We start from the raw sequence: 121,562 nt of genomic DNA, 5'->3' as shown, positions 1-121,562 counted from the left end.
CTCAGGAGGGAGTTACAGGAGATTGGAAAGAGGCAGATTGAGAGGAGAGAAGACAGGCAGATGAGGAAAGCACTTAGAAAGAGTTAGAGGAAGAAGAAGCTGAAAGGGATGGGAGGGAGTGCAGGGAATGAGAAAAAGCTGAGTGAGACTGAGGGGTGACCTCACTCACGTTTATAAACACGTGAAGGGCAAGCATCAGAACAGAGCCAGACTCTTCTCAGTGATATCAAACGACAGGAAAAGGGGCAGTAGGTGCAAGCTGGAGCACAGGAGGTTTCACATGAACATAATGAAAATCTTTTTCACTGTGAGGGTGACAAAGCACTGGATCAGCCTGCCCAGAAAGTTTGAGGAGTCTCCTTCTCTGGAGACATTCGAGACCTGCGTGGAGGCATTCCTGTGTGACCTACTCTAGGTAATCCTGATCTGACTAGAGGGGACTAGATGGTCTTTCAAGGTCCCTTCCAACCCATAATATTCTGTGATAACCAAGAGCTGAAAGGAGCTGGGGAGAGTGTATCATCCTACAATCACACTTGCTGATGTGCCTGCTCTTGCCTCTTTTTAACCAGGTAGTAGACCCAACCCACTGCTTTCTACCTCCAGTCCCACACGCTTGCAGATGTGCAGCACATGGCACTCTGCACCCTTGCCAACACCACATGCACAGATCCAGGCCTGAGGCTGCCAGGAATGACTGTGTAACCACACTCCTTGTTCCCAGAGGCTCCCACACTCACCAGCTGCACCACTTACCTGGCCCACGGCACCATCTTGGTCGCCAGCTTGCGACTGATGCAGAACCCAGCCCCTCCCGTGGCAAACCAGAAGCGCACAGGTTTCTGGAGAGAACAGCACAGAAAATCAGTGGCAGAGGCTCAGACAGCAGCATACTCCCCGAGACAGGAATGCTAGAAACCCAGCTTTGATGCCAGATAAACACAGCTCTATTGCCAGCCCAGAGCCCATAGACTCTTGCCCAGGAGAAGAATCTGCCAGGAGCACAGCATGGATTTTGACCTCCTCCTATTTGGAGTAGCCAAGTTCCTGATGGCAGCAGCAGGTGGGCTGCTCAAGGCAGGTTTATCTCCTGGCAGATAGGCACCCAAAGGCATGGCAGCAGCATGGGACTCTTCTCTTTGGTAGATGGGATTGAATTAACATCAACAACCATGTTCAGACAAGATTAGCGACTTTTCAGCTGTTGCCTGTTTCTCTTGGGACCTGTCTCTTCCTGGGGTACATCTATGATCAGTGTGAGAGAGTCCAGCACAGAGCCACAAAGATGATTAAGGGAATGGAACATCTCTGTTACAAGGAGAGCCTGAGTGAGCTGGGGCTCTTCAGCCTGGAGAAGAGGAGACTGAGAGGTGACCTCATTGGTGTTTATAGAGATGTGCAGGGTGAGTGCCAGGAAGCTGGAGCCAGGCTCTGCTCAGTGATGCCTGATGGCAGGACAAGGGGCAGTGGGTGGAAGCTGAGGCACAGGAAGTTTCATGTAATCATGAGGAGGATTTTTTTCCCTGTGAAGGTGACAGAGCACTGGAACAGGCTGCCCAGGGGGGTTGTGGAGTCTCCCTCTCTGGAGATGCTCAGGACGTTCCTGGACACACTCCTGTACGGTGTGCTCTAGGTGATCCTGCTCTGGCAGGGGAGTTGAACTGGGTAAGTTTCCGAGGTTTCTTCCAGCCCCTGGCATTCTGTGAGCCGAAGCACTAAACCCAAGGCACTGCCCCCACCGCTGCTGAGGGCTGTACCGTCTGGTTGTTGGGCAGCACTTCAGAGGCCTGGATGGGTCGGTTCAGGCTGGGCTTCCCCAGGTAAACGTCCCACGTCGCAGAGTAGGAGGACAAGAGCTTCACAAGGGCCTGAGGGTTCAGGTAGTTGTCATCATCCAAATGGCAAAACCAGCTAGGGGCAGACAGGAATGAAGACACAAGAGGTTTGCAGTAAGAAGGGTGCCTCCTGCTCTCAGGGGTCCCCCCACAGCAGGCCTGGCTCACCTCTGGCTACTGGCCAGGAAGGCGTCGAACTCAGCAGCCATCTTGCAGGAGAGGGCCAGGTGGCTGTGCTCAGCAGAGCAGTTGGTGAAGATGGCATGATCACCTGCCAGGAGAGAGAAAGATGTGGTTTAGGGCTGGCCTACTTCACACAGTCATGGGGAGGACCTCGGGGTGGGAGGGACAGGGTTTGTTTGCCATGACCTCCTTGTGGCCCCCAGACAGGCATCTGAGCCCACAGTAATGTGTGCTACATCCTTCCCCTGGACTAGGAGATGAACACTGGAGAAAGTCAAGTACCTTGGCCAAGACTAGGACACCTATCAACCTCAATTCCACTTCCACTGCCAGCCAGGGTGCAGGGGCTGAAGGGCTCTCTCTCAGGAGTAGCTTCCACCCACAGATGCTTTAAGGCAGACAGCACTGTGCCTCCAGCTGGCTGCATGCCCTTGGGTAAACCAACTAAACCAAGTGATCACCACTGCAGCTTGGGGGCCTCCCACCAGATCTGGTGAGTGGTGTGCTTCAAGAGACACAGGAGAGCTGGCCCTCATGCCAGGATGCCTCCCAGTGCCATAGCAGGTCAGAGGCTGAAGGTGGGGGGAGGTGGTGTTAGAGGACAGGCCATTACCCATTCTCCTCTTCAGGGCATCATCTTCTTCATCAGTGAAGACATAGGTCTGGAGGGGGAAAAAAGGAGGTAAGTCTCAGGGCTGTTGCTTGTGCTCCTCCTGACCCCCCAGCCCTTTCTCTCTGCAGATGTGCAGGCTCACCCTGGCCAGCCCAGTCCATTCTCTGCTGCCATGCTCCCCTCCCAGGCAGCAGCTGAGCAGAAGGATGCTCTGGCTCCTGCTTGCCGCATGTCACAGTCCTCAGCGCTGCTGCGGCTTCGTTTACGTGCACAGACACACTCCAGCCCTTGGGAGCAGGGCACCGAGGTCCCCGGGAGGGCGGCTGCGGGAGCCCTGCCGCGGGTGTCAGGGGCAGCAAAACAAAAGCGCTGCGGCCGAAGGATGCTCGGGTTAAAAGGAGAACAACTGTTTGAGTGTTAAGTCTGCATAGCCCTTGCCGCTTCCCGACTCCTCCTCCTCCTCTTCCTCCACCCCCAGGCCTCTCTAATCCTCCTCGATGCCATTATGTGGCACATCTCCCCCTCTTCAGGGCCAGGCGGGGATCAGGGCTAGTGGAGAAAAGCTTTCCTCAGGCAGAAAATGAGCTTTCATGAAATCAAAAAGGAGTCGTGAGCTGTAAACAGTCTCTCCACCAGCTGCCCACAGGCTGGTTAAGTGCAGCACCTGGGCAGGGACAAAGGGAACAAGGCAGGCAGGCAGGCAGCAGCCCCGGGAGCTGACATCGCTCCCGCAGGCTCTGCCGAGCAGGCAGCAGTCTCTGCACCTGCCTGCGCCCACCCAGCATTTGGGAGATGTGCGCCCACCGGGAGGAGGAGAAAAGAAGACGACGAAGGACCTTCAGAGACCACCTGGCTCCAGCAGAGTCAGCAGGAAGGTTTCATGATCTCTCAAGCCGTAGAGGCTTGGCAAATTAACCCGCAACGGCTGAGCTGCAGCCAAGGGCCAGCACACAGTCCTGCTGCGGAGTCCTTCAATTGCAGCCGCTGTAAAGGTGATCACGGGACGAGAGGCAATTAGCTAAGACCCAGGCGAAGGAGCGGCTCTGGGTCAGGGGCCCGGATCAGCACCCTCAGGCAAGGCAGAGATTGTCGGTGGCTCGGGATTTCCAGCGCCAGCCTGCCAGAGCCAGAAGTTTCCCCTATGACAAATATTTAATCTTAAGAAGAAAAGAAACAAAAAAAAACCCTGGAAACTTTCTGACGTTTTCTGTACCGGTTTTGCTGGCAATGACTTGCTTACAGATCTAAAACCTACTGGAAACCACATGGCTAATAAAGATCAGGTCTGGTTAACTTAAAACAGGAATCTGTCTTTCCCTGGATTTTCTGCTTGTGAAAAGTATTCTGAGGTACCCACTTCACTCCTGATTCAAGGATAGAAATGGCTTTTTTGCAGCTCCCCAAGATGTTTCTGCAGGAACCTGATGATAAAGGAAGACTGTCACCACAGGGGACAGCAGGCTGTCCAAAATAACTGGAGGAAGGGGCTCTGAGTGTGAGCACCAGGCAAGTCTGATCTTTCTGTCTCTCCCAAACTCTGATTTCCATGGCACACCTGCCTACAGTACTTGATTGATACCCGCCTGAACATGAGCCAGCAGTGTGCCCAGGTGGCCAAGAGAGCCAGTGGCATCCTGGCCTGCATCAGGAATGGTGTGGTCAGCAGGAGCAGGGAGGTCATTCTGCCCCTGTACTCTGCACTGGTTAGACCACACCTTGAGTGCTGTGTTCAGTTCTGGGCCCCCCAGTTTAGAAGGGACGTTGAGATGCTTGAGCGTGTCCAGAGAAGGGCGACGAGGCTGGGGAGAGGCCTTGAGCACAGCCCTACGAGGAGAGGCTGAGGGAGCTGGGATTGGTTAGCCTGGAGAAGAGGAGGCTCAGGGGAGACCTTATTGCTGTCTACAACTACCTGAAGGGTGGTTGTGGCCAGGAAGAGGTTGCTCTCCTCTCTCAGGTGGCCAGCACCAGAACGAGAGGACACAGCCTCAGGCTGCGCCAGGGGAGATTTAGGCTGGAAGTGAGGAGAAAGTTCTTCCCTGAGAGAGTTATTGGACACTGGAATGGGCTGCCCGGGGAGGTGGTGGAGTCGCCGTCCCTGGGGCTGTTCAAGGCAGGATTGGACGTGGCACTTGGTGCCATGGTCTAGCCTTGAGCTCTGTGGTAAAGGGTTGGACTTGATGATCTGTGAGGTCTCTTCCAACCCTGATGATACTGTGATGTGCCCTGCCTCTGTCCTGAAGGAGACCACAATAGCATAGGCAGCTCAACTCTCCGTCCCTCATGCCTCAGAGAGTAGGCACCCTGGAACGGCAGCTGCTGCCAACATCCAGGCCACCACCACCTTAGCAAAGCCACATGTGGTGGCTGAAATGGGGGAGAAAGATAGGGGCCCCACTAAAAAGCTGCCTGCAGACCACTTGGCCCAGTTGCACAGGTCCCTCTCAAGGAGACACCAGCCACTGTTGTCAATGTTAATGCAGTCTGCTAGAGGTTCAGGTCTCTCTGGCCACGCAGACCTTCTCTGCCTGCAAGCAGTGACGTGTGAGCAGAGAACACTTGATGTTGCTTTTGTTCCTGCAGGCAAAAGAAGTAGATGGAAACAGCCTTCTCATCTCCATCAAGTCATTTACAGGATGGTGCAGGATCTCCCTGTCATGGTGCTTCAGTGCATTGAGACTGGGCCAGGATGGCTGTCAGTGCTGCTTTGGGGTAGCTACTCTGAGCCTGAGGAGGGATGCAGCACAGGAAGCATCTCTCCATTCTGGGAAGGAAAGGACAGCTTCTGGAGAGCAGGGCAAACAGCGATATGGAGCCCGTGGTACCAGCTTTTCCCGACAGCTCTCCATGAACATAAGAGCCCATGCAATGGATGAACATTAGACTTTGAGACCTCCTGACCCCAAACTAGCTAAATAGCCTAGCAAAGAACAGTTCATCTCCCAGGCTCCCAGAGTATTGCTTCTCTAGGAAGAAACTCCCTCCTGAATGCAAATGCCTCACCAGAGATATTGTGTCCTGTCTGGAGAACAGATCCAATATCTACAGTGTGTTCATAGCTCTGAAAACATGAAAGCCAGTTTTGGATGGGTCACTCCACATTTCATTTCAGTAGGCTGGATGTCTGGTTTTCTGAAAGGAGGGGATGTACTAGAATCAGTTTATGTTACCAAACAAAATTCCATCCCGGACCAGAAGCTTGGACTTATCACCATCAAAACTGCTGGAGCCAGGAATGTAAGCCACTCCAAGACGCTGTCCAACCTAAACAATCATCAAACCCAACACTTCTTACTAGATGAAACCCTTTCCAAGGAAAAGGCCTTTTGCTGAAATACCTTCCACATCAACCTCTAGTGGAAAGTTTGTTGTGGATCAGTTCTCAAGAAAGAGAATGTGGTCCAGTGAAGAGTGCCCACTTCATGCTTCCCCTTCCCTGTCTCCTGCCAGCTGCATATCTTCTCTTCTGTTCAAACAGTGCAGTTGCAGGGAATTTTGTTTCTATTGCCTACCTTGGCAGAGTCAAACATAGAGGACTTTTAATTTGGCTCCAGTACAGTCTGTCCTAGCCATAAAACTCACAGATGTTCCTGCCTCCTGTTACAGTCACCTAAGCCTGACCTGTGAGGTCTGGGTTGCTTCCTCCAAGAGGACACTGCGCAGGTAATCAGCTCTGAAACCAGGCTTGGCCAGCTGCTAAAAGTTCCCTGCCGGCCACCTGCAGAGAAACCCACTGAATCAGTCTCCAGCTGAGAGTAAGGGCAAGAGAGACAGCAAGAGGGTGGCTCAGCCCCAGGAGCAGGCAGTCTCTGCACATCAGAGCTTCTGGGACCTGGTTCTCTTCAAGACTAATTCTTAAAGCTTGTGTCTCTCCATAAAGACCCAGCAACAGGAGCTCTGGTGCCCTGGCCCTGGCCTCATGACAGATCAATGTCCTTTGTAAATTGCAAGCTCTCCTTTTTCCTTCTAAGTGAGGTTTCTATATTGTCAAGTTTTCAAAACTAACCCTTCCCCTACCTTCAAAAACCCCTCCATCAGCAGTACACAGATATAGAAAAGCTTTTGACTTTCATGTACTTCTCTTTACCTCCCACCCCTACTTCCCCACTCCCAAGGCCATTTAGTTAAAAAAGCAGAAGAAAAACATGGAAAATTGAGGAACAGGGAGGAAAATGCTGAACTTGCAACAAAAACTGATAACAATGGGGGGAAAAACTGTTAAAAAATGAGAGACACTCCTGCTCTACCCTTCCTTCCTATTCTCCTGTTCAATCAGGGAGGGAGAGATGAGCTGCTCCTTTAAAACCCACTCTAAAAGCCTATCCACACCTTAATGCCAGTGCAGCCATGGGGTTGGGTCTGATGTTTCTGAAGAGCTGCTGGGCTGAGGTCTGGCAGAGAGAAGTGGTGCATCTGGAGGAGGAAGCAGGGCATTTCAGATGCTGAGAGGGATGCACAGAGAGGAGAGGAGAGGAAGCACGCTCAAAATAGGACACGGCTTCCTGTGACGACCGCAGCAGACCAGACAGTTGCAGCACCATGAAGTGGAAAACCACCCTTACCCAGCAAACCCTGCACTGCTTCAAGCACTCTCCTACCCAATACCTCCACCCCCGTTCCCCTTCCTCACTGAGGCCTCATTTTGCCTTCCAGGCACCCAGCACACACAGGCAGAGGCACCCTTTGGGTGCACTTCGTTCTTGAGAAGCAGCTCTGCGAGGGAGGAAGTACCCAAGCCCTGGAGAGTACTTCTGCCCACCAGTGAGCCAATCTGCACAGCACCACCAACGTGGTGCCCCACATCAGTTCCTCTAACAGGAAGGAAACTCTCCAAACTCTGCTTTAGTAAAGGGTGGAAACATCAGACTCTCAGTTAAAAAAAAAAGGGAGGGGGGCAAACAAAAAATTGCACCAAACATCTCTTCAGGATCATGCACATGAGGGGATCTGCCCAGGAAAGCAAAGTGTGAGCTGTGCCCACGTGCTGGGGAGTAAAGCGAGTTGCAAACACCTCTCTTGCACTTTAGGAGGTCCTCCAGGTTCCCCTGCCTCGCTCTCCTGCCCACTGCTCCAGACTGTCCTAGCACGAAGGGCATCCAGGCATGATGCAGGCATACTGATGAAGGATCAGAGGGAGACACTCCCCTCAAAATCTATCAAACTCACGGCACTAGGAGGTAGAAAACCACTATTTCATACAGACCCAGGATGGTCTGTCCTCTCAGTCTGCTGTGGCCCAGGCAGCCTGCAGGCTTCAGTGATACTGGTTAGAAAAAAAGGAAATGAAGTCCCTTCCACCTCACACTGAAAGAATCAGGCTTAGATTAGGGGCAGGTGATGCTGTGAGCACTCATCCTGCCAGCCTTCACAGGAGGAACTCACAGAAGCTCTTCATTCTCTCTACCAGCCTTTCTCATGAAGCAGCTCCTGGTGAGACATTTTACTGGATACCATCCCCCTTTCAATGCAAACAGAAGGGAGAATTAGGGGAACTGAGGCAAAGCACTGGGTGAGACTTCAGTGCCCAGGCTGCCCTTCCTTCAGCCCTTATCCCTTGCCATCAGCACCTTGTCTCTAGCCTGTTACCAAACACCCTCTCTAGTCCGAATCCATATGCTCACCTGCTCTCTGGTCTGGGATATCCACGTGTCCAGGAGCAGCTCCATCCTGCTCTGGTGAAACCTCTTGGTTGTCTTCACAGCTATGAAGATGTCCCCAAGCACCAGGCTCCTCTCAGCCCTGGATCCCTCTGGAGGATGGACTTGCAGGTCCTTCTGTCCCCTGTCACTGCCTCCCTCTTCGCTCCGTTGCAGCGGGTACCAAGTTGTTTGCTGAGGCTCACGGTGCCGCACGGACAGGAGAGTCACACTGATGAGGAAGAGGATGGCTCCAGAGAGACCATGGATGAGCCGACGGCCCATGGCTGCCAGGGGGTAACCTCTGCAGCCAGTATATTTTGACCAAGAACGACCTCCACTTGCACCTCCAGCTGAAGCTGTGAATTCTTCTCAAAGCTTCCAAAAAGGCAGCAGCAGCCAAGCGTGAGGTCTTAGCAGGATGCGGCCAAGGATAGAGGGTGGGTGAAGGGCAGAAAGCCAAAGAGACAGCAGTGAAGCAGGAGGGAGCATCACTAACTAAGAGGGATCAGTGGCCCAGCGAGGCAGGGACACATGATGGAAAAACACTCCGAGGCAACTGGCAGGTGGCCGCCGCAGGAGGAAAAGGCACATCCCGCTGCTGGCAGAGGCCGAGGGTCCCAGGCTGAGGGGCGTGGGAGCAGCAAAGGAGATCAGAGCCATCGGTGGGGAGTGAGTGCGAAAGGCACCAGCGCCCCAGCAGACCCCAGCGCACACATCCCCCAAGCCCGGGCTGGAGGCGAGCAGCAGGCTGCGGGCTGCAGGGCAGGGGCCGGGTGCCACGCGTGGGGCAGCACCGCCTCGCCACCTGCTCCCTCCCTGCCGCTACATTTAGCTCCCTGCCAGCCCCGGCCCCAGCCCGGCCCTGGTCCCGCCTCCGGCTATGGGGCGGGGCGCCAGCCCCAGCGGGAGGAAGAGGATGGAGGGTGGGGGTTGGAGTCGGGAGTTATGGGTCCGACAAGGGTTTTGTCTCATCAGGGTATGACTGTGCAGGGACCCCCGCGGCGTGACAAAGAGCTGAGCCTGGAGGACAAACCTGTTGCTTGACTGTTTTCCCTGCTCCTCTGCCACAGCCCAGCCCGATCTCGACAGCCCCGCTCAGCCCTGCACTCTTCCAGGAGGAGGGGAAGGTGGCACCGACGTGGGCTCTGGGGAAGTTAAGGTTAGGGGTCGTGTGCTGTTGCTGGGAAGGAGTTGTCCCCAGGAACTCACCAGCCCAAGACTTTTCCTGTGGACACTGCTCCGGATTGCTGCCCCTGCCCTTTAATCCCCATTCTGCCTCCTCAAAGCAGAGGAGGCAGAATGTGTCCCTTGTTGCCCCTCCTGTACAACCCAGAGTCTCAGACTCTGATCCCCACTTCTGACACCCATCTCACCAAACCATGACCCAGACCCTCTCTACTCCTGAAGATCCCTCTCCCTCTGCCTCCAGCCATTGTCCCTCCTGCCCCATCTCACATCCTCACCAGAAATGCTCTGCTGCCCAGGTGGCTGCAGTCAGTGACACTCGCAGGAACAGGGACACCATCACCAGAGAGCACAAGTGAGAACCTGCTACCTCTGCCTATGGCTCAGTGCCACTGCTGAATTTGTATCCCACTCAGAGCCTTGCCCCTTGCAGCAGGGCTGAGCTCAGCAACTTGTTCCTTTTGCTGTCCAAGATGATGCTTCCTTTTCCCCTTCCCCAAGCAAAGAAGGGGAGCATCTTGTCCCTCTACAGAGAACCCCAGAGTTCCACGGGCATAGCAGCAACATAGTACCTTTAGTCCTTCCCCACCATCACCACCACCCTCACTCAGCTGGGCATGGCAGGACATCTTTTGTGCCAATTTCATCCCAAACCTCAGGCTGCCATTCAAGGCCAACAAGGCCAGGGGGGCGGTCTGGGGCCATGACAGAGAACATGCTGAGTGTAGCTGAGCAAGTCCTACACGGAGAAGGCATTCCCCAGAAGCAGGGATCCTTCAAGCTCCCTCTAAGCTACTTTACAGAGCAGCCAGGGGCTAGAGAGAGGCAACCAGATCAGGAGGGGGAATGCTATCCACACCCCGACCCCAGCTTCCCTGTGTAGCAAGCATGGGGACAGCAGGATGGTAGTGCTCTACATAAGCTGCTGAAATCAGAGCAGCTCCTCAGGGAGCAGCAAGCTTTGGGCACACAAAAAAAAATAAAAGTAATAAGATGAGGACCCAGGGGAAATGTGGGGAGGACATGGTGCCATATGGCAAAGGTTCCCCTGCTGCATGTCAGACCATAAGACCTTAGGAAAAGGGGCCAGGGTCCCTCTGTTTCACACTCCCATCCTGTGTCCAGACACAGACACTTTCCAAGCACAAAGGGAAGGTCTCCCTGCAGGGCTAAATCCAGCTGCTCAGTTTCCCCAGGCCTCATGTACATTTTCATGTCAGCCTGGGGCCCTAGCTACAAGTTTTTTCTTTAGTAAGGAAGAAACCACTGAATCCACTTCTCCTCCCTTGTATTTCTCCACATCTCCACTCTTCCCCTGAAGTGAGATCATCCCCAGAGCATCTCCCATATCCCTTTAGAGGGTCCCTGAAGGTTTTATTTTTAGATGCCTTTGAACAGTAGTGCTTTCTCACACTGATTTAGGGCTGGGGTGGGGGAAGTCATCACCTCCAGGCCGCCCATGACTGCAGGGATGTGAAGCTGATGTGACCAATCCACTGCCTCTCTACTAAATACTGGGATTGCTCCCGTAGCTGCCCACTGCTCCTGAACCAGAGATTAACCTCTCTGAGTGCTTCAGCCACACACCAGCAGACCCAGACAGCTGTAAAGGCAGCTTCCATGGCTCCCAGGCATCCTGCAGCACCTCCCAGACCTGGCCTAGGAGATTGAGTCCAACTGCTGATCATCTGGGAGGAAAAGGGAGACACAGGCAGAGAGTCCTTAGTGATGTACCTGACAAATACGATTCAAAGCTACCTTGTACAGAGCACGGTGCCAGGGAGTGGAACAGGTCAGACTCAACCCAGAACATGTTGGACTGGATGATCTTGGAGGTGTCTTCCAACCTGGTTGATTCTATGATTCTATGTCTGCTGCTAGAGGTGGGTACAACCTGCTTCTGGAGATGTGAGGTGTTTCTTTCTTCTGGGAGTGCCAAGGATGGGAGAGGGCATTTGGTGCCCAGTCCTGCCCCAGGGTGGGGCTGGCTGATACTCAAAGGGATGTGCATGGGACAGAGACCCCATACTGCTGAGCTCTGCTGGGGAAGTGGAGGCAACAGGGCAAGGGCTGATGACTTCTCAGGGTGACACGCACATGGCCTTGCCAAACTCTTGCCTGGAGGGAGAAATCTTTGCTCTTGGTGACTTGTTACAGGGGCTTGCATAAGGCTATTACAGCTGGTAATTGGTGCCCAGGGCTGCTAATTGCATTTTGTTGGTTACCTAACGCGTGACTCATTCCTCTGAGCAGGCAGCCACTCTCCCAGAGGTACAAAGAAGGTGGACTAGGCTGTGCAGAGCAGCAAGGCTGGTCCCTTCTGTTTTCCTTGGAGCCCTCTGCCCCTCTTCTCACCTGTGTCTAGAATGAGTAGAAGCTGAAATTGAAAGTCTCAGGGAAAACAAGACCACAGAGGGCTGGAAGAAGCCTGGGAGTAGATAAGGTAGTGCTGCCTGGAGACCTGGGCAGCATCAAACTGCCTCATAGCAATCTTATTTTCCCCACTTTTCCCCCAACTTACAATACTGGTGGTCCAGGTTGATGCTAGGGGACATCTCTTTGCGGGGAGCTAGCATGCACCAAGCTGGGAATGCAACCTGACTACACAGAACCAAGGGGCTTGTTTTTAACTACCCTCAGCCTAGGCTATAAGGCTGAGAAAGTAAGTACTAGAAAGAGAAGGAGAAGTTTTCAAGCCCTGAATGAGAGTGCCTTACAGAGTGTTATCCCTGGGTACTCAAACACTACTTTTTTTGCTGCGAAGATGCAAACTCTAATCTCCAAATCCATGCCAGGGTGGATGGGCGTTTGCTTTGGGACTTGTCTTCTCATCAGCTCAACAAGAGCCCCACTTTGTTTGCCTGCAGGGCAAGCACCCTCCCAGGGGGCTGGCAGCGTGGGGATGCTCAGGCTGCATCCCCTGGAGTGGGAGTCATTTGGGAGCTTTCATCTGGAGCCATGTGTTACACCAGTTCCCCCTTCCCTGGGAAAGCTGCATTGCTGCAGGGACTTTGCTCTACATTTTAGTGACTGCAGGTTAAAATCTTTTCGTTTTCTTTCCTCCCTCCTTCACTCTCGTCCTCATAAAAGACACAGGCAACTGGTTTAGAGCCTGAAATAACACCTCACAGGGGACCCAGGAAGATCAGCAAGGTAATCTTCACTCAGAGCTTCAAAAGTGCATGGCACTAGCAACAATCTAATCGCAGGGCCAGGAAGGTCACAGAGAAGACCTGGCTCTGGGGCTGGTTGTTCATCTTCTCCCATTGACACCAGGGTTGGTGGGTTCAGCCTTCTGTCTAGGTCTGTGCCCCACAGCACTGCCCAGAGCCACAGACTTCATTTTCCTTTTGCATGCCCCAGGAAACACCATTTACCACCACAACCACCATCTCTTTACGGTGTGGGTATCCTCACACCCCTCTCTCATTGCAGCACTTACAACAGTGATTGGCTAGAAGTCAGGACCATGATAGGGTGGCCAGGCACAGCTGCTGCTACAGAAATCCTCCATCTCTCCTCTGCCAGAGTCTGATTCCACTGTTGGCCACACATCAGTGTGAGAACAGCACTCCTACAGAGGGGCACTGTCCTGCTCTCCTGGCAGTGTGGCTGGGTTGTCTCACTTGTCCCTCAGGAGGACAAGCTAGCTAGCTTTACAACAACCAGGACTCAGAAGGATGTGAAGCTCTAGGGACCTCAGCCAGACTCATCAAGTGAGCTTTTCCCTGCCTTTCCTAGAGTAACATGGGGAGAGGCAAGGAGCTGAAAAATGGGGCAAGTAGAAATAGGAGAGGGCATCCTCAGCCTCTCCTGTCCCCACACTTCTTGCTGCCCAACACCAGCAAAAGCAGTGCTCTCTCCTTTCTCTGGAGGGCTGGGTAGTTGAGTCTCAGCTCAGGGGGGAGAAAAATACCCCATCATGCATCACCCAAACCTTCCCAGTAACACACAAACCCATAGCCTGCCACCCGTTGCCGTTATGAATGGTATTTAATTCTCCTTTATGTGTGGTTTGCCAATAAAAGGCTCTATTAATAATTTACAAGCAATAAAGAGCACAGCTTCTATAAAATCAGGCTTCATTGCAAGCTTAGTGTCACTCCAGTGGGGCACTGGGCTCCTGAACCATGGTCCCTGCACCGCAGGGCCTGGAGGCGAGGTAGACAGGGGAGGAGGGGACCCAGAGCACACAGTGCTGCAGGGCAGAGGAGGCAGAGGCGATGGGAGAAGGGTTTTAAATATGTGTGAGTCGTGATCCCACACGATTTGATCCCACACAGTTCCCCCACGCTCTCCATCTGGGTACGAGAGACAGCACAAGGTGATGGTGAACAGCCCACCGGGGTGGTTTCCACCATGGTGGTGGAAGATGTCTCTCCAATATCTGAACAGCTCAGGCAGGAGGGCAGCATGTATTCCTCCCTGGCTCTTGGTGGCCAAGAAAGCCTAGCCCTGGGGGCTTTTGCTGCTGGCATCCCCTCAGGGAGGAAGGACATGCTACCTAGAGGAGCCTGGGGAGCTAGGGACCTCCAAGAACATCTCTTGGGGATGGTGGCTGGCAGTGGCTACTCTGCTACCCCCAGCTCAGTCATCACTCTCCTCGATCCACAGCGGGCGGGTTTGCTCCTGGAAGATGCATCCCCGAACCACCTTGGGCAGCTCCTCGGCATGGCGCCAGGCGTGGGGCTCCACACGGGCCCAGGAGCAGGGCAGAGTGTGGAGGCTCTGCTCCGCACTGCGGCACAGCTTCAGCACTTCTGAGTCCCGCTGGCCCACCTTGCCCAGCAAGCTCCTGGGGAGAACACAGGGATAAGCATTACCCTTGCCACAGAGCTGTCAAAAATACCCAGGAACTCTCTCACAAAGCCAATTTTCCTGCCCTTTTCCCCTCACAACAGCCAACCCCAACACAGGCACAGCAAGTGCTCTTGCCCCAGTCCTTGCCTCTCCCCTCTGAACATTGACAAGGGTTTGTCTCTCCTCCTGTGATGGCCTTCATCTGTGCCCCTCCATCTTTTCATACCTGAGTCCTCTAATGTTCTTCTCAGTGACCTCGACATGGATAACTATGGGGTATATTTCACTTCTAATTAGATCCCTCACACTCTGAACTCCCAGCTCTAGCAGGCAGTGTTTATTCTGGAAGGGAAATTGAATAGATTTACTGATTTAAATGGAGAAAAAATAACCCCAGCCCCTGACAGTTGCATTAAATCAAACCCCATGCTGTGAAATATCATTGCTTTTCCAATAGTAATTCCATTAAATGTGGGATTTACGGACAGTGCCAAGAGGAAAAGGGAGGATTAAAAAGCAGGGTCAGACACTTCATCACCACCAACCCAACCCAAAAGCCAACCAGAGCCCTCGCTCAGCCACAGCCCATCTCCACGTCCCCTTTATCATCACTGTAACCCACAGACCCACATTTCTCTGTCTGTCCCAAACAGAGCTGTTGCTGCTTTGGCAGAGACAAGGAATGGGAGAGCAGGAAGGTCAGTTCTGCATATGGCATTTCCCACCTCCTCCCCCACAAATCCCCTGTTGCCATTTCTGTCACCTGAGCTCAATAGACTTGGAAATATCCTTATCTGCTGCTCCACAACCCCACAGCACCCAAACCTAAGACACCCTCCAAATTACACAATAAGCAGCTCTTTCTCTATCAACATACCACCCTCTCTTCCCCAGCTCAGCTGTCCCCTCCTCTTCTCCAGTCCAAAGGGCATGTCCCATTCTAGCCCCCTCTCCCAACACTAAACAGCTCCGCACCTTCTCCATCGCCTCCCGGATCATGCGGATTTGCTCGCTCTGCCTCCGGTCCTGCAGGGCAGCTCTAGACACAGGGTGCTCCTGAGCATGCTTTGAACTGGGCTCCCCTTCTGCCAGCTTCTCTGTAAGCCAAGAGGAGAAAAGAAAAGGGAGGTATCAGCCCCTGCTCCTTCTTGCAGGTACTTTCTGTCTCAGTTCCTGCGTGCCTGCTGCCATGCCGACACTTATCGACTTGGGTGTTTATGGATTCTGGAGAGGAGTCTAATTACACAACGTTACACACTGCCATGGATCTCCTGCAGCTTTCTGCCTACGGAACAAGCAAGATATCACAGCTGAAGACACCTTGCAGGGCAAGAGCAGGACTCACTCTGCAGTACCACAGCAGCCTAAACCAGCTCACAGCCATGACCCCCCTGCCACACTGTCCCACCCTCTCAGTCACAGAGTATGGCAGAAAAACAATTGCTTTATTTTGCCAGGTTGGTTTTCTGCAGTGTCTGTGAGCTGCATGGGTTTGTAGATGGCTCCACTGAGTGGCAGGGCTGAGGAAGAAAGAGTGTGCATCTTGCCATGGGAGAGTGGGAGGAAGATGAGGGGCAAGTTGAACCTTCTTTTGTTGGTAGCAGCCTGAGCCACCTCCCCTTGCTCACAGGTTGAAGGACACCACTCAAGAAGCCAAGCAAAACCCAGGCAAGAGAGATCAGCAGACAACTGGTGCTGAGACAGAGAACTGGAGACAGAGCTGATAGGAGAGCAAGGTCTGGCATGGCTGGAGCAATGGACTTCCAGGAGCCCCAGGTAACTTCCAACAGAAGATGACACAGTGCCCACACACTTGGGAGCATCAGGCTCTGGAGCCCAGTGGGGCTTTACTTGCTGACCATGCTGCCTTAGGCAGCTGCTCACACTGCCACTGAAACACAGGCAGGAAACCTAACAAAGCTCTTAGATGCTGCTCACCCTTTAAGATAGAAATAAATAAAGTAACCTATTTAGAAGAAGGCATGTTTGGAACCGAGTCCAGCACATTCCAACTCTCCCAAGCTCCAGGCTGGCTAAGCATCCTCTGCTACCTCTGCCTGGTGGTACAGCTACTTCTCAAGGTGGAGCTGAGTCTTGCAAAGCCATCTATTACCTTCGGGGTCAGTAAGCTCCTGTGGAAGCTGACTCATACTAACTCTGCACCGGCTAGAGAGCTCTCCGAAGTAAAACAAGGGCAGTGAAAGAAAGAGAAAGAGCTCAGGGCTCCCATATCGCGTTCTTTCCATCACAGCAAGCAAAACTGACAGCGGACAATGGAGCTTTTGCCTCCGCGTAAATTGCCCGCAGCAGTGATGGCTTCGAAGCATGTCCCCATGCAATGTGAGGGTGTCCCTGCAGAGGGCTCAGTAGCACAGGATATGTGGCCAAGTCACCCAAGTAAGAACCAGTGACCAAAATCTGCAGAGCTATTCTTATTCAGTAAGCTACGGATTTTTCACTACCTCCAGCACCATTCTCCCCTCAAATACTCATTTTCCAGTCTTGCAGCTGGCAAAGGAAGAAGACTTAAACCGGGGGAAAGGAAAGAGATGAGTAAGGGAGGAGGAAAGAAACTGTCCTCTGAGAGAACTCCCTATAGGAGAAAAAGCCTCTACAGTGTTGTCAGCTGTTGTCACACTGCTGGCAGAAGGAAAAGGATGACAGCAGTAAGACTGGATTTTCTCATTCCTGGGAAGGGAGAGCTGGTATGAAGTCAGCCTGCAGATCCCACCTCAGCCAAGGGGCTTCATGTCTGGGAAGAGCCACCCAGAGCAGCAAGGCAATGCCACTGCCACACTCTCAAAGGAAAAGAAAGTATCCTCTTGCATCAGGAGGCCAAAAAGGGGGGCTGGCTTCCCTGTGGGCCAAAGGGATAGGACACAGTCAAAAACAGGAGGGATCATCTTGCAGACACTCAGCCTAAAAAGGTGACTTGTCAGTAGGCATTGTCTGAGGAGAATGAGAGAGACTTAGTCACTGAAGAGACACTTCATGTTCTTTCCAAGCGTCTGATAGGATCACACCTCATACTTCCAAGACTAACAGCCCCTCTTCCCTGAATCTGGCTAACCAAGGCCCTCACAGGAGTGACCTCTCTGAGCAGCATCTTGGCTTCCTGCTGTATGGCTAAGCAGCAGCAGGAAGCAAAATGGGAGAGCAGCCTTCAGAAGTAGGAGACTTGCTTACCTTACCTCTCTTGGCTACAGGCTCCTAAAAATCACCCTGGACATGTCAACCACACATTGCTGCCTACCTGCAAGGCACACGTGGAAGTCCAGGCGAGAAGTGGGCAAGTCCAGCAGGTTCCTGATGAGCCGCAGTGCAATGCAGCTAGGTGACAGCACCACAGGACGGGGCGCCTGCACCACCACAGGGCGCACCAGGCTGTAAGGCTTCAGGTTTGTGTCCGAGTCTGGAAGGCAGGAGTGAAGAGGAAAAATCCAAAGGTGAGAACGTGGCAGACCAGTCCTGTCACCGGCCCACAGATCATCCCATTCTTCCTGTACCATACCCTCATTCTGACTCAGAGGCACCTACCAACCATCCTATGTTCCAGGGAAGCTCCTACCCTGGTTACAACACTCACTGGCAGATACCCTGGCTGTAGCCCCCTTCACACATTTCCTGGGACTGCCTGGACTTACACACCAGTTTATTCTCCACAAAATGTCAGATGACCACAAGAACCACAGAAGCAATGGAAACCCCAGAAGAAAAGAGTAGGGGCTTTAAATATGCACAAGCTTTCCAAAATCCCATCATCAGAGTTAAAAAAGGATTCTGGGCAGAGAGGCTGAGGCATCCCAGAGGACAAGTGAGTCTCCAAAGATGATGGGATAGATGCAGGCATAACAGCTCACCTGAGCAGGGGTCCAGCCACAGCTGTTGTTGGGGCTTTCCTGGGCTTCTCTGTGGTTTGGGTTTCCCCAGGCGCAGTTGATCCAAGGCCCGTTTTTTTAGCTGAGGAGAAAGCGAGGGCAAGAAGGCTTAAAGCATGCACTGTGCCTGCTGGCTGCAGAAGGCTCACTGCCAAAGGCAACGGAGCACACACACAAAAAGCATGGGACTGAGTCTGCCGCCCACCGTGTTCAGTCTGGGAAGCTGAGACAGGGAAGGAAGGCAGCCACAGAGCAGTAACACTGCCTGGGCTATCGGCCCCCACTCTGCTTGCTAACCCAGCTGCCAACTCTGTACCAGTTTACCAAGAGAGTGGGACAGATTGTGTGCTGAGGCAGTGGAGTGAACATAGGCACACATGCATGGCTCTCATCGTTGGCTTCTTTGGCTTACATTAATTCTGTGACCTCTTTGTTGCCCAGGCATCTGGCCCTTCTCCTGGATCTTCAAAAGCTGGTGAGCCCTGAAAAGACCAAGAGCTGACATCCAAGCAATTCTTAAGCCCCCAGTGACCCTCTTTGCCAAAGCCCACAGACTTTCTGAAGCACAGGCATATCAAAGCCTCACTCAGCCTCCCAATCCCAAGGACATCCGAACAGAGCTGCACTGGTTCCCCACGCAAGACTTGGGTAACCCACACTATCAAGAGACTGGTCAAGACCATGCAGGACTGCTAGGGACTGCTCCCCTCAGTTAAATGGCGTGAGTACCCCAGGCATCCCCTGCCCTCCTTCTCACCCTGGTTACCTGCTGTAGTTGGGTACTGTCCCCTTGTCCAGGTCCCTCATGGTCAAGGGATCAACACGGGAGCAGTACCACTCCAGCCGCCCCTTGTGCATGGTGTCTGTGACGTGGAGGATCTCGCGGCACTTGACGCACAGCGCGTAAGGGTCTGAGGGCTCCAGGAGGGACAGGTTGATGCGCACATAGAACGAGTCTCCAGACAGCTTCTTCCCTTCTTCCAAGGCTTCCCGCAGAGGCTGGTATCCTGGAGCAGGAGATACAGATCACCGCTGGTGGGGACAACGCAGACAACTGCCACTGACAAGACAACCAAGTCCTCAGCACAGCTCTGATGCTACGGATTGAGGTGAGGGGCGCAGAGGAGGCAGACAGACAGCAGGTCTGTACCTCTGTCCTGTAACTCAGAGGATGCACAAGCCACACCAGACAGGGAAAGCTACTGGAGCTACAGCCAACCCCTGTGTCAGACATGGTGGCCTAGGACCAAACAGGAGAGGAAAGAGAATAACCAGGATTTACTTCTAGGGCCAGGTGAAGGGTCTGGAAACAGAGGCAGAGAGCTCAGACTCAGAGGACACCCATCTGCCAGCATCTTACCTTCCAAGTCCAGCTGAAAGATGAGACTAGAGGGCTCATCCCAATGCAGCAGGCTCAGGTAGGCGACCTCCCGTGTGCAGTTCTCCAGGGAAAGTACCTCCTCCTTCAGCGATGGCACCCTCAGCTAGCAAGGACCTGACAGCGTTAGACCAAGAGCAGGATCCACCCCAAGCTCCCTCACCCACCAGGATTACACAACAAACATTACAGAGCCAGGGAAATAATAAATCTCAGAGGCCCAGAGAAAGCTCTACCTGAGGACAAGGCTTTCTCAGTCTGCCTTTGGCCCCCTCCCTTTCCCTCTGAAATACCTGCTTCCAGCCACCACCCAGCCCGGATGCCAGGCTGCTGGGAACACAAACGTGTGTGTGAAGGTGTGTGGGAGCGGGGGTGGGAGAGCTGCTTTATCTTCAGGCACAGGTAGGATATTTATTCAGGTAGTGTAGCTGTATTTCAAGTGGTGTCATTCTTGCCAAAACAAATGCCCTTCCCTCCTTCCAGGAGCTTTCTTCAGAGCGATTATTCTCTAGAGCTCAGGAGGGTCACAAAGGGCCGAGAAATCTTGTTCCAGAATTGATTGCTTTGCAACGGGCATGTGTGGGATGCAGGATTCAGTTTGCTCTGAAATACTACAAGGTGACAGACAACTCCAGGGATAGACAGCCACACTGCCTCATTAATTGCCTGACTCCTCTTGTTTCTGCCCTCTCACAACTGAAGGAAGTGCTTCAGAAGGTTTCAGTATTTTCACACACACTTGAGTGTCATGAGACCTGGCTGGGTGCTTGTGCACAAAGAGCTCTGGGCAGAGAGCAGTACTGTGAAATAAGGACTGCCTGCAGGTCAGCTTGCACCCAGGATCACTTCACATAACCTTACAAACCCACAAAGTGAACCTGTTCCCAGACTCACCTCAATGAGCCGACACCCTTCCCGGAGTCCTGCATCCTCAACCTGTGAGCCTGGCTTGACCCACTGGACATAAATCCCTGTCCTGTTCCCTCCGAGGATGGAGATGTCTGCTCCAAGCCTCTTCTCCTGGGATGAGGCACTGCTGGGGTGACCCATGCTAGTGAACTGTACCACCAGGGACCTGTCAAGGAGAAACACCAAGTCCAGCAACTGAAGTCTGCTGCCTTTTCTGAGAATCAATCCCCCAGCTACAGGACATTCATTGTACTGAGCACTGCAGTGCAGAGCTCCTGATTCACAGCCATCACCAGGACACACTCATACTGCTTAAGAACCCTCACAGACCCTTCTATCCTACCAGTCCCAACACCAAAGCCAAGCTGGGCTCCCACAATCCTGTCCTTATCCAGACAGATATGTGACCAGCCCATGGTAACATTTCCACCAGGGAACATTCCCACCCTTGCTATAACAAACGGGACAGCATAAGCAAAACTGAGTCCTTCTAGGAAGCAAGGACTACAGGATCTCCCTTTCCCTCCTCTCCCACTAGCAAGAAGAAGCCTGTGAGAGGGTGAGGCAGAAAGGAAGGGTTCCCCACATGTAGCCCCCCAGCATCACAACACATCCCCCCCAAGCAGCTGGCTCAGAGTGCCCAGATGGGAGAGCAGCAGTCACCTCCTGGTAACCTCCTCACGGCTGGGAAGGGTAGACAAGCAGATCTCTGACTTCACCCTGGCATAGGTGCTGCTGGAAGAAGAGGAGAAGGCCCCAAGCGAGGCACTAGCAAAACCACTGCCTAGGAAAGAGAGCAAGAGGGAGAGAGGGCACATCACCTCTCCGAGCACTGCAGGCAGCTAAGGTAGCAAGGGTCTGTGTCACTCCCTTCCAAGCATTTTCTAGCATCTGACTAGGAAATTAAGTCTGCAGAGAGACACCTGAATTGCCACCCTCCTGGAAAGGTTTCCTACATCTCCTGGAACAAGCAAATCTTTGCTTCATCATTATGGTCAGAAGGCTGCAGCAGCCAGGGTCACATGGATGTGCCTGGAGATCAGTCACCAGCACTCACCACAGGACCTGCCAGCACCAGGAGCACCACTTTACAAGCCATTACCCAGGTAGCAGCAGATAAAGGGAATATCCAATAACACCCCAGGGCAAAGGCATTTCTCCCTCCAGTTACCTACTCCCCCAACACAAGTTCTGCATGAATTAAACAGCTGGTGTGAATAGCTACCTGTCCTGCAGAGGAAATGCCAGTTTTCCCAGCTGCTGTGCCTGGCAAGGCACAGAGGGGGATGTGTGGGTGCAGAGCCCCTGCAGTGAGCTGCACAAACCAAAGGCCTGAGGGAGACTCACTTGTCCAACTCTTTTCCCCACAACCACCACTTATTTCAGTTAAATTCTACGAGGAAAACCCCAAAGCTGGTACCTGTTGCATCTTCAATGCTGCTGAAGGAGCCGCAGGACAAGCTACGAAGGAGACACAAAGACAATCTGTGGGGGAGCATCTTTTCCAAAGCCTGTTTGCATCCCATTTGCAATTCCATCACCACAGCCCTCTCCTGCCCCCCAGAAGTAATTCCCCAGCCAGCACACGGCTCCCAGCCACCCTTCTTGCTTTCAGTCCCCACTCCAGTGGGAGCAGTCCCCTGACGTGACGACCTGCTCTCCTTGGCTCACACAACCCCACAGAGGAGACAGGGACTCAAGCAGACCCTAGTAATCACCTCTTGTAGGGCATGCATTTATCTTCCCGCTGCCGACGGAGGATGGAGCCGATGCAAGGCGGGAAGGGGAAGGTGGAAAGGCGATTGATTTCCTTCTCACTTTCTGGAGTCGTCTCCTTGGGCAGAGTGAAAGAGAGATGCCTGCTAACACCAGCATCACCTCTCCCCAGGTTGCAAACAGCTCCTTGGGTAACACAGGCCTCTTCAGGAACCACCCACATTCCTCTAAACACCCATAGGCACCTTCTGGACGGAGATGCATGACACTGCACCCCCACCTTTCTGCAGTGTACAAGCCGTGAGGGTAGCAGCAGATGAAGGGAACGTCCAACCTTTTCCCTGCGTCTCACTTTAAGCCACTACAGGCTCAGAGGTGTGAGTAAATTGTGGCACTGCACACACATTTTAGGGTGCTCTAAGTTGAGAGTTCAAGGAGTCAAAGGAAAGAATCTGACTCCCTTCAAAACAATACAGTGGTGCTACAGGACTCAAAAGAGCTAGGATTTCTCCTCCAGCATGTGTAAACAGCTTCTGGGGAGGATGACACCTCGTGTGAGGCTGTTGGATTTTTAGGATGTCATAGGGGATGAAGCAAGTTCCACTTCCCTCTCTTTCCCACCCAGCTGAGTGCTGCACACGTTGGTGCAGCATTGGCCACTCTGTCAGAGGCTGAGAGAACCAAGCACTGTGCCTGGGACCTGCTCCCACCTCACACACCATCCTATGCCTAGTCCTCCGCCAAGTCATAGCCACACGATGAGCACACTCCGATGCCCCTGTGCCCTTCTCGAGTAGTGTAGGTCCCCACTGCCGTCCACTGAGGGTTAGCCTCTCATGGTCAAATGCTCACCATGCTCTGAATGGCCGAATCCCCTGAGAATGGGATAACAGAACCCCCCAGTGCATCCACAAGTCCAGTTGTAAGGCTGGTAGGGTTGTCTATGAGGCTCCAGGTGCTGCTGAGGTTGGAGCAGAGAGAGTAGGAAGAGCTGCACATCTGGGAGAGAAAGGACTTCATCATCCCATTGCACGCCCTAGAAATCAGTCCTGATCCCTTTGCCTTCTCCATTGCCCCTTCTTTCTAACCACCTTCACCTTGCTGAGGCTGCGGCTGCCTTGGCACCGCTGCAGCTGTGCCTCCAGTGTGCTGTTCTGCCCTTCAGCCTGGCTCAGCTTGCTCAGCAGCTCGTCCCGCTCCTCCTCCAGGGCCCGCACGCGTTTGCGGTACTGGTCCTTCTCGATCAGGCTCTGGGAGTACTGCAGCTGCACCCCATCACGGCTCTGGATTGCCTGCAAGGAGCCAGGCTAAGCGTGAGAAAAGGCAGAACATTGCACTGCCAATCCCCACCTCCCATCCAGAGCGGAGTCAAAAGCCATGGTGCTGCTGGGAGGCGGAGAGCCAGAGGGAAAACTGATTCACCTGGTCTCTCTCTTTTTCAATCTCCTCCAGCTGCAGCAGCACTGTGCTCATACGATGCTTGTAGAGATCACAGTCCTTCTGCAGCGTCCTGTACTTCAGCTGCAGGTCTTCCACCTCCTGGAGGTACTGACAACAGCAAGCAGAAAGCATTAGCCCTACTGGAAGTGACTGCCGTGGTTTCCCAGCCCCCCTCCCATGTCTTCCAGACCCTGCTTGGTGTGCAGGGAGAGAGACAGCAATGGATGCTCTACCTTATCCCTCAGCTCTTCAGCCCACTGCAGCTCATTCTGCAGGTTGTTGAGTTTCTGGCAGAGATCCTGCCGGTCGTCTTGGGCTTCCTTCCAGTCGTGCTCCAGGATATCCAGCAGGATCTGCTCAGAGCCTGGCACCGGGTCCTCACCAGGCTTCTAGGAGGCAAGAGGGTACCATCACTGCACCACAAGCATGAAGGAGCATTGGACCAGGGCAGTGGCAGGCATCCTGGCACAATCACCATCATCACACTTGCATTACTCTACTAAGCACTCCAAGGCACAAAGGCATGCTTGTGAGCACAGGCAAGAGTCACAGAGCTGGAAACAAGGACCCATCACTGCTGAAACCCAGAAGCAATGACAGTGACCACAGCCAAGCAATATGCTCAGCAGAAGGGACAGGCCAGCCTGGGACGGTGATTTGCCTGTGTCATCAGCACAGAGGGTGTCCCAGAAAAAGATGTGACCTGGAACCTGCCCTGTCTCACCAGGTACCTGCAACATTCCCTGCAGCTCCTGCAGCGATGCTGCAAGCCGCTGGTTCTCAGCCTGCAGCTCAGACATGGCGTCAGGGTGTCCCCGCTCCTCCGCCTCTCGCTGGGGCAGTGCGGACGCCTGTTTCCGCAGCAGGCTGCACTCCTCCTCTAGGCTGGTCACCTTGCATTTCAGCTGGTCCACCTGCAGCCCAGGGAGGAAACAAAGTCTGACACACATGGCCCTGCAGTTCTGCCTTAGTGAGAGAGTGAAGCAGAGAGGGTGCTGGGCAGAAAAAGGGTGTGAAGGTGAGGAAAGCAAAGGATGAGCAACCAGCAAAGGAGCATCCTACCACTTGGCCAGGGTTAGCACAGTTGTGCACACAAGCTTTTCCCTGCAGCACAAAGGGGGAAGATGCTTTTACATAAGTGCACTTAGTCTTGGAATCCTCTCTCAGTACAACAACTTTCTTGCTGCCTTGAGGCATCCCTAGTGCAGCTGGCCTTGACCGCAAGTGGACCAGGGGCCTCTGGTGTGCTGCCACGGTGCTGTGGGTATCTCAAAGGGTTCCAAGTTCCTAGCATAGCTGAAGAACAAATCTGCAGGAGAAAAATCCACTGGAGGCTATTTAGTGCAGGGAGACCATCCCTGGCCTGGGAAGTGTTTGAGTGGCAAGATGGCTGCAGGGTACCACAGGTGCATCATGACACCCTGGCCTGCTCTCACACTCCTCCACCAGTATATCCCTGGAAATAGAGGAGGTCAGTTACTTTTTGGAGTAAAGAGCTCTTCACAGACCTGTAATGACTGATGAGCTCGATCAGAGATCCAGAGTTTCACAGCCAGGTAAAGCTTCAAGAGCAAATGAGGTGGGGGGAACCTATCGAACCACTGAGCCCTAAGCTGCACTGCTAAAAATTGCCAAGGAGGGACCTGGGAACAGGATTATATCTGCACATCTGCCCAGAAGACCTAGAATGACTTTTCTGGGACAAGTCACTTCTGGACCCAAGAGTCAGGAAGGGAAGGCAGGGTGGGACCTGGTAACCCACTCTGCTTCCAGAGGGGTTACTTCATTCCAGTGTCACCCACGAGTGACTTGCCTCCACACTTAGATGAGGCCCAGGGCAGCTGGCATTGGCAGGAATGGATAAAATGTAGGGGAGGACCTCAACAGTGGCAGAGCAGAATGAGGGATGGACGTTAACTGCAGAGCTGAGAGGTCCAGGCCCAGACTGGTAGGGGGAATGGCAAGAGGCAGCAGAGCACTGAGAAAACTGAGTTATTAGTAAGTTCAAGGTAGGGCTGTCCTTGCCCAGGCAAGGAAACAGGCATGTGTTTGCTGGAGGTGAGAGCTTGGCAGCTGGAGTGGTGTCACAAATTCCTTCAGGTATGTGGGGCATGAGTCTCCCAAACATCACAAGAGACAAAAGGAGTGGAAGGGGGGCATGTAGGGCATGTAATCTGGGCCAAAACACTCCTATGAGCAGCAAGGTGAGCTGGGCAGCTCCAGGCAACACACAGGCACCCTGCACCCCGTGCGTGGGTGGCTGCACAGTCACCATCCTCACTAGAACAAGGGAAATGCAAGCCCTTCCCCTGGGAAGAAGCAAATACAAACATGGTTTGACAGAGTCAGCTGCCTGCTGCATGTGCCTGTGCTGCCCAGACAGAGCTCTGCTGCCCATCAGCAGAGCAGGCAGCACAGGGCAGCAAGGAAGTCCAGGAGCAGACAGAGCATCTCATGATACCAATGGCCAGGATGAGATCCAAGAGATGCTGTCATCCTGACAGCTACTCTGAGGAGCTGGTTCTGGCTCCTCTAAATGATGTATCTCCAGCTACGGTAGAAACTGGGGATCTATGTCCCATGTCATGCCCATGCACAGGCTGGATGATGTTTTGAGCAACCTAATCTAGTGGGAGGTGTCCCTGCCCATGGCAGGGGTGTTTGAACTAGATGACCTTTAAGGTCCCTTCTAACTCAAGCCATTCTATGATTTATGACCTAGATGCACTATCCTGTGCAGAGCATGCTCCCACTCAAGAGCAGAGGCACACAGCCCACCTGCCATCAGCAACTTCATGCTCATAGACAAACATCTGTGTGTATCCCTCTCACTCATCAGACTGAAGAGGACAAGGAGCGATGGATACAAGCTGCAGCACAGGAGGTTCCACCTCAACACAAGGGGGAACTTCTTTACTGTAAGGGTCACAGAGCACTGGAATGGGCTCCTCAAAGAGATTGTGGGGTTTCCTTCTCTGGAGACTTTCAAGGCCTGTCTGGATGTGTTCCTTTGTGACCTGAGATAGATTGTATGGTCCTGCTCTGGCAGGGGAGTTGGACTTGATGATCTACTTGGGTCCCTTCCAATGCCTAACATCCTGTGACCTCCACCACCCACTGCTGCCCACCACCATGCTCCTTGTGGCCATACCACCAGCTGCAGGTCCCTGCTCCGCAGAACTGCCATGTTCTTCTCCTCACAGAGCTGTGCATAGCGCATGGCCATCATGTAGTTCTCATCCTTCAGCCTCAGCAGCTCCACGCTGTTGGAGTCCCACTCTTCTCTCAGCCGCTGGCAACGCTCCTGCACCTTCAGGAGCTCCTGCAGCCGCTGCTCCAGCCGGGCCTGCTCTTGCTCCAATGCCTGGTTTTTCACTTGGAGCTGGTGTTCCTTCAGCAGGTGCTCTTTCCGCTGAGCCCTCACCTTCTTCACCTCCATCATTAGGAACTGAGTTAGGCCCTCAGGGCCTTCTTCATCTAGGGACACACAAAGAAGAATCAGTTCCTGGCTGCTAAGACAGAAGTGACCTACAGAAAAAACAACCCAACCCTCTGTTTTCTATCAGGAGGTGACAAACACTCCTGTGGGTTTGAAGCCCTTTATCCCAGGCTTACAGCACCACAGTCATCACAAACAGACACGGACCCCTCTCTGCCATATCCAGAGCACAATGGTGTCAAGGTTCTTTGCACACAGGCAACAAGGCTTTATGCATGCACAAACACAGATTTTGGGCCCTTCCCATGTAAGCAGCAGCTGGAGGACAGAGCACCTGTGCCTACCCAGGATCATAGAGCAGCGCTGGGCTGGCTCCCTTCCTGTCAGCCGTGTGTAGTGCTCTGGGTAGTAGAACTCTAAGGCCTCCAGGAAGGCTTCATAGCCTCGCTTCCCCCGGCGCCGCAGGATGTCCATCAGGTAACCTGGAAGAAGGGACAAAGAGCTAAGATTGATTACCTGCAAACCAGAGAGTAAGCAGCGTAGACCAGCTTTCTGACACAAAATGGCATCTCCACCAGTTCTGACTCCATCCACAAGAATGGGAATGGTTGGAGGAAGGAATGGAGTGGGAGCACTGCCCTTGCCTGTGTGTACCCAGTGGGAGGCTCACAGAGGATGAGAGGGAGGTGTGGCTGCAGAAAACATCAGAGAATCTCAGAGAACAGCAAAGCCAGATCAGTGGTGTGGTGGGAGAGACCAGGAGACCACCACCCCACATGCTGGATAGCATTCACTGTGTTCAGGCTGTCCTGCACAAACCAGGCCCATCTAAGTGCAAGCTTGTCCTTTCTCCCACCTGTCTGGTTGCTCTTGCAAGGGAACCGGCAGGAATTGAGCACCTCCTCCTCGTCCTGCTCATCTATGACGCGGCACTGGCGCAGGTACGGGGTGAGCTTCGCAGGGTTCAGGGAGCGGGTCAGCTGGTGCCGTGCACTCTCAATCTTCTCCCAGACGCTATCTTCCTCCTCCTCCTGCTCTGAGGCACTGCAGGATTGGAGAGAGGCATTCTCCAGGGCTAGGAGGATAAGAAAAGAGAAAGTCTGAGGAGTGATAGAAAAGCAGAGTGTAAAAGGCATGAATAGGCATGGGAGAGTGTGAGTCAAGATCTGACGCTGCAAATGATTCAGTAGTCTTACAAATGGAACTCAGACACATCAGAAGCCATTTTACATACAAATCAGTCCAGCAGGATCTTTAGTATCCACCCAAGGCCTTAGATATGCAGGAGGCAGAAGGCAGTAGTGAATACAGAAGTTAGGAGCAAATACAGTAGGAAATCCAGGGAAAATGTCATCTCCATCCCTGAAGCACTCTTTGACCACTGTGGTCACCACACATCTTGTCTTTTCCTCCTTCCCTCAGAATGGGAAACTTTCAGAACCAAGAGTTTTCACAGCCTGGGACATGGTTTCTCATAGTGGGTTTGGAGAGGTGGGTCTCCTTGGGGATCTGTTTCCCCGGTGCATGCCCCAAGTGTCAGTGACCAAAATGAAGTCCTCAAAGGCACCAACCCATGGAGCACCTTGACTACAGCTACTGGAGCCAGAAGGGAATCACAAAAGCTTACCTTCCAGGTATCTGCCCCACATACACGTGGAGTCCTGGAAACACATAGCAAGAAGGCAGTCCCTCTGTCAATCAAATAAAGCAAGGGGGACCCCTCCAACTCAGTGGACCAAAACCCCTTAGAGCAGCAGTGAACCTGCTCCATTAAATCCTACAAGCTGTGATGGACAGGTACACGCAAGGAATGCTCTTCCCAGACACGCATCAACTCAACCACTGTTATCCATTACCACTTGAGAAATAAAATCTGCTTCACAGGCCAGCATGCATCCTTTTCACTGGCAAGGCAAAGCACAGAAAAGATCCTCTGAGCCCTAAAAGCCATCCCTCCCCCCGACGGTGTGCAACATTGCCTGCTGCTCTGGTGCTGGCACCAACTCCAGCTTTCCTACAGTAGCCACACAAACATCACCTGGGGCAGGGATAGAGGTACATGTTGCATGAAGGAAAAGGGAAAGAAATTTCTTACTCTTTTTTTTTTTCCTTTCATTTCTTTAGGTTTTGGGTGAGTGTTTTATTTCTCTGTGGTGAGAACATCATGCAATTTCAGACAGCCAGCTAGCACAGCAAGGATGGCTGAGAGAGCTGTGCAGAAGCTAATCCTCCAAGTACAAATACAGGAGGCTCAGAGTCTGCTGGATGAAGGATAACAGAGAGTTGTAAATCCACAAAAGATACTCCACTGTCTGATTTCCAGCACCATGGGGCTTAGGAGCCTAAATAGTGATACAGACCTGGATTGTCCTAAACTGAATAAAGAAAGCAAACAGCGTTTCTTGTAGAAACTGCTCTCTCTCCTTTGGGACAGGCTTGCTGGCCACAGGGACACAAGTGGGCTGGACAACAAGACAGGTCACAAAAGTTGCACTGTTTGGAACTCCTCGACAAGCTATTTGTGCCTTTAAATCCAAGTGTGCCTCTCCAAGAAGGCCAAGCTGCCAGTGCGAGCTGCGACCGGCAGGCAGGCAGGTTCTGCAGAGAGAGGGCGGAAGAGTTTGGGAGCCAGGACCCCTCCTCCTGCCCACCGTGGCCTCTCCAGGTCGGGGGGACAGGGCTAGGGGAACGATTCCCCTGGCTTTCGGCCAGCCCAGCGGTGCTCTTCGACGAAGGGCGAGCCGGGATCCAGCCCCGAGAAACCGACTGGGAAAGAGGGAGAGAAGAGAAGCGAACACGATGCCACCATCCCCCCTTCCAAGCCCATGAGCATCCCGTGCCCACCGCCGCGACGCCCGGGGGCGCGGCAGCAAGAGAAGGGACATAGCAGGGCAGCGCCATCCCCGTGGGCTCCTCAAGGCCTGGAAAGAAGCACCCGTGCCCAGCTCCCCGCCGGGGGCCCGGCTCTTCCTTACCCGCCATCCCCGCTGCCAAGGCGGCTGCGCCCCGCTCCGCGCCCCAGCCGCCGCCCGTCTCGCCGCCCCGGCAGGTGTGTCTCAAGCGCTCTCCACACCCCGCTGCACCTTCCCTCCCTCTCTTCTCCCCTCCCTTCCTCCCTCCTCCAGCCGGCTGGGAGGGAACCGGCAACCCCTGGGCAATGCAGAGCCCAGCCCAGCCCTGCCCTGCCCGCCCCCGGGGGTCGCGGGGGCACTCACCCGCAGGACTGGTATGGGCTCCCCACCCCCTCACCCTTGCCTCTCTCACTGCCTGGGACCGTCCGGCTGCTTCTCACCTGGGCCGGAGGGGAAGGGTTTCTCTGTGTCCCTTCTTTCTCCCCGTCTCCCCGGCCCCGGGCTGGAGCTACCTCCGGAAGGATGTGGCTCGCCAGTGACTTCTCTTCCGAAACGCACCCGGCTTCACCTCTGCAGGGCCCGCGGGGCAAGCGGGAGCCCGGCGGGGCTCTGCCAGGGCTCGGGTTGGGGAGGGGGATCTCTCCCGACAGGGCACAGCCTCCCCAGCCCTGCCTGCGGAGAAGAGCTGCGAGAGGAGGATCATTGTTGGTTCAAGAGTTCCTGAAATGGTAGCTTGGCCACCTCAGATGTAGGGCTGGTTCTGGAGGGGGGAGGAGAGGGGCCGGTCGAGAAAGGGGGGAACATGGGGATAGTTGAAAGAAACCCAAATCAGGCCAAGAAGAGATCTCACAGACTTCATTTTGGCTGCTAGTCCTCAGTAGTGTCAGTGGGTGGAGCTGGGCATGGAGGCACCCCAGCACAGCACGACTGAACCATAGCCCAGGGCATGCAGAGGCTTGTACCAGCCATCTTGGCCAAGTATTGAGTCTCACAGCCCAGGGACAGATGCCTAATACGCTTCCTCCTCTGCTGGTCCAAGTAGCCACAGCAGTCCTAGGAGTGGATATGTCTGTCCACACAGCATCCCAAAGGAGCCCACACAGAGTAACCTCCATCCCTGCCATGTATGCCCAAATCTGTGCATACCAGTGGGACTACTCCAGTGGGTCTGGGAGAGATGAACTTGGACACCGTGGCTCAGTCCTAACATCACATGCCTCCCCCTCCAAAGCTAGTGTTTTTCATTTTCTCCAGCAACCCCATTTCTGTCTCATTTCATCACTCACAACTGTGTCAGACCTCAGGACAGCCAGCGAAGGCTCTGAGCAGGAGATTATCAAGGTGATATCAAGCTTGTAAGAAATGGGGGCTCACCTGATTCCCTTCAGCCTCAGGGTCATCCCATGGGGTAGCTGAAAGCAGTGTTGTACATCTGTCCAGGGCTCTGGACACAACATGAATGGTCTCTACGTTGTTCCTGTCCCTGCCAACACATTCCCCAAAGGCAGACGTCCTCAGCACTCCACCACCACAGCTTCTATACCCCTTTATAGAAACCTTTCTCTCCTCCTTCAGATAAGTGAAGAAACCAAAGTAGAGGGAGTATGAAACAATCTTGAGGTATGAACCTTGCCTTAAAAGACTCCTGCTGCACCCAAGATGAGCATCATTTGTTTCTCCCCCAAGGGCAATGGCAGTCACCACAGGGCTCCTGCATTGGCTTTGGCAAGGTGGTTTGAGGGAAGGGAGGCTTTAGCAGGACTCTTTCCTCACACTGCTATGTTCTTTTCAAGAGGAAGCACAACCACCATCTGGGAATAGAGACTGTACCTGTGTGATGCCCAGACCAGCACCCATCCATAGCCTTTTCATCACAAAATCCACACAAGTATTGAGCAAAGATCAGGCACACAACTTCCAGCAAGCACCTCCTCTCACATGGCACCTGTCCCAGCAGGCACTGGTTGACACCCCAAGCACAGGAATTTGCAGCTGACTCAACCTCACTGTGAAGGGTCCAAACTGCCACCCTGCCCTCCCTCACAAGCCCAGCACCGAACAGCTGCCTTGCAAAGTGTTTGTATGGGCCCACAACCACCAGCAGTAGGGGACAGCTTCAGTCTTCAGCCCTTACCTCCAGCCAGAAACATCCAGCTGAGTGATCAAAAGCAAGTACAAGCAAGGCTGCCTGCAGGGAACCTGTTCTGACTCAGGCCATGTCGGTCTCTGCCTGCTACTTATTGTCTCACAAACAACCCAGCTCTCTCTCTCTCTCTGGGTAGTGAAAAGACTTCCTGCTCGATAGAGGATAAGATTGAGGATAAGATCTTCACGAGTCACAATAAAAGCTCCAAAGCAAAGGTTGGTTTCTCTCATTCATCCACAGAGGATGAACTCAAGGCTGATATCTATGAAACCTCTTCCTCCACCCGCCCTGACCCCACAGGCAATGCCTGTGGTGCTTTGTGACTCAAAGCATGTAGACATCAGACAGAGCAGCTCCCACATCAAGCACTGTCAGCTACCCTCCGTAGAGAGTTTCTGAGCTCAGTCAGGTACCCCAGGAGAAAGCGAATCACCCTTGAAGGCTCTGAACTGGGTGGCCAACACCAACAGATCAGTCAAACAACTTCTGAGAGGAAGGATGCAGTCCATCCCCAGGTTTTTGGCTAGGATTTGGAGGTACAGAGATTAAAAGTTTGCCCTTCAAAGGGGAGCTGTGGTTGCACAAGACAGCTTCAGTTCATCTGAGATGCATGGTCTCACCACACCGCATATGCTCACAGACAGGTAGGTATTACATTTCCAAGACAGCTTTACCAGTAGCAGCTGGTTTTGTGCTGGCACACTTGAGTTCACACCAGGAATGACACTGAGTTGTTTGGGTGGAGTTTTTTGTGTTGGGTTTGTAGTGTTTGGGTTGTTGAGTTTGTTTCCATTCTTAACCAAAATAGTCACACTGGTAAAACTTTCCAAGCCACACTGGCAACTCACACAGGAAATCTATGACAAGCCAGCAATAGTGACCCATATGCTGTTTCCAACACCCAGTGAAAGGGCTCAGCACTCTTGGCCCACAGGCAGCTGAGTCTTCTGCAGGACCCTGCAGCGTGGGTCTGATCAACGGACACCAAAAGGTCAGCAGCATCTCTCAGAAGCAAACGAGCCTGTGCTGCAGGCAGCAGGGCCAGGTGTGCCACAGTACTGCACCACTTATCTCCTCCTAGAAACCGCTTTGGGAAGGTCTGAGGTGGGGATGGAATTCATTAAATTCCTCATTGTGTGGCCAAAACACTGCCAGCACAAAGCTCATGCTGTGGTTACAGATGGTGAGCTTAGATGTTTTGTCAAGTCCTTCCCTGTGTTTTGGGAAGCTTTACAAACCTGCCCTGAAACCTCCTACCTACACAGTGTACATAATATGAGCTGGTCAGAACATCTTCAACAATGTATTTCTTACTTGGTCCTTTTTTTCCCAGGCATGCCATTCTTCTGGCAGTCCAGTCATTTCCAGAGATTTACAGCTCCCAATGAACTTCTAGGAGGGAGGCTTGCTAAGGTCCAGGGTACTCTCCCTAGTCAGGCTGAAAAAGAGAGTCTGAAATTAACCCCTGCTTGTAATAACTTCCACCCCACAATAGCTGTTCCAACATGATTTGGTGTTGGAAAAAAAACCACACACACACCAAAACCAAACCAAAACAAAACAAAGCTCTGTGCAGTTTTTGTTCCTGTGTGGAATGAAAACAAATACTGAAAACACCAAAGGGGCTGCAAAACTGAATTATCAACTCCAGCCTAATCGAGTCAGCTCACACACTGGTTCACACCAGATTACTTTACACACATAGGAAAAAAACCCACAACTTTTCATTTTCCTTATGACATTCATCAAACTCAGTGTTTATATTAACAGCCTTTGCAAGCACTTGGACTACTTGCTCATCTCCCTGGTGCTATTCAAAGCACATGTAAGACTGCCCCAGCTTGCTGGCACTGGTTTGTTCCCTTCACCGTGGTGGTCATGACTGCAGAAAGGGAGGAGGAACAAGCCCTTCCCCCCTCCCTGCCCCCTGAAAAAAAACCAGGGACGAGTGGCCTTCGCAGCAGGAAGGAAATGCATGTGTGTGTGCGTGTAGAGATAGCAAAACAAGCAAATATTTCCTTCAGCATTCCTCCCTCTCACGCACACACCCACTGCCTGGAGCTACAAGAGGCAAAAGAGTGTGGGAGCCTTTTGGCAAAGTATTGGCACCGCACCTCAGTCCTTGCTAGGGTATGGAGGTGTGCAGGGCGGTAAGGAAGACCTGAATTTGAGTAGGTTGATGGGATTCAAGTCACTGTGATGAGCTTCCTTGCTCCAAAGCTGCCCAACTGCCCCTGGCAAAAGGGCTTAACCTCAACAGGGCTGAGCCTGGAAACCTCCTCATGCTTGGCTTCCACCTCAGCCTTGCTTGCAGTTGCATTACCCCTGTAGGATCTGCCCCAGAAAAGATGCCTGACAAGAGCCCATCTCACTGCCCACTGTGAATCCACCCTGGCTGCTTCAGACTTTGCAAGGGGGGGCATTAAATTCTGCTCTTCACTGCTAAGATGGATCCAAACACTGCCCACTGTAGAGAGGTTACAGCGAATTCAGGGGAGCAGTATCTGCTCTCCCCAGGTGTGAAACTGAGAATGAACCCAGATCTCCAACAAAGGATGCACCCTAGTTTGTTACTGATGTGTGAGCAAACAGAAGTTGATTCTAAGGGAGGAGAACCACATGGACTAAAGATGTACACACAAAGAAGGGGGAAAGCACACCTGCTTCAGGCAGGAGCGAAATAATTGCCCCAGAACACGGCAATGAAGGAGAGGCCCAGAAGAGGAACAGACACAGGGAAGGCCCAGAAGAGGAACAGACACAACTGCATTTTAATTGCAGCAGGCAACCGCTTACCAAAACCACCCACTCCGTAGTTCTCTCCTTGCATGCTAAAGCTGCAGCCACCAGAGGTCAATGTGACCACGTCAACTTCAAACAGCTGCTGTTGAGTGCTGCACAGAGCCCCTTTGAAACTGAGACAACAGTCAGAAACACGAAGTCGGTAGTTTTCCACCTCTCAGGACATAACTCGGGGGTGGATTTGCATGTAAAACAATACTAGAACCATTAATCAGACTACGACCTCACGGTGGCCTTTTTGCCTTCTGGAGAAAAAAGGCTTGAGGATAACAATGCTCCCCATGAGCATCCTGCAAACACTCCGTTGAGACCCTGTTACTTCCCTGCCAGCCTACAGGATGCCACAGGTGCTCCATCACATCTCATACTCCTGGTTGCACTGTCACTCGCATGTTCTCAGCAGCCCTACACCTGCTGTGTTAGCAACAAGTAGAAACGGGCTACTTATCCTTCTACAAGTTTCACTTCTGCTCCCTAAGGCATGAGGTCTGTCACAGTGAGTGAGGTCTGCCACAGATGCAAACTGGCTGAGCAAAACAAATGGCTGACCTGCAGACAGAAGAAAGCAAATGAGTTAAATGAGCAGAGTCATCGATCTGGATTAGAAGCCAGACAAAGAAGATGGGACTGTGCAGAACAGAAATCAATAAATCAATATGTCTAGATAGCTTTGTAACAGTTAGCTGTTCCTCTGCACTCCCATGTGTATCTTCTCCTCTTCACCTCACCTATGTTCTCTAGACTTCCTCAGTCACCAAGAAGCCCTTCCCATCCTAGCCTTCCAAACCTTTTAGCATCTATGTGGACACTTAGTCAAAGCAAACAAAACATTTCTATTGCCCCTCCAGCAGAACTCCATCCTCATCCCCAGCCATGTGGGATATCAGGTTTCCCTACACAAGAGATGTCTTCTTCTCCAAGAAGACTCCACTGGACTACAGGATCATCATCAGCCTCTGTCCAAAGCTAGCCAGATGCCCAGACCAAGCATATTTCCACCATCTCCTACAAGCACTAGCTTGTAGGCAGTAGATGAGCAAAGATGTAGATGAAGCAAAGAGAAACCAGAAGGCAAATCCTGCCTGATGTTTGCAGGGTATCTTCAACAGGAGGGAAAGGAGATCCATAAAAGAAGAACACCACTTCCACCTTCTGTTTCTCCTCAGGGTGGTGATCAGAATCCTCTCTGGCTCCTCTCCTGAACTGGTATGCAAGCATGCCCCAGGATCTTTGACAGCCAGCATCTCCAAAACTCTGTCTCGGTCATTGTCAGGCTGAGACTGGCCAGATGTTGATGGAGAAGAGGCAGAAGGGGATGATACTTTCCCATAACACCCATGATACTAAAGATGTGGCATATCAGGGAAAGGGACAGGGTTTGTGTGTGGAAGATGCTGCTTTTTCAGACCTACCAGCAAATTTGTTTAATAAAACAACACATAGCATCAATTGAGATTCCCTGAATCCCCTTCTGCTACAACAGAGGTTTTAGGGCATAGACTGGTGATTTACATGGACAGGTACATTGTTTTTTCCAGCCTGCAACCCATAAAAGCTCCAGCAGCAACTGTCAGAGGACATATCTTGCTTCACCTGTGCACCAAGTTTATGGTTTGGCCAACAAAACTCAGCCTGGTGGGTTTCTGGCCCCACGGGAATTCCTGACTGCCCTGGAGAAGGCAGTGCAACTGCAAGAGAGGGAGGCAAGCTAAGACTTCGCTGGGATTTCAGCAGGCCGGGACTTTTTCCCCTTGGCTAGACAGCAAATCTGTCCGAGACTTAGAAAGGGAAAGAGCTGAGCGCAGGCTAACGGGGTAAAGTCTCTGGGGAGAGCAGAGAAGAGCCAAGTGCCACTAGGACTTGTAACATTGCTCTGGAGCCATAGGGTGGCACCACACCACCGTCCAACCTGTAAGGGAAGGTAGTGGCTGAGCAAAGACCAAACGGTTTGCTGGAGCCCTTACAAAGAGAAGGATGCGGGGGGCCATGGGGTCGTGCCTATTGCTGCCATGCAGACCTGCCAGGGATTCTGGTTTCTGATTCCTAAGGCCTCCCCAAGCCCTTCCCGCTCCAAAGATGCTAGACTCCAACAGCATGTACCTATTTCCTTCCACCACTGCCCTGACCCAGCTACTCTCATCCTTCAGCTGATGGAAGGCTACTGCTGCACTGGACCGGGCACAGGCTGACGTGCAGGACAGCAAGAGGGCCATAACTCCCCTCTGCTCCCATGAAATGCCATCTAATGGGCGTGCTTCAGGCCATCTATCAGAGGCAGGTCTGCACAGAGCACCTCTCAACCCACATTCAGCTGGACTTGGTACAGATGTGACCTAAGCTAGAGCTATTAGATGCCAGAGGTGAAGGCAAGAGCACAACATCTTGGACCTTGTCTCCTGTGCATACCACCATGGCCACACCAGATGCCCTGCAGGATGTGACCCTAGATAATGTGGGAGGTCTTGCAGCCCTTCTGCCTGCTACATGGGATGTGTGCTGGAGCCATCCTGTGATTTGTGACCCTCCCCTAAGCACTGCTCCATGCCTGGCATACCCAGAGCTCCCCATTCACATGTCCCCAAAGCCAATATACCCAGCTGCCTCCTCATCTTGGCCCAAGCAGATGTTTGTCCTACAGACTGTGCCACAAAGAACAACGTTAGCCAATGCCAGAGACAGCCACGGGAGGGATCAATGCCTGGGGTGCGGCAGGAGCAGTGCCTCACTTCCCAGCAAGCCAAACGCAGCCTCTGTGCTAGACCAGACCTTCACAAGCCCCAGGAATCTCATCCCAGCCCCCCGGGAGCTGGCTGCCCGTTTCCCCTGGGAAGAAGTCATGCCCTACGCCAGGGATGCAATCTCCAGGCAGAGAGCCACAGGCAGATGCTAGCTGGAGCCCGCCCAAGAACAAGGAGCAGCCCGAGCCCTTTCCCTTTCTGGAGGGTCTGTTGGTCACATAAACAGGAAAAGCCTGGCGCTCTCCTCCCCTCCGCACTTCTGCAGCGCATCCCTCCCCTCCCCTCGAGCGGGCGCAGCTCCGCACCGGCCCCGGCAGCGCCGTGCCGCTTGCCCCCCCGCAGGAGCTGCCGGCTGGCCCCTGACCTCCAGGCTCCGCATTTCCTGCGGCAGCCGGCGAGGGACACCAGGCCCCCTCTTCCAGACGCCAGGCTGCGCCTAAAGGGGCCTCTGCAGGCCCGCCCGGGACGGCGAGGAAGGGTCGAGGTGGTCCTTTGCCAGCAAGCCGAGCTCTGAGAAGGCAGAGATGCCAGAGCTGCCCTCGGAGAGTTGGGAGCGTGGCTGGGACTGGGAGCCTCCAGCTGAAATGACAGGGCGGGGGCCATGATCCCGCCCTGGTCCTCCAGCCAGCACTCCAAACCCTTCTTTATCTCCTGGCACTTATTTTTTAAAGCTCTGTGGCATTCCCTCCTAAAACCAAAGGCAGCCACGCCAGGTTGGGGCAGCTGCCTGGGAGGAACCGGAGCCAATGCCTGCAGGAGCTGGGTGCAGCTCCTCCAGCTCACACAGTCCCCCTTGCAGAGCCCAGTGCTGAGCCCACTGCAGAAGATGGGTGCAGCTCCTCCAGCTCACACAGTCCCCCTTGCCGAGCCCAGTGCTGAGCCCACTGCAGGAGATGGGTGCAGCTCCTCCAGCTCACACAGTCCCCCTTGCAGAGCCCACTCTCAGCAAGCTAAGCCCATCCTAAGATGAAAAAGCTGGGACTAGTTCCTAAGAGAGTGTTACCTCTTTTCCTCTGGTCCCTCCAGGGACAACTAGCATTCCCTGCCCCTCTGCATACTCCCATGGGGCACCACAGGGAGCAGGCCTGAGATATTCAGAAGGGAGAACTAAGCCTTGCTTGAAGGCATTTGGCTTGAGAGACAGATTGCAGTCCCTGGGCTCCCAGTCCCTGCTTGAGTTCTACAGCAGCCCCAGCTTGTAAAAGCCCAGGATGCGGGGCAGATGAGATGCCTGTTCCTCACTCTCTGGCAGGAGGTGCTGGATGCCTGGGGAGAGCGGGAATGGGGAATGGCATCCCGGATGGAAACCTCTGGCATGCCTTCGCACTGATCTCCACTCTGCCCTGGAATGCGCCCGCCAGCAGCATGTGGGAAAGTGGAGTCAGCAGAGACCTTGGATGTGTCAGCTCCCCGGCTGAGTAAACAAGAGGAGCCCTGGCAAGCGTTCAGCCCCAAGCATCCGAGATCTTGAAAAACTGAGGCTGAAGATGGGAGGATTCTTATGTCCACTCCTTGCTCAACCCCTGAAAAAATATCTCCTAACCTCTCCCCTGCTTCAGGTGCTAAGGTCATCTCTTCTCACCCCTACCAGGCCTGGATAAGTATGGGGAGAGACTCTCCCTGAGGTGTTTCCAGCACCCAGCTGTTATATCATAGAATCATAGAATCTGCTGGGTTGGAAGAGACCTCCAAGATCATCCAGTCCAACCTAGCACCCAGCCCTATCCAGTCAACTAGACCATGGCATTAAGTGCCTCATCCAGTCTCCTCTTGAACACCTCCAGGGATGGTGACTCCACCACTTCCCTGGGCAGCCCATTCCAATGCCAATCACTCTCTCTAGGAAGAACTTCCTCCTAACATCCATCCCAGACCTCCTCCTGGCACAACTTGAGACTGTGTCCCCTTGTTCTGTTGCTGGTTGCCTGGGAGAAGAGACCAACCCCCACCTGGCTACAGCCTCCCTTCAGGTAGTTGTAGACAGCAACGAGGTCATCCCTGAGCCTCTTCTCCAGCCTAAACAACCCCAGCTCCCTCAGCCTCTCCTCACAGGGTTTGTGTTCAGGAGGAAAAGGTCTCTAGGAGGGACACTGCCACAAAAGGAAGGTCTGAAGAGAGTTGGGATAAAAGGATTTATCACACACACACTCCCATCCATGACCCTTGGCCACCTATCAGACAGCAGTGACCACAAGGCACGGAGAGAGCTTTCCACTGGCAGTACTGGCACTGCCTCAGTGAGGGACAGAGGATCGATACAAGTCCCAAATTCCTCTCTAGCCCCAGCTGGGGACTTTCCCACCAGGGGTTCTCAGCTCCAGCCGCTCTCCCTGCAGGTTTCACAGGTTCAAGGAGAGGCTTCAACATCAGAGCTCTGCTGGTTGGAGACATGCTCCCATCACTTTTTGCATTGCCCTTCTCTCATCTCCCTGGGCACTGGAGCCTGGCCTGGGATCTGGGGAAGACGAATGGGCTGGGGAAGGTCCCCCCACATCATCTCCCGGGGGGCAGGCTCCCGCAGCGGCAGCGCTGGGAGGCTGCTCCTGCATTCTGGCCGTCGTCCCGCGTCCCCTATCGCTCCTCGGCAGGCGCAGGCTCCCGGAGAATGAGCCATTGTTCCCCGGCCCCGCGGCCTCTTCCTGTCCCCGTAGGGCTCCGAGACAAACAAAAGCAGAGCCAGACGCTGTGGGGAGGAGGCTGGGCCTGCTCCCCTCCTCCAGGTCCCGCAGCAACCCCGCAGGCAAGCCAGCAGACAGACGGATGCCCGCCTTGGGGGAATGGGCAGGGACACCCCTATTTTTAGCTGTCTCTGCATCCCCACCCCCTTCCTTCCGTGGGCCAAAAATACATGGGCTGGATGGACAGGCAAAATCACTATGATAGAAGAGCTGTCCGGACTTCATGTCCAACCACTTCCCTGGTTTTCACCTCTTCCCTTTGACCAGGACAGGTTCCTCATATGCAGACTCCCTCTTCAACTGTGGATAACTTATTTCTTCATCTCCATCCCATATCCCCTCTCTGCACATCACAACCTTCCTCCTTCCTGACCTTCACTCCCTGTCTGCTCCACGGATGCATCCCCTATCCCTTGTTGGTCCTCACTTCCATGCCGTGCCAACCTTGGGGACCTGCTCCCTTCTCTTGGGATTCTCCAGCTCCTCCCTTCCCCAAAGCAAGCATCTTCCCCCATCTCCTTACACAATTCACCTCCACAAGGCTACTTCATCCCAGAGCCTCCCCAGTTTTCTGCTCACAACCCGATCCCCCATGCATCTTTCCTCCTTCTGCACCCTTTCTACCCTCATCATCACTCTATTTCTCCCCTCAGCCCAGCGATCTCCAGCCCAGCTTCCTCCAGCCTGCACAGGCTTTAAACTCCTCTTCCTCTTCATGCTGCCAAAGGAATGTACTTGAGATGGACAAACCCAAGATGCCTCCTGCACACAGAAAGCTTCTTCTCCAAGCAGCAAATTTATATCTCAGCCCCCCCTACTCCTTCCTGCACCTCCTTAAGGTCTATGAAAAGGAACCGGAGAATCAAGTGGTGTTAGGGGAGAGTTGTTCTGGGGAGACAGAATCTGCATGCATAAATACATACATATTTACATCTCCTTTCCCAGTGCCTGGAATCACAGAGGTGCTTCCAGGATATAGGCAGTTGGTCCTGGACTGCATCTGCTTTATGCAACATTCTCCCTCCCTTCCCAACAATGTCCCAAACTCCCCAACCCCGCCTTCCCTCTCCTCTGCCTCTAGGGCAAAGTTGGAGGGAGAGCACAGATCTGAGTCTGTCCCGAGGTCTGTCACTATCCTCCCTCCCACAACACCCCCGAACATCCCCCCAAAACAGCCTGCATCCCCGGCCAGCCATCAGGACCCACGTACGAGGAGGAAGCTGGGAGGGGTGGGAGGAGAAAGAAGGTTGAAAACATTTCGGATAGGAGGAGATAGGCAGAGGGAGGGAGGCAGCCCACCGACAAGCCTGGGAACTCATCCTTACCTCCTCCTGGGCTTTGGCAAACCCGGAAGCTATGAGTTCCCAGCCCAGTTCCCAAGGGAAAAACAGCCTAACACACAACCCCCTCTGCCTTTGCCAACCCCGCAAGCGGGACACAGACAATTCCCTTTCTTTAGCCTCCTGCTGCTCCAGGGGAGGGGAACAGAAGGAATCTGTGGGCAAAATAAGAAATGGGCTTTTAGAAAGACTGATCCACCCTTTTCCAGCATGAGTGGGTCTAATGCAGTGCTGATGCCAGCCTGGTGGTGGTAAACACAACCCACCCATTTTCTTCCCCCAGTGCAGCATGAAGATACTGGAGCTGCATTGGTATGGTTGATCTCTCCAGTTATCTCAAAGGCTACAGGCACAGAACAAGAGACTTGCAGAACAGCCCCCCCTAAAAAAAAATGGGCTGAGCCTGGCCCAGCACATTCCTGGTGGTGCTGCCAGAGAAGAGGCTATGAGACCTGAGGGATAAAGTGCTGGCATCAGACCAGGGATGCTCTGGGCAAGACGCTGGGTGCCTCACACTCTGCCCCAGGGTGTCGTCACCTGTCACCACCCTGGCTTGCTCACCCTAAAACCAGCTCTGCCTCCAGCTCATCCTCAGGGCAGTGAGACACAGGCAGGCAGAGGAGACACAGCACTCAAAGGCCACGGGCTGGAGCAGGGAGGAGGGACCTGACAGCACCAGTTTTGGGGGGAGCTGGATGAGGTGACGCCAGGGTGCACAGTGGGGCAGAAAGCCCTAAGGACTTCCCTCCCCTTCATGGCAGGGGCCTGTGCCCCACCCTGCTGCCGGCAGTAATTCCCACACCCATGTGGTATGTGCCCTCATGGCCACTATTGAGGAGAGTGGAAACATCTGGAAGTCACCCGCAAACGAGCAGCACTCCCAGTTAATGAGGAAATATGAGCTGCAGACCCTGGGCAGCAACAGGATATCTGCTTCTTGTGTGCTGAGCGAGGCGCCCCCTTCCCACCTAGCCCCCAGCTTGCCCCCTTTCCCCAGGACATTTCCAGGGAAGGGCTCCAGGGGTGCTGCCCCATCCCTTCCTGAGAAGGGGGGCAGGCAGGAGGGCAGTGAACTGAAGTGGCAGGGAATAGAAACCCAGGTGTGAGTGCCCTGTCCATAAACAGATGTTCCTATCACCATCCCTCAGGTCCCTACAGGCACCTGGGTAAGAAAGAAAGGGAATTTTTCTTTGCCGAAGAAGAGTCCTGCAGAGGAGAGTCCTGCATCAGCCTCCTTTGAGCATGGAGCCTGTGAGTAGAAGGGGCTGCAAAGCAAGATGGGGGGGGAAGTACTGAGCACTTGCAGGTGTAGGGCAGAGACCTCAGCTCCCTCTCCCCAAGCATGGCTTTATCCCTCTTTACAATCCTGTCACACTCAGCCACCCATAAGACCTTGGTCCCATGCCTGAGAGATGAACACTGAGAAGAAGAGGGAACAATTTGCTCAGCCCCTCTGATGTGGGAATCAAAGCAAAGCCTCAGCTGGGAAAGCTGCAGTGCCACTTGTCTGCTCCCATGATAAGCCCAGTGGCCAGTCTCTCTGTGATGGTGGGGCTGGTCCTGCTGCCTGGGGCACAAGGTTACAGATGGAAGGAAAGGCTGGGGTGACTGAAGGTAAATGAGGTAGATGGGCTGGGAGAAATCCACATATTAGCTCCTACCCAGGACACCTCTGGGTGGTACAATGGTTCTGCAGCACCATGCTGCAGACAAGTTCAATAAATAAGCTGTGAGTCAAGACTTGATGGACTTACTTACCAAGCAGCTGTGCATGAAAAAGGAAGTCTTGGGAGGGTACAACCCCTGCAGGATATAGCTGGAGGGGCCACACCACCTCTGATCATACCTAGGCAGCCAGAGGCCAGGATAGGCACTGGGTCCTGGAGCTGGTACATACCCTGGCGGGCTCCAAAGCACTCCAGTGTCATCTCCAGAATGACGAAAGTCACAGCCCAGCTGGCATGGCTGCAAGACCACAAGGTTTGAGGAGGGGTACCGAAAGGGAGGATTTCCAGCTGCTTTCCTGGAAACAGAGCCCGTCCTGGCCTGGAGCACAGAGGTACTTGGAGTAGGGGCATGGAGGAGGAGGCCATGGAGAGCAGGCCGCCCTGCGAGGAGCTGAATGTGGCTCCTGTCCCATCTGGAAGAGATTTGTTCTGCATTCCCTGGCGGAGACGGCTGCCTCGCTTGGGCTCTGCTCCCTGCCGCAGCCCCTGCAGCAGGGCATGGAGATGGGGGTGAGGGGAGTGAGGGGGAGTCCCTCAACCTGGGAGGAGATTCCCTGGTAGGCTATGCAGAAGGAGGACACTCAAAGAAAGAGCCTTTTTCTGCCTTTCCTACCATCCCCACGGGCTTCCTCAGAGATGGAAGAGAGGTGCTCAGTGTACCTCTGGTGAGCAGGGAGGATGCAGGCTATGATTTCTCTACCTTTGCTGACAACACAGCTCATTCCCCCCAGACCAGAGATCCTGCCTCCTTCCAAAACATAAACCCACTCAGAAGTACCACCAAAATTCAGAGTCCACACACTCTGAATTCCTAATGGAGAAGACCTCCACAGAAGGTAGAAATCACAACTATCTCACTCTGCAGAGAAGAAGCCTGAAGTCAAGAGACTGAGATGGTGCCAAAACCTTATTGCTGCTTAGAAGACCTCTAAGCAATGAGATGCTTCCTCTCAGGCACCTTAGTATGAGCCACCTGAGCCCAGTGAGAGGGCAGGCTCCATTTTGACATCTCTTCTGCAGACATCTTGTCGTCCCTTCAGCCAGGCCCTGCTTAACCCCAACAAGTCTCATCTTGCCTTCACTAGCAGAGACACCTCCCTTCTCCTCCACGGAACCATGAATAGGCGCTTAAGCCTGGCCAAGCACTCTCCAGCAAAGCCACCAAGTGTCACCTGGAAACCATGTGGCTCACTGATGGCACTGATGGTGCTGCACCCACTAGCAAGTTGTCCCTCACTGGCATGGATAGAGTCTTCTGCCCAGTGAAAATCAAGAATCAAAGCAGTGAATCAATTCTGGAGGGATGTGGTGTCCCATGCGTGGGCAGAAACCCTCCCTGGTGCCACCAAAGAGCATCTCCTTGGATTTACCCACTGCCACCCCCTCACTCTGGTGTGACTCACTGCCACTGGCATGATGATTGTCCTGGCCTCATAACTCTTGTCCTGACCCCACAGCCAACAAGATCCACGCAACCTTTAGGGAAGCTGTTATCTTGCTAAGACTCAACCCAATGCTACCCACAGGTCCTGGCATGACCACTCACCCTCAGCCCCCACTTCTGGTTGGCAGCACTACACCCTGGGTACTGGGGACTTCCTATCCAACACGGGATAGGATGACCCAATGTGATAGCAGAGAAGCCTCACACACAGAGGGGGAGTAAACTCCTTTCCTTTGCCCCCCCAGCCGGGCTCCCCTAGCCAGGTTAGCCAGCCCAGCAGATCTGGGCTTCCCCCTTCGCCCAGATCCACTGAAGCAGGCGCCCGGGAGCCGGAGGCAGTCGATGCCGGAGGACGGGAAATGGCACTGGGGAAGTGAGGAGGAGGAGGGGAGCGGCAGAGAAGTTCCTGAAGTTTTCTGTCCTGGATAGTTGGAATAAATCTCATTTTCTCTGTTCTCGTGGCTGAGGCGAGGATTGGCTCGGCGGCGCTGCAGCCCGCCCTCCGCCTTCCCACGTCCCCTCCCCGAGGCTTCGCTCCCTCTCTCCCGTGGCATCGGGGCGGCAGCCTGGGAGAGCCAGCCTCGGGGGGACACCGTGGGAAACAGGAGGGGGGCATGCCTCCCCCTTCTCCCCACCTCTGCTCCGGGATGCAGCGCTGGTGACCCTCGAAGCGAGTTCCAGGAGCCCACAGCGAGTGTCTCAACTTTTCGGCTGGAGGACGAGGGGAAAAAATAATAGCCCTGGTTCGGAAGAGGTAAAGCCTGAAAGTTTTGATTCCACAGTTTGTAGAGCTGGGAAGGGGCAGTTCGGCAGCAGAAGGGAAGGGGTGGAGAGGGTGGTCGAAGAGAGGAGAAGCAGAAAGGGTAGCAAAGAGATGGAGAAGGGAAGGATGGTGAGAAAGAAAGGGAGAAGAAGGCAGGAACGGGACAGGAAACTGAGAGGAAGGAAAGCAGGAGCAAGGAGAAACGGGCCAGGAAGGGCAGCTAGGAAATAAATGGGATGAGGAGGGGGTCTCAAGGACAGAAGGAGGTAGTGGGACACCCTTTCCCACAGCCTGCTCTGGATACCCCTCAGAGCCCTCTCAGCACCTCGATTTGGGGGGTTTGGAGGAAGAAAGGGACGGCTTTGGGGAAGAGGGTAGGGAGAGGATGGCTGGAAACCGCCTGCCTTTGGAGCCCCAGCTTGCCTCAAGTTCCCACTGCATCTGCTTGGGGAAACAGCCGGCTCGGTGCACGGTGAGGTGCGGCTGCACTGAGAGCGCCGCCAGCAGCACAGGGGTCAGCCTCGGGCTTGTCCGCCTACTGCCCGGCACTGCTTCAGGGGAGCTGGAAGAGCCCCAGCACAGCCGAGCCCCTTTCCTCCCTTCCCCGGAGCCCCTGCCGCTGCCAGCTTTCCCCGTCCCTGGGCAGTGACCCAGCAGGGGAGCCTCTGCCTCCCTTCCTCTGGAGAAAGGGAGGGTTTGGAGCACTTTGGAAGACTAGGAAAGCCTTCCTGGCCGCCCACGGCCATTTCCATCTGCTCTTCCCTGTGTTGAGACCACCCCAAATGTTTCCTCGCCCCCTCGGAGTATGTCCCCTTTGGGGGGGGGAGGTGTAAGGAGAGGAGGAGGAGGAGGGAAGAGGCTGATTTCAGCAGCTCCAGCCAACTAGACATCTGGATTATTTTCCCCCCCTTTCTGGTTTCCGCTCTTCCCAGCAAGCAGAACAGCTCTGGCCATTCCTGGTGAGTGGAAAACCAGTGGAAACCAGCTGAACTCGGGGGGGAAACAAGGGAGGCCAGGCTGGGAGGAGGAGGAGGAGGTGCCAGCGGTTGGTCTTTGAGGGCAGGGGGCTTCCCAGAGGAGGCAATGAGGAAAACAGGGAGGGAATGCCAGGGAAAGGGAGGCTGGGATGGGCTGCAGGCTTGCTGTGCCAGGGGCTGGTGAAAGCATTGAGCTGCCAGATGGAAGCAGCATCCAGGCAGCTGGGTGGCCAGACTAGGTGCCCCCTTGCCCAGTGGAGGAAAGGGGAATGCACAGGTCACCCTTTGCCCACAGAATCACGAGTTTGCCTGATGTGGACGGTCCACTTGGGCAGAGGGGAGGGTTCAAAGGGGCATAGTGGGCAGAGAGCTGCAGCAGGGGAAGAGGAAAGGAATAAGAAGGGGGAGATTGGAGGGAGAAAAAGCCCAACAGACCTGCCAGTAACCTGCCATCCAGGTAGGGCTGGGCACCAGCTGCCTTTCCTCCCTCCTCTCCCAGTGCCTGGTGCTTGCCAGCAGGCAAGGACAGCCAGGGGCCAGGAGGTGTTGGCTTGTGTCCCAGTGGTGGCCAAGGCACAGGGAAGGAGAAACACTTTCCTTCTCCTAGCTCCTCGTCATTAGCTCTCCAGGCAGGGAGCGAGGGGATGCTCAATTCCCACATCTCCCCTTCCCTTCCTTTGCCTCCCCATCCCACCCCTAGAATGATGTCAGCCCTTGTCCCCAGCAGGGGTCTGCAGGATAGCTTTGCTGTGCATGAGACCCTGAGGGCAGGGGGAGTGTCCACCTCTCAGAGTAGCCCTGCCTGTTGCAGCACATGCTGAAGGGCACAGTCCACGCTCTGGGTTTCTCAGGGGCTCTAACGTGAGGAGAGAAAGGAAAACTGGAGAGCTGTAACTCACCTACTCTCTCCTGGGGTCATGTGCCTTCCTGGAGGACATGAGGACAGATAAACAATGGAGCCATAACCTTCCTCCCTGTGGTCCTGAGAGCCCCATCATGCTGCAGGGACCACCCCAATGGTTTTCTTGCACTCCAGGAGAGCTCTGACCCAGTAGCTATGGATGAACTTCTGACAGAGAGAGGAAATGACTCCCCAGCTGTCCTCTCACTCCCGATCTGCCACGTGTTTGGTCCACTCTGGCCGCAAGGCAGCACCACATGGCCTCCATGAGGAGGAGGCAGACATGGCCTGCAGGAACCAGGGAGCTAGGGGGTCAGCAGGAAGTCAGCCTGACACTGTCCCCACTGCCACCAGCCACTGCCACCCACCGGAGGCAGCCAATGGTGCTGGGAGCTGCCAGGGGAGGTTTGTTTTCTCTTCCCAAGGCATTAACCCCTGGCAGATAAGAGGGGCCCTGGGTGAACAAACAAGGCCAGGGCAAGGGAAAAAAAAAACCATGAAGCCAGCCAGGAAAGCTGCTTCACATCCAGGGCTCCCCCTCTCCAGAGACTGCCACCCTGGCACTGCTCTGCAGTGACCCAGGGACAGGCAAGAGGCAGGCAGAGACAGACAGAGCCATGCAGCTATGAGGGTGACACAGGACACAGGGACATGGGATGTGAGGCTTCTGTGTTCCCTCTTGGCATGGTGCTCTCCATAGCTGGCCCTGCTGAAGGGACCCACATCCATTCTGTTCCCACAGTTCCTGAAAGGGTACCAAGCCACAGGATGGACATAGCCTCAGGTGGGCACTTGGACCACCAATGCTCTGAGGTGCCCTGTGTCTTGAATCCTCTCCACTCCCCAACCCATCATCTCCCTCATGCCGCACACCAGTGGAGGATCTGCTGATCCGACTGTCCTGCTGATGGAGGACTGCTGACCTGCTGTTGTCTGCCCAGCCACTACCTCCCCACCTGCCCCACAGTGCCCCCAGGACCTGCCTGAGTGAAAGGACCCATCCTGCCTTCTCCTGTGACCTCCAGCAATCACCTCCCTTGCCACACCTCAGGTTTCCCTGCCTGCAAAGCAGCTGCCTGCCCTGCAACTCCAGCTCCCTGCAAGTGTCTGCCCAGCACCTGGGGACTCAGCCAGAAGAGGACAAACAAACCAGTACACAAATATTGCATTTTCCCTCCCTACTGCTGCTCCTCTCCAAGAAGCAGGCAGTCCCCAGGCCTCACCCTCTCCTCAAGGGTTCATCTGAATAGCAAAAAGGAGGGAGAGGTTTCTCACTTCAGGAGCCTGGACAGCTGGGCAGGTCACTGCTCCAGGAAGAGATTCCTGGGAGAGAAATCCTCAGCCTGCCTTTCATCATGGCTCCAGCAAAATTGCTTTGCAGGCAGGGGAAACTGAGGCACTCAAGGGAGGTCAGAGGGGTGAAGGAGACCTTTGTTTTTTGGGGGGAAAGCCTTTTTTCCCCTCTCCATGAGGGACAGGTGAGGGGGACACCCATTGTCCAGGCACTGCCTTTAACCTCCCCAGCCAGTCCTGGGGGCATAGTCAACACGGTTGGAAAAATCCTGAGAGCTTCACTATTCCTCTTATCTTGTTTAGGTGGCCAGCAAGGGAGCCAAGGTCATTGCCCTGCCAGCCCACCCCAAGCTCCTGTCACCTGTGACCAGCTCCTATTCACTCAGTGGTGGCAGAAGACAGTGGATTAAACCCTAAACCTGTGGCCTGACACAGCTTCCAGAAGCCTCCACAGCACTGAGGGCCAGACCCCAGACACCTTCTTGGGTCACCTCTGTACCATCATCACTCTTGCCACTGGGGACATACCCGCTGCAGGTGACTTCATGAGCACAACATAGTGCAGCTAAGCAGGGGGACAGGCACCCTTCCCGCCTGCTGGAAGTCGAGGTGACGGAACCAAGAGCACCAGAGCAGGAGCGATGGGGAGGCCAGGAATGTGACAAGCCACCTCGGCGCTGGAGGCCCGCTCAGGGCTGGTGTGGGGGGAATTTCTCAAAGGCAGGGGCAAGGTGAGGGGTGCAACATGAGCCTGGGGAAGCTGCCGGTGCTCAGCTGGGTGTCAGGCTCCCACGGCAAGCGGCGGCTGAAGTCGGAGCTGACACCAGACATGATCAGCCCACCGCTGGGGGACTTCCGGCACACCATGCACGTGGGGCGCGGCGGGGACGTCTTTGGGGACACCTCATTCCTCAGCAACCACGGCGGGGACAACACGGCCAAAGCCAACAGCTTCTTCGCCCGAACGCTGCGCCACGTCCGCCGGTCGCCGCTCAGGAGCCGCGGCAGCGTGGACCACGCGGCCACGTCCCCAGCCCCGCCGGCTGTGTCCCCCATCATCAAGAACGCTGTCTCCCTGCCGCAGCTCAACGAGGGCTTGTATGACAGCGGTGGGGGCCGGGGCCTGACCAGCAAGTTCTCCTTCAAAAGTGCCTCCAGCAGCTTCTCCAAAACACACCAGGCCTACGGTAAGCGAAGCACACAGCAGAGGCTGGTGGTTGGGCACCGTGCATCCGCTGCAGCCCTTCTCCATCACTCCGTGCCTCAGTTTGCCCACTAAGGGACTTCAGGCTCTCAGCAGAGTCAGGACATTTACAAGTCCCCAGTCCTTCTAGTGCCTGTGAGGAGATTACTCTTACCTTGTTGCCACTCCTGGTTCTTGCTCCTACCCCCAGAGGGTCTTCCCCTAGGGTGCTCCCCACAAGTGGCTGGTTTCTCCTCTCACTCCCCATGCCACCACACAGCTGGAGCAGCTGGAAGGGGCTACTCCCTACCCTCTCCCAGCCTCGCGCTTGCTGCATGAGCAGCATCACCAAGGAAGCCAAGAACGGACTGGGACAGTAGGGCATTCCCACACTCAAGTTGTGAGGTCAAGGAGATCCATGGCGTGGCCTTCCCCATCTCCACACCGATGTTCTAACTCTGGCCCTAGCTGTGCCAATGCTTCCATTTCCGTGTGCTCAAGGACTCCATCCTCCCCTTCCCCATCGGGCCCACATCCCTCCCTGTCAGCAGGAGGGACCTTTGGAGAAAGGTTGTGCGATGGGACAGCTATGGGCGGCTCTTCTCCAGCTTGACGGCACTGAGCTTTTCCTAGGGAGGGGGGTCTGGAGCAAAGGGTCTGAAGGGGGAGATTGAGGGGGGCCTGGGGGTCCTCCGGCGGGCGGGAGGAGGCTGGGCGGAAAGGGAAAGGCAAGACGAGGCAATGCTGCCATCTCCTGGTCCCACCTGCCTGGCTCAGCCCCACCCGGCATCGTACCGAGCCCACCCGGAGACCCTGCACCGCAGCTCTGGGCTTTGGAGGGGTGCATACAGACACTGGCCAGCCCCTCCGGTGGAAGCATGATCTGTGCCACTTCGGTGGCCGCGTCCCTTGTGCCCGGCAGATGTAAGGCAGGCTTCCCGCTGTCCAGCTGCCCCTCTCTCACCAGCATCCCTTCTGCTTCACAGGGCTCGAGTCCGGGTTTTGCACCATCCCTCGTGTCCCTCGCTTAGAAAAGGCCCAGGAGAGCGCCTGCCCCGGGGAAGAAGAGCTGAAGCAGTCGGACTCGCTGCTCTCCTTCCGTCTGGACCTGGGGCCCTCCCTGATGAGCGAGCTCCTCCAGGTGATGAGCTTCTCCGAAACCAACGGAGGAGAGGCGAGGGAGGATGACTCAGACCTCCCACGTAGTGATGGGACCAAGGATGGAGTCCTTCAGGCATCAGGTGAATCCCAGGGAGAGGACAAGGCAACCTTCAGCTTCTGGGAGCGCTCTAGGCAAAGCAGCCTGTCTGGGGCCAGCTCGCTGCCAGGGCTGTCAGTCCATGCCAATGGAGAGGCACACGCCATCGAGGACCCTGCCTGGGCTTCAGGGGCAGTGCCCAGAGGCACCCCGTGGCAGGGGCACTGGAATGACTGCACCATCGAGGCGGGAGAGTTTGACCGGGCAGCCCAGGTCCTGGCCCGTCATTACGGCGGGACCAGCACCCCACGGAGCTCGGAGAAGGGCGAGGGTCCCCTGCAGGCCCGGACGCAGACGCCGTGGGAGAGCCCCAGCAGCAGGTCCTGGAGGTCACAGGCGACAGGGGAGAGCCAGTCCTCTGAGGCCACTTGGAACCAAGGAGAGGAGGAAGACGAGGAGGAGGAGGGCAAGCTGTATGGCCTGCAGGAAGGGTATGCTGGTGCCCGAGTGGGACGCAGCAATTCCTTTGGGTATGCCGATGAGGAGGAGGAGGATGACGAAGTCAAGGTGTGAATGGCCATCTCTCCCATCATGATCTCCCACCAGAGGCATTCAAGCTGAGGTCTTTGCCTTCCTCCCTGTCCTTCACCCTCAGGCACACCCCTTGCCAGGCTGGGGGCACTGGGGGAGCTGGAGTGGGATAGGAGGAGACCTGCCAAAAGTCTCCGTGGGGCTGTGCAGAGTGTCAGTGAGGGCTGTGTATCACAGCTTCAGGCATCACATCCCCTCTCTGTCCTCACTGCCATTAGAAGCCAAAGGAAATTTCCCACATGCCAAAGAAACCCCAAGTCCCTTCCTACCCCATCCCATTCCCCCTGGCGCCCTGTCTGCCATGCCTCAGACTGGCCGCACTGGCATGCCCAGGGACCTGCCTGCCCTGTCCTGCCACTGAAGCCCCCAGCCACCCTTTTTGCCAGCAGAGATGCCCTCCCAGATATTTCTACCCATAGCTCTGGCACACAGGGGATGGGACCCTCAGCAGCTCCAGCTGGTGCAAGACCTTCCCATACAGGACATTATCTCCTAGGGGAGGTCAGCTGGAGGGTCAAGGGGCAGGCAAACCCCACAGAGCTGAGCTTTGTCATTTTCCTTCCAAAGAAAAGCCATGAACTCAGCATTCAGAAGGTGAGAGCACACAGAGATAACTGCAGAGGCCTTTTCACTTGCCTCCTACTGCTGAGCATCACTTAGGATGGCTCCTGTCCCAATCCCCAGCACCAACCCCTCACAGCAGGGACAGGAGCAAATTCTTGGCTAGCTGGAGGCAGAGATGAAATTCTTAGGTCACCAAATTCTGCGCTTCAGGCCCTAAAACTCCCTTCCTTTCTCCCTGCCTCAGAAAAAGAGGACTCTGCAGCTACTTGAGCTGTGACACTTATTCTCCATCCCATCCCCTCACCCTATTCCCCACAGCACACCCCTCTTGCCAGTGCACCCTTTCCCAGGGGTACCCACAAAGGACAGTTAATCCCCCCTCACTGAGCAGCCATGGGCAACGTGGCCACCCTGGAACTAGCTGCTCCCCCAAGCTTCCCCCCACGCTGCCCCGCGTGCAGACTGGCCCTCACAGAAGGGCCTTTGTGCCACGGGGTGGAGCAGAGATGCTCGGGGGCTGAGGTCACTGGAGGGACCTTCACAGGACCCCTCCTTGTTCTCTGGGTCAGGAGGAGGTGTGTGGTGGCAGGGCGGGGTGCCAGGCCATGGCTGCAGGGCACTGCTCCCACACAGCTCAGCGCTGCCTGGCTGCTTGTGGCAGGGCACTCCTCAGGCGGGATAAAGAGGCTCTGGCTTGCACGTGTGTTGTGCACGGGAGTGCCACTCGTGGGCAAACACATCTCCCCCTGCCTCCTCGGGCAGCTGCCTCATGCTGTCCAGCAGCAGCAAGCTGGGGCAGGCAGCAGCTTCGAGGAGTCCCCAGCTCTGGCCACTGACACCCAGCAGGATCAGCTTTATTGGCCCTGCACCCTCAAGGGCATGGACGCTGGCTCTCAGCACAAGTTCCCCCTGCTCTCTGCTCCCCAGATGGTAAAACAAGTTCCAGACCAAAGACTCACATCAGTGGACTATTCTTTCTGCCTTCACTCTGTATCCCATGCACTTATTATTGTCCTTATTAAAAGAGTTTTGATAATAACTTCTCTGGTTCCCCACCTTCAGCTGCAGTGACCTTAGCATCATCCTTGCTCTTCCTGCTGGTGCTCCAGTCACGACACAAGCCCATTGTCTCCACTCTCAGCAGGACCATCCAGCACCTCTGGGATCCCTGGATCCCAGTGCTTTGCCACTCACTGTGGGTAACACCCAAAGCAACCTGCTATCCACCAGGTCCTGCACAGCACACGCCAGAGTGCAAAGCTCCCTCTCCAGCCTGGCAACAATTCGTCTGCAGCCTGAAGCAGGATACCCTTCCCAAAGCTGGCTTGGCTAAAGCCCTTCCAGCCCATCACACACCTTCTGTCTGTGCAGTCACACACCTGCACAACTCCCACAGGCTGGGCAGTGAGGAAGTGGAGAGGGCACTGCCACCCTTGGACTGGGCTGTCCATAAGATGCTGCTGTACTCTCCTTTCCTCCTACACATCTTAAGGTGCCTCAATATTTGCCATCAAGCATCAGTCTCACTTAAGCCTGGCGAGACACTTTTTAATTAGAGCAGCAGCATCTGATAATCAGCACTAATTGCCTGTAGTCCCATGCAAGGGACACAGACTGGGAGGTGCTGAGACACTTAATGCAGCCCAAATCCCATCCTCCCTCTCCACTGCCTTCCCCTACTTCACTTTCGCCGAGTAGGGTTCGGTGTGGAAATGTCAGAGTAATGGGTAACCCAGATGGAATGTTCCAGCAGATAACCACAGTGAGATAAGGGGGAAAGTCGGAGGAGACAACTGCTTATCGATGGCAGGAATGCTGGCTCAGGGGCACACCTGTGCTGCCTTCCTGCTGCTACCCCTTTGGGTGGCACCGCTCCTGCGGGAAAGCAAGGCATCTCTTCCTCCTGCCTGCTGGCTGCAAGAGCAGAACACATCAAACCCACATCCTGAGATTCCCAAACCTAACATCTAATTAAGCACTTCTGTGGCATCAAATGCCACATTGCTGGGATCTATGCTTTTCTTACTCTCCCTCCTTCCTTAAAATCCAGTGCAGGAAGACATTGTGCATTGTGAAGGGATTACACAACCACTCCCTGAGCAATCACAGAGTGTCTTCCTCCTCCTGGACCCCACCTACAGACTGCTTTGCCCTACCTACTATCTATTCAACCCCACATCCTGGTCTGACCTGGAAAGGTCCTGGAGCTATTTTCATCTATGAAGGACTCCTTTCCTGCTGGTGTCTCACACGCAACCGTGGAGCTGGAGAGCGCACAGAAGCCAAAGCGACTTAGAGCGAGAAGTCTCTCTCTGGTTGGGTTTTTATTAGAGCTAGAGAATTGTGTCTATCAGTCCAGCTTGAAGGAAGTGACCCTGAAGCCTCCCTTGATGCTCATGTACTTGATCTTGTCATAGCTGTGCCGGTTGGGGAACTCCACTTCATGCCCATCTGGTAGTTTCACTTCGAATTTGTCTCCCTCCATTTTAATGGCAATCTAGGAGAAGAGAGGGGAGGAAGGGAAAGAATTTGGGGCAAGAAGTACATCAGGATGTGAGGGCCAGACCTGGCACCTATAGCCTTAAGCAAGGTGCAGTGGGTTGAGCTAAGGGAGATGCAGGAAATGAGCAGTTGATATCAAGAGTCTGAGCTGGTATCTAGACCATGATCTGGTGACAGGATCTCTCCTAGGGCTTTCAGCTACTCAGATTGTTTACTCAAAGCAGTTAAACTCAAGTGTGTCTTTGAATGGCACACAGCTTAGACCTGGTCTGAGCAGGGCAAAATAAACCTGGCACCCAGTGCCCTCAGCAGCTCACCTGGAAAAAGGAACTTCAATGACAAACACACACAGAGAGGACGAGAACGCAGCATTTGTCACTGCAGATTTAAGAGACTGTTCCCTGCCTTGCCATCACCTTGCCACCCCTTCCCCAAAAGCCAGCCATGACTGAGGAAACAGGCTTCCTCTCCACAGCAACAGAACTGCTCCTGTTAACATCTCCGGACATCAGCAGGGGGAGAGAGCAAGTAGGACAGCATCCCTGGCAGGCGGAGAGGAAGGACAGAATGGCAGCATTGATTCCAGGAGTAGTAGGGATGGACAAGCTGAGAGAGAGGTTCTTGGACACTGCTCCAAATTCTGGGTTGCCTTAAAGCCTGCATTTGCACAGGAGGAAATTAGGCAGAGGAAGTAGAAAGCAGCAAGATCCCGGCTCTTGCAGACCCCTTTTACCTTCATACGTGCTTCTGCTGCACTCACCTGCTGAGCAGGTATAGGCACAGGAAGCACTTAAAGCCTGAGACAGACAGGGCTTACACAAAGCTCCCAGAGGAAGCACTGGGTTTTGAAGGAGGAGTGGAAACGGCAATCAGGACCAAAGTCTCAGAGGACGTGGAGCTGTTGGCAGGGAGTAGGAGACACTGGATGGGACCGGGAGGATTAGGGACAAGAATCTATCCAGGGGCTTCTCCCACCTCACACATCCCCCACAATTCCACGCTGGCATCTCACCTTGACAGTGGAGCCCTTGGAGAAACAGAGGTGGTCATCACGATGCTCTGTCTGCCAGGTGTTGGAGCACCTGGAGTTGCAGACGATGACAGACTCGTTGAAGCGGGGATTGAAGTGGAGTGCCAAGTCTGAGGAGCTGTAGCCAAGATTGATGCTGAAGCTGTGGGTGAACAGGAGGAAGGTTAGCTGCACAGGCAGGACAGGGTCTTAGCAGACTTGAGATCCAACACACAGCCCTGCACCCAGTTCCTCCATTAGCACTGCAGGTGCTCAGTGCTTCCTGTTTTCCCTTTCTGGCCAGGAACTGGAGGAGCTCCACAGTGGTGGCACCGAGGCTTCCCTAACACTAAGCTGTGCTCATGCTTTTTGTGCCTGCTGATCTTGGAAAACCACCTCCCTCTGCAGCCTACCTTCACCTGTGGCAAGTCAAGGTGGTCTCTTTGTACTTACCCATCTTCATCATCAGAGATCTTGCCCTTGACTTTCAGGGTGTCCCCAGTCTTCATACCCAGGTTAACGATCTCAAGTTTTACCTAGGGCAGAGGGAAAAACAGTCTGTGGGACTCCTTCAGCCCTTCCTCTCCTGCCACCACAGATGAGAGGGCATTGCTTGGAGAAGGTGCCCCAGCTAGGAGAACATCTACTGCTCTCAGATGGGTTTCCTCTCACAGCCAAAACCCCTCCATGCTGAAGGTCATGCATGGGCTTTTCAGTGAGAGAGGAGTGGGATGAGTGAAGCCAGCAGGCAAGAAAAGACATCAGAGAGAGGGAAGATAGAATAGGCTTGTCCCCAGCAGAAGAAAAGCAGAGCACAACAGCAGAGATGCCAAGAGGGCTAAAGCAGACGGCCACAACACAGGGTTTGGTGGCCAGCATCACTCGCAGCCCAAGAAATGCAAGGGGCAAGGAGAGAGGTGGCTGTAGCTTGCCAGTCCCTCACTCAGCCTTGCTGAGCTGGGCACCTTGAGTAACAGAGGACAGAAGCAGCAGCCCTTACAGCCATCTTCCTCAGAGTGCTGAGTAACCAGGCAGGGAGCCACCAGCACTTTGGCTCAGAAGTGCTTCTCACAGTGAATCTTACACCCCTAGACTTCCGTGTGGCTTACACATTAACAGCCCCCCCACCTCTGCAAGGCCTCACCAACTGGTACTAAGCCAAGAGACTTTGATCTGGAGAAAGAGCTTCCCTATCTACACTCCTCAGTAGGGACTTTGGGAGATTTAACCAATTCCCAGCCTCCCTAGTGGGCTCCCAGCGGAGAGACCACCACACACAGCCTTAAGGGGTGCTAGTCCAGCCACCACACACAGGGCAAGCACCTTCCCAGCTGGCTATGTAGGCATGATCACTGTGTTCACTTCTTCACCAAGGGCAATGACTCAGCCGAAAGAAACACCCCAGCTCCTTCCTTCTGTGACAGGGGCAGCCCCAAAAATCCACACCAGCACAACTAAACAGGCACCACCATCCCTGCCCATGGGACATTGAGGAAGGGCTCCAGGGGATTCAGAGAGGAAAGGGCAGTCAACACATTCCCTCTACACCACCAGCCCTTTGCAGGAATGCTACTAGTGGCACCCCAGCTCCCCCTCTTCTGGTAGCTCTACATTCAGCCCCAGCAAAACTTGGGAGCTCTCTGCAGCCTCCTAAGGTTGATCAAGATCCAAACCTTTTAGCTTAAGGAGCTGTGCACCAGGTTCAATGGCCCCATCCTCCTTAACCCTGAGACACGGCAATGTTGTCCTCACAGTGAAACATCACTCTGCTGCCTTCTTCTCAGATAAAAGCTACAAGTTAATATAACTTGTCCCAGGTTTGGTTGAATAAATCAGTGGTGTTTTGTCAGACTCCAGGAAGAGTGTTTCAGCTCTCTGATCATCTTTGTGTCCCTCCTCTGGACTCACTCCAATAGGTCCATGTCTTTCTTGTGCTGAGAACCCCATAATTGGACACAGTACTCCAGGTGAGGTCTGACTAGAGCAGTGTTGAGGGGCAGAACCACCTCCCTCAACCTGCTGGCCAAGATTCTGTTGATGCAGCCCAGGATAGAGTGAGCCTTCTGGGCTGCAAGTGCACACTGTCAGCTCATCTTCAGCTTTTCATCCACCAGTAGCCCCAAGTCCTTCTCCACAGGGCTGCTTTCAACCCCTTTATTGATATTAGGTGTTGCCCAGACCCAGTGAAGAACCTTGCACTTGAGCTCAAGAGCTTCACTCAGGCCCACTTCTCCAGCTTGTGCTGGTCCCCCTGCATAGCATCCTGTCCCTCGGGTGTCTCAACCACACCACTCAGCTTGGTGTCACCTGCCGACTGGCTGAGGGTGCACTCAAGTCCCGAGTCTCCCTCTCAAAATATCAGATCCTCCCTCTGGCTCTGGAAGGTTTCTTTTCAGCAACTCACGTTGCAGGGACAAGGGCAGTACAGAAATACTGGTTGCACAACCACCATCAAGGTTAGTTATCTGAACTTACTCTAAGCCAGCAGGGAAAGACAAACACTTCTAAGGTTCAAGAGGATACATCCCAAGACACACTCTAAACTTGGTCAGAAAAACCCTGTCCCACGTGGCTGGCTAAGGTGACACAGGAAATGTTGTGGCAGAAATAAGAGCCAGGTCCTGGGCGAGCAATGTAGAGGAGCCTCCCCCTACTTCCCAGGGACTAGAGAGAAACGGTGCTCTCACTGGGATTTACCCACTCATCCCACTGGCACAGCATAAGGCTGCCCAGGAGGGATGGCAGCATTGCCTGAGGGATGTGAAGGTGCCAGAGAGTTATGTGCAGAGCCACAAGTGCCAGGGATGCAAGAAGATGCAGGCAGGGGGACGGGCAGGAAAGCGGCACGAGCCTCCTCAGGGCTTGGAGAGAGGCCCTGAGATGTTATCAGAAAGCTAACCCCCCTCCTGCAGTGCTCAGCAGGGGCGTTCACCCCCCTTTTATTTGCCACTGGGAACAATAGTGGGAAGCCAGGCAGCAACTCTGCCAGCGCTGGCGACTTCCTTTGTCTGCAGAGCTGAGCCTCTACAGGGCCAGAAAGCAGTCTTGTGCAGATGGCCTCTCTCATGCAGGGGATGTGCTGTCCATGCAGGAAGGGGCTGAGACTTTAGGGACCCCCAGAAGAGCTGAAATTCTCCAGTGCAATTGGAGGTGGTGATAGGGATGATGAAAGGAAGGTGAAAGGGGCAGGTTGATGCTTCCCTGCAGACACTGCAAAGCAGCAAGCCTGGGGAAACAGTGATATGATGAGAACATAAATCCCAAAGAAAGAGGAAATCCGGCTGAAGGGCATCTGCAAAGGAGGTGGAGGGTCTGTGGAGTGAGGAACATTATAAGCAATGGTTGTGGAAGCTGGCAGCCAGAAGCAAGGGATCTAGGAATGCTTAGCCCTGAGAGTCATGGTCCTTTAACAGGGTACCTGCTTGAAAGTGCCTCTCCAGAGTCCCACAGAGGTGTTCAATCAGGCTGGAGGACAGCTGGCCTGTACTGGTGTGGGTTGTCTATGTTCACACCAGAGGAAGCTTTGCTACACTCCAAGAGGGTGCCTTGGGACAGCAGAAACCTGACAAGCAGTCACGGGCATGAGGGTGGGGGTCATGCCCAACCTGAGGGCAAAGCAAGCTCCCAGCAGGGAGCAGACAGGCCTGCAATTCTGCATGCAGAAAACAGAACCAAAACTCATCTCATTTTAAGGAGGCAAGAGACCAAGGCAGCAACATTTGCTTTCAACCAGAAGAGCAGCAGAGCAGGTCCTCTGCAGAGAGCTTTCACCCTGTGAAATGTCAGCTCCATTTGCAGAGGTCCCATAAGGTAAGTTTTGGGGCTTACCATCCTTTCTAGCCTTCTTGCTGGTCCTGGGGAGATCTCAGGACCCTCAAAGTGCTCTGGACAGCAGAATCTCATGTACCATAGCCTAGGGCCACCACAGGGCACCCAAATGGCTGTTGAGAGCAGAGAATGCCACCCTCCCCAGCAGGCTGCCAAGAGCCTTGGCAGCATCGTTGCTGGCAGCAGTATTTATTTTGTTTTCCTACTTGGGCAGGAGAGAAGCCAGCCAGGTGTGAAGCCCTGAGGAAAACCACAGGCTTCCTCACTTCCCAGGCAGGGTAGCCCAACTTCCCTAGGGGCAAGAGGTTTCTCAGGACCTTTTGTGGCGGGGGGGAAGCCCCCAGCCCCCACCCCAGCACACCAAAATGGTCTCCTCTATCCCTCTCAATGGTGTTTTGAGGAAAGGGGCTTGGAGGAGAGAGCAGCTAATGCATCCCTTCTAGACATCATGAGCTACAAAGAGTTCCTTGCAGGAGTGACGTGGGTCTTCACCAGACATGATGCTCAGTCCAGAAGGAAAGAGGGAGAGAAGGGAATGGGAGGTAGCCATGCTGGCTGTGGGAACGTCTCGGTCCAAGCCTTGTGAGATGAGACAAGAGATTCCCTTAGCACCCCAAGGTTGTGGTCTGTTTTGGCACTGGAGGAGGGGAAAGGTGCCTGTCCCATTTTGTACTCCAGGCACGTGGGAGCTTGTGCTGTGGACAAGGCACTGCAGTCTGCTCAAGGCAAAGGGAGACAGAGAGAGCAACCATGCATTCTTTCTCAGAGCAGCAGCTGCTCACTCTGCTATTATTTCCTACTGCTTCATATAATTTGTACTCCACAGCAAGCTATTGTCCCTTTCCACTGGCTATTTATTTCCTTGAATAGCCTCTGGGGAAGGATTTCGGTGCGGGAGTGAAGAAAAAAAAGAAACCCCCACACAATCAATCTGGAGCAGTGACCTGATTTAAACCATGTTCTCCAGCCTCATCTGGGCCCTGGCTGCAGATCCTCCCAGCAGCTGCCATGTTTCTGACTCAGTTTCCCCCTTCATGAGGCCGAAGTGGGAATGCTCCCTGCCTTAGAGGGCTTGGGGTGGATTTCAAGCAGCTCAGCTCTGGATTTTCAGAGGCCATGGCTCAGGATAGGACCAAGAAGAAAGTAGGGTCCTGTTCTGATGGAGCTGCTCAGCCCTCCTCATGCCAGTCACAAAAAATCGTGGATAGGTTTGACAGAAACAGTTTGCCCTTTGTTTGAGAGGCACTGGTTTGCCTTTCAGCAGGTTGTGCTGCAACCTTCACCCAGCTGATGGCTAAGCTCTGAAAGCCAGCCAGCTTCCTAACGGAGGAGGACTGAGAGAACAAAAAGTACTTACCTCAGTCAAACACTGAGGTAAGCAGGAGACTGGATAAGCAGGTCTGTGGATCTGGAGGGTGTGTACAGGAGAGGATTGTCCAGGAGATGCAGAAGCAGCCAAGGCACAAGGAAACTGGTGCTCCTACCTAAGAGATTAACCAGGGCAGGATGGCTCCTCTAAAGAAGGCACTGAAGTCTCCACCTTCAGATCAACTAAAATGGGAAGGGGCAAAGGACTGGAAGTGAATCTTCTGCCAGCCCTCCCACCCCAACAACCTGAGCATGTGTCATCCAGAGCACCTGTGGGAAGTACAGAAGTAGCATCCATGCCCTGAACATAGGGCAAGGGATTAGAGGCCATTACCCTGCACTGGCCTCTCCACTAGCACCAGCTCCCATCATCTGTAGGGTGCACTTTCCCTTCCCTAGGATGTGAGAAATAAAGAGGAGAATGGATGAAGCTAAATGGAGAGTGACAGTGTGGGAAAACCTCACTTCAGGGCCAGTTGAGTAAATCCAAAGCATAGGGGAGAGATGTAGCTTCAGACTTCCTTTCTCTCCCTGTCCTGTCAGAAAGGTGATGGTGTTATAGTGACTGGCATCTCTCATCTTCATAGGGAGCTCAACTGCACTCTGATGGATGGTTTCCATCCCCAGGGCCAAGTTATGTCCTTGCACCTTTGCAGGGGACATCTCTGGCAGCTCTGACGTCTGCAGCAACACTTTTGTGTGCCATGGATTGTGCACAGGGAGGGGAGGAAGATGGCTCAGACACATGGGAGCTGGCTCACCAGGCATTAGGGGTATTTCATCAACTCAAGCAGCCACCTGGTCATGGCTTATAGGTTCTCAGCTTGCCCAAGGGGCAGGAGAAGGACCTGAAGCAGCAGAGTGGGGAAAGGAGGCCAGAGGACTGATTGCATGCCACCCAGTTCCGTTTCCAGCCTTCATTTCTCTAATTCTTTCCCTCATGGGGGCATGCCAGGAATGTGGGTTGTGGGAAGGACTTTGAAAAACATGCCTGGAGATAAAAATGTCCTTGTATTGAAAGCTTCCCTGCTGTCAAAGTGAAGATGCATAGAAGGCTGGCGGCCGAGAGAGTCCCTGCCTCAGACTTTTGTGATCTCCCAGCTTTACCCAGACTTGCTAGACAAGATACTGTTAGCTTAGTGGGGAAAGGATCTCCTGAAGAGCTTTCCACTAGGGACCAGCTTCGTGAGGTCTCATGCTACACTTGCATCTTGCATCAAAAGATTATGATCGTAGAATTACAGTTGGAAGAGATCTCCAAGATCATCCAGTCCAACCTATCACCCAGCCCTGGCCAATCAACCAGACCTCCAACAGCTTTCCTTGACTGTTGATTAGGAAAGATGGCAGCCCCCTCATTTTGGACATGGGAAAACTGAGGCACAAATACTGAAGTGTGCCTCCAAAAAGCTCCCTTCTGGCTTGGGTTCTCATCTTAACGTTCCTATGGATAGATATTAAATAAATAAATAAAGCCAAAAGGTCCAGCTTGGCAAACTTGTCCTAGAAGCTAAAAGGAAGCTGAGCTCCCTTGGTTCCTGTAGCTCTATTATCAGAGATGCTGATCTCCCTCCACACCATGCATCAGCAAAAGGTACTAAGCCATGCAGTGCCTCTGAAAAACACAAGCCCTTGGGTGACTAAAATTAAGTCTGAAACCCAGAAGCGTTCAAAAGGAACAGATGGCTTCCAACAGTGGAAGCCAGGGGACTTTTGAGATGCCCCAAGCCCAGCTCCCCTGACTTGAAGAGAACCACTTCTCACAACAAAGACAGCACAAGGCCAGCTGGCTGGAACTCGAAGCAGCGAAACAGAAATGCAGCCTTGAGCCATACACAAAAGGTCCATGGGGACCTCCATCCATTGAGCTCCGAGCAGCCACCTCAGATTCAGCCCCACAGGACAAGGGCATGCAGAGAGTGACTGTCAAGCCCCCATGTCCATCCTGCACAGGGAGAACACCACCCTTGGAGGTGTTCAAAAAGAGGCTGGATGAGGCATTTAGTGCCATGATTTAGTTAATTAGAAGCTGTTGGGTGATAGGTTGGACTCGATGCTCTCAAAGGTCCTTTCCAAGCTGGTTTACTCTCTGATTCTGTGAACAAGGCTGCTGGCACTGCCTGACTCACTTTGAATGTGTTTCTCACGGGCTCCAGTGTTGAGCCCAGGCGGGTTGGACAACTCTGAGGACTTGCAGAAATCCTTCAGACAAGCAGAATCCATCCGAGTCACAGGCACAAGGCGTGGTGCCAAGGGTGGCTCATCCACTGGAAAAAACAGAAAGAGAAAGAAGTGCTAGGGGAGAAATAGCAAGTTTTGAAAAGCCACAAGAATTAACAGCTCATGGGCTGGAGAGAAGGAGAACCAGGGAAAAAAAGGGCCTCTCCTCCCATGCTCACGTCACTAAAGCCAAATATCCCCCAGTGCCATCGGGAAGCAGCAAGCCACCTTACCACCCATCAGCTTTGAGACCCACCCTGGATATGAGGCAGTGGTTGAGGTCCACCGAGGAAGGGGTTGTCAAGTCAAAACTATCTGTTGCTCCAAAAGCAGCTTTAACAAACTCCCTTTGATGGCCCTGCAAAATGAAATGGTAAAAACCAAACCAGATGGAATTGGGAAAGAAAAGCTGCCAAGAAAAAGGGGATCCAAAACCCCAAATGACTGACTCTGTGCTGGAAATGGGCATCTAAGGAGGGAGCTGCAGGCATCTGAAAGAGACCTAAGAAAAGACCAGGTCCACAAAACTGACTCTCCCTGATCCTCTCCTCCCCTCTTCCAGGGGATCCATGGACCTCCAGGGCACCCACAGAGAAAAGTGCTGAGCCTGAGCTGAGCAGGAGCTCCAAGGACAATCAAAGTGCAGAGGAAGTCCCAACTCTCATTGGCACAAGGAGTGCTAAATTACTTTCCCCTGCTTCCCAATGAGGAGCTACCGCAACAGCCTTGCTTTGAGTTGCCATCAGGTGAAGCAGCTTTCAAAGGCAGCACCTGAACCTGCTTGTTCATAGTACTGCCCAGAGGTAATTCATCTCCACATGGTATCACAGGGAGCATGCAGGTCAGCAGCTGCTTTGCCCTGCTGGGACACCCCATCTCCCTTTCCAGCACTATACTTGGCACTAAGGAAAACTTCATGAATTTGAGGACATCCTATTTTGTCTACCAGTCCATATGAGTATCCTGTCCCTTCTCTGGACCTGCTCCTGGGAGCCTGTACTCCTGCTTCTGACCCATCCCGCATAGTCAGTAGTACATAAGCCCTCACCTGACCACAGCAGATGCTTATTTTGCATTCACAGCAGGCATACAAGGCTGTTTGTTGTCTCTGGCTCTCCTTTCCTTCCATCCAGTTTGTGCCTCTTCTTGCTGTCCTTATTTTCTCCACTACTGGCAACATACTTGGGCCAGAACCTGGCTCTCTCTCTGGCTGTCCAGAGGTTTCTTCATAAGATTCCCCCATCCTGAGATCCCCACAGCAGCAAAGCAGGCACCTAATTTTGATGGCAGTCAGCTTCCTAGATGAAGAACACTCACTCCCAAGAGGGGAAAAGAGTATTACAAACTAACTGCTTTGAACACAACTCACACCAGACAAATCTTATCACATCCCAGACTGAACAGCCCCCAGCGCGTGTCCATCCAACAAACAAACTTGCCAAAGCAGGAGATCTGATAAGAACAATGCAAGGAGGTCTGCTGGCTGCAACTGCCAGGCGAGTTCCCAGCCACTCACAGATAGCTTATCTCTTCTGTCAAGATGGGACATGCATCAACATCTGCTGCACAACAGCAGGGAAAAGCCAGTGGAGACCTGCTCTCTGGTCCTCAACGTGCACGTAGCACTCCTTACGACACTCTCTCTGAGGAACGTCTCTATTACTCAGTCGCATCAGGAAAGGGGTGGGAATCTTTCCTGAACAGCTCCAGCAGAGGCACAGCTCCCCAGGGACCCAGCTCAGGATGAGCTGAGAAGTGACTAGTGCTTGCTCTGGATACCAGCAAGTGAGTGGCCAGCTGTAGGCATAGCAGGGCAGCTAGAGGATAGCTGGAGGGGAGAGGTCTCCAAGCCTGCTCTTAAGCCAGGCTGCCACATTACTGCTCTCAATCACATTGACTCCAGCATGCTTCCTCCTCCCAAAATTCAGCCAGAGGGCTGCTATGAGGAGAGCAGCTACTCAAGATGCAGAGCTACTTTGTGCACAGAGGGAGGTGGAAAGAGGAGGAGGACTTGGGCTACAAATCTAAGTCAGCAAAGGTGCAATACGGTTGTGGTGAGACCCAGAATGTGGACACTGCCTTTGAGATGCCCACTGGGCTGAGTGGAACAGCAGCATGCCACTTGTACACAGCCCTTCCAGGCAGAGACAAGGCAGAGGTCTGAAGACTGGATAAGGCACTTAGTGCCATGGTCTGGTTGACTGGATAGGGCTGGGTGCTAGGTTGGACTGGATGATCTTGGAGGTCTCTTCCAACCTGGTTGATTCTATGATTCTAATCCTTCTCCTGACCAGGGCACTCACCTATCAGCAGCACAATAAACTGAGGACACATGAGTTCTGCCTCTGTCTTGTTCTCCAAGTGACTTCCCAAACCTGATCTAGTTTGGACAAAGTGTGTGTGCATGGAAAGGCCTTGTAGAACTATGTGCTCCATGAGTAACATGATGGGCTCCTCATTCTGCCTGCCCAAAGCAGGAGAGCCAGGGCACAATGTGTCTGTGTGCCCAGGCCTGCCTGATCCACTGCTGCCAGGAGCTGGCCCTCGCACCACCATGACCTTATGCACTCGGGTGACATTTCCTCACAGCCTCTCCCCCACCTCACAAAGCAGGTCAAACCCGGGCAGTGAGCCACTGCACAGAGTGCAGGACACTGAGTCACAACCCCCTGTTCAGCCATGCCCAGCAGGCAGGATGATTCCCAGTTTCAGTCTGGCACACACATTCCCATCCCACACACTCACCTACAACCTGCTGCATGACATTTCCCATCTTGGGAGAGGGAAAAGGTGGAAAATGAGGGGATAAACTCGCAGGGTGCAGCAGACTGCACTTCAGAAGCCTGCCTTCAGAGGGACCTGGGCTTACAGAGAGTAGGAATTTTCACTCAGTCACCAAACTAAGGCGCAGGTCACAGCTCCCACGCTGAGGGTTAAACACTCGGTGACACCAAGGCTTTGTTGAGAACAGTCCCCAGCCCACCCTGTCTCCCAGCCATGCCTGGGCACTGTGGCTCTGGTAGCTGCTGTGCTATTGGCACAGCCCAAAACCACAGCAGGGAGGATGCTAACAACCATGCAACGTGACCCATCATCCTGAGGCTGCACTCGGGCCTGGCCCTGCTCCTGTTGCACCTACGACGACAAAAGCAGCTGGAGGGACCAGAACGGAGCCTACAGAAGGCCAGGTCCACCCTCGGGAAATCTGCATACGCAGACTTTGTGTCTCCCTCCTCCTCCTAGGTCATAGCTTTCTCTTTATTCTCCTCCTCCTCCTAGGTCACAGCTTTCTCTTTATTCTTAACCCCACGTCTGCTATGCCCCAGTGCCGAGTTCACTCCGCCCTGCTGCTCCTCACTGCTGCCAAAAGCAAGGCTGAAGACGGCCGCGGTGCCAAGGGAGGGAGGCTGAGCAGCCAGGCTGCCTCCTGCTGCCATTTCACAGGCCAGCGCTGAGGCAGCTGCATTCAAAGCAGGGTCGCTGGCGATAGGGGATCTTCAAGCCCAGGCCAAACCCCACCACTCAAGCTCAGCAGCCGCCAAACCTGCTCCAGCTGCGGAGCGCAGAGCTGCGCACTCAGCGCTGCCACCGGAGGCTGCGCACGGCCGCGTCCCGGGCTCCCGCCGCTGCTCGGCGTCCCCGGCAAGGGCTTCGCCGCCGCAATGCGGGGATGCGCTCAGCACCCAGCCGGGGGGAATCTGCCACAGCTGGGCCCCCCGCTTTGCTCCAGGAGGCCTACTTTCATGTCACTGATCTCTGCTCAGATCATGCTTGGATGCCTGTGAAAAATGCCTTTGCAATAGGATTTTTCTCCTGCATTTCCCTCCTGCTGTTCTTGAGAGCCAGACTGTAGCTCGGCAAAGTCCAGGCTCCTGAGCCATTTTTGCCCACAGTCGCACTTTCTAACGATGCCACTTCCCTTTGTTGGCGAGAACGCGGCAGGTCAGAGCAAGAAGGGGTGGATCTGCTCCCCTTGTCGAGTGCCTCTCTCAGCACCTGAACCCCGAGTGTCCTTTATCGGCAGTGGATCTGTGCCAGCCTGGCGCTGATCTCGTTAGCTGTGCCGAGAATTACTTCATCCAGGCTCCCCCTTGCGGGCCAGGGCCTTTGATGCTCGCTGCAGCCCTATAAATTTAAGCTGCCCACTCCAACCTGACAGCTCCTCCTCTCCCTGATCTGGTTTTGGCTCACCCAGATACATAACCTATCAGCCCCTAAGCCATAGCTGTGACTAGGGCTTCTGTCCTGTCACTTTTCTTTCATCTTTGCCTGCTGCAGGTACTGTTCCTCAGCAGCAAGAGCCTTCCTGTGTTCTCAGAGCATCCTCTGACTTTCTCAGACTCCCTTGGGAAGACACTATCACCAACATCAAACACTGGTGAACTTTCCTCTGGGGCAACAAGGCACTGCCACTCCCTACACTGGCCAGGAGGGCACTGCAGCCTGCTCAGCTGAGGGAACAAGACAGTCCTTGAGTTACCCAGTCTGGAAGGTGGGCTCTAACAGAAGGAAGCAGCAAGCTACACAGCTCACCCCAACTGGTATTTGCTTCTCTCACTGAGCTAATGACAGAACCAAAGTGGAAAAGAAATTTGGTATACAGAGGTCAAGGCAACTCCCCATAGGATGCAAGTATAATTACTCCCACACTAGTGACCAGGGAAACTGAGGCAGCAAGCATAGCTGTGTGTTCCATTCAGTCTTGTTCTGAGACACCCTTAATTGCAGAGATCTGACCCCTTATTCAGCATCCTGTTTCCTCATTCTGTAGCTGCAGAGGGATGCCTTTGATCACTAGGGACAGGTCTTCCCACTGTGAAAAGTGAAACACTGAAAGAAATGGAAGGGAGCAATCCTGGTGGATAACTGCACACCACAAGAAAGTGCTGCATATGAAAGGGAAGGAGACATTTCCTATTAGATTAAAGGAGCTCAAACCTGCTCTCCTCCCTCCAGAGAAGTATGCAACTCTATACTTGCCTCTGTAATTGCAACCCTCCACTGGGAAAGGTGCTTAGAAGTATTGCAAAAGGAAGCAGATTAGCCAAGGTCAGGGAATGGTGGGGCTGCAAAGCCAGGGGATTGTGTAAGAGATGCATGGTCTGAGGTGATGCCAGGAAAGCTGCTGTCAACCCTGTTCCAAGAGAAAGCAGCAGAGGTAAAACCAAGCCAGAACACCAGGAACTGGCTGCTGCAGTCAGCCAGAGCAGGAAAACAAGTGAACAAAAGACCACAGCTTCAGGAAAGTGAAAGGTCTCCAGCAGAATGCTTTGCCAAGGAAAAGGGAGTATGACAGGGGAAAGGGATCCTCACGTCACAGGCCAGAGCCAACAACCCAGGAAGAATCACAGAAAAGCTCTCACTGCCAGACACGAGCACATCTGAAAAACGCTGCAGGGTTTGCATAAACACACAAGGCAGAGAAACCAAACAAATGCTGGGACAGAGCAAGGGCAACGGGGTGGTTCTGCCTGGCTGAAGATGACCTAATGGATGGAACCAAAAGCATTTGCTGAGCCCAGGTTATCAGGCAGGAGCTCTCCTGACTGCTGCTGCCCTCTGCGGGACAGCCTTCCGCGGGGCCTGCCAAACCGGGATCCTGCTCCCCTCTGCCAGCACGAGTTTCCTTTTGTCCCACGCCAGCTACCCAGGCCTCCAGCTTGTGCCTAATCACTTTCCTCTGCGACTGGCTACGAGCTAATTATAGTCCCAGTACTTTCGCTCTGGAACAGCGTTAATTACAACATGGAGCGTTTCACTCCAACCAAACCTAGTTTGGGATTCCAGTTGCCACTGAAAACAAATCAAGAGACAGGAAAAAGAATTTTCCTCACATCACGTCAAGCCATTGTTACAGGGAGCAAAACTCAGACAGGATCTCTTCTCTGCTGCACTTAGCATCCTTATTAGATGGAAAGCAGATGTAGTCCAAGGGGGCAGAGACTCCTAAATCTGTGAGAAATAAAAGCAGGTTCAAAAGGCAGCTGCTGACACAACTGCTATGCATGAGTTCACTCGCCATTGTTTGCAGCCAGCTGAAAAGAGGTGCAGCCTTCCATTCATCATAGACTTGCTAACCACTGGGTGTTGCCAAAGACAGGAAAATAAACGACCTTGAGACTCAAAAGGACCGAAACCCGAGCAAAAAGGGGCCACGATACACCCATCTGCAAACCCACTCCTTCAGAGAAATCGCTTCGTGGAATGGAGGGAATGGGTGCAAGCCTTCTGCACAGACTGTACACAACCCAGAAAAGCAGTATCTAGGCCTCAGTCTCTTAAATATGATTTAAAGATTCTCAGAACAAAAAAATCAAAGGGGTAGCAGTGACAGGGAGGGTTGACTCATAAGATTAAAATAACCCAAGTAAAACGTGCCTGAACACAGCAGAGGGAAGGATGTGGCAATTTTCTGTGAAAGGCACTTAAAAAAGGTTTTGTGATGCAAGGCAGTGACAGTTAAATAAAGAACTGCATTCAGGTGCCAAAAGGTACTTTTTAATGGCAAAAAAATTCCCCCAAAAACAATGGCTATCCATAAGGAAAAGACATTAGGTGTGCGACACGCAGGCAGCTCCCTCGCCTGCCGTCTGCAGGATTAGCACTGTAAATGAGTAACGCAGCACAGCACCGCTGTGACTCAGACGTCTGTCTCCAGGATTAGATGCTTCAAGGCTGAACAGGCTGCATCATACTCCCCTCTTATCGCAGGAGGCTCAAGCAGGGCCAGCGGGCAACTTTAAGCACCAGCACTGACGCACCACAGCAGGGACTCTTCAAGCAAGTGGAGGTCCATGCTCCCCAAAGGTCACTGAGCTGGCACTTACCACCACTATTTTAAAAGAGAGGGAAAAAAATCCCGCAACAACAAAAGCCATTACCCACCGCCGGGACACGGAGACACTGCTCCTCCCGAGACCACTGCAGCACAGAGAACACAAACGGGATGAAGTGACACAGTTAGAGCCGGCCTGGATTACCAAGGCTGCAAGGAAAAACTGACCAGAGCTTTTTACTGCCAGGGCTTCACCAACCTCCCGCCCCCTCCGCCGCTCAGCCAAGCGGGAGGCGGCCGGGTCAGGCCCTGCCAGCGGAAGGCCAGCAGCTATTTAAAGCCCGTTCCGAGCGGGGCACGGCAGCTGCCTGCCTGCTGTTTGTGCTGTCTCCTAAAGCACCGTCTCCCAGCGGCACCGCTTGCACTGCTGCGAGGGCCCAGCCATGGCACGCCGACTCAGCTCGCCCTGCCCCGGGCCGGGCGGGCGCGCAGCGCGCATGAGCCCGAGCTGCGGGACCGTGTCCCTCAAAGGGCACGCCGCCACCCGGAGCGGCGGGAGTGCCCGGCCCTCGCACCGGCACCGTGTCCTTTCAAAGGGCACGCCGCCACCCGGAGCGGCGGGAGTGCCCGGCCCTCGCACCGGCACCGTGTCCTTTCAAAGGGCACGCCGCCACCCGGAGCGGCGGGAGTGCCCGGCCCTCGCACCGGAATGGCATCACTGCCAGTGCGCGGGTGCTCCCGGGAGGGGCCGGGCCCGCCGGTTCCGGCGCTGCGCTCTGCCTCGCCCTGCCCCTACTCGCCCTCCATGCCCTTCTCCTGGAGGCCTTCCGCTTCCTTCCCCCCCCCCCCCGCGCCTTTCTTTCCCCGGCGAGGGGAACTCTATGATGGATGGTGGGTGCGCTTCGGCAGGGGGCGCGCTGGCAGCGGGGCGGCGCTCTGTGCCTTCGGCTTCCGCCTCTCTATGATGAAGCCGGCGGAGCGGCACTCTAGACGGTTCCGTGCGCTCTCGATGGCTCGGCGGCCCCGGGCCGGGCGGCTGGGCGGCGGCGCAGCGGCGCTGCCCCGCTGAGGAGCCGGCAACAGGGAAGACGGGAGGGGCCCGAGACCCTCCGCCATGGAGCCCGAGACGCTGGAGGCGCGCATCAGTGAGTGCGGCCCAGACCAGCCTCCCCTTCTCTGTGACACGGCCCGGCCTGGCCCGGCCGCGCTGCCGGAGAGGCTCAGCCGCCGCGGCCGCTTGGCGGGGGGGGGGCGGGAAGTGAGGGGTGCGGGTGTTTAGCGGGGGTACTAGCGTGTGAGGGCAGGGCGGGCGCTGACGCGGCGTGTGAGGAGAGTGTGGGGGTCACACGTAGCGAAGTGTCAGGGTGGGTGCGTGGAGAGGCCGGCTCCGGGAAATGGGGGGGCTGGGGGCACGCGTGAGGAGGAAGGTGGCCGTGGCCATGGCTGTAGAAGCGCCGGGAGCTTGCAGGTGAGACGCTGCAAGCTGAGCGTGGGGCCGGGAGGGTGTTGGCGGCCATCGAGCAGCGACGATGGGTCAGCGTGTGCAGGAGGCAGGGAGACGGGGGCAGAGTTTGTGCGCAGGGCTTCTACGGCATGGCGCCAGTGGGTGCGAGTGTGGTTTTCCTTCCATGCCAGCCGCTGCCGGTGCACCTGGTGGAGCTGGGCAGGGAGGAGGGTGCAGCAGCCTTGTCTCTCACCTCTACAGCGTGGGAGCCTGGAAATTTGTCTCATTTTCCGCTTCTCACACAGACAAAGCAACAAACCCCCTGAACAAGGACCTGGACTGGGATGGCATCAATGCTTTCTGTGAGCAGCTCAATAAGGAGTTGGAGGGGTAAGTAATTCATCCTTCCCCCAGGCTGCTCTGGATCAATAGGCCTGGGTTATGATTCCCAACCTAGTAAAATTTACGGGGGGCTGTCCCAAGAGCTGAATAGGCACAAAGTTCCTCCAAGTCAGAGTGAGAGGAGCGTCCCTGGAGAAGATTCCTCCAGGGTTTTGAGGAGTCTTGGTGCCTTATCAGTGCTTTAAACTTGCAATATGCTATTCAACCCTGGCTTCCTAGATAGGAACACAGGTACCAAGCTCTTCATCAATAACCAGCTACCTTTTTTTTCCTCTCCATCCAGTCCTCCACTTGCTACCCGACTGCTTGCCCACAAGATCCAATCTCCACAGGAATGGGAAGCTATCCAGGCCCTCACGGTAAGGGCATCTGCAGGCTGGTAGAGCTAGATGGAGAACCAGGGTGTGAAGTTGCTCCAGTTTGACTGGAGGAGCATGGGAAGCTTTGAATTCCCACTGAGAAAGCCCTGGAGCACCTGGGCTCTTGGGTGGGAGAGGGACCGAAGATGGTTCCACAGGAGAGAAGAGGTGACTGGTAGGAAAGGTCTTGTTTCTGTGAAGCATCATAACCAGTTAGTAGGAAGGTTTTCAGGTTGTTTTTTGTGGTGAGCTTGGTACTATTGGGTTAATGGTTGGGCTCAATAATCTTAAAGGTCTTTTCAAACCTAAGCAATTTTGCAGTTCTCGGTTGTGTTGTGGATCACACTGTGTGAAAGCCCAGTGTTTGTGAATCCTCTGAGGCTGCTGAGCCACCTCTACAAAAACTGACCCCAGAAAGGAAAATCTTGCTTCCCTTTGGGAGTGGATTTGGCCAGCTGAAAGAGAAGGAGGTGTCTCTCCACACTGCTCTGAGGATAGGCACAGACTCTGTGCCTGGTGAGTGGGGAGCAGAAGAGAGCTGACCCCATGCTCTCTCCCCAGGTGCTGGAGTCCTGCATGAAGAGTTGTGGCAAACGTTTCCATGATGAAGTGGGCAAGTTTCGTTTCCTTAATGAGCTCATCAAAGTGGTGTCACCCAAGGTGGGTCTCTGGACATCATGTTGGAGGGGACTCGAGCCTGATGGCAGGAGGGCTTTGGGTAGAAGTGGTGGCTGAGCAAGATCAGACACTTCTGGGACATGGGGAAACAGTGCTTGCTCCCTGGTCAGTTTTGTAGAGGGAAGGTGAGTTTTCACCCCTCTGCTCCAGGCTGATTTTTGATGCAGGAAGCTGAGGGACAGCAGACATGATGCAACCAGCTCTTCTGAGACTAATTGTGCGTGCCTGGAGTCACCTTCCCTGCATCTTTCCCGGGCTCTGTCTGTGCTACATGTGCTCAGGAACTTTGCCCAGCTTTGACATTGTGACCGTGTCTCTCTGGGGTGTCCCAGCCTTGTTGAGACACTCTCAAGAGGACAAGCCCAGGCCTGGTCAGTGGCGCTCTGGCAAGCCCATCTGAAGCACCAAGTCATTACCTTCTGCTCTGCTGGTGCTGCTGTTTCTGCAGGAGAACAGCCTGTGTGTGCCCTCCTATTCAGTGAAGGCAGCTAAGACCAGCCAGTGCAGAGTTAAGAGAACAGACTGCATATGACTAAGGAAAACCTTCATCTGCCAGTCACAGCTTGTGACCTATGGTGATGAATGGCCAGGGACAGTGACAGTAGCATCCTGAAGTCCCCTTGCTAGGTGCCCTAGAGAATTTTCTCTGTCCTAAGCCTCTGGTGGCACATGCGCTGTTTCTAACACCACTGCTCTCAGCAGACCTACAGGAGAAGGGTGAAGGATGATTGCTTGGCAAGAGGAGACATCTCACCACTGGATGCTGGTCATATGGGGCTCACCTAGCTCTGAAGGATGCCAGGCACTTGTGTTGGAGAGTGCCCTTAAGAGGGCTTAGCCCTGCCCCAGGGACTGTAACCCACAGTCCTTCTTCTTCCAGCCCTACTGTCCCCTTGTTCCTGAGCAGCTTCTGTTAGCAGTACCCTTTCCTTCACAAGGCAACAGAAACCTTCCTGAGCCTGCCCACCTGTCCCTGTGTGTTGCTGAGGGGCTGCTGGTGCAGCACTTCTCCCACCTCCTGTGTTTCCTGTGATTGAATCCAAGGACAGCCTAGGACATGTTGCAAGGGCCTTATGAGCTTTCCTGCTTGCTTCCTCTTTTCTCCTCCTTTTGCCATTGGGAACACTCCAACTTCTCCTGGGGGAGGGGAGGAGAGGAACATGCAAGACTTGCAGCATCTCAGATCAAGTTCAAACCTCCTCTTCTCTCTTCCCTCAGTATCTTGGCAGCCGGACACCTGAGAAAGTGAAGTCAAAGATCCTGGAGCTGATGTACAGCTGGACATTAGGGCTGCCTCATGAGGTGAAGATCTCAGAAGCCTACCAGATGCTGAAGAAACAAGGTGAGAGGTAGTGTTCTGGAAGAGTAGGGTGGATGGATGGTTTACTCTCCCTGGACAGAATCTAAAACACACTTTCCCTGGCCTGGGCCCAGGCCCAGTGCATCCATCCATCTGGCTCAGCACCAGGAGCAGGTGCCCTGGGGCTCCTAGCTGGTCAGAGGGAGTTGCTGTCTCTGAGTTGTTTGATGGGATGGAGAGGACATCTGCTTTCTTGTGCAGGAGATAGGGCACTGGAAAGGTCTGGGGCTGAAGGGCTCTGAGTGTTTTGGCAGTTGATATTGGGTGTTCCTGAGAGGATAGTTGTGGGGAGTGGAGGGCAGCTGTTCCATGGAAACACAATCCAGGATCTGGAGCATCTGGTACCAGCTGGGTTTGGTGAACTGTTAAGGAAGATCTAAGGGGCAGTGCTGTCCTCCAGTGGGTCAGTCCTCCTGACCTCTCCACTGCTGTCCACTGCAGGGATTGTGAAGTGTGACCCAAAACTGCCTGATGATGCTCCTTTTCCACCACCTCCCCCCCGGCCCAAGAACATCATCTTTGATGACGAAGAGAAATCCAAGGTAAGGGCTCTCTGTGCAAGGAGAGAGACAGCAGGCAGCATCTTCCAGCACCATCAGCCCCCTGAGCTGCATATCCAGAAAGAGGCAAGGCTCCTGCTCCACATACTGTGCTTCACAAAATTCATCACAGGAATGCTGAGGGCCCACTCCAAAACCATGAGAAAGGAAACAGCCAGAGGTGGGGTGTGTGGGTCTGTTTGACCTTTGGAGCGCTTAGCTGCAAGACAGTAAAAAGAAGGGAATGCTGACTTAGCCCAGCAGGTTCTGAGGGATTTGCTCACAAGCCCCAGGCTTCAGAGTTATCTGGCCATGAGGTTTAAATCCCAGTCCCAGGTGCTGCTGGTGTTATCTCGTCCCCACCCTCAGCACTGCAGTCTGCTTACTGCCCAACTACTCAGAGCCTCATGGACCAATCCTGTATTGTTTTTCTAGCAGAAGTGTGTCAGCACCCAGACAAACCTCTGCATTAGCAGTGCTGAGGCACTGAGACAGGTGTTGGGCTCCTCTGACTGTAGCTGTGCAGCAGAGCTGGGATGCCAGTGTGCTGCTGGGGATGTCTTCTGCCTCCAAGGGTCACGCTGTGCAAATGAGGATTCTTTGGTGTCCATTGGGCCTCGTCACCGACCCCATTACAATGTCATGACAATTCCTGCATAAAGCAGGCTTCTCAGTACTAGTGCTGCTGTGCTCCAGGGTCTCCATGGTGTGTAAGGGGCAGGCAGAAGCAGGTTTTAAATGCAGGGGATCTTCAGGGAAAGACCCAGCTTGCATAACCAGAACCACAATGGGCAAAGGAGAACCAGTTGTTTTTCTCTCCCTGGTCTCTAATAGCCCACGAGGTCTCATGACTGGGTTTTCAAACAATTGGCATTGTCCTTGCCTCTGCCAAAAGAGGTCTGAGGAAGGGCTACCTACTGGCTCTAGTGTTGCAAGTGATTCCAGTTGCCACCCCTCAGGGTGGGCTCAGAGGTGCCTTCTCTTTTGCAGATACTGGCTCGTCTCCTGAAGAGTTCCCATCCCGAGGACCTCCGGGCTGCCAACAAGCTCATCAAGGAGATGGTTCAGGAGGTGTGGCTGGGGAAAAGGGGAGCTGAGGGATGATAGTCTGGGTGACAGTGATTGACACCAAGGGAGTAGCAGCTCTCTGTCTTCACACAGACATACTGTGTAAAGCTTCTGCTCAAAGTTTTGCAGCTTTTTTTGCCATCCCTTGCCTACTTGGAGGGATTTCTCTGGGCACTTTCTGTGGCCCAAGCCCTGCTGCTGCCCTAGGTCTGCATCAATTCCATCCCTATTTGGCAGGCACTGGCCCAGAAGTGATCTGTTTGTTTTGTTTTTTTTTTCCCCTGGAACGGGAGCTGTTTAGAGGGCAAAAGAGTTGTGTGTTGGCTGGCCTAGCCTTCCTCCTCTCCAAGTTGCAGGCCAGAGCAAGGACATGCTTCCACATATTCTTCCTCTCCAGGACCAGAAGCGCATGGAGAAGATCTCCAAGAGGGTTAATGCCATTGAGGAGGTGAACAACAATGTGAGGCTACTGACAGAGATGGTGACAAACTACAGCAAGGGGGAGACAACAGAAAGCAATGAGGACCTAATGAAGGTGAGGAAAGGTCATCCCAGCACCCACTCTGAGCTTAGCAGGGATGAGTCATGCTTTTCCTCCTAAGTTCCTCTTGCCTGTTTGCCCCCCAAGCTGAGCATCCTGCTGCTGGCCTCAGCACCCCTTTCTGCTCTTCCCTCAGGAGCTCTATCAGCGCTGCGAGCGCATGAGGCCCATGCTCTTCCGGCTTGCCAGTGACACAGAAGACAATGATGAAGCTCTAGGTAAGCATATCTGACCTTTCTCATCCTATCCCTTTCCCAGTCATGTTCTTGGAGCTTGTCTCCAGCCTACTCATGGCATGGCATTTGTCGGCAGCCACTGCTCTGCTTGGGTGGCTGCTTGCCAAGGGTTTGTCTGTGGCTTGGCACTAGGTGAGGGCAGGTGGCAGCAGTTGCAGTGAGGCAGGCTTCCTCCACTGCCCCGTAGGAATGAGGCTTGAGCCTGTCCTGCTGAGACTGCCATGGAGGTGTCAAATGTGCCCTGATGCAGTCTGCCACCACAACTGCCAAAATGCTGTCAGCAGGGGGCTGTTACCAGCTTCTTGGGCCTCCTGCTTTCAAAGAGCTGGGGTATAAAAGCCATTTCTTTGTTTCCTCGTGATTTTCAAGCCCCTCACCTATTCCCTTTCAGCGGAGATCCTGCAAGCCAATGACAATCTGACACAGGTGATCAATCTCTACAAGCAGCTTGTACGGGGAGAAGAGATCAATGGGGAGATGGTGGCTGGCCCGCTTCGAGGTGAGGAGACTTGGCAAACCAGGACAGGAAGGTCCAGCAAAGGGACCCTATTGCTGGCTTCCTGCAGTGAAAGAGAAAACTGAGAGAAGTGGAAAGGTGAAAATTGCAGGAGGTCAGGGTGGGGCTGGTGAGATGAGGAAACAGTCTGTGGAGACAACTGATGACTGAAGGGAGAGCAGAGTGGGAGCTCCTTCTTACAGATGTGAGGAAGGATGGAAACTGGTCTCAGCACCCTGGATAAGGACTGGGTAAGGTTTCTCTCTCAGCTTGTTTCTTCTTTGCAGGGAGCACCTCAGCACTTCTGGATCTCTCAGGCCTGGATCTTCCAGCAGCAGGCCCTTCTTACCCAGCCTTGCCCACCCTTTCAGGTGGCGCAGCAGTCCCCATTCCTGACCAGGCTGGCTCTGTCTCCTTGCTGGATGATGAACTGATGTCTTTAGGTGAGAAATCAAGAATGAAAGCTCTTCATACTCTCCTTGACTCACAACAGTGTGTGGATAGCTCTCTTTACAGCAGGAAGATGAACAAGGGAAAGGTGAATAGTTGGAAGACCATGAGGTGTCCTTCACTTAGTGTGAGGAAAAAGGGGAAGACCCTGCTATGATTCTGAGTTGAGTCCTGTGATGTTTCCCAGTCTAATCAGAGATCCTGCAGGGATGTGCCCTCTGATTTGCTCTGGTAAAAGTGACCTGGCAGGTAAATCAAGAGTGATGCAATGGCCAGCCCCAGATGGGATCACTGTGCTGCATCTCCCCCAGTTCCTCATGGTTACTCCTTGCAGTTGAAGTCATGAACTGACAACAGATGCATGGGAGTTCTAGAACTCTTCACTTGGAAAGCTTGTGAGGTGCCAATCCTAGAAGGCTCTAGAGTCCTGCTTTTGCAACATAGGATAGGTGCTTTGAGTACAGCAGCATGAAGCTGGCAGTCTGGTCAGCCCAGCCAGGCTTGTCAGCCCAGTATTGTCTGCCAGTTGTAGACTGCAAATGAGCCTCTGTGGGCAGAAAAAAGTCACACTTTCAGCTCTCTCTCATGCAAGGATGGGATCTGGAGATGGAAACCACATTGGTAGTTCTGTCCTGTTTCTTGGTCAAGCCCCATTTAATGCTCTTACCTTCCTGATACCTAAGCTTCACATTTGCTTTTGCCCCCGGCAGGCCTGAATGACCCAGCGCCACATCCCACCCAAGCTGGTGACAGCAGTGTCTGGAACAGCTTCCAGGTAAGGTGCTGGGAGCTAGGGCAGAGGGTGGGGAGGGTGGTGAAAGCAACACATGGCATAGGTGGGGTAACATCCCACCTGGTTGGTGCTGAGTGTGACCCTGCTTAGGGAGCTCTCCTGTTCACTCTTTTTTTTTACAGTCATCAGACAGCAACGATCTCAGTATTGCCCCTATCACAGCAACACCACCAGTCAAAGCAGATGCTGGCACATCCTCCCCCAAACCTTCTTCTTCCACCAGTGGCCTGGATGACCTGGACCTCCTCGGCAAAACTCTGCTGCAACAGTCTTTGCCTCCAGAGTCTCAACAAATGCGATGGTAAGCAGGGGTAGTGCAGTACCTCATCTCTCCTATCCTTTCTGTTTCAGGGGTGCTGGACATGACATTTCACAACTCTTTTCCACTCCTTGCTCTCTCTCTCCAGGGAGAAGCAGCAGCCACCCCCACGGCTTACCCTGAGGGATCTCCAGAACAGAAGCAGCTCTGGCAGCACAGTCAACAATCCCAGCGCTCCGCCTGTGCCACAGAGTGTTTCCTCTAACCCAACACTGAACTCGGAGCTGCCTGCCCCTGCTACGCTTCCAAAAGCTGCCACCACAGCAGCAGCAAGTCCTGCAGTCCCACCACAGCCTCCTGCCACCACGCTGCTACAGGAGATCTCGCTGGCCAATGTCACTGTGCCTCTGGAGTCAATCAAACCCAGTGAGCCAGGGTGAAAGATGGGGGCAAGCTTGGGGAGAAGTAAACCATGTGCACGTGGAAGGGAAGAATGCAAGGAAATGTCTTGCTTGTTGGATTTTGCCACACATACGGAGTTTGGGTGATGGGGAGAGGTTGCTGCAAGGCCAGTTTGCTCCTGGATGACTGCTGCCTGTTCCCACCTTCCCCACAGGCAGCATCCTTCCTGTGACAGTGTATGATCAACATGGCTTCCGTGTCCTCTTCCACTTCGCTAAGGACGCCCTGCCCGAGCGGCCTGACGTGCTGGTGGTGGTGATCTCTATGCTCAGCACAGCCCCGCAGCCCATCCGCAACATCGTCTTTCAGTCTGCCGTCCCCAAGGTGAGGCAGCTGCTGGGGCTGAGCTCCCCAGCCTGGGCCAAAGTGTGCAGAAAACACGGGGAGGGTGGGTGGAGGTGCAGAGAACTCAGTGGGGCTGAGAGTGAGTCAAGTTGCCTTCAGAAGAGTAGGAACCACCACAGTGTTTTACTCTGCCTAGACAGTGGAAGCTCCCTGGATATGAGAGCAGGGCCTCTTACTGCCAGGGTTCTCTCAGGAGTGTGGGGTGCTCTTCTCTTTCCCTAGGTGATGAAGGTCAAACTACAGCCTCCCTCAGGCACGGAGCTGCCAGCGTTCAACCCCATTGTCCACCCTAGTGCCATCACACAAGTCCTTCTGCTTGCTAACCCACAGAAGGTAACAGCAACATTGCTGGGGCTGGTCTTGCTGTGTGGGCAAGACAGGTTACACAGAGGGAGCTCTCTGCAGCTTCCTGGAGACATGAATGGTTTGTGCTTCAGGACTTTTAACCCCATGCACCTTCTGACTACTTATCCTTTCTTCCCTGTCTCCAGGAGAAAGTGAGGCTACGATACAAGCTGACCTTCACCATGGGAGAGCAAACCTATAATGAAATGGGGGATGTGGACCAGTTCCCCCCACCAGAGTCCTGGGGAAATCTCTAGGGCTGCACGTTGCAGACACTACAGTGCAGAGTCCTTGGGAAGCCAGCCCTGTGGGGCTGGAGCAGCCTGAGAAGATGGGGAGGGCGGGATGGGGGCTGCTGCTCACGCTGTAATCTCCAGATGGCCGGGCAAGGGCCAAAGGGAGCATGCCTCAAGTAGGAGAGCAGAGATGCCAGGAGATGTTCATCCCACAAGACTAGGAGTGGAGTGTAAAGCTTTGTGTGGATGAACAGTTGCCTTCCCTGCTTTTCAAAAGTATTGCTCCCTCCCCAGTCTGTCCAGTTTCTCTTCTAACCCTGCTTTCCCCCTAGGTGCAGTGGGGAACAAGGAATGGAGAGTTTTAACAGCCTCAGCCTAGGGCAAGTCCTAGCAAAGGAAGATCTTTTTCCTTATCTGTCCCCTTCATGCCTCCCAGACTTTCAGCTGCTTCATGCTCTGTGGTGCTCTCTCTTGCCCCCTTGCCTCCTCACTAGAGCTGGGCGCCAGTTGTTCCCCATCTAGTGAGACTGCATTGAAGTTGGCGTGGAACGAGCCTGGGCAGAGACTGGGTGTCCTTCCAGCAGCAGAGAGGAGGCAGCTACCCTTGCTTTGGAAGGGGATCAGGGGAGAGATCTTCCCATATCCCACTCCTTCCAGCTGCCATCAGAGCTGTTGGTGAGAGATGGGCCTTGGGGTGGGAGCCTGGGGACTGGGAATGTGTTGTTCTGTGCTTTTCTGTTCCCTTTAGCTGGAGCCCCTGGGCACTCAACCCCCACAGCAAGAAAGCCCACGTGTTTCCCATTTGCTTTATCTGCCACAGCAAGCTTTGGGAACTGGCACTGGACATTGTTCTGTGTGCCAGCCCGGAGAGGGACATGCTGGAGTTGGAGGGAATCTCCACACAGCCTCTTGCCAGACAGGAGGGAAGCAGCACAAGATGTGGTCTTCATTCCTGTCTGGGCTGAGAGCTTAGCGGGGTGGTGGACTTTTCAGTGTCCTCTAGCTGGGGTTCAGTGGCAGGCTGGCAGTTGTGGAGAGGCTGGAGCCCAGCTCATCACCAGAGGGCACCACTCAACTCTGCACTGGAGCTCAACTCTGCACCGGGGCAGTACCGGGGGCCGGTACAGCTGTGCCTTGTGCACCTTTGCCCGCAGCCTGTGGGCAGGCCTGGCTCCCTGCGGTGGGGAGGGGGCTTGTCCCACGGCTGCCTGATCACTGTGACATAAGATTGAGGATCTGCAGGCATGGAAGAGACTGGAGGTGGCGTGTTCCAAGCATTCCCATCTCCATGGGACTTGCAACCACGGGAGCCACTTTCTGCCCCAAGATAGTTTAAGAGGGCCTGGTCTTAAAGGCAGGAGCAAGCTGTGCCTGGCACCAGCTTGTCAGATGTAGGAGGAGGCCTGTGCACGATGTAGGGTGAGTGGTTGTGCCTTGCACTTGTGGCTTGGGGACAGTGAAGGTGAGGTGTTGGTGAGAGGTGTCTCAGAGCAAGCGCTAGAGGAGAGGGGGAAGCAAGGTCTTTATGGTGGGGTTCTGCTGTGTCTTACTTCCCTTTCTGGTCTCTCTTCAGGGTTTTGTATGGGTTTTTTTCTTTGCAGATCTTGTTTGGTTCTTGAACAGACTTATGTATATATTTTCAGTGCAAAGTTCTGTAAATGGAAGAAAACAAACATTTAGAGTGAAACGCCCGGCGCGACCGACCTGCTGTATTTATGGGAAATAAAGAGGTCTTTCCTGAGCCTCTCCCTCTGCTTCTCTGACAAGGAAGGCATTTCCCCTCACCATTTGCAGCTCAAGTCCCATTGCCCCTGCAATCCTGTAACTCATCCCAGAGACAGCTGAGGCCATGCTAGGGAGATTTCACCTCTCCCATGAGCAAGAGGAGGCCACGGTGGAAGTCCCCCAGCTGCTCTCAATTCCTGTTTGAGAGCAGAGTCCCTTCCAGCCTGGGAGCTGATTGCAGCCCACTTCCTCCCTCCCCGGGGGAGGAAGTGGGCAGGGGTCAGTGTTTCAGGGAGCAAGGTGTGAGCTTTATTTTGTGCCCTGCAGGGCTGTTTGCAGCTTCACCACTGCTTTTAACCACACTTCCTCCCCTTCCCCAGGGCTGCCTCGGAAGTGGCTCTGTGGGGCAGCTTTGCTGCTGGGTTGCCGTGGGTGGGATCTGTTCTGGCAACCAGCAGCCAGAGGCTGGGAGCTGATCTCTGCACGGGGTGAAAGGGAGCAGAGCTTGGGTGTTAGTGAGGGTCAGGCAGGTGCTTTTCTGTGTCTGCACAGGTGCTTGAAAGCCTTGCTGGCTTTCACCAGCAAAGTGAAGGCCTTGCTGGCTTTAACACTGCCTGTTAAATGGAGCCCCTGCAGGGCACCTGGCTGTGAGATTAGAGATGCTTGGCCACAGGTTTAGAGCAGCCTTGTGTTTTGGGCAGGGAGAGCAGTGCTCCCTCACCCACTCCCCACTTGGAAACGGCTGCCAGCACCACTTTGTTAGTCTCACTGGAGACTCAGCCTCCCTTCCTGCTCTCCTCCCACCATCCCCTGACCCCCGCAAGGAGCACAGACCAGCAACCCCAAAAATACTGCTTCTCAGGCTTCAGGTGGCCCTTTCACCTCTTTCTTCTTTGCTCTTTGTGTCATACGCCTACAAGCTGACCACTTCCCATCTGGGCTAAGGTGCTAGTTCCTTGGGCAGCCATGTAACCCAAACAGCAACCTCCATTTTAGGTGCCAGGAGGAGGAAAGTCCTAGCTGCAGGCAGCTAGAGATAAGACAGGAATTAAATCTCACACAGCCAGGAGCAAAATTTGTGGTGGTGGTGTGGGGGACATTGTTCTTAGAAAAGGTAAAAACCAACTAAATAGATGAGCCTTGGTGCAGCTCTGCAGACAGCAGGCAGCACCCAGGTCTGGCAACCAGGAGTTTGTGGTCTCTGTGCAACTGTGTGCAGGCACTGCTGCCCTGAACTTGGCCCAGCCACCCTGGGCACTGCTGCCCTGCACATGGCCCAGCCACCCTGCTCAGAGGAGCTCTGCCAGCAGTGAGGGAGCAGGGAGGAAGGGGCCCACCCTAGGGCACAGGGCAACAGCCCTTGGCCGCAGCTTTGCGGTGGCTCTGAAGAGCCTCAGTGACAGCAGGGAGGGCTGGATGCAGGGATGGCTTTGCTGCTTGTCCTCCTGCTTTTGTCATGGCACAGGGAAAATGTTGCAGGGGGAAGGAGATAGAGTTGCACCCACAAGCCTGGAGCCGGAGCCAAAGGGTGTTGGCAGAGGCAGGGTGGCCAGGTAGAGCAGGATGTGCATCAGCCATGGGCTGCCCAACAGCACAGCTGGAGGTGGGCAAGGCAAGGAGGGGAAAAAAACAGCCTAGCTGAAACAGAAAGACAGAGCGTGGGCCCTTCGCTCGGGCTCAGCTGCGGCGTGTGCTTGTCCTGCCTTGTTACGTGTTTGCTGTAATAATATTTCCCCTTTAAGGCTGGGCTGAAGTTATTTATACTTGTGGGGTGGTGACAGGAACACAGAGCGGAGCAGGAGCCCTGAACTGCTCTTACCTGATCTGCAGCAAAGGGGTGGACAGGAGGAAGGAAGCTCAGAAGAGGAGAAGAAGCAAGTGAAAGGAGTCCGAGAGGGGAAGAGAAAGCAGAGAGGGTACCCCTGGAGAGGACTGAGGGAGAGCAGCAGCCAGAGTGACAGAAAAAGGGGGAACAAGAGAAGGAGGAAGGAGAGGAGCAAAGAGGGAGAAGTCCTCAGGGAAAAGCAAGGGGCAGAGCAGCCAAAGGGTGCTACGTGGGCACAGCCAAGCGGAGCAGCTCTGGTGGCCCCTTCCCGGCTCTGAAGATGATGAAGAGGCAGTTCAATCGGATGCGGCAGCAGCTGTCCCATCCCAACATCAGCAGCCGGTAAGGACTTCTACCTGTGCCAAAAGGTTCTGAGGGGTTGGGATGCGGTTCCTGGAGGGCTTGCACTGAGGCTGGGCTGTCCTCCAGGGCCAGTGGCCAGGGAAAAGGGGGAACAACACTGGGTTTAGGGCATCTTCGGCATGAGCCGAGGGACTGTGGCTCACTGGTGCCCACAGGGCAGCAGGCAGGCTGCAGTGGAGCAGGGACATGATCCCCAAGCCTGGCTACCTCTCTCGGGGCCCACAGATGCTGTGTCCACCTAGAAACAGGCCTTTCCCAAGCTTGGCTTCCCTGGGATGTGAGGGCAATGGGAAGTCACCTTCCAGCCACAAATTATTGGTCCTGTGGTGACCAGGAGGGTATTAGGAGCTGGGAACTTCCCTCCACACTGAGCCTGGGTTGCCCCACAGGAGTCAGCTGTCCTACATAGCTCTAAACCAGCCCAGCAGCAGGAGTGTCCTGGGATGCTCTTCAAGGACAGGATCAGGGATTCTCAGAGCACCTATGGAGGACTTCAGCTTTACAGAAATCTCTCTGCCCCATTCTACCTTCACTGCTTCCTTATTTTCTCTTCGGCTTTCCAAACCTTTGCCCTTGCAAAACTCAGAACCGAAATTACAGGGCTGGGCCCTCCCTTCCCAGCCCCCTCGCTTTTTCTTTCCTATAGTCCACAGGTTCCCTAGCACTGGGGAGACTGAGCAACACCAACCATGTTCCCTGGACCACTGAGGTCTTTCAGCCAGCCCAGCAGACTAGCTGCAGGGAAGCTTCTAGGTAGACACTTGCTCTTCTTGCATTCCCCAGGGGAAAACATGATCCTCATTCTCATCCCTGCTCTCCCCAAAATTTCTTATCTCCACATTAGACGTGCCTCCTTTTTGCTTAATGCCCAGCTAGCAGGAGGTCTGAAGCAGCTCATGCAGCCTAAGAGCAAGCTCATCACCCGCTGCAGAGCCTCTCCTCCACGGGCCACGCTCTCACGTGGTTTTGCTTGCCTTCAACCAAGCCACCCCCGTTTCCTGTGGCTCCACAGCCTCGTCCCACATCAGCCCTGGTGGATGCTGAAAAGAGAAACATCAACTGTGGAAAAAGTAGTAGCAGCAGAGGGAAAGCAAACTGGGTTCTCAGGGCAATGGCAGGGGGCTGTGAAACCAGATTGCTTCTGTTGGAGGCACCAGGAAGGCTTGGTGGTGATTGCAGCTGGAGGGGCTTGAATCCCATTCTGAGCAGCATCTGCTGCAAGCCAGAAGTTTCCTTTGCCAGATTAGTTTCTAACAGCTGCTGCAAAACCATTCAAAAAGCTGGTTTCATGCAGGCATTTCTGGAGGGGTTGGTGCTGGTCTCAGTCCCTCAGCTTGATGACAAAGATATTGTTGCTCCAGCATCAGCAGCCCCACAGCTGGTGGCTACCTTGGCCTGCAAAGACACGTGCCAGGCTCCACCAGCACTGTCCTGGTCTGCTTTCAGAGGAGAGGTGGGCATCCAGGGGTAGAAAGTTTCACCAATGAACTCTCCCCCCTGCAGTGGCCCTGCTAGGCACCCTTTCTCCAAAAAATAGGTCACATCTGGATGTTTTGGCTGTGGTGCTCTGAACTGGAAGCCATGTCTGATGGAGTCTCCACCAGCCAGCAAGGTTGGCTGCCCTGCTGTTCTCATCCCCCTGGGCTCATTCTGCCTATAGCTTTGTGTATGATGGTCCAGGCCACAGCCAGCATCTCCTGCTCCCCAGGAGCCCAAAGCAGGGCAGGTGGGATACACAAGGACCACCTTTCCCAGGGAGGCTGTGAGGACATCACCCTCACCTGCTGATGGCTCTCTCTCCTTCCTCCACAGAGCCCAAGAAGCAACTGAGCTCCTGCCAGAAGATCTGGTGCAGGTGAGGGGCAGGCTGGGCCATGGGCGTGTGCCTGCTTGTGCCTGGGTGTGGGATCCTGCCCCGATCCTGCCTGTGATTTGCCCTGCTGGCACATCCCACTCATGGGGCTGGGATCTGCCTGCCTGCCTGCCTGCTGGAGGGTGATTCCAGAACCACATAGATAAGGGAAAGGCAGACTCCTGCTACAGGAAAGGGCTTCCCCAGCTGCTCATAGAGGGGTAAATCCTGACCAGGAGCTGTACTCCCTTTTCTCTGGACTGAGGATGCTGGGTGGGCCACCCAAGTTCAGAGCTGGGTGCTGGGCAGATGGCCTCGGGGTGCCCACAGCTGGCAGAAGAGCTTCCCCAGTTCCCCTTTCTGCCCCAGATCGAACAGAGGATCGAGCCAGCCAAGCGAGCAGCTCACAGCGTGTCCAAGAGGCTCCAAGCCTGCCTGCAGGGGCAATGTGGCGCTGAGATGGACAAGCGAGTGGTGAGTAGAGTCCTCCCACTGCAGCCTGTGCTGCCTCAGCTCTGTCCCCCGCAGGCAGAGGGGACACCAAGCCCCTGCTTTGCAGGCTTTGCCAGAGTGGCCCAAAATCCAGCCCAGGTCCCATCTCCAGCAGCTGGCCGCCAGCCTGTGCTCAGGCAGAGCAGAACAGGACAGCCCTGCCAGTCACCGCCAACTTAAGGCTTCCTGGGACAGAGGTGGTTTTGTGTTAGGAAGCCCTCCAAAGTCCTGTCCTTTCCTGAACCCCCGGGAGCCTCTGGCACAGACGGTGACCTGCACTGAGGAGCACCACAGCATGGCTGGGCACAGTGGTGCCACCACTTCCTCCTTGCTTTGAACCTGCTGCCCTCTTCCCGGCTGGTGCTCACCAGCCCTCACCTGGGAAGCAAACAGTAGATGTCCTGCACCTCCCTTACTCTCCCCTGATTCTGTGGTCTACTCTCCTCAGCAATCTGACAAGCTCCACCTTGCCTTAATTACTGCCTGTGATTAAACTCCTCCACACACTGAAGCCATGGCAGGGCTAGGCTTGGTGAAGGCCTCCATCAGTGTCACAGTCCTCCACGGGAGACTATTTGAGAGAAGACTGGAAGCTCTCTAACTAAAGCTGGAGCCTTGGTGCCTTGCTCAGCTGGCTGGATCCTGACTTTGGCTGAAGGGACATCCAAAGGGCCCCTCTTTAGGCCCCAGGGTCAACAGGCTGGGTGGGCCTGGGGCAGATAGAGAGAGGCAATGCAAACTTGGCCACTTGCTCCTCTGCCATGGTGGCATGCTTTGGGGGAGGGAACTGCCACATGCCAGCTCACCATTCCTTTCCCAAATCCTTGGCTCCATGTAGAAGAAGCTGCCCTTGATGGCTCTGTCCACGACGATGGCTGAGAGCTTCAAGGAACTGGACACAGAGTCTAGCCTCGGGTAAGCACTGGTGAGAGGAAGTGCCATGGGTGACCCCAAAAGGAGCCAGACCCTGCCAGAGCCACTGTCTTGTCTCAGGGGCTCCCACAGCCAAGCTAAGCTGTCAACCCCTGTCCTCGGAGCAAACAATGACACTGAGTGAGGGGACAGCCACCACTTTCAGCCTCCATCTGGGCTGAGGGGCATGGGGGCTGGCCCAGGGTCCCACATTGGTAATAGGTACAGTATTGGCTCATGGCTCCAGCCAGCAGTCAGCTCACCTCTGTCTCCACACAGGAAAGCCCTGGAGATGGGCTGCTGCATAGAGAGCTCACTGGCCAAAATCCTGGCTGAGTTTGAGATCACCCTGGAGCACGATGTCCTGCAGCCACTCAACAAACTTAGCGAGGTAGCCCTGGCCACTCTTCCAGCTCTGCTCTCCTGACTCACCTGCTCTGCCCCCAGTCCTCTTCCACTTACTCTGGCCTCTCTCTCTCCCAGGAGGAACTTCCCATCATCCTGAAGCGCAAGAAGACCCTCCAGAAGTTGATTTCTGACTGGAACGCCATCAAAAGCAGGTATGTGGCACACTGCAGCCAGGGGGCCAGGGCATACAGGGCACAGCCCCTAGCAAGGCTTGGGAAGAGAGGAAGATGACTGCCTTGAGGAATCAATTTCTAAGAGCTGGGGGTGAAGTGGAAGAGGCAACAGGTCTTTGGGAGTGCCCATCCAGCCCCTCTCTGTGGGTGCCTCCCACTCTGGACTGAGCTGCTGGCTCCACAGCCCAGGAGAGAAGGGCAGTGCCGTTGCCAAAGGCAGCAAAGTGCCCCAACACCACTCAGTGCCAGGAAGATCATCCTGCTCCAACCCTTGCAGGGTAGCCCTTTTGTACACCCATCCTACTCCTTGTCCCTAACACTAAGGCCATTCATGTGCCTTGTCTCTCCCACCGCAAAGGCTGAACCAAGCTGCCAAGAACTCCAGTAACAGTGTTGGCACTGGTGCTGGCCCTGGGGCATCTTCTGCTGCCAACAAACTGGAGATCTTGAAGGAAGAGGAAGAGGAGGTGAAGAGGAAGGTGGAGCAGTGCAAGGTGAGAACATTATTCACTCTGCCCTATGGGACAGCTTCAATGTTAGAGACCTGCTCCTCTCCGCAGGCTCCATCCAAGGTGGCCCCATGCAGCCAGCAGCAAGACAGTCCCTTCAGGAGCAGAAATCAGTAGATGCCCCAAGGCCAGGGAAGAAGAGTAAAAGATTCAAAGCACAAGCTGGTGCAGATAGGAGGTTCAGGGGGCTATGGTAAGGAGTTTATGGGATCCCTTTGGTCTGGGACCCTGCCAAGCTGTTGTCTGCAATGGGTGATAAAGGACCTTTGCATCAGCTTCCACACTTATGCCCTGTCACTTTGAAAAGTCCTGTCCTTGTCTGGCAGAGCTCACAGGCTCACCAGAGCTGGAGGTTCAGGTACCTCTTGTCTCTGAGACACTTGAGCTGGGACCCTGTTCATAGGGCAGGTCACTGCCTCAAATCCAAGTGCTTCAGGCAAGAAAGAATCCCCTCAGTCCCAGCCTGCCTCCCCACCAGACCCAAAGAACACATCTGGGCACCAGGGAGGATGTGGAAGATTGTTCTTCTCTGTGTCTCCCTTCCCAGGATGAGTACATGGCTGACCTCTACCACTTCTCCACCAAAGAGGACAGCTATGCCAGCCACTTCATCAAAGTAAGTCCTCACACACTTCTGACCATGAATATCTCCTGCGGTTCATCTGAGCTTAGCCTTGTTGCCACAGAGACCAAGCCCTCTGACCAGGGCAAGGCACTGTCCCTGGCATCAGCAGATGTGCACTGTGGGTTAGTGCCACCGTTAGCACCAATTCTGAACAGAGCAGCTTGTCTTGTGATGCCTCCTCTCCAATTTGCCCTCTACATGGTCCTGTGAACCCTGGGAGCATTCCATCTGCAGCTCCCCCTTCACCCTGTCCATGTGTGGATGCAACGTTCTGAGGATGAGAGTCTCACCAAGAGGGGCTAAACAACTGCTAACCAGTACTGTTTCCCTGTCTCCTGTCTGGCAGCTGCTGGAAATCCAAGCCCAGTACCACCGGCAGTCCCTGGGATACCTGGACTCTGCTCTGGCAGAACTGAAGGAAAGCCACAGCCAGACAGGTACCCTCCATCCATGCGGCTCAGAGAGGGCTGCAGCCTGAGCCTGGGGAACGGGAGCATGGCCAGTGGGGCTGGGACAGGCAGGTTTTCCTTCCCCGCACCTGCCCTTGTCTCCCACTTGGGTTGGTGGGATGGGGACCACAGCATAAGTTGGGCTAGAGATGCTGCCTACCTTACATCTGCCTCTGCACAGCCAGGCTCAGCTAGGAGTGAAATGTGGTGACCACAGTCCCTCCTGACATTCACCTCCCTGTGCCTGTGTTCCAGAGCCCTCTGCCACTGCAGACAGCTCAGTGGCAGGGTACTATGGTGTACCTCTAGAGACACACCTCAAGAGCTTGGGCCGGGAGATCGCACTGCCCATTGAAGCCTGTGTCATGATGCTGCTGGCCTCTGGCATGAGGGAGGAGGTAGGCAGTGCTCCCCCCACCTCCCCCCTCCCCAGAATGCAGCCCCACACACCCCTTCCCTCTTTGTGCCATCCCCAGGGACTCTTCCGGCTGGCAGCGGGTGCCTCTGTGCTGAGGAAGCTGAAGAGCAGCTTAGCCAGTGGCTCCAACGCTCTGGAGGAGTTTTACTCAGACCCCCACGCTGTGGCTGGTGGGTGCTGGTGAGGCAGGGGGGGACTCAGGCAGTCCCTGCCTTCCCCAGCCTCCATCACCCTTCCTGCTCCCCTTCCCAGGTGCACTGAAATCCTACCTGCGGGAGCTGCCACAGCCTTTGATGACCTTTGAGCTCTATAATGAATGGGTCAAAGTGGCCAGGTGGGTCTGGGTGTTGGGTAGAAAAGCCTGACAGGGCCCAGAAAGCTCCCAAACACCCCTTTCCACCCCTCCCACCACTCAGAGCAGAGCTACTTGACTTTGTTTGCCATGTGGGGCGATGTGAATGCAGCCTCTGGTCTGTCCCATGCTTGGCAGAAATCCTCACAGCCCAAAATCTGAGAGAACAGCAATAGAAGGCATGGCAGGGCAAGGGCAAAAGCCTTGCCTTTTTGATGGCAAGAGCTGTCTGTGAAGACCTATTTGGCGTCAACACTGTGAGCCCCACCTTACCAGCTCTCAATTCCATCTTGGGATCTTGCTTTCAGGATAGAAGGGGCTGTGGAAGAGGCAGAACAAAAACCCTGGAGAAAGGCTTTTTTTGAAGCAATGTGTCCAGTGCCAATGAGCCCCCAGGTCACAGTGAAATAAGGTGGTGAAGCAAGGTGGTGCTCACCCCCAGGCCCACTCACAAGCTACATTTATATCACCACACTAAATCCCTCTGAGCCTTTGGGGGTGAAATTTTGTCCTCTGTGGATGCCTACTTAGCTGCCCAGTAAAGGCAGCAGCAAGGCATTTCCATCCCCAGGGCTATGTCCAGCATGCCTCACTCCCTGGCACAGTGTCCCTCTGCTTAGGGAGCAGGCTGAGCTCTCCACTCCTTCCTCTCTCTTGCAGCTTAAAGGATGCTGACAGCCGTGTACAAAGCCTGCGAGACACCTGCAGCCACCTGCCCCGGGACAGCTACAACAATCTGAGGTGTTTTGCAGGGACAGGGCTTCCCCAGCCCCTAGCAGTCACCACAGGCAACCACTTACTGCCCACTCACCCTCTCTTTACACCACAGGTATCTGATCAAGTTCTTAGCCAAGCTGGCTGAACACCAGGAGGTGAATAAAATGACCCCCAGTAACATTGCCATCGTGCTGGGCCCCAACCTCCTGTGGTCACAGCAGAGCACAGGGTAAGGCCTGGCTCGCAGGGGTGGGAGGCAGTTCCACAGCCCCAGCTGGGATGCTCTTAACACAAACACCTTGGGAAAAGCTGATCCAGCAGCCTTCAAGCCGGTCCAAAGCACCTGCACCTTTTTTCCATCCTCAAGTCCTGTCCCTTGTACATACAGTCCCCCTCACCAAGCACATGTCTTCTTAGCCACTCCACGAAGTAGCAGAGGAGGAGGCTGGCATCCAGGGCACCAGACCAAGATTTCCAGGAGAGAAAACAAGGCCTGCCTCCTGCCCCATCACACCTCTTAGCTTGGCTGTCTCCCTCTTCAGCTCTGCACCCCCATGAATGAACAGCCAAAGTGCTGATGCCCAGAGAACCCTTTTTTGATGCCTTCCACATCCCTCTCTTTTCAGAGATTCTGTGCAACTGGACTTGGCCTCAGTTTCCTCCATCCAGGTGGTCAGTGTGGTGGAAGCCCTCATCCAGAACGCAGACACTCTCTTCCCTGGAGGTAGGTCTAGGGCCTTGCCTGGGGTATCATAGTCCAGGGTAAGTAAGGAGGAAGAGAAAGGGACATCTTTCCATTCTCAGGAGAATGGAAGCAGGGAGGATGCTCCAGTTTCCCAGTGTGGAGTCACTGGGGGAAGCTTTGGTTGGCAACACTCCCTTGTGGGGTCCTCTCCTTTCTCTCTACACAGAGACTGACTTCAACGTCTCGGGCATGTTTATGCCACCTGCAAACTGTGGACATGGTGAGGCCACCCTTGTGGAAGAACTGTCCCCTGAGCCCCCTCCAACTGGCACTCCTACTCTCCTGGATGGAGAGGTGTAAGTTAGGTGGGAGCTGGAGGCTCTGGCTGTCCCAGCTCTCCCCATGTCATCTCCCCATCCCATCCCATACCATGGGCTGTGCCCTTACCTTACAGACACAAAGTACCTTGCAGCCAGTACCGTTGTGCCTGAGTGAAGCCTGATTTGCCCCCTTCTCCACACAGCACCTTGAAGGACCCTGAGGCCAAATCCCAGCCTGTATCTCTAGCAGTGACCAGACCATCTCTTGAAGCCACAGGACCACCAGCTCTGCAGAAAACTGATGACAGCACCCACAAAGGTTAGGGTGCCCTGGACAGCACAGTGCTGGGCAGATGACACCACCCCAACAGCACCTCCTCTCATTTGCCTTCATCACATCATTTGCTGCATAAAGGGTGCCTGCCACCAAATGAGAAGACAGGCCTCGGGTCCAGGTAGCACGACCAGGATCTAGCCTCTTGTTGCTTGTTCCACCCTCAGCTGAAGTGTGACTGCAGGTTTGGAGTTACCCCTGTTAAAGAGGTGCCAAATCTCACAGCCTCTTGTGAAGGGTTGAGGGCAGGAAAAGTTTGGGTCATTTGCTCAAGTTTGAAGCAGGGGAAGCTGCCGAGAGGAAGATTATTCATCAGCCTGCCTTTGGCCTCCTGCCTGACCCGTGGCTGGCACTGCAGCCCCTTCTGCTCTGGGGAGAGACCCTGGCAGAGGGGACCCCAGCCCACACCAGCTTTCTTTCCAGGCAAGCGCCCAGCTCCAGCCCGACCCATGATGCCACCACCCACGGCCCAGCCTCGGAGCACAGTTCCTGCCCCAGCAGCCCCTGAGCACACAACCAGCCCCAAAGCCCGGCCACGACGGACAGCTGGGCTGCCCAGCCGAGCCCCTTCTGTCCCACCACCGCTGCCTCCCCAGCCAGCACGGCGCCTGAGCCGAGAGGCTCCGGCCTCCCCTCGGCCTCCCACTAGCGAGGTCGATGTGGTGGCTGCTGCGGACTGTGCCCTGAGAGACACGGATGAGGGACAGCCACTGCCTTCAGGAGAAAGGAGCCCCCCAGCCACACCACCACCAGCAGCACAGCCTCTGGAGAACTGAGCAGGGTGGGGGGGCACAGAAGCACCGCAGGGCCAGGAAGATGGAGTCCAGTGCCCTTCTGGAACCCAGCAGGCACTGTGGATGCACTGGAGTGGCATGAAGGACAACACACCCCTCCACCTTTTCTATCTTGCTCTGCCTGACTCCTCTCGCTCTCCCATACCCACAGAGCCTTCTTCTTGCACCATCAGTCCCTCTGCCAGGGTCTGCCCACTCCTACGGGACGCAGGTTCCTGTCCAGAATCCCTCTCCCGCGGGTCAGCCACCCCTTCAGGTCCCCATGGGGTCCCAGAGGGTAGGAAGAGGTGACACAGGGCAGTGAATTCTGGGGTGGCATGGGCAGCTCGGCCCAATGGGGCTGTTTGCAGGCTCAGAGCCACAAACCCAGCCTTTTCCGCCCCACTTTGCCTTAAAACGTGCGCCCTCCGGAATACATGGGCACAGGCAGAAATAAGCAAATAAATACGTTTTGCAACTTAATTATTTAAGGAGCTGGTGTCACGGCCGCAGGCAGCCTGAGGCGCCGGAGACCACCCAGCGCACAGGATGCAGCCGGAGGGATGGAAGGGAAGCTTCCCGTGGACGGCAACGCAGAGAGGCACGGCTCAGTCCTAGGGCGAGAGGGCCGCCAGCTAGCCCCACCAGCGGAGTCAGACTTGGCAAGGGGTAATGCTCCACCGCTGCCCACCGGTCCTCACCGACACGCACAAACCTGGCCGGGCAACAGGGGACGCCCTGCCGCCGCGCCTTCACTCGGGGAGGAGGTGCTCGGGGGGGACAGTGGCTTTAGCCAATCGTCAAGCGCGCTCAGGCTCTGTCCCGCCTCCTCACCGCCTCTCTCTGCAGCTAACAGGACGAGACGACTGTCACTTTAGGAGCTGCTCGGCCTCGCCCCCTCCCCTCGAGGGCGACAGGGCAGAGCGGCTGCCGCTCGGAGCGCCCCTCGCCCCCATTGGTGCTGCTGGCCGGGCAGGGGGCGGTGATTGCGGGCTGGCGGGGCGGGCCGGGCCGGGGCAGCCGGCCGGCTGCAGCGGCGGCGGCGGCATGGCGAGCTGCCGGCGGCTGAGCGGCGCAGGGCTGCGGGAGGTGCTGGGCCCGGCGCAGGGGCTGCTCTTCGACTGCGACGGCGTCCTGTGGGCGGGCGAGCGCGCTGTCCCCGGCGCCCCCGAGCTGCTGGAGCGGCTGCGGCGCAGCGGCAAGGCTGCCTTCTTCGTCAGCAACAACAGCCGCCGCTCCGTGGCGGAGCTGGAGCGGCGCTTCAGCCGTCTCGGTTTCCGTGGCGTCCGCGCCGAGCACGTCTTCAGCTCCGCGCTCTGCTCCGCGCTCTTTCTCCGCCAGCGCCTGCTCGGCGGCGGGGGAAACGGCAGCGGGAACGGCCGTGTCTTCGTGATGGGCGGCGAGGGGCTGCGTGGTGAGGTGCGCGATGCCGGCCTGCGCCTGGCGGGCGAGGGCGAGTCAGCCTCCGCGGAGCCCGTGCGGGCCGTGCTGGTGGGCTACGACGACCAGTTCACCTTCGCCAAGCTGGCGCAGGCCTGCGGCTACCTGCGCGACCCGCAGTGCCTCCTGGTGGCCACCGATCCCGACCCCTGGCACCCGCTCAGCGACGGCCAGCGCACCCCTGGTGAGCCTCGCTCCCCTCCCTCTTTTCCTGCCCCGGGGGTCTGCGGGGGCCAAGGCCGGCGGGGCAGACCTTGATTTGGGTTCGCTGTCCCAGCCCCGTGAGCAGGACGCGCAGCGCTGACCTTACTCGTCCCTGCCAGCTCCTGGAGCCGCGGTACCAGCGGCTCTCCTGCTGTGGCGGGATCCGGGGCGGCAGCTGGCAGCCGGATAGCCCCGCGGCTACGAGTTTTTGATCCTCTCTGTTTTTCAGGGACTGGCAGCCTCACAGCTGCTGTGGAAACCGCTTCGGGCCGCAAGGCACTGGTGGTGGGGAAGCCAAATAGGTACATGTTTGATTGCATCGTGGAGCGTTTCGGCGTTGACCCGGCCCGCACCCTCATGGTCGGAGACCGCCTGGAGACAGACATCCTCTTCGGCAAGAACTGCGGCCTCTCCACCATCCTCACCCTGACAGGTGTCTCTCGCCTGGAAGAGGCGCAGGCCTACATGGCCAGTGACAGCGCCGCTGCCAAGGATCTGGTGCCCAATTACTACGTGGACAGCATTGCAGACTTGATACCGGGTCTGGATGAGTAGTGGTCTGTACATGTGAGGGCAGAGGGGTCAGGTACCTCATCCCAGATCTCCATCTGTTCCCATTTCTCTCTCACTGCCCTATTCCCACAGTTCCTGATTTCTTCACATTCCAACGCCCTTCTCTGGGGGCAGCATGGAGGGGGTTTTCAGGAGGGGACCGGTCCAGCTGTCTCCCTTGTGTTTATAGCTACCCATGATGGACAGTCTTCTCCCTCATGCCAGCTGACAGCATCTCTGGCAGAAAACTGGAGGCCTTGAGGCTGCAAGGGGGGGTCAAGCAGTGTGTCTGTGTGGCTTCTTCCTCCTGCAGGGGTTAGAGACTGGCTGGCTCACTTATTTTTGTCTTGGATAACCAGTGGCGGCCTTTTACTGCTGTCCCTTCACTCACATAAATCAACTTCTGAGCTGCATCCCTGCAGTTCTTGTGGTAACATCCTCCTTGCTAGGCAACTGGCTGGCACAGTCAGCCATCCAGTCTCCATCAGTGCTAGGGCATGTGGAAAGAGCATGCCTGAGCTCTGGAGCCATGAAGGAGAGCATCGCTGCCTCCCACAAGTGTAAGGAAGCATTACCTCATCCTTTCTCTCCCCTGTTCCTTAGAGATGTTGCCCCCCCACACCCCTCTGCCCTGCCTCGGTTATTAACTGTGCCAGTATCCATCTGAAGGCCTGTAGAAAGGGAAGAGACTGTTTTGAGGGTATCTTTTGTGCCAAACAGACAAGCTGTGACTGCACGTAACGGGTTTGCAGTTGTATCTTGTTTTCAAATGCCCTTTCCAAAGGGGTTTGTGAAGGAGAGAGAGCAGTAATGAACCTTGCAACTCTCCCCAGTTCCCTCTCCTCAATTGGATTCTGCCATGGTATGGTGAGAGAAAAGGGCTGATGGGGGTCTGAGCTGCAGCTGCTAGTGTGTGGGTGAGATGGTGGTGGTATTGTCACTGCTGTGGGTGTGTCACAGCCCTCAGAATCATTCCTTGCTGCTTTGTCTTTCTAATTTTTTTTTTTTAAATTTCTTGGTCTTATTTATCAAAATTATTTATGATTCAGATATTGTATTATTTGTATAAATTATGCTGACTGGTTGCACCAAGGGGACAGGAGGCAGTGGCTTTGGGCCTTCCTTGCTGTCCATGTCCCATGCTGATGTTCTTACACTCACCGTGTCTCTGTATATAATAAAGTGTGAGCGTAGGCTGGAAATGGCCTCCTTTCTTCACTTGTGCTCCCATGAAAGTGGCAAGGTCTTTCTCAAGGAGGTGCTGCTGGGCAGACAAAAGAGGGGTTGACAACATCTTGTGTCTTCCAGATGCTGTTTGCTGCTGTCTGTTACTGGAATCATGAGTGAAAGTGGCCAGTGGAGCATAGAGCACAGGGTCCAGCCACATGAGTTGGAGTAGTGAATGGTGTGATCTTTGCCATCTGTCTTTGCAGTTCACAGAATGAGTGATTCCTTGTTGGAGAACAGTGACTTGTGCTGTCTCTGAAGTTTGCCTGCTGCTGGTCAGGTAGACCCCAATGGTCTGTGTGGCCCTCTACAGCAGTGCCCAGCTCAGCTAGGGCAGAAGGGAGGTGCCATCTCTGTTGCCTGCATGTAGCTTGCAAGAGGGCTGAGAACTGACCAGGTAAGGATTTGCTGTGACCCTTCTCAACAGAAGGTGGGTGTCACTGTACAGGTGACCTGGAGGTCATCTTCACCAGACTCTAGCTTTCCATGTTTTACCATTTTCTCCCTATGTTTGCAGTGGTCCTAGCCAAGAGGGAAAAAACAGATGGAGTAAGAAGAGTTTGAAGCTGCTTGAATGTACTTTACCTCCCTCATATGGGAGGCAAATTTTTCCCTCTGTCTGACCCCTTTGACAGCTGTTGATTACAGCTCCTGCTTGAGAAATCAGCTGTTCAGCTCAACAACACAGTGTAAGTGCTGTGTCAGTCCATATGGCAGAACTTGGTGCAACTTACTAGCCCTAGGATAATTTCAGGTGCTGAATGTCTGGTGGGTCTTTTCTCCTCCCTTAAAAAATCACTGGGAAGCAGCCCTCCAAAACAGAGATCTGTGAAGAGCTCTCTGAAGACTGCCTGCCATCTTAATTAGTCCCCTTTGTATGCATCTATCTGTCCCTTTTCTCTGTCTTGTCTCTAATTAGACAGCCAAAGGACTTTACTTGTTTAATGAGTGCCTGGCCAATGCTGCATCATCAAGCAGAACAACATTAGACATAGTGTGTCCACTAACTAGAGACAACCAGAGTCCAATTTGATTTTTCAGAGCTCTCAGTTCTTGTGTCAGGCAGAGACTTAGAGTGCTGCTGTGGTGACCTGGAGCCACAGCTGGGAGTGCTCAATATGGCTGCAAATCACATAGGCTGAGTTGTGTGTGTATGTGTACAGTGACTGTGCACAGCACCAGCACCTCCAGTGGATGCTCATTTTCCTTAGGGTGCTCTGAGTGTGAATACTTCACATGCTGTCTGCCTCATTTCCTTGGTCCTTTCCATCTCTCCCAGCCAGCAGTCAGGAAGTTGAAAGTTGTAGTCTCCAAGGCTGCTACACTAGAAAACAGAAGGGAATGCAGTAGCTAACTGGAGAGTTAGAGCCTGTGTTTGGGCCCTCTCCAATGAAACTTTGGAGTCCTTTTGAACCAAATGGTGAGCCCACAGAGCAAGTTTTCTTTTTCATATGGCTGCTTCTGGAAACAGCTCAGTAGAGATGAAAACTGATCCCTATCTCTAATGACCATGTAACTCCTTTTGATCTCTTGCACCTCTCGTTAAGGGCTTTGCTATGAAGCAGAGGTGGACTTGGGGCAGAAAGGGAATAAGCTTTGCCTGGCCTTCCCTTGGTTCTTCATCTGGCCGAGGGCACCAGGCAGGCGTGACTGTGTCCTGTAAATGCTTCCACTTGACAGCAATGGAAGCAGAGGGTAAGTGTTGCCTGAAGCCATGAGGCTGCTCTTGCTTTGGATGGGGATGAGAGCAGCACTATAGAGGTCTGTCAAGTCTGCTAGGTTTTTGTTTCATGTGGCTTCCCTCTGCTGCTCTTGCACCTGCATGTAATGAAAGTGAGTGTCAGCAGATCTTAGAAAACTAGACTGGAAGGGTCCTTGAGGGGTAGTGAGTTCTCCATCCAAGCTCTTCAGACATCCATTCAACCACTGACACTAAGGCCTTCTACAGACAGCTGGAGGTAGCCTCTAGAGCTAACTCCTTGGTACTCATGGGAGACTTCAATCACCCTGATATTTGCTGGGAAGATGACACAGCCAAGCATAGGCAGTCCAAAAGGCTCCTGCAGTGTATCAACGATAACATCTTGATGCAGGTAGTGGAGGAGCCAACAAGGAGAGGTGCACTGCCGGTCCTTGTATTAACTAATAAAGAGGGACTGGTTGAGGACATTAAGGTCAGGAACAGCCTTGGGGACAGTGATCATGACATGGTGGAGTCTACAGGGTAGAATCAGCAACAAGTAGAATTGCAGCCCTGGACTTCTGCAGAGCTAACTTGGTGCTCTTCAGGGACATGCTTGCAGAAATCCCATGGGCTAAGGCTCTGGAGGGGAAAGGAGTCCAAGAAAGTTGGCTAGTTTTTAAAGACCACTTCCTCCAAGCCCAAGCCAGGTGTGTTCCCCTAAGTAAAAAATCAGGTAGATGTGCCAGGAGACATGCATGGTTGAATAAGGAGCTCCTGAAGAAAATCTCAGGGAAGAAGGAATCTTACAATTCATGGAAGAAGGGATTGGTCACTTGGGAGAACTATAGAGAAGCAGTCAGGGCCTGTAGGAAAGCAACAAGGAAGGCCAAAGCCCTCTTGGAACTGAAGCTGGCAAAGGAAGTAAAACACAACAAGAAAGGCTTCTTCAAATCGATCAGTAGAAAAAGGAAGCAGAGGGAAGGTGTGGGGGCACTGCTGAACAAGGAGGCAGCCTTGATAACTGAGGGGGCAGAGAAGGCAGAGTTGCTGAATGCCTTCTTTGCTGCAGTCTTCACACCTAAGGCTGAACTCCCCTATGGACTCCAGACCCTGGATGAAGGAGAGGAAGCCTGGAGGAGGAAACACTCCCCACTGGTCAGTGCAGGCTGGGTTAGGGATCAGTTACACAAGTTAAACATTCACAAGTCCATGGGCCCTGATGAGATGAACCCAAGGGTGCTGAGAGAACTGCCTGAGGTTATCGCTCTGCCACTCTCCATCATCTTTGCCAACTCGTGGCAGACAGGAGAGGTGTTTGAGGACTGGAGGAGAACCAATGTCACTCCAGTCTTCAAAAAGGGCAAGAAAGAGGCTCCGGGAAACTACAGACCAGTCAGCCTCCCCTCCATCCCTGGAAAAATGATGGAGTGGCTCCTGTTGGAGGACATCTCAAGGCACTTGGAAGAGAAGAAGGTTATCAGGAGAAGTCAGCATGGATTTACCAAGGGGAAGTCATGCTTGACTAACCTGATAGCATTTTATGATGCTGGAAGGTGATCTGCTGGAGAGCAGTCCTGTGGAGAGGGACCTGGGGGTCCTGGTGGGTAACAAGTTAACCATGGCACAGCAATGTGCCCTTGTGGCCAAGAAGGCCAATGGGATCCTGGGGTGTATTAGGAAGAGTGTGTCCAGCAGATCAAGGGAGGTTCTTCTCCCCCTCTACCCTGCCCTGCTGAGACCTCATCTTGAATACTGTGTTCAGTTTTGGGTTCCCCAGTTGAAGAGAGACAGAGATCTGCTGGAGAAGGTCCAGCAGAGGGCCATCAGGATGATGAGGGGAGTGGAGGGCATGGCTTATGAGGAGAGGCTGAGGGACCTGGGGCATTTTAGTCTGGAGAAGAGAAGACTTAGAGGGGATTTGATAAATGTTTATAAGTATCTGAAGGATGGGCAGGACAGGTGGGGACAGGCTCTGCTCACTTGCTCCCTGGGATAGGACAAGGAGCAATGGGTGTAAGTTGCAGCACAAGAGGTTCTGCCTCAACAAAAGTGGGAACTTCTTTACTGTAAGGGTCACAGAGCACTGGAACAGGCTCCCCAGAGAGGTTGTGGGGTCTCCTTCTCCAGAGACGTTCAAGGCCTGTCTGGATGTATTCCTCTGTGATCTGTGTTAGGTAGTATTGTCCTGCTCTGGCAGGGGGGTTGGACTCGATGATCTCCTTGGGTCCCTTCCAACCCCTAACATCCTGTGAGCCTGTGAGCTTGTAATCCTGTGTGATCCTCACAAGGGTCAGGCATTGGTTTTTTATCTGGCATGGAGCTGGTGGGGTTACAGAGCACATTTGCTACTGAAAAGAGTGATGGCTCCTGCCTGGGTAGGAGGCTGATTTCATCTTGTGTACAGCAGCTTTTCTTCTTGGTCTGAGTGTTTAAAGAGGCAGTAGAGTTGCCAGGGAGCACTTGGCTGTGGGTAGCAGAGCTGCTGTGGCACACAGGAGGGTGGAGTGGATGGGCACTTGGCTTGTAGGGAAGGGTATTTGTGTTCTCACCTTTGAAAAACTGCATCATCCTTTTCTGCTGTACAATAGAGACAGCACTTGGGCAGCTGACAGGCATTCCATCACCCCAGGAACCTCACATCCTTCATCCATAAGTGTGGTTACTGTGGCAACCACTGGGTAGATGATGCAAGCAGCAACCTGCTGAGCATTGCCTGCTCTGGGCAAGGCCCAGGATGGGGCTACAGATGCCTACGTTCCCCTGGCTGGAGGAGAGGCAAGTTCATCTTACCTCTCAGATTCCAGCCATCCTTAGGTGAAGACGAGTGGAGAAGGCAGACACCTACAAGAAATCTCTTTGGGCTCTTGGGACAATGTGGGAAAAGCTCAGAGATTTGAGAAGGTGAGCCTACTTCCTAAGAAACTCTCCCTCTAGCCAGAGTGGACCAACCTACTCTGCTCCTGTTTGTGAGCAGCATTCGTGATTTGGTGGCTAGTAATCTGTAAACAGCCTCTGTATGCTGCTCCGTGGCCATCTTCTGCTTTGCTCTGCTGCTGTGTAATCTCTGGCTAGGCTGCTCTCCCTGGCCCACCTTCTAGGACACTGAAACTTTGGCAACCTGATGTGCCTTTGTTTGAAATGTTCTTCATCGTGCTCCTGTTTTCCTGGGATCAGCATATTAACATCTGCTTCCTGTGTTCCTTCTCAAGTATACTGCTTTCATCCCTTTCACAGAATCACAAAATGGTTAAGGTTGCATGGAACCTCTGGAAGTTCTCTGGTCCATGCTCCCCTGATCAAGCAGTGCTGCCTGCATCAGTAAGCCAGAACTACATCCAGGTGGCTTTTGACTGTCTCCAAGGAGACTTCACAACCTCTCTGGGCAGCTGGGTCACTGCTCAGTCAGTCTCACAGTGAAAACAGCATTGCCTGATATTCAGAGAGAACCTTTTGTGTTTCTGCATTTCAGTTTGTGCTCATTGCCTTTAGTCCTGTTGCTGGGCACCACTGAGAAGATGCTGGCTCCATCTGGTTTGCACCCTCTACTCAGGTATTTACACTCACTGGCAGGGTTCCACATGAGCCTTATCCAGGTTGTGCAGTTCTAACACTCTTAGCCTTTCCTCACAGAAGATGCTTCAGTCCCTTAATCACCTTTGTGACCCTTTCCTGCGCTCTCCACTATGTCCCTGTCTTACTTGTACTGGGGAGCCCAGAGCTAGACAGCAATTCAGCTGTGGCCTCACCACTGCTGAGCAGGAGAGGAAGAATCACCTCCATGGACCTGCTTGTAATACTTGTCCTAAGGCAGACCAGGACACCATTAGCATTCTTTTCTGCAAGGACACATTACTAGTGTGTGCTCAACTTGGTGTGCAACAGGACTCCAGGTCCTTTTCTGCCAAGCTGCTTTCCAGCTGGGTGGTCGCCAGCATTTCCTAGAGCCTGAGGTTATTGTTTCCCAAGTGCAGGACTTTGTACTTCTCACTGAACTTCACAATGTTCCTGCCAGACTGTTTCTCCAGTCTGTCAAGGTCCCTCTGGATGGCAGCATGACCCTCTGGTGTATTAGCCACTCCTCCCAGTTTTCTGTCATCAGCAGACTCGTTGAGGATACACTCTGCCTCCTCATCCGTATCATTAATGAAGATGCTAAACAGGATCAGTGCCAGTACTGACTCCTGGGGTACACCATTAGTTACTAGCCTCCAGCTAGACTCTAAACCACTGATCAACACCCTCCGGATCCAGCTGTTCTGCCAGTTTCCAGTCCTCCTCACTGTGTCCTCACCTAACCCATACTTCCACTAGCTTTTGTATGAGGACCTTATGGGAGATAGTGTCAAAACTCTTACCGAAGCCTTATTGCTCTCCTTTCCTCTACCAAGAAAGCTATTTCATCATAGAAGTTTATGAAGTTGGTCAAGAGACTGACACTTGAGGAAGACAACAAACAGGCATAAAGATACTAATCGGTGAGCAGATGCCTTTAATATGAGGAACTAATGATCGTCCTGGCTGGGAAGTTGTTAGCGTTCAGCCACATGACAAGGCATGAGAACTGGGAGGATCTGGAAAGCGTTGGGACTGGCAGGACAGAGGAGGGTTTTTTGCATGGGAAAGTACCTCGAGAGCCAAGAAAGGATCATGATCCTAGGAACTCATTCGATACTTGCCCAACCTGATGCGAGAGTCTCCCCTTGCCAAGGCAGGCAGCTCTGGCGCCACCCTGTCCCGCAGCAGCTGGAGCAGGGAGGAGGAGGAGGTGAGGAGCAGCAGCAGCCTGTTACTGCCTGCCCCTGGGAGGCAACAAAGCGTTTGCTCTCCCTCCAGCAGCAGTGTGGGTAGGAGCCTCTCCTCTGCAGCACACTCTTCCCTCTCCTCACTCCTTATGCAAGCCATTGCCTCCTCCACCCCATAAGAGGGGCTTTCAGACAGCCCTTTGCCAGTCCTCTGCTGTTACCTGTGTTTGTTTTATTTCCTTATTGCTGCCTCATTCCCTCTACAGACTCTGACCCCATCCAACTCACCAGGCAGCCCAGGAGACTTGTGTGGCTATGCACATGCAGCAACTGATGCTGTGGTGTTGGACTCTAGCTGCCTAGGAGTTGTGTGCAGGCAATACACTGGAAGTGCTCCTGGCAGACATGGTGTTTTGGTGTTCCCTGTAATCCCTGGGTGACACCAGACAGTCAAACCTGCTGAGAGCAATTAAAAGTCATTAATAGCTCCATCAGTGGCAAGAGATATGCTGGTCTAGCTTCAGTGTACCACCACAGCAAAGCACTGTCAGCTCTGTAAGCCTTCTGCACAGAGAGAAGGGAGACATGATGCCAGAAACATTCCCAGATCACAGGGCAGCTGCCTGCAATGATCCAGGTTGTTCTGCCCCATGATGCAGCCTGCTAGATGTGCTGCTCCAGCAACTAGCAGCTTCCATTCTGTAAACAGAATACTGCTGAACACTGAGATGCTCTCTCTGCTTGTTTCGAGTGAGAGAAACTTGTCCTTTCAATGGACACTGCTGTCCATCAGGTTGCCTAAAGCCCTGTGCCAGCCTTTCTGCTCACCAGCCCTTGCTGAACCTCTAGCATGGTGCCTACAGAAGCTGCACAGAAAATGATACCCAGTTAAAATCTTGGGGCAGGAATTGCTTTCCTTACTTGACCTGTTTCAAGTAGCCCAAAACAACTCAGATACGGTTTTGCTTCCTCCAACTGCACTCCGCTGTTGTACTTCAGCTGCCTGTGTACCAGTTGGGTAGCAGCATGGATGACAGGAGAAACAGTCTTCATGGGCTATAGGTTAGAGATTTCCCACTTGCCAGGGCAGCAACAGTTGTGACCGTGGCAAGGTGCCCTTCCCTCATGAAACAGATGTTCCTGGCTTGGTGCTCTTCTCTGGCCAAGTGTGTGGAGGCTGTTGATTCAGCTAACTTCGAGGAGAGCCTAGGAACAACGTGGAGCAGTGCTGGTCCCTGTTTGTGCACTCACAAAGTTTAGGGGTGGAGGCATGAAGAATGGCAACGTGCTGCTTTCAGCACTCCAATACAACCCGGGTGCCACATGACTGCCCTGGTAACCTGGAGACTGACACATATCTCCTCAGATGGGGTGGTTGTCCTCTGGTGGAGAGTGTAGGGTGTGTTGAGGGTAAGTTTCCCAGTGCTCACTGCCTTTTATTGCACCACAGTTTCATTAGTTGCCTCCCCTCGGCTGTTTTAGGAGCGAAAGGACCTGTGTCACTGAGCAGTCTCACACCATCTGACTCCTGTTTGGCCACAGGCAACTCTGAATGCCCTTAAGCCAGTGTGGTTGGAAACATTCCTGTTGCTGCAGGTGTTTGAGCTTCCTCCTCAGTTAACTGATCATGCAGCCTGGCAGTAAGGATACTCAAGAGAACATCTCTACAGAAGTGGTCTTCCTCATCCTGAAGGTCACTTGTGGATGCCCTGATGGCAGCAGTATGGAGTCACTCTTACTGGAGCATACTTGTTCCTGAGGCCAGAGATGGAGGTGGCTGGCTGTTGCAAGTAGCAACATGGTTCCTGGCTGGCTTATCTTCTAAGTGTCAGGATCTGAGGCAGACCCCTTGGTGCTGCTTGCAGTACAAAACTCTGCTGTTACTACTTGGAGGTGTGATGTAAGCTTTCTGGAACAGGGTCTCCAGCTCTGGGACACAAGTAGCAGCTGAAAATTCCATCTGATCCCTGTAGTGACTTAGGAAGAGACAAAACTCCATGGAAGTGGAGTCTATGAGTTACCTTGGAGCTTCTTCTGGCATAAAACCTCCAAACTCAGCATCATGGAGTCATAATGTTCACTACCCATATTTCCTTCTCCTGTGCTGGCAATGTTCTACAATGCAGAGTAAGGCACCTGCAAAGCATCATCCTTAAGTGCTCCTTATCCTCTGCCAGGTGCAATAAGTGAATTAGACATCTTTAATAAGTCATCTCTCTAGGGCTCTCTTTCTCCCATTCTCTGGACTTGTTCTATAGACTAAAATGAAACCTAGAATTAAGAAAAAGGCTCCTGCCTTGTGTTCCCATTATGCCAGCTGGGGTGAATTGGCACCAGAGTTCTTTCATTTCATAATAGTCATGTCAAATTTTCTCTTTCTTTTTTTGCTTGCTATTGCAACTACCACAGGCCTCCACTGCCTGTCAGATCCTTGTAAAAATGGAGTGTGAGTTGTGAATCCCTGCCACCACCCACCCAGGCCAGTTGTTACCCTGTCCTTTAACACACAGTTGAGTTATAGACACCTCGAGGCCTTGTCACTAGGCTTGGCAAGAGGAAAAACATGCAAGTGTGTAGAAAGAAATGCAGCTGAAATTGGTTTCTAGCAGACATCACTTCTGCTGTTGTTTGGGCCTCCTGTCTGTCTGTTAGCAGCAGGAAAGAAGCAGGAGGTTCCATCTACTCCCAGGCGACCAGCAACAGAACAAGGGGACACAGTCTCAAGTCGTGCTGGGGCAGGTATAGGCTGGGTGTTAGAAGGAAGTTGTTGCCAGAGAGAGTGATTGGCATTGGAATGGGCTGCCCAGGGAGGTGGTGGAGTCACCATCCCTAGAGGTGTTCAATAAAAGACTGGATGAGGCACTTAGTGCCATGGTCTAGTTGAGTGGACAGGACTGGGTGCTAGGTTGGACTGGATGAGCTTGGAGGTCTCTTCCAACCTGGTTGATTCTGTGATGGGAGTTACTCCATAGCTCTGCAAACCCAAGCTGGCACTGTCTGCAAAAAAAAAAAAAGCTATTTTCCTGTTGCTCAGTGATAGAAACACTTTCACCACAAGAGAGGAGGCCATGGCAGATAGGGGCAAAAAGCTGAAAGCTGGAGAGCTAGGTGGGATGGTCTGAGGTGCTGTCCTGGCTTATATGAGCTCAGTCACAGAAATACAGATTGATAAATGGCAGCTGGCTGGGAGAGGAGTGTGAAGCCCTGTCCCTTCATGCATTCAGAACTTGCATTCCTCTGAGTTGCTGAACAAGCCCCCTCCCGAGGGCTGAAAAGCCAGATTTACAGTCACAGGCAGTTTGGGCTGTCTTTCAGGTGTCAGTTTCCTGTGCTGGCTGTTGTCAACACCACAGGGCCCCTAACTACTGCTGGCACCCTGGGTGCAGCCACAGCTGCAGCTCTGCTCGGGAGCTGTTTCTCAGCACAGCTCATTCAGGCTTCCCCTCGCAGCCCTGGTCAGCAGTGACTTGGTCACGCAAGCATTTCTGCTCAGGAGGGCCTGGCTGCTGGCAAGGCAGTGTCCTGGACAGCAAATGGCACAGAATGTGACTGACAGCCCCACAGTCTGCATCCAAGTCACGGCTCCCTTTTGTGTGCACTTAATCAGCTCCTTCTGTGCCAGGCTACGCCGTGCTGTTGCTTGGCATCTGTCACCCTTCCAGTTGCTCTCAGCAGGTCTATGCCTTCCACTTAAGTCCTATAGTTTCAGTGCTATAGATGTACATCTTCCAGTCTGCACATCATCCTCCCTTCAAGAGCTGTCCTACACAGTTCTTTGCTGTTCCTTGATGAACACCAGACAGCCTGCTTGCTGCTTTACTCACTGCTCCACTGACTGCACCACCACAGGAATCACGTTTTCTACTTTCCAGGCCTGTAGCACATTTCTTTGCCTATCCAAGTCAAAGTGAAGGAGGACTTAATCTCTTCAGGAGTTGCTGTAAAGCCCTTAGCAGCACTTTCAGGTGCCTAAACCTGAGGTCTGGAGCAGGGGGATGAGGAGAAGGATCACCCTCAGTGAGCTATCTGCAACACCTTTTGAGGGGTGCAGCAATCCAAACCCCCTGTGTGGTACCTGTTTCCAGACCCACTTGGAAAGCAGTTATTGATCCAGGTTAGGTAAGCAGCCAGATTTCAGAGCCCACCAGGGCAGTGCCCATTCCCCTCTGCAGCTACCCAGGCCTGGCCAGGCAGGGGGAAGGAGAGCACCTGGGGCTGCGGTTGCATGATGCTGGGAAGCTGCACGTATGCACCCCGTGTTGTAATGGCAACCTTCACTCACTGGTGCCCGGCTGCTTAGCCCTGAGGGATGATGTTTCAGCAGGAGGAGGCCACAGATGCTTAGCCAGAACAGCCACCATGCCAGCAAGGTTACCACCACGGCGTGCCCAGCCAAGCCAGCCCTGAGAGAGCCAAGGCTGTGGTGAGATGGCCTGCAGGCATGGTCAGCAGCAGAGCCAGGCTTGGCACTCCGGTGCAATGCAAAGAGCATCTCTCTGCTCCGCTGCAGGCACAGCTGAAACACACCAGCTGGGCAAAGGCATGCTGGGGAGCTGGTGCCTGTCAGTGCTTGTCCTGGTTGCAGTCGGAGGAGGCCAGGGACTTGGTCCACCTGAGCTGGTGTGGCACTGAGAGGCTATGGGCAGTAGGAGCCTGGGAAGCCACCTTTGCAAGGTGCCAGGGAGAGGCAGGGCTTCATCCAGGCACCCAATGCTGCTGTGATAATCACAGACTCTGAATTGCCTAGACTGGAAAGACCCTCAAGATTATCCAGTCCAATCATTGGCCTAACACTGGTAAGTCCTTGACTAAGCCATATTCCTAACACAGCTCTGAAATATTCCATCTACACAGCTCTGAAATATTCCATCTACACAGCTCTGAAATACCTCCAGGAATGAGGAATCCACCACCTCCCTAGGCAAGTCATTCCAATTCCTGATAGGATTCTCAGTGGAGAAATTCTTCTTAATATCCAGCCTAAACTTCTCTTGGCACAACCTGAAGCCATTTCCTCTTGCTCTGTCACTTGTTACTTGGTTGAACAGGCTGACCCCTACCTCTCTACAACCTCCTTTCAGATAGCTGTAGAGAGTGATAAAGTCTCCCCCGGGGTTTTCTCCAAACTGAACAACCAAAGTTCCCTCAGCTGCTCCTCATAAGACTTGTCCTCTAGACCCTTCACCAGCTTTGTTGCCCTTCTTTGGACATGCTCAGGCACCTCAATGTTCTTCTTGTAGCAAGTGGCCCAAAACCAAACAGAGTATTCGAGATGCAACTCACCAGGTAAGATCACATCCCTGGTCCTGCTGGTCACAGCATTCCTCATACAGGCCAGGATGATGTTGGCCTTCTTGGCTGCTCAGGCACACTGCTGGATCATGTTCAGCTGACTGGCAGTCAGCACCCCAAGGTCCCTCTCTGCTAAGCAGCTTTCCAGCCACTTCTTCCCAGGCTTGTGGCACTGACAAGGGTTGTTATGGCCAAACTGCAGGACCCAGCATTTGGCCTTATTGAAACTCGTACAAGTGCTCTTAATCCTCTGACCCAGCCTGTCCAGATCCCTCTGCAGAGCCTCCCTCCCTTCATCCCACCCAGCTTGGTGTCATCCACACTCACTATGGGTGCACTCAATTCCTTGTCCAGGCCACTGATAAAAATACTAAACGGGACTGGCCCCAGCACTGAGCCCTGGGGAACACCACTGTGTCTGACCACCAGCGGGCTTTGCTCACCAACACTCCTTGGGCCCAGCCATCCAGCCAGTTTGTCACCCATCCAAGCCACGTGCAGCCAGTGTCTCCAGGAGAATACAATGGGAAATGGTGCCAAAGGCCTTACCAAAGGCCAGAGAGACAACGTCCACAGCCCTTCCCTCATTCACTAAGTGCAATAGTAACGGCTGTTGTGCCAGCACTCTGCACAGTGGCCCCTCAAGACTGCTCCAGAGGTGTGATGGGGGAGACCCAGCGCTGGGGAGAGTGCTGTGGCTACTGAAAAGGAGTAGCAAGTGTTGGCATGCCCTGAGCATCCTCCTCACTCAGCTCAGTGAAGGCAGAGCAGAGTGGTGCATCCCTCAGGGCAAGAGATGCCTTGAGAGGTCCCAGAATCCCTGTTCTCACACCCAAGGCATTATGTTGTGATCCTATTATGTAGCTGTCTGATAAAAAAGTATATAACCCTATGCTTGGGGTGCAGTAAAGGGATTTGGATTCAGATGGGGTTTGGATTTGGATTGGCTTGTATCAGGCCTTTGCCCCATCTCTTATCACCCCCTGACACTACGGCATCACAGCCTGTGACAATCCTCTCTTTGTTTAGCTAGGCCAGCTCTGGCTCCAGCTCCTGTGCAGCACACCTAAAGCTGTGCTCACATCAGCGCTGCTGGTGCTGCTGAGGCTGTGGTATCACGGTGCTGAGTGGTTCTCTGTGGCGGAGGTGTTCCCCACAGCGTGCTGCACGGAGCCCCGCAGGCTGAACGAAGCGCCACTGGAGAAGCAAGCAAGCAGAGCAGTGCATTTCAGGTTTCAGCCTCTTGGAGGGACCAAAGAGCATCTTGTCTTCGGAAACCCTCCCCCGGAAGGTTGAAAGAGTTGAGGTAAGCACAGCTGTGAACTGCAATGCAAGGCCTGCTTGCTGCCGTCCTGCAGGATTCATCCTCCCCTACCCACACCCTGGCACAGTGCTGCAGCTCTGCGGGGCTGGGCTGGGCTGAGCTGCCCTTCCCTGGGCGCTCAGGACAGAGAGAGACCCTGCACACACACAGGGGCAGCATTCTGCCTTGGGTAGATCTGTGCTGAGCCAGCAAACGCGAGGGCATGAACCCTTCTGAGCCATCTGCGAGTCTCCTCTGAAGAGGGTGAGCACATGCCCAGCAAACTGGGCCAGCCATGGGCAGCAGCTCTCACCGCTGCCCAGGCAGTGCTGCTGGCATGGTGCTTGCCAAGAGCCTGCCTGTCTAGGAACGGGTCCCGTTTCCATGCAGGGAGCAGAGCCCTGAGCCAGCGGCTGCCCTCCTCTCGTGGCACAGCTGGGCAGCCTCACCTGCTTCTGCTGCTGGGGATGCAGAGCTGCTGGGGATGCAGAGCCAGCACCTCAGTCTCACTCTGAGGGCTAAGCCTGCCTGTTCCCTAGCCTAGCTTAGACTCAGCCACATGCCAAGCACAGCCTGAGCTTTCTGCACCAGCAGAGTGCCCGTCTTCCAAAGGGGAGCTGGCAACTCAGCAGAGAGCAGCTCAGCACCCAGGGCCCGTCCCTGAGAGCGTCCATCAGGCAGTCACGTTCTTCAGTTACGTTGCTTGCGTTCAAGAAGGCTGAGTCCCCTGGGTTCCAGCTGGTTTTGATCCGAGCTGCAGCAGCCTTGTGATCCCCGAGGGTGAGTATGTGTGTGGAGAGACTTGGTTTCCTCTGGCAGATCTGCCCCAGCTGTTGCAGTGCCCAGGGCTTCACCGTGCAGGTGTCACTGTGCAGTCACAGCTTGGGACTGCTCTTGCTCTACTAGGGGCTTATTATTAGGTTGGGTGGAGGAGACCTTGGTTCTGGTAACAAGGTTTCATCCCCATCTGACACTCACTTTTTTCTTCAGGGCTAAATGACATTTCCCTTTGTCCTCCATTCCCGTGTCTCAAAACTTGGGGAGTGATGGCTTCTCAGCAGTAGTCACCACTCTTTGGAGGGATGAAGTCATTCTGCAAACTGTATCCTTCATGTGACAGCTAGCATCCTTACAGGCATTCATCCAAACTCCCTTTATGTGCCCAAGAGGTCAGGGGAGCTTTGGGAGCAGATGGCTGAAGGCGCCTGACAGCTGCTCCTCCAGCATTTCACAGCCCCATGCAGATGCATCCAGCCTAACCAAGTAATTGCAGTGCCCTAGCCTGCCTCTCCTCCTGGCCAAGGGTTTGACAACCCTGAGGCAAAGTTTCCAACTCCACTGCATTGAGTAAACCAGACCCAGCACAGATCCTCAACTTGGTCAGGCCACAGTACCTGCAGCACTCAGGAACAACAGGTTTGCTGTTCCCAAAGGACAGAGTTGCCCCAAAGCAAGACCAGCTGCTGTTGGTTCCTATCCTTTGCCTTCTTTCACCTTTGTGAATCCTTTAACAGCTTGCAGTACCTAAAGATCCTCTTAGTCCAGGCAAATGGAAGCTCATAGGGCTTCCCTGGCTGGTCTTGGGAGCTTGAGGAAGTCTTTGTTCATGAAGCCTCAGCCTGATGAACATTGTGTAGTGCAAGAAAAGATGAAGTTTGGTGTTCAGTGAGACTGGAACCCTCTAGTGCAGGTCATCCTGCCCTGCCAGAGGGCTGCCCCAGACATCTGAAGATGAACACCACTCCTAGGTTCTCTGCTTTTTTCTCTCACACTCATCTCCAGGCTATGCTTGGACACTGAGCAACAAGGATGGGCACACTGGCCTCAGTGGTGCATCTTGGAGTGTCCTGCCTGGACCCAGGGAGGTCAACCTGCATGCTTACCCTTGAGGTATCCCTGCAGGCAAGCAGCAATCCTGAGGAAGAGGCACAAGGAATAGGTAGCCAAGGTTATGTGGGCAGGCAGCCTAGTGCCAGCTTGAGGGGCTTAGGCTCATTGCCCAGCATGAGACAGGCTCCCAGCAGAGCCAGAGAGTGGAAGGAGATGGGAGCAGAGCAACAGAAGAGGTCCTGCATGAGCACCCTCCCATCTTCTCCCCGACCCACCAGCCATGTCACAAGTGTGCTGCATGGCTCAGTCTACATAGAGGTTGTGGTGAGGCTCAGTGGTGGATCTTTTAGTCAGAGAGATCTATGGGAGGTGCCAGGTACTGCCTGTGGTTTCCCTGCTATGTGTGGGGTCCATGCAGGGCTGGGGGAAGGAAAAGAGTCACCAGCAATGAAGCGATAGAGAGTTTGAAGGAAGACACTCTAATCAATAATAAAGTCCTGGAGAAAAACAGTGCTCCACACCCAGCCAGGCCCACTCCTGGAGCTGCCAAAAAGGCATCTTTGGCTCAGAGGCAGGGAACAACTTCACATGGAGGGAAGGTTTTACCTGTTGAGCAAGTTCAGAAACACCTTCTCCCACCAGCTGGGAGTGTTGAGCATGGTGGGGAGATGAGGTAGGCAGTCCTCCCACCACAGCCTTCAGCACAGCAAAAGGAGGAGAAACTGGAAGGGGGCAGCAGAAGCCCTGTTTCTTCTGTGGCATCCCAGCCAGGAGACTGGCTGGGCTATTTCAAGAGGGAACCAACCCTGAAGGAAGGTGGAATGGGCACCTGTGCCAAGTAGGGTAACCTCTTATCAGCAATGGGAATTCAAATGGGGAAGGCTGAGTGTCTTCACAGTGTCTTGCTTGTGGTTTGGGCCACCCTCCTTGGACTCAGACCTCCATGGCTGGTGAGGTGTTCTTGTCCATTGGTAGGAACAGCCCCCAGCTGTCCTGCCCCACCAGCTTCAATAAGTCTCCCAGTCACTGCTTTGCCTCCTGCACCACTCATCCTTGTTCATAGGCACAGGTCCTCCTCAACTTGCTCAACAGGTAAAACCTTCCCTTCCTTTGAAGCTGAGCTCTCACCCCCAGGGCAGCTGAATAAAGCAGCTCTTAAGGCAAGGCTCTGGTCTCTCTGCCTTGCCTTTTGCCTTTCCTTTTCCTCCAGATAAACAGACCACCACTAAAAGAGACAAATGCTTTTGTTTCCCAAGTGGGACTGACTGGCAGAATGGCATCTCCGCCTGCCTCTCATCAGGGCTTACATATGCCCCCGAGGGTCGCAGGGAGCCCTGCCACAGCCCAAGCCCTTGCTGACAGTGCCATTGTTAAGAAGGGGTGCATCTGGGCAGGGCCAGGGCTCTTGCCCCATGCTTCTTTCTCTCCAGGAAAGTGACAGCTGATGCCTGCTTCCCCAGGGAGACTTCAGTCAGAGAGCAGCTTGGCACTAGCCAAGGGGTGTGCTAAGAGGACTCCCTTTCTGGACCTCTCCATGTGTCCCTGGGCTTGCAGGCATCCCACAGGGTGCCAAAACTGAGCTCTGAAGAAATGGCCTTCTCTTGGGGCTGCCCAGCACCAAGCTCAAGACACTCAAACCCAACAGATCCCAAGTGTGGCATTGGTGAGGTCCTTCATCCTGGGGTGAGGTCCTTCATCCTGGGGAGCAGAGGTAGCCAGAAGAGGCAGAGGTGAGGAGGAGCAAGCTCTCGTGTGGGACTCGCTGATGGGTGAATGTGCTTGCTGGCAGGGCTAGAGATGGCTCTGCAAAGGGGTTCCTTGGAGAGGGCCACGTCCAACAACTCCCAAAAGGCAGCCACGGTGCTACCACGGCAGTGATGTGCTCATGTCCCCAGACCTCGGGCAGTGCCCAGGCCCCCTCTGCAAAGCGGTGGGAGGCAGCAGCCCTGCGGGGGATGACGCATCCCAGCGCCTGTCGCCGCCTCCAAACCGCGGTAGCGTCGGAGGGGAGCAGCCTGCGCTTTCGCTCCCCGAACGGGACGAGCCTCCGGGCAGGGAGGGTGCCCGGCCCTGCCGAAACACAGCTCGGCCGCCGATCCCAGAGGATAAGAGTCAGCTTGCTGCAAGAGGGCAGGTGTTCCAGCCGGCTGGAGGGTGGCAGGCTGCAGCTGCCCGCGTTCAGTACTGCCGAACTGTTTGGGGCACACAAAGCTCAAACCCCCGAGGGAGTTTTGGGGCATCCCCAGTGAGGAAGGGGAGGGGAGCCATGGGCTGCATGGCCTCTGGGGCCAGGAAGCCGTGTCCCTGCTGGGGACTGACGAGCTGTGCTAGCCGCAGGATCCCAAGGGAGGGCAGGAGCCTGTCTGCCCAAGGCAGCTCTCCTTTCTCCAGCTCCTGCTGGGGCCCCCTTGCCCCTTGCGAACGCCAACATTGGTCTTTTGCCTGCCTTGGCTTCAGCTTGGCTGTGCCGATGCCTTGTGGTCCCCTGTGCTTTGGAGGCTCTCCAGACAGGCGATGTGCCTCTAACGCTGCCTTGTAGGCTGGCTGCAGACGAATGCATTTGCCAGAGCAGATGCAGTGGCCCACTCTGGGTACCTCTCAGTGAGAAAAGCCTGATGCGCTCCAGGCTCTCTGCCAGCCTCACCTCCTGAGCAGTTCTGGTGCTGTTTCTGCCATGTGTAGAGACTAATAGCACCTCCCACGCCCTAGGTACCACTTTGCACACAAAAAGAAGGGCGTTTTCCAGGCTCCTTTGCCATTCCTGCCAGCAAAGCCTATTCGAGGCAACCTTTTTCTTCAGGATTATCATTCCAGCCTGATTTTTACACTTGCTGGGAAATGGCATGAGGCTGAGTTTCAGTCACAAGGGTGCTGCAGGAGAACATGCCTGTATTCCACAAACAGACTTCTCCCAAGCACTGCTACTTGGAAGAGCTGAAACCAACATCTGGTTTGCTGCAGCATGTTTAAACATGGCATCCATTTACAGTCTGCATATTAAGTACATCAAATAAACGTCTGCCAATATGCTCTGCCAAGAGCATCTCGAAAGTCGCTTTAACAGACAACAACCCCAGACAGGGAATATGCCTCAGCAGGTCGTTTGTAGGATTGAAACAGAGTCAATAAATGACAGGTTACTAAGGCACCACAGGGACACCAGTTTGGGTATTACAGCAGTGCAAAGCCAATGGCCACAGTCAGCCTGCAGCTCTCCTCTCCAGCACACCAGCTCCAAAACATCTGACCCTCCTGCATGAGGTTGTGTTTCCTCGCCCCTGCACTAACCAGCAGCTCAGGAATACTCCTCAGTGTCCTATTTTAGCACAATATTCCCTTTCTCTGCTGCAGTGGTGGTGCTTGGCATTTGTTGCAGGCCCTCTGGAAGTGATTAGCTGACATCCAGACAAGCAGCAGCAAAGTTCTCCCTTCCATAGTCAGCATTAACTGAGCTCTGCTTTCAAAATAGGCCATTTCTTAAAGGTTAAGGCTTGCCTGCAGTGCCTGCACAGCCTGAACACTGCATCCTGAACCCAACTCGTTTTCACTCCTGCCTTTTTCTTTCTTTCTTTCTATTTCTTCACCTTGATTAACTGAAAGAAAATTGGAATTTCATGCCAGCGGTCAGAAGCTGATTTCCCACTTACTTTAAATGAGAACAACATTATTAGTTGCATGGTAGAGTTGTGTGAGGTCTCTAATTTTACTTTGCCTACAGGAGAACTTTAGCCTTACTCCATTCACCTTCCAGCTCTCCACCTCTGGCTCAGCAGTGATTGCCTGACCTGCTGCAAGCCTTTTCTTCACCTGCATTTTCAGCTCTTGGAAATCCTCTACATGCAGCAACAACCCAGTCCAGGCTGTGTCACTGCAAGCAGCTTCTCTGTGTCAAAGCCAAGAATATGCTTTCCTAAAGCATCAGGCTGCCCCTTCTTGATTTGCCCTCTCTGTGCTGCCCTGGGCCAAACTGCCTTGAACTGAAGTGCAAATGGCCTGAAGCCTTCCTGACGAGTCAACGCCTGGCTGGGATTAGAGATCTCCTAACTCCACTGCCCCAGCCTCACAGTCAGGAGTGTTCTTGTCCAAGTTCATCGAAGGCTTGGAGCTTTTTGGCTGTGTTGGCAGTATTTCCAGCACTGTCAGGCAAGGAGTCCTCCTGCCTGTGACCCAGGCAGAGGAGCTCAAACAGGATCACAGAACTAACCAGGTTGGAAAAGATCTTCGATGCCATTGAGTCCAATCTATCACCTAACCCCTTCTAATTCACTAAGCCATGGCACTAAGTGCCTCATCCATGATCAGTGGGCAGCTTCTTGTTGTTTTCACATGCTGTATCAGCAACTCAGAGAGCTTGGACCAGCCATCTCCACAGGCTGAATTGTGCTGCCCACAGCAGTCACCCAGGACTCAGCTCTCTCCCTCCCTTCCCTCCTGGCCGAAGTGCCATTGTACAGCCACACGATTCCAGCCTGGCAGACCAGGCATACTCCTTTGCCTTGCTTGCCTAGAGAGGGTTTAGACCCCAAAGGAAAGATGGAGCCCAACGTGAACAAGCCAGAGGTGCACAGGAAGGAGGTGGGAAGCATGGGTACACTTCTAGGTGTGTCTAAATCCTCTCAGTGTCATTAACATGAGCAGGAGTCATTCCTGCTTCCCCAAGCTGTAACTGCAGGCTTGCCCGGATAGATCACCTTGTCCAGGTGCCCTTTGATAACACTTGCAGGATTATCTTCACCACTGGGGAAGCTATTTCCATACTGATTTAATGAAAGCAGAGATTCTGGAGTCAGCAGGAGCTGGAGCCTCACAGACGGCTCCTAATCCAGGAAATTGGATGTGGTTGGAAATGTTTCAGCAGGCAAAGCTTGGGAGATGCTGCTGCGGCTCATTAAGGCTCCGTGTCCACGAGATAATAAATCTGACTTTAGTGCACCTAATCCTGAGTCTGAAATACCACAGCCCACGTAACACAAAGTGGCTGAGCAGGTACAAAGATGCTCTCCCAGTGGAAAGATGCTGCAGATCACCGAAGGAATAATTGCAGCTGAACCAGGCCAGTTGGAAAGCAACATACACAGGCAGACTTCAATCACGTAGTCCATGGGTCGAAACCAGGCCCTTTCTCAGCTCTCCAAGGTCATGACTCAGGATGCCCCAGAGCAGATTTTTCCCTCTTTTGCTTCAGATACTTTTCTGTCTGGGCTATTTCTGCAGGGGCTGCTAAATCACCTTGGTTAGAGCCACCCAACAGCTCACCCCAGAAATTCAGCTCAACCCCACAACTTGCAGTCACTGCACTTCAGCTCTCAGCACAGAGGAGCAGTTTAAGTGTGCTGAGGCACACCAGTGCCTGTCAGCTAGACCAGAAGGAAGGGCCTAACTCAAAGCTCTTCACAATGGTGAAACTCACCCTTAGCAATCACATTTCCCTGTTAGGCCTAAACTGAATTACATCCTGGGGGTTGGGAGTGATGAGGATGTCCCTAAGGATAGTTGAAAGCTGTGACATCTCAGCATGGACAGAATTTTGGCTGTCAATGGGAGTGCAGGGAGAAGGCTGATGCCCTAGGGAAGGGCTACAACTAAGATGATGGGCAGCACCAGCTGCAGATGGGGGTGTGCAGACCCTTCTATGGGAATGATTCACCACAGACAGCACTGGGGGACAGGCTCAGGCCCCAGAAGCAACAGCTGTGCTCTGATGACTGTCTGGGATTGCTCACCACATAAGGGCAATTTGCAGTTTCCAAGGAGGAGTGAGCATACAGGGACATTGCACCAGCAAAGTCCAGGGAGAGGACAGTGAGTTGTGTGGGCCACAGTAGAGGTGCCCAGAGTCAGGACCTAAGTGAGATATCTAACCCCTAGCATAGGGGTACCTAACTCCTAGTATAGGACATGCTTGGTAAGGTCTTTGCTGTGCTTTCTGGCCTTGCACCCTTGTGCTGCCTGTGGATTTGGTCTGCTTCTGTCACAGCAGCTGGCTCTTCTACATCCTCTTCTCCTGGTTCCATCCCATCCAGATCACACAGTCCCAGTTTGGAGAGAAAGCAGGTGCAGATGCAAGCACCACCTGCCTCACACTCATACCCAGAGATGAGACACTGCTGAAGTAATATCCCACAGACTCTAAAACCTTGCCCACAATTGCAGCTCCCTCTGGCCAAAAGTTTGGCACAGCCAAGGGTGCTCTTTGCAGCAATGGCATCAAGTTCAGTCACCCCTCTGGCTTGGGTGAAGATCTTCTGCTTTCCAAGGAACGATGCAGATCGGAGGCTTTCCCTCCAATACAAAGTGAGGATTTGCAATAAGAGGCAGCAGAACTCTCCTGATGAGGAGTAGCCTGGCTGGAAAGGTAGAGGAAAAGGAGCCTGTCCCACTGCTGAGTTCCCACACAGCAAGATAAGCCTGTGCTACCAAGGTCTGCTGTGACTGGCCCTTGTCTTCCTCATGTTCATCCTTTGCAGATTGGATGGGCTGATAACCTGACACATCCCCCCAGCTGGCTGACCCACCACATATGGATAAGAAATGTGGTGACAGGAGGTGAGGACTACCAGCTCTGGTCAGCCTAACTCTGCCCTTCTCAACCCACAGTGGCTCTTCTTCCACCACACTGCTCCTGAAAATAATGGACAAGCACATCTGCATCTTTGATGTGCTGGAGCAGGTGCCCCTGGGGACACCATCTCTGCTGTGCCACTGGGGTGAGCAGGGACCTTCCCTTCCCTAAATACAGACCAGTGCCCCTGGGGACACCATCTCTGCTGTGCCACTGGGGTGAGCAGGGACCTTCCCTTCCCTAAATACAGACCAGTGCCCCTGGGGACACCATCTCTGCTGTGCCACTGGGGTGAGCAGGGACCTTCCCTTCCCTAAATACAGACATACCTTCTAAGGACATTCATCCTGGAGCTTTTGATTTTGTTACCTCCCCGTGATGGCTCCACCACAAAAGTAGAAAGGGAGACATGGCATTGAACCAGTGGAAGTGGCACGTGGCCTACAGGCAGTGGGGCACCCCACAGCTCTCTTGCCTGAGTTGTTATCATGTTGTGCTAGTGCCATTTCATTCAAGGCTCCTTGAAAGCCAGCAGAGACACATGGAATTCCATCACAGAAATACTGGTTGCCCGAGGTAGCCTTAAATCTGAAGGCTGAATTTCTTTGATGTGAAAGATCCTTCCATGATCTCCTGTAGGATGCTGTGTCCTCACCTCTTATCCATGACCTGGCCTCCAATCTTCCCAGCAGCATTTGGAGGAAGATCTATAGATAGACATGACTTAAGGAGCTGGTGGTTGTTATGGATGAGTTACAGTGGCCAGCTGCCAGAGACACTGCAGGAAACACAGGGCCTGCCCTGACCTTTTAAATGGCCTCCCCCATCTACAGCTCTAAGTGAGCAAATATCTGCACATGTCTCTTTCTCATCCAACATTTTTCTTGCAAGAGAACAGTCCCTCCTAGTGCAGCCCCTGCAGCCTGCTAGACCATGGCTCTAGCAGCAGCTCCTCTTCTTGGAGAGATGCCTCTCACAGGAGTTTGGTCTTACAAAATCTCAGATGTGAAAGGGATTGATTTAATTACATCCCAAGCAGGGGGAAGCTGGGTCCATTTACTTTTCCTCAGAGAATCAGAGGAAGTTCTTCACAGTTGCCATTGGAATGGGCTTCCCAGGGAGGTGGTGGAGTCACCATCCCTGGAGGTGTTCAAGAAAAGCCTGGATGAGGCACTTAGTGCCATGATCTGGTTGACTGGATAGGGCTTGGGGATAGGTTGGACTGGATGAGCTTGCAGGTCTCTTCCAAACTTTTTGACCCATTGAGTCTTTGCTTGAACACCTCCAGGGACAGTGACTCCACCACCTCCCTGGGCAGCCCATTCCAATGCCAATCACTCTCTCTGGCAAGAACTTCCTCCTAACATCCAGCCTAGACCTTCCCCAGCACAACTTGAGACTGTGTCCCCTTGTTCTATTGCTGGTTGCCTGGGAGAGGAGACCAATCCCCACCTGGCTACAGCCTCCCTTCAGGTAGTTGTAGACAGCAATGAGGTCACCCCTGAGCCTCCTCTTCTCCAAGCTAAACACCCCCAGCTCCCTCAGCCTCTCCTCATAGGATTTGTGTTCCAGGCCTCTCACCAGCTTTGTTACCCTTCTCTGGACATATTCCAGCACCTCAACATCTCTGTTGAATTGAGGGGCCCAGAACTGTGCCTTTCCTCTCCCATTCAAACCACAGAGGGAGAGGGATTTTGGGGTATACCAGGCTCCAGGACAGAAGCCCACTCTGACCTTTACTCCATCCCCCTTGTGCTGCATGGTGATCAGCAACTTGGCTTCAGCCCTAGATTCAACCAAGAGAGAGCTGTTGTCCTACTGAGTAGCTAGAGTAACACCATGTTTTGGATCCAGCACGGGAACTGGTATGAGAAGAATGCAGAGAATATACACTGATGGGTTTAATTGTTGCTAGGAAGTCAAGCAGTTTTCCACTGAAGTAGTGTACAAGTGCAGGTCAGGGAGGAAACACTGCCAGGACAGCTGCCTTTAAACAGCCAAAGGGATATTCCATGCCATAGGACGTCATACCCAGGCTATAAACTGGGGGGAGGTGGCCAGTGGGGATGGATCAGTGCTCAGGTATCTGTCAGCAGGTGGTGAGCAACTGCACAGTGCATCACTTGTCATTTTTGGGGGGGGGGGGGGGGGGGGCTATCTCTCTTTCTTTCTTCTGCCCAGGGAGGTGGTGGAGGCACCGTCCCTGGGGGTCTTCAAGAAAAGACTGGATGAGGCACTTCGTGCCATGGTCTGGTTGACTGGATAGGGCTGGGTGCTAGGTTGGACTGGATGATCTTGGAGGTCTCTTCCAACCTGATTGATTCTATGATTCTATATTCTTTCAAATGACTGCTGTTGTTTTTGTTATATTATATATACCCTCTCATTTTATTTATCAGACTGTTCCTATCTCAGCCCACAAGTTTTGTCTTTATTCCAGTTGTCCTTCCCATCCCCCTCGTGAGGAGGAGTGAGCGAGCAGCTGCCTGGTGTTCAGTTGCCAGCTGGTGCTCAACCACAGCACCTTCCCAGCTCCAGCAGGCAGGAGGGTTTCCCTGCCACCTCCGCTGCCATCCACGGCACCAGCTGGAAACACCCAGCAGTGACAGCCTCTGAGGTTGTGCTTGATGAGAGGGCTGGTGGAGAATATCTCATCCTCAGGAGATGGAGAACTCACAGAACTCATAGAATCTCATAGAATCAACCAGGTTGGAAGAGACCTCCAAGATCATCAGTCCAGCCTATCCCCCAGCCCTAGCCAGTCAACCAGACCATGGCACTAAGTGCCTCATCCAGTCTTTTCTTGAACACCTCCAGGCACGGTGACTCCATCACCTCCAATGCCAATCACTCTCTCCGGCAAGAACTTCCTCCTAACATCCAGCCTAGACCTTCCCCAGCACAACTTGAGACTGTCCCCCCTTGTTCTATTGCTGGTTGCCTGGCAGAAGAGACCAACCCCACCTGGTTACAATGTCCCTTCAGGTAGTTGTAGACAGCAATGAGGTCACCCCTGAGCCTCCTCTTCTCCAGGCTAAACACCCCCAGCTCCCTCAGCCTCTCCTCATAGGGTTTGTGTCCCAGGCCCCTCACCAGCTTTGTCACCCTTCTCTCATGACGTGCCTCATAGAAAGTCTTTCAGTGAGTTTCAGTTCTGGGCCTCTCCAGGAAATCACAAAGAGTCTTGTGATTTGGAGACAAATATGCAAGAGAAGGAGAGCTTCAAGCCACAGGCTTGGCCCACTGCCAGAACTTTTCCCTCTTCTTTCAGGGTAATTACAGTTGAGCCACACAGTAATTGGGTAAGTTTTTCCAAAGGAATCCTTTCACTGGGAGTGAATCAGACTCGCTGCAAAGAGAACGTGGAGGCAGATAAAAGACACGTAGACCCCAGGGCTTGTTCTGATACATCGTTTTGTCCCCATCCCTTTGTTCCTCGGCACCCCAGGTGAGTGTAGGACTGCTGCAAGAGCCAGGAATTGGCTTTTCCCTAGATAGTTCCTGCCCACCCCACCAAAATGATATGCTGTGCCCCACAAGCAAGAAGAACTGCAGGGTTTGGAGGGTGTCTAGGAGGGGCTCTGCAGAATAAGGGCTGTTTTCCCTCCTTAGATTCCTGTACCTGCAAGAGCAGGTGGCAGGTAGGGGCGGGGTCACCAGCTGGGCAGCTCCTGAGGACAGCAAGGCTGGGTATCCCTGGATCCAGCTGCAGTCCTCTGCTCTTGGGGTCTCACCTAGACCACAAAGTGCTTCAAAGTCCTGTAAGATACTTCTGCTCCCGAGTGGCAGAGCTGCAGAGCCTGGCCCTCCTCCCAGGCCCTTCCCACCAAGTCTCAATCTATCCAACCATTTTCCATGTGGGATAAAAGT

At 54.0% G+C, this 121,562-nt stretch overlaps 7 protein-coding genes across 14 annotated transcripts in view; 4 read left to right on the top strand and 3 right to left on the bottom strand.

Moving 5' to 3' along the window:
• MFNG (MFNG O-fucosylpeptide 3-beta-N-acetylglucosaminyltransferase) overlaps nucleotides 1-8,574 on the bottom strand; it is a 17,727-nt gene extending 9,153 nt beyond the window's left edge. For all 3 annotated transcript variants that reach the window (XR_010305001.1, XR_010305002.1, XM_064155302.1), the window contains exons 1-5: nucleotides 8,250-8,574; nucleotides 2,632-2,680; nucleotides 2,004-2,106; nucleotides 1,758-1,911; nucleotides 757-842 (exon numbers count right to left, since the gene is read on the bottom strand). Coding sequence is in view for 1 of the 3 variants with exons in the window: in XM_064155302.1 (XP_064011372.1) it covers nucleotides 757-842; nucleotides 1,758-1,911; nucleotides 2,004-2,106; nucleotides 2,632-2,680; nucleotides 8,250-8,549 (692 nt within the window). In the remaining 2 variants the exon portion in view is untranslated. The remainder of the gene's footprint in view (nucleotides 1-756; nucleotides 843-1,757; nucleotides 1,912-2,003; nucleotides 2,107-2,631; nucleotides 2,681-8,249) is intronic.
• Nucleotides 8,575-13,426: 4,852 nt separating this feature from the next.
• CARD10 (caspase recruitment domain family member 10) lies at nucleotides 13,427-30,079 on the bottom strand. Its single transcript, XM_064155301.1, has 21 exons — nucleotides 29,988-30,079; nucleotides 27,869-28,087; nucleotides 27,357-27,494; nucleotides 26,725-27,050; nucleotides 24,305-24,487; nucleotides 23,807-23,962; nucleotides 23,556-23,681; nucleotides 23,231-23,425; nucleotides 22,986-23,132; nucleotides 22,136-22,251; nucleotides 21,838-21,878; nucleotides 21,081-21,201; nucleotides 20,403-20,583; nucleotides 19,491-19,614; nucleotides 18,897-19,137; nucleotides 18,543-18,612; nucleotides 18,113-18,212; nucleotides 17,506-17,664; nucleotides 15,228-15,349; nucleotides 14,479-14,594; nucleotides 13,427-14,247 (listed from the first exon to the last, which is right to left on the bottom strand). The coding sequence occupies exons 1-21, from the start codon at nucleotides 29,992-29,994 to the stop codon at nucleotides 14,040-14,042; spliced, it is 3,096 nt and encodes a 1,031-aa protein (XP_064011371.1). The 5' UTR covers nucleotides 29,995-30,079; the 3' UTR covers nucleotides 13,427-14,039.
• A 15,216-nt stretch (nucleotides 30,080-45,295) lies between these two features.
• CDC42EP1 (CDC42 effector protein 1) lies at nucleotides 45,296-53,248 on the top strand. Of its 2 annotated transcripts, none has more exons than XM_064155299.1 (3): nucleotides 45,296-45,493; nucleotides 48,977-49,860; nucleotides 50,843-53,248. In XM_064155299.1, the coding sequence occupies exons 2-3, from the start codon at nucleotides 49,419-49,421 to the stop codon at nucleotides 51,625-51,627; spliced, it is 1,227 nt and encodes a 408-aa protein (XP_064011369.1). In that variant the 5' UTR covers nucleotides 45,296-45,493; nucleotides 48,977-49,418; the 3' UTR covers nucleotides 51,628-53,248. The 2 variants fall into 2 exon arrangements, with proteins under 2 accessions (XP_064011369.1, XP_064011370.1); XM_064155300.1 differs by lacking the exon at nucleotides 45,296-45,493 and adding an exon at nucleotides 46,412-46,461.
• Nucleotides 53,249-54,521: 1,273 nt separating this feature from the next.
• Nucleotides 54,522-70,379, bottom strand: LGALS2 (galectin 2). Of its 5 annotated transcripts, XM_064155296.1 has the most exons (6): nucleotides 64,185-64,258; nucleotides 63,393-63,494; nucleotides 63,046-63,183; nucleotides 56,174-56,256; nucleotides 55,724-55,883; nucleotides 54,522-54,706 (listed from the first exon to the last, which is right to left on the bottom strand). In XM_064155296.1, exons 4-6 carry the CDS (start codon nucleotides 56,227-56,229, stop codon nucleotides 54,560-54,562), a joined length of 363 nt encoding a protein of 120 aa, XP_064011366.1. In that variant the 5' UTR covers nucleotides 56,230-56,256; nucleotides 63,046-63,183; nucleotides 63,393-63,494; nucleotides 64,185-64,258; the 3' UTR covers nucleotides 54,522-54,559. The 5 variants fall into 5 exon arrangements, with proteins under 5 accessions (XP_064011366.1, XP_064011367.1, XP_064011365.1 ...); XM_064155297.1 differs by lacking the exons at nucleotides 63,393-63,494; nucleotides 64,185-64,258 and adding an exon at nucleotides 70,022-70,379; XM_064155295.1 differs by lacking the exons at nucleotides 63,393-63,494; nucleotides 64,185-64,258 and adding an exon at nucleotides 68,971-70,339.
• Nucleotides 70,380-70,903: 524 nt separating this feature from the next.
• GGA1 (golgi associated, gamma adaptin ear containing, ARF binding protein 1) lies at nucleotides 70,904-81,665 on the top strand. Its single transcript, XM_064155292.1, has 17 exons — nucleotides 70,904-71,056; nucleotides 71,661-71,745; nucleotides 72,041-72,116; nucleotides 72,678-72,776; nucleotides 74,013-74,136; nucleotides 74,596-74,696; nucleotides 75,684-75,764; nucleotides 76,159-76,296; nucleotides 76,439-76,520; nucleotides 76,930-77,037; nucleotides 77,322-77,477; nucleotides 78,195-78,259; nucleotides 78,400-78,578; nucleotides 78,685-78,962; nucleotides 79,153-79,322; nucleotides 79,566-79,676; nucleotides 79,835-81,665. Exons 1-17 carry the CDS (start codon nucleotides 71,026-71,028, stop codon nucleotides 79,943-79,945), a joined length of 1,995 nt encoding a protein of 664 aa, XP_064011362.1. The 5' UTR covers nucleotides 70,904-71,025; the 3' UTR covers nucleotides 79,946-81,665.
• A 1,667-nt stretch (nucleotides 81,666-83,332) lies between these two features.
• SH3BP1 (SH3 domain binding protein 1) lies at nucleotides 83,333-93,339 on the top strand. Its single transcript, XM_064154796.1, has 18 exons — nucleotides 83,333-83,816; nucleotides 85,650-85,692; nucleotides 86,059-86,163; nucleotides 87,020-87,096; nucleotides 87,373-87,484; nucleotides 87,577-87,653; nucleotides 88,033-88,168; nucleotides 88,731-88,799; nucleotides 89,155-89,245; nucleotides 89,513-89,655; nucleotides 89,734-89,845; nucleotides 89,928-90,009; nucleotides 90,688-90,768; nucleotides 90,857-90,973; nucleotides 91,371-91,468; nucleotides 91,656-91,785; nucleotides 91,953-92,068; nucleotides 92,507-93,339. Exons 1-18 carry the CDS (start codon nucleotides 83,755-83,757, stop codon nucleotides 92,857-92,859), a joined length of 2,004 nt encoding a protein of 667 aa, XP_064010866.1. The 5' UTR covers nucleotides 83,333-83,754; the 3' UTR covers nucleotides 92,860-93,339.
• Nucleotides 93,340-93,872: 533 nt separating this feature from the next.
• On the top strand, nucleotides 93,873-96,254 carry PDXP (pyridoxal phosphatase). Its single transcript, XM_064155291.1, has 2 exons — nucleotides 93,873-94,480; nucleotides 94,730-96,254. Exons 1-2 carry the CDS (start codon nucleotides 93,904-93,906, stop codon nucleotides 95,053-95,055), a joined length of 903 nt encoding a protein of 300 aa, XP_064011361.1. The 5' UTR covers nucleotides 93,873-93,903; the 3' UTR covers nucleotides 95,056-96,254.
• The last annotated feature ends 25,308 nt before the right edge of the window (nucleotides 96,255-121,562 follow it).

This window comes from Pogoniulus pusillus, chromosome 15 (genome assembly GCF_015220805.1).
Source record: "Pogoniulus pusillus isolate bPogPus1 chromosome 15, bPogPus1.pri, whole genome shotgun sequence".
NCBI classification, from domain to species: Eukaryota; Metazoa; Chordata; class Aves; order Piciformes; family Lybiidae; genus Pogoniulus; species Pogoniulus pusillus.
The sequence above is the reverse complement of the archived record's forward strand: the minus strand, read 5'-3'. Positions and strand labels throughout refer to the sequence as shown.

Excerpts from the sequence above, each read along its gene's own strand:
- CARD10 (XM_064155301.1), bottom strand. Across the intron at positions 24,488-26,724 it reads GCAGGGACCTGCAGCTGGTG|GTGGACCAGCTGAAATGCAA; the intron begins GTATGGCCACAA and ends CCTGGGCTGCAG. Across the intron at positions 14,595-15,227 it reads TCCGGGAGGCGATGGAGAAG|AATAAACACTGCCTGCTAGA; the intron begins GTGCGGAGCTGT and ends TTTCCCTTCCAG.
- CDC42EP1 (XM_064155299.1), top strand. The coding sequence starts at position 49,419 with ATGAGCCTGGGGAAGCTGCCGGTGCTCAGCTGGGTGTCAGGCTCCCAC. Across the intron at positions 49,861-50,842 it reads CAAAACACACCAGGCCTACG|GGCTCGAGTCCGGGTTTTGC; the intron begins GTAAGCGAAGCA and ends TCTGCTTCACAG.
- LGALS2 (XM_064155294.1), bottom strand. Across the intron at positions 55,884-56,173 it reads ATCTCTGATGATGAAGATGG|CTTCAGCATCAATCTTGGCT; the intron begins GTAAGTACAAAG and ends GTTCACCCACAG. Across the intron at positions 54,707-55,723 it reads CCAAGGGCTCCACTGTCAAG|ATTGCCATTAAAATGGAGGG; the intron begins GTGAGATGCCAG and ends CTCTTCTCCTAG.
- GGA1 (XM_064155292.1), top strand. The coding sequence starts at position 71,026 with ATGGAGCCCGAGACGCTGGAGGCGCGCATCA. Across the intron at positions 74,137-74,595 it reads CCAGATGCTGAAGAAACAAG|GGATTGTGAAGTGTGACCCA; the intron begins GTGAGAGGTAGT and ends TGTCCACTGCAG. Across the intron at positions 75,765-76,158 it reads TCAAGGAGATGGTTCAGGAG|GACCAGAAGCGCATGGAGAA; the intron begins GTGTGGCTGGGG and ends CTTCCTCTCCAG.
- SH3BP1 (XM_064154796.1), top strand. The coding sequence starts at position 83,755 with ATGATGAAGAGGCAGTTCAATCGGATGCGGCAGCAGCTGTCCCATCCC. Across the intron at positions 85,693-86,058 it reads TGCCAGAAGATCTGGTGCAG|ATCGAACAGAGGATCGAGCC; the intron begins GTGAGGGGCAGG and ends TTTCTGCCCCAG. Across the intron at positions 88,800-89,154 it reads ATGCCAGCCACTTCATCAAA|CTGCTGGAAATCCAAGCCCA; the intron begins GTAAGTCCTCAC and ends CCTGTCTGGCAG.
- PDXP (XM_064155291.1), top strand. The coding sequence starts at position 93,904 with ATGGCGAGCTGCCGGCGGCTGAGCGGCGCAGGGCTGCGGGAGGTGCTG. Across the intron at positions 94,481-94,729 it reads CGACGGCCAGCGCACCCCTG|GGACTGGCAGCCTCACAGCT; the intron begins GTGAGCCTCGCT and ends TCTGTTTTTCAG.